Below are 110074 nucleotides of genomic sequence, written 5' to 3'. Positions count from 1 at the left end.
ACAGTATGCCCCCTCCGCACATAAATAAATAAATAAATAGAGATTGCCTATCTCCGGAAGGGCCCTTGGAAGGTCATTGAGTCCAGTCCCCTGCCTTCACAGCAGGACCAAGTACCATCCCTGACAAATTTTTGCCCCAAATGACCTCTGCAAGGATTGAACTCACAGCCCTCGGTTTAGCAGGCCAATGCTCAAACCACTGAGCTATCCCTCTTACTTACATATGTTGACTTGGTTATAAGCTCTGCTGTGAGACCCCTCTATTCTAGCTAAGCTGGCATTCGTATATTTATCCCCTCCTGTTTCACAGGAAGGACCTGGTAAAACAAGACACGGCTGTAGCATATCCGTATAGAACCCTTATGTTCTGTCTGGAGGGTTCATCCTATGTTAGATCTCCAAGATGAGGACTGCGTCGTCCTACAGCTTTCTATGCATCACCTTTGACTATGCATAAATCAGTTTAAACTGGCTCTCAATATAGGTTCCTACACAAAGTAGAGGTTCTATTCCATAATGCAGGTTTACAATAAATGATACAAAACAAAATGGCATTTATAAAATTACATTCCCAACTCCTCTCACAGGTTCCTTCCATTGATTTCAGAGGTGCTTTGTGCTGGCTATACATATCTGAGGGTATGTCTACACTTGCACCCTCTTTTGAGAGAGGGAGGCAAATAAGACATTCGAAATTGCAAATGAAGCCGGGATTTAACTATCCTTTGCTTCATTTGCATCATCACATTATGGCACTATTTCAAAATAACAGACGCTGTTAAGACACGGTTATTTTGAGAGAAAACCTTTCTCTCGAAATAACTGGCAAACTTCATTGTACACGGAGCCAAATTTTGGGGAAAACGAGGTTTACAGGGATGTTGACAAAACGCGTCCACTTTTTTTTCAAAAAAGTGGACGTGTTCCTTGGACATGGAAGAACTTTCCCACAATACCTCCAGTATCCCAGAAAAGCTCTGCAGTCTAGATGTACTCTGAGATTGCATCTGATGTAGATAAAGACCTGCTGCAGTAGCGTATAGCAAGTTGCATGCAAGTTGCAGACCCAATGATGTATATTAGATGCTTCAAACACCTGATTCAGCTGTCTGGCCCAGCTTTTCACAAATCAGATTTAAGAAGATACTTCCTGCTTTCTTCAGACTGAAGCTTGCTGCAATACAATGGTCTTTACACTGTGTTTTCATTCAACATTTCACAATACATAGCTGCCTACCCTTATTACCAAACATATTCTCCATGGAAAGTGGCTAACAGAAGAAACTTCGGCTTCTAACAATCCAAATGAGCTGGAACAAATGAGCAAAATGTCATGACAAGAAAAGGAGAACAATCTTAGCCTTTTGGGACTGAAAAATCAAAGTGAGCTGTTGAAGAGGAAACCACTTTCATCCACCAAATTAGCAGCATGCAACAAGAAATACAAGTATGATGAGCATTTTGTCTTCTGATCTTACTTGCATTGGAAATAAAGATGCTCCCTATGCACAGTTCAACAAAGTACTTTTCAATAGTTCTCTGACACCTGTAAAACTATGAAGGTATTTAGAAACAAATCATTCTGAACATAAAGACAAAGGCATACGTTTTTTCAAGTGAAAGCTTGACACACTTTCAAATAGTAAACTCTCACTGCTGAAAATTGCTAAAGTGGAGAACAAAAACACAACAGAAGCACCCTACAAAGTGAGCTATTATATTGTACTCACTGGAGAAGCACATAGAATTGCAGAAAAAATCATCAAGCTTTATGCAAAAGATATTGTGATGTGTATGCTTGATGAGCAATCTAGTAAAAAGGTGGAAGCAAAGTCACTTTCAAACAATTTTGTTGCACATTGCATTCAAGATCTTGCTGCTGATGTTGAGAAAAAAACAGTAAGGGCTCCACCAACTTTTCTGCACCCACTATGGGCTCTGCAGCTGAAATAATTCGGTAAACCACAAAAAATAAAGATTATTATACTGGGTCTTTAATTTCAGGGAGCCGAAGAAAAAATCCTAATACTAGGGATAAATGGAGCTTGACACAGCATTTTCAGATGTAGTTCCTGACCTAATGTGCAAAGCAGGCACAGTTGCTATGAAATACCTTGAGTGGCAAGCACAGTGCACCACTAGATTCCACACATACACCCTCAACAACAAGAGAAAAGGTAAAAAGGATACATCATGCATATAGAATCATACTGTGTCATAGACTTGTAAGGGGTTTTTTTTCAAATTTTCTTCTTAAATAAGAATATATTTCACTGATTTAACAATTTCAACCAGGGGTGGAGAACCTGAAGCCCAGGGGCTGAATGTAGCCCCAGCTTCATTGGATCTAGCTCCTGAGGCTTGGGGCTCCCCGCTCAGCCCACTCGGGAACTCTTCCTCTCGCCCACACCCAATACCCCAAGCCTACTTCCCAGCAGAACCCTCCCTCCCCCTGAAATCCTCATTTTGGCCTCATCCGAGAGCCTAGAGGTCCCACAAAAAATCTCCTAGTCTGTCCCCCACCACCAACTGTGGAGTGCGAGGGGAATGTGAGGAGTGTCTTTCTCCTCAGTTGAGGGCACATCAGTGAGGTTGTGGGTGGTTTTTTGTTTTGGATTTCTTTGCATCTCAGTTTTATGCAGCCCCCGACTGATTTTTCTGTGGGTAAGCTGCCTCCAACACCAAAAAGGTTCTTCAGCCCTGAACCATTAGTATGAATATGCAGAGGCTGAATGAACTCAATTAATTTTCCCAATAGCTAGCTGGGAGTGAGAGAGACATCAGAAGCAAACTGTATTTACGTGAACGCACTAGGGACGTAAGCAAGTAGTCAAGTACTCGACTACCTGATAAGCCTAAGCTTATCAGATAGTCAAGTCCAGTACTTGACTACAGGCAGTCCCTGGGTTACGCAGATCCAACTTATGTCGGATCCATATTTATGAACGGGGCTTTTCTTGCCCCGGAAGACGCGGGCGGCGGGACCGCCCAGACGCACCACGGTCCCGCCGCCCGTGTCCTCCGGGGCGAGAAAAGCTGCTCCGCGTCTCCCTGGTCTGCTGGGGGTGGGGAGCGTGGCCTCCAGCAGACCAGGGAGATGCGGAGCAAAACCACGGAGGACCCGGGCGGCGGGACCGCCCAGATGCGCCGCTGATTCCAGAGGCCCCCCCCCCCCAGCGGGTCCCGCCGCCCGTGTCTCCCTGGTCTGCTGGGGGAGGGGGCGCAGGTAGTGCGCTCCCCCCCCCCAGAAGACCAGGCTTTTCTCGCGGACGCCTGGGGCAGAGCAGCTGGGGCGCTGCCAGTTGGTCCCGTAGCACCGCTCCTCAGCGCTACTGGACCAACCCGGCAGCACCCCAGCTGCTCTGCCCCAAGCGTCCCAAAGTCAGCCGCTGCTGAAACTGACCAGCGGCTGACTACACAAGCCCGAGGCAGAGTTGCTCTGCCCCGGGGCTTCCTGGAATCAGCCGCTGATCAGTTTCAGCAGCAGCTGACTTGGGGACACCTGGAGTAGAGCAGCTGGGGTGCTGCCGGGTTGGTCCAGCTGCTCTGTCCCAGACGTCCAGATCAGGTGCTGTTGAAACTGATCAGCGGCTGATTCCAGGAAGCCCAGGGCAGAGAAACTCTGCCTCGGGCTTCCTGTAGTCAGCCGCTGGTCAGTTTCAGCAGCAGCTGAATCTGGACGCCAGTTCTGACTTACGTACAAATTCAACTTAAGAACAAACCTACAGTCCCTATCTTGTACGTAACCCTCCCCTGTATCAGAGGCAGCAGGGAGAGGGGCAGGAAACTATGGATGTTAAGGACTAGTCGACTAGTTGATTCCCTTCCTCTCCTCTCCCCTCCCACTGCCTTTATTATATAGAGGCAGCAAAGGGTGGGGGGAAGCGGGTACTTCAGAGTGGCAGCACCACACAGCTGAGCCCAGGATCAGCTGTGTGGCACTGTCCCTTTCAAACACTCCCTCGGCATTTGAAAGGGACTGTGCCACACAGCTGAGCTGGAGATCAGCTGTGTGGCACTGTCCCTTTCAAACACTCCCTCGGCATTTGAAAGGGACTGTGCCACACAGCTGAGCTGGAGATCAGCTGTGTGGCTGCCCCTTTGAAACACCAATGCAGTGTTCAAAGGGGCAGTGCCGCACAGCTGAGCCCAGAATCAGCTGTGCAGCACTGCCGAGCCCAGGCTCCCCAGCTGATCCCAGGCTCCAGTGTGGCATTTTGTAGAACCCAGGATCAGCTGGCGAGTCCCCAGCTAACCCAGATTCTGGGGAAATGCTGCGCGGAACCCGCAGTGAGCTGGGGAGTCACCAACTGATCCCGGGTTCCACTGAAATGCCGCGCAGAACCCAAGATCAGCTGTGGAGTCCATAACTGACCCTGGCTCCACATGGCATTTCGAATCAGCAGTGCAGCATGGAGCCCGGGATCAGCGGGGGACTCGGAGTCCCCCGCTGACCCTGGGCTCCATGCTGCTCTGCTGCTTTGAAATTCACAAGAGCCCCTGCTGGGGACTCTTGTACATTTTAACGCAGCAGCCCGACTTCAGCAGGACTTCCCGCTGGCCCCAGGCTGCATGTGGCATTCCATATTCCTCCTTTGAAATGTACAAACGCCCCAGCGGGGATTTTACAACATTTCAAGGAGGAATGAGAAGGTTCCTATCAACTAGTTAAGTAGTCAATGGAAATTCCAACTAGTAAATTAACCGTTACCTAACGGTTTCCTTAGAGGAAACAGAAGCAGGTTCCCCCCAGCATCACCTCTGAAGTGCTGCCTCCCCCCTCTCACTGGTAGAGGCAGCAGCGGGGAGGGCTGCTATAAAGCAGGGAGCTGGGACCCCCACAGCAGGGACTTCTGCCATGAAGCAGCTCCTGTTCTGGCAGTAGTCCCTGTCCGTGACAACCCGTGACAACCCGATCTGGCCGCAGGTAGGAGTTGCTGCCGGAGTAGCCTCTGCCCGCAGCCAGCATGGGCCGCAGTGCATGGGGGCTGCTGCACCCTGAGGCTCTGTCTAGACTGCAAGCTTCTTTTAGAAGAAGCTTTTTCCAAAGAGATCTTCCAGAAAAGCTTATTTCGAAAGAGAACGTCCATAGAGCAAAAGCGCAATGAAAAAGCAACATGCTTTTTCGAAAGATAGTGTCCACGTTGATTAGATGCTATTTTGCATTTAAGTTGTGATTAGTATGGACGGAGTGGCCACCAGGGCACCTGTGTTATTTCCTAGAGGCCTCTTCTTTTGAAATAACTTCCTCTTCTACGCCCACACATGCCTTTTTCTGAAAAAGCTTTTCAGAAAAGCTTCTTCCTCATAGAAATAGGTTTACCACTGTTAGAAAAACCCCTCCATACTTTTGACTTTCTGTTGAAAGAGCGCAATAGTAGAGTTTTTCTGGAAAAACGAATGATTTTCCAGAAAAATGCTGCAGTGTAGACATCCCCTGACCAGTGAGGTTTTATAATATTTAAAATGTAACAGCTATCTGGGGCTCATCACCTAATAAAGAAGTGGGTCTACCCCAGGAAAGCTCATCACCTAATAAACCATCTTGTTAGTCTTTAAAGTGCTACATGACTGCTTTTTACATTTAAAAGGGAGAGCCACAGTATTACTCAAAATAATCACCTTTGGCTGATTTTGGATTACATATCATTTTAATGAAATGCTATCAATTTGTTGTCATTGGTGTATGAATGAAGGGGAGCAGAACTGTGCTTAACTGGTACCAAATAAGGGGGTTCCCCCTCAGCCAAAAGGACCTTGTGAAGTTAGGGGCTCAAATACTTAAGCCCTGTGAATGTAAGGCTGTATGTCTTATACAGAGGAAGCAGGACGTGTAGGTGGGATAGGTAGTTTCATGGGCTTTGATACCTGCAGGGACTTGGCTATGTCAGAAACAGCAGCATCGGGTTTTCAAACCTGGGAGCTGGGTTTTAAACTGGTTTTCACACATATCCAAAACCTGTCTGAAACCATTAATGTTAACTGATAAGCCCAGGCTTATTAATTACACATTTACACTGTTACATTTTCATATCCCTGGTGCTAGTTATGTGCATGTTAATATTTAGCCAAATGCTAACCTTTACCAACTTGGTTAAGGCTGTGATGTAGGACACAATAAGAACAACACAACTGACTGGAGGAAATTCCAGTAATGTTGCATGTTTGCATTGGTGGTTCAGTGGTAGAATTCTCGCCTGCCACGCGGGAGGCCCGGGTTCGATTCCCGGCCAATGCAACACTTATTACCTTTTGGTTCCCATTCCCCAAAAGTACTAGCAGGCAGGGCACAAAGCTCCGTCCCGGCAAGACGCAGACCGCGGCAGCGCGCCGCCCCGTCAGCCCCCTGTACCGGGCGACTTGCTTGCGCAGCTTCTAGGAAGTGACGTAGTCAGCTTAGGCGTGGGGCCCACAAATACAGGAAGCGGGCGCAAGGGGGCGGAGCTAGCGCCTAGGGGGCGGGGCCGGCGAGGCGCGAGTGGCGGGCGCCGCCGTTACGGAGCGTGCTGGAGGCGGGTGAGTGTCAGCGCGTTTCTCGCCCCTATTGACCCTGCCAGGCAGGGCGGGGCTCCCGGCTCTGTGAGCTCCCCCGCCCGCCCCCCTTCCCCCTACGGGGTCTCTTCACCCCGCCCCCCCCCAACTGCCGTTGGACCCTCAGGGGCTCGCCTCGCGCTCCCCCCTCCCGCGCCGAAGTGATGGGGGCGGGGCCTGGGAAGCGGCCGGGCTGCCCGGCGGGGCGGGGCTGTGCGCGCGAGGCCGGGCTCGCGGCGGGGGGGCGCTTCCCGGAGCCGCGGGAGGCAGGCGGCCTGGGCGAGTCGGGTGCTTGGCGCCGCCCCTGACTGCAGTGACCTGGGCTGGGTCGGCTTTGGGGGCGAGGGGCGCTGCGGGGGCGCCACCCGCCTCTCCTGCGGCTCGGGCTGCGTGTCCCCTTGGCCTCTAGACGCGATTTCTCCCCTCCGGCTCCCGTGGGGGGCAGGGCACGGCCGAGAAACCCAGGACAGCGAGACACACTTAGGGAATCCTTTTTCGGTAGGAATTGGAAATCTCTTGAAAAACAACAGCAGCAGCAACAAAAGTAAGTCTCTTACTGCCTCTGCCAAGTCTTTTTGGGGCTGTCTTGGCTACAGGGTGTTTCTAACCCGCCTCCTCGTTTAGTATCTTAAGGCTTTTTGGTAAGTAAGGCTTCGTTTATCGTGGTAGCCTTTAGCCTTAGTTAATGAGGTCTCTGCAAATAAAAAGGCTCATGAGGAAGGAAAGGCTCCTTCAATAGCCACCTGATCACTAGTTGCTATTAAAATATCTGCTAACTTACCTTTTTCCCAAAAATTATCCACCATAGCAAAACTGTAGTAAGGTTGATAATGAATGTTATGCCATGTTGTTCTCATCAGAAGAAACTGATGCTTAATTTTATTCTAATGATAGTGCTTACTAACAAATACCAAGACATTCAGCTGATTGCAATTTTCATGACATTGTCATTCCTGAAATCATTAAAACTATTTTAAAGACTCTGATCAAACTGCATTTTCTATGTACTTTCATCTGATACAGTCAGAGGCAGATTAAAGTTTATTGGAAGCCTGGGCTAGAGCAAGTTGGGACTCCTTCAAACTGCAGTTTTCCCTTTGTTCACGCTCTGTTGCTCTTGAGAGGGAAATGGGATCAGAGTGTTGGCATCTGGTGCTCCTGCCTGGAAGCAGCATTGGGATGCAGGGGCTTCCCTTGACAGGAGTGGCAGGTGGGCAGAACAGGTGGGCAAAACGAGGCAAGCACCTAATCGTACTCCTTGGCAGGAGTGGCAAGTGGGTGGAGTGTGGGGGGGCAAGACCCTGATCCTGCTCAAGCCTGCATGCCCCAATTAAGGATGTTAAAGACTAGTCAACTGTTCTATAAGTATTTGCTTATTGGATAGTTTTTTGATTAGTCTATAGGCACTTCTGCATTCCTTCTTTGAAATGTACAAAAAAAAAATATAGACTAGTTAATCAAATAGAACAGGCTTCTGTGAAAATTTCAGATACTTTGTAAGTTTGAGATTTTGCATAAACATATAATATTCATGCAATTGCAAAAAATCGACATTTATTGATATAAAATTAATATACATTTTGTGATTTAATTTGGGAATAAATAAATAAAAACCAAAATGTAAACAAAATATCCCCCACCTCTCCCAGAGCCAGGCACTCCCATACCCCCCCATTCTAACCCAATCCCCCTCCGCTCCCTCAGACCTTCCCCTACTTTAACACAGTACCTTCTTCCTCCCCAAGAGCCAGGTCCCCCCCAGGGTCTCCTAACCTAATGCCTCCCCCAGAGCCAGCACTCCCAGTCCCTTCCCTCCCCCCCCCCCCCCAACCTAATGCCTGGGTCCTGGAGCCGCCACCACATTTCTTCCTCAGGCGCTGGGGTGGTATGAGCACAGCGGCTGGCCATGAGCACATCCTGGAGCACCCAGCTCAGAACAGCCGGCCAGCCATGAGCAGTCACTGCAGTGCTGTGTGCAGAGCAGCCGGTCGGCCGGCCGTGATCTGCACTCGGCCACATGCTCAGAGTGGCCAGCAGGCCACACTTTATTCTTTTATAATAATGAAGTGGCAGGCTGCAAAAAAATTTGATCGGGCCCCATGCAGGGGGGCCCACTCCCTGCTCCGAAGCCTGTTTGACATGCCTAGTGTAAATGATTACACTGTCACATCCCTAACAGTTATATCTCTTGGCTGCCAAGATGTAATGCTAGATGAGCATGTTCTTGCTGTCAGAACTCCATGTGTTCTGTATTCTGTTTTGTGCTTCCAATTCTGTTTTTTTTCCCCCTCGCTATGTATGGTTCTCTGAAAAGTGCCAGTGATTTATTTCCTAATAGACTGAAGTAGTGTGCCTCTTTTAAAAAACGGTGTACAGGCAGTCCCCGGGTTACGTACAAGATAGGGACTGTAGGTTTGTTCTTAAGTTGAATCTGTATGTAAGTCGGAACTGGCGTTTGTAAACAGTATTACAAAAGCATTGTCCCATTTTATTCACTTCATAGAGACCACCTTGCTTCAATATTGACTTCTCATGGTTTGGCAAATTCTATGTTTCGGCACCCATCAGGTCCTGAGGGTGCTGGACTAGAGAGGTTAAACCTGTATTAATTCATAATTACTGTATTTTTATCAGAAAGCTCTGTAAAGTGAGAGCCAATTCATTTGTGGGTATCATATGACTATTTACAATTATACAGATGTCAGACTTAACAAATCCATTTGCTGGTATTGAGTCAAAAGATTGCTAGGAGACCCTTCATTGGTTTCTGGAGAACTTAAACCAGTCTTAAAATTATTTCTAGCTCTTATGAGTGATACAAGTGTCAGTGAGTTGATTTTTCTTATGCATTGATAACTAACTGAAATACAGGTTGATACTCTCTGAACTGGGACTTTCTGGTTCAGCAACATCTGTGATCCAGCAGGGACCCCTGTGCAGCCAGCAGAGTAGTGGGCTGCCCATAGTGAGCTGACAGCCGGGCTGCCCAGCAGGGCTGGGAGACCCAGCGCATGGCTACTTGGTGGCACTGGGAGCTGTGGTAGCAGCTGCCTGGTGGGTTCTGGGGGTCTCAGCAGCATCATGCAGATGCCCAATGGGTCCTGGAGGAGGTGGGGAGCCAGCCAAGAGGCCAGCAGGCTGGATCAGGGAGGCCGGTGGCATGAGGCCAGTAATTACCTTCCCAGGTTCAGCAAAATCCTCATCCGGGACTGATCAGGTACTGAGGGTACCGGACCAGGGAGGCCCAGCCTGTAATAAAAACTGCCTGAGGCCCAAGCTCATGTGATCGGGGGAGGGGGGGATCCTAGCATTAGAACTCTTCCATTAAGGTTACTCTGGCCCTAGCACTATCTTTAGCCCACTCGTGGCCCACAGTTTGTGCACAGTAGCTGGTGGATCCATGTAGTAGCTGATCCAGCAATCAGGCCCCAACATGTAATATGTTTAAAAATGCATCTAGGGATGTAAAATCCCATTTAATTGGTTAACCAATTAAACATTATGTTTAAACAGGGTAGGCGGGGGACGTTGCCACGGGCAAGGGCTGATTCAGCTGGCAGGTCAGAGCAGCCCCTGCCTGTGGTGGGTTGGGAGCTGTTTCAGCCTCTACTGATTAACTGGAATTGGTAAGCCTTACTTCTTAAGGGTGGGATTTATTGAATAACCATTCACATCCCAAGCAACCAGAGGCACTATGGAACAGGAGCATTTAACAGTAATTTTGTGAGGGAGTTTAGAGGGGAAGTGGAGTGTGTGTGGGGGGAGAGGCTGATTAGCTATATGCTTAGAGCCCAAAAAACCCCCAGAAAAAGCAAGACCTCAACAAAGAAATGAGTTGCAGGTGTAAAGAGAGAAAGCAGATAGAGCCCCCACTCTGTTGCTGAGCTTATCCAGTTTATTGCTCCCGATGTGGCATGCAACTTGTTCTATGGCTGATGGCAGATATGTGTGAATTTGGTGCAAAGAGCTCTGGGCCCTTAGACAGTGTACGGGCTTTAGAGACCAGAGTGGCTGAACTGGAGGAACTAAGAGAGAGAGAGAGGTACATTCTTCATTCACCTGAAGAATTTGGCTTGTGCCCATGAAAGCTCAAGATAGTATTCACAGTTTTTTGTTAGTCTTTAAAGTGCTGCAGGACCATTTCTTGTGTTTAAGGTTTTTTTAGAGGTACATAGATGAGACTTTTCAGGACACAATAGACTGGACCCAACTTGATTTGACAGCCTCTGTGCTGTAATAGATGAAAGTATCAGGAAAGGAGAACATCTACGTGGAGCAAAACGAAACGATCTCACAGTAGGGACAAGGGATGTTAGCCTGTAGTTGTTTACATGATTAACCCATGAGCCCAGGCTTATTGGTTAATCCTAGTAACTGTACACACCACCCACCTTGCTGCCTCTACATCAGAGGCAGCAAGGGAGTGAAGGTGGGAGCTGGTGTCTGTTGGGAGCTGGCTTTTAAACTGGCTTCCCGTGTGTGCCCATTCCCACAGAGCTATGTGTTCCCCTTGCTGCCTCCCGCAGAGACAGCCATTCATGGGGGCAGGCTCCCCACAAGTACTAGCTCCCACAAAGCTCCTGCCCCCCACGCTGCTTCCTCTGATAGAGAGGCAGCAGGGTGCGGGGGAGACAGGTGAGAAATGGTACATGGGGGTGGGGAGGTGGGAGAGAAGCTGGCTTGCTGTGCATAACAGCTCCTGCAGAGCTGCCTGCCCTCCCTACCTCCCATCCCGGTGCTGCTGCCTCTAATATAGAGGCAGCAGAGTGGACAGGCAGGGAGCCAGTGCTTGTGAAGAGTTGGCTTAAAAGCTGGCTCCCCATGAGTACTGGCTTCCACCTGTTCCCTCTTTATGTAAATGTGTAACTGAGAAAATTCTTGCACTGAGGATACCTCTTTGGGGCAGGGATCTCCAAGTATTGGTAGACACAGTTATGGGGGATTTGATAATTAGAAACATAATAATGTTTGCAATGATCAGGAGAACCACATCTTGACTTGCCTGTCTAGTGGGTAGGTTGTGAGTCTCTTGAGAGTTCTAAATACAAGTGTGTAGTTCTGGGTGGAGCTAGTGGTCATGGTACATGTAGGTACTAACGATATAGGGAAGCATAGGTGGTCAGTGAAGGTCGGGGAGGCAATCCCAGCACTATGGGGAAGGCGGGCGGGTGTGCACCATGGCTTTGGAGGATGCAGGCAGCAGAACTCCACCTCCAGAACACCTACGGTAGGCATTGTGTGGCAGGGGCCGAGCTGGCAGTTTGGGAAGGCAGTGCCTTCTCCCACCTATCTTGCTAGCCGCCCATATCCAGGATAGCAAAGAGATCCTGGAGGCCAAATTTAGGAAACTGAAGTTCGGGGCCTTGGTTGGTAGCACTCTTTGGCATGTTTCCAGTTCTGTGCACAGGGGGAGACTATAAGGAAAGGATTCGTTCCACCTAAAACAAAATGGAATAAGTTTGCTGATATTTAAAATGACTAATATTTAAAAAAAAAATCTCTGGGAAGTCCTATGCATTACATTATTCTAACTCTGAAACCTTTTGGGATTCAGCATAGCATTACATTTAAGAAGGCAAAATTCTATTTTGACTGAATTGTTTCCTGCCTAGGGGTGATTTTTACAAACTCATTTTCACCTTAGAGACTGTTTGTCTACTGATAATTTCATAGAGTACAATTCAAGGGAATGATTCTAATTGATAAGAATACTATATAGAATATCTGCTTTGTGTGCATAGTGGTTCTAGATATTTTAAGTTAAAATACTTTGTGTAGTACAAGAACCGGGTTTTTTTTTCTTCTAGTGTAGTTTTGCATATGCTTGTTTGTATACAGCACCTGGTTCTATAACAGTAATGGTAAAGAGGAAATAGTACTACGTAGTCCATGTAACTTGCATAATTTATTCTTATTCTTTAAAAGATAGTGTTGGTGTAGATTATAGTGCTCACCTGAAATAGCAACAGAAACATTTTAAATATTTAGAATCCATGTTATCCAACAATATAAATGAAGAAAAACCGATAGTACAAACTGATGCAAATATGAAGGCATTAAGTGTTATGAAAATTATCACTCCCAAAATAGCATGTCACATTCTGGGACTCAAAATTTGGAAGAAATTATCTGCTGCTTTGGCATTGTAAGGTATTTGCCTGGCTAAGGTAGGCCTTGCTCAAGTAGGTTGTGCCCACACTGCAATTCATGATGTGATTCCAGCATACCATACCTCTGCTGTTCCCTCTAAGTTGTGCAGCAGCACAACTTCACAGATGATTAATCCGCCCCACTCAGTCAGCTCCATCCACAGAGCCCTGAGCCTCTGACTGGGCAGGGCTGATCAATCGCCTTTCAAGCTGTGCTGCCATACAGTTTAGGGAACACTGCATACCTGTATTACCTTTATCTATGCTAGTACAGATGAAATTAACAGTGTAAATGAAATAGCATGGGCTTCAGTGCAGGCTAGCAAAGTGTGTATATTTGTAGCTGTTTACCCATGCTGTAGTCCAATGGTGGGCAATAATTTTTAATGGGAGGCTACTCCAAGATTTTTGGCAAGTGGTCAAGGGCTGCATTTCTACTGAGAGGGTCTGGGACCAATTGGATTCAGAAGGGAGCTTGGGGTAGGGGATTATTGTGCTGGAGGGGGTGTAGAGCCTGAGGAAGTTTGCCCCAGATCACAACCCCCTCTTTCACCCAGAGGTTTGGGGTGAAGGAAAGGATTCTGGCTTTGGGGAGGGGCTGTAGAAGGGGGTATGTGGGAGGGAGTTGTGATCTGGGAGAAGGGGATGCAAAGGATTTGGGTGGTGGCCTGGGGCAGGTATTTGTGAAGTGGGGGGTTACTGCTAGAGGCAGGCTCTGGCTTGGAGGTGCTTATCTAGGCAGCACCTTGCAGGAACTTGAGCTGCAGTTGCAGGCTGCTCCATGTGGCTTTGCTCTGGGTCAGGCCGGGTGTGGGGAGGAGGCATCATTAGCTGCCCCTGCCTTTAGCAAAAATTTTCAGCTCCTATTGGCTAGAAACTGTCCAGTGGGAGCTGAGAGATTTTGCTGGGGATGGGGCAGGAGCAGAATAGAGCACAAAGCCTCCCTCCTTGCTCCCGAGCATAGAGCAGCCACCTTTTAAAATGGCTGCAGCTACATTGTGCTTAAAGATCTCAGCGAGGCAGCTGCAGGCCAGATCCAGTGGCTTGGCAGGCTGGATCCGGCCCGCTAGCCACCTCTTGCCCACCCCTGCTGTAGTCACACTTTGAATTGCAGTGTAGACAGTGTAAATTAAAATTGGGGCAGCAAAAAGACTTAAGTTTCGTTAGTGTTGCCTCTTTAGCAGCCACATCTAAACTGAAGCCCTCAGATAACTTTTTGAGAAACAACTGGTGGAAACACAAAAATTCACTGATATAACTTTCTTCTTAATCATTCTCTGCCTATTTTCTTCCTTTGCATGTTTACTACTTTTTTTTTTTTTTTTTTTTTTTTAAAGCTGGAAAAGTCATTGAGGCATCAACCCCTCATGTTCTCACCCTTGTATTTCTTGCTAGGCATTCCATGCCTTTACTTTATATTCAGGGATCATTCGTTTCCTTTGTTTCCTCTGTTCTTTGCGATGTCACACATTTGTGAGGAAAAACATGCATATGGTTGTGCTGTGTGTTCCCCTGCATAGATTTATAAAGAATGCCAGCTCAGAGTTCTGCACTGTATTTATTGAATATGACTATACTCTGGTTTTCTTACTCTTTATTTTGAAAGCTTAGTTGTACACAAGTAACATGCCATTACTTGATTTAAAATTAGCATCTTGCTTAACTTGTTGTTTTAACAGCTTTATTCATCAGTTAAGTCATAGGACAGACAAACGGGTGTATCTGGTAAGATGAATATACTTGAAATGCTTGAACTTGAATATTTCATATGGTAATATCTCCTACATAACCAGAAACCATTATATAGATCTCTTCTGATAAATAATTTGTAGGTTGGGAAAAGGCTTTAATTTTAACTATTCCATGAACGGAAACTAGTCATCACTTGGTACATCTATAAAGCCTGCAGCTGCCAGCCTGGGTCGTCAGACTCAGGTGTGTGATGCTGGTGCTAGTGCTCCTCTGACCCCATCTGCTGCTGCTCCTTACCCTGCTATGCTTCTTGTGACGGACCGGGACGAGTCTGGGCACCGCTGAGGGCGTCTGCTCAGGGTGAATTGCTCAAAACCAGGGCTACTTTCAGTCCTCAACTAGAGACCTTTCCCAAATAGGCTGCAAACCAGTCACACAGAGTGCTTCAGCTGCCAAGCCGCCCAGCAGGAAGCCTCAAAAGCAAAACCCCTCTGACATCCCAGCTCTCCCTGTGCCACAATCAGTCCTGGGCCTACACATAGGTGAGAGGTTGTAGAACCCAATCTCACCTACTCCGAACAGATCCTCCCGGTCCCAAAGAACCAGCCACAGTTCCTAGTCAGTTTATACTTTGGGTCTTACCCACAAGAGCACACTGAACCAATCCTTTAGCATCTAAAATCTAAAGGTTTATTAATAAAAGGAAGAAAAGGTTGAGAGTAAGGTTAAGGCAAATACATTACATACATCAATCACCAAGTTCTTGATGTAGGCTGTTAGCAGAGATGTTACAAACTGCTAGCTTAAAAGCCTTGGGTGTACATCCTATGTCAGGATGGGTCAGCAATTCTTCCTGTCTCCCTGTCCCTACCAAGGCTGCATCTGGGATCAATAACAAGATGGAGGCTGCCTTATGGCATTTTATATTCATTCCTGGTGTCTCCCAAGCTGGAGCTGGTCACATGGTCCAAGTGACCTATCTGTGTTTCACATGCTAGCAGCCATTGTTTCCTGGCTGGTTTCCAGATGCATTCCTCAGGTGTGTATTGGCCACTCTGAGAGTCCTTGTCCCTGGAGCCGTGCTAATTAGCATAGTCATTCACTGGACGTTCCTTCTTTACAACAGGCAGTCCAGGTCCATTGCTCTGTCTCAGAATGTTCACAGTACCAGCAGAGAGCAATGTTCATAACACCATATACAAATATCATACAAGCGCAAGAGTAACATACATAGAATCAGTAGATCATAAGCTTTCATTTGACACCTCATGTGGCCCACTTTGTACCGAATTTGGGGCAAACATCCCCATGGGCGCAGCAGTGATCTGTCTGCTCACTTTAAAATTCAGTAACATGACACTTCTACCCATCTCCCCAGGTGTGAGGGCTGAGTAAATCTGCAATGACAAGTGGCATTTGTAAGTTTAACATCCATTTTCACTGCCTCTCAACTCCACACAAATTGTTGCTTTAGTTCAGCGAATCTCTGATGGAGGTACACATACCCATGGGGGTACTCATTGGTCTTCCAGGAGTAGTACATCAGTTCAATTAGAATACATATTTGTGAAGTTTTAAGACAGGCCACATAAAATTCACTAACCAGGTCCGTACAAACTAACATTTCATAGAAAGACTTGTTTATACAGCTTTACGTCTGTAAACTAGGACTCTGGTCCAGCAACACCTGTGGTCTGACAGGGCCAGGGATGTTCCAGGGTCAGAGTCCCAGCATGCTGCAGGGTTGCAAGGGAGGCCCAGGAGTTGGGTGCAGTGGAGGAGAGGAGGAGGAGGAGGAGCCCAGTGTGTTGCCCAGCTAGGCTCAGGGTGTGGGGGGGCATCATGTGGCCGGGGGTGTGGGGAGAGAGGAGCCACCTCGCAGCTCAGCTGTGCTTTAGCGGGGGGAGGGTTAGGAAGCCTGGTGCATACAGCCCAGCTGGGCTGGAGGTGGTGGGGAGCTAGGAAGGCCAGCATGCGATCCAGCTGATCTGCAAAGGGAGCCAAGAAGTCTGGTGAAGCAACAGGACAGGGGGTGGAGCTGGCAGCAGAGGAGGGCCAGAAATTACTTCCCTTGGTACGGCAAAATCCCTCATCTGGAACCAGTCATATCCTGAGGATGTCAGACCAGGGAAGTCCAACCTGACTATGCAAAAATGTAAGTACAATATTTATATTCCAACTTATTTTATAAGATGGTAACACTGAAATTGCTTGCTTTCTGGTTGTATTTATGCCATACATAAATACAAGCAAGTAGTTAAGTGAGGTGAGACTTGGGGGTACACAAGACAAATCAGACCCCTGAAAGGAGTACTGTAGTCTAGAAAGGTTGAGAGCCACTACTTTAGTGGGGGGGGGGGGGGGGACTTAAATTAAATAGAAACATTAAGGTTACGAAGCCAAGTGTTTGAAAGTTAGGAAATAATAGAATTAAATGTTATATATTTTTTCTCCCTGTGTGTGTGTGTGTGTGTGTGTATGTATTATAGTATTTAATTATATAGTAATGTACTATTTCTGTGGGACCTCTGCCTCATTCAAAGTAGTTGCCTGTGGGACACCTACCTTACCGAGAATTTAGAAAGTGTGTGTGAGAGAAAGATGGTCACATGACTACAGAAATTAAATGCTATACCAGAGGAAATTGGTTCTAGCCTGTAATTGCCACAGTTTCTAGATAAGATAGAAACTTAATTAAGAGTTTTCACAGTAGAAAGTAAAGAACATAGGAATACTGCTCTAGATTTCCAGCATGAGACACTGGACCCAAATTTACAAATTGCTGAGTGTTCACAACTGCAACTGAAGTGAATGGCAGTAGTACTTTGATTATGTGTATAGTGTTGTAAATATGCAAAATACTGTGAAAAGTCAGCTCATAAGGTGTCTCAAACTGGGTACCCAATTTTAATTGTAATCTCTGTACCTCAGTTTGTCCTCTGTAAAATATGCCTCACCTAATTTCACAGTAGCACTAAAAAAAAATTGTCAACCTCAAATACTATGAGTATATATCATGAAGTAATTAATAATCTAGTATTCATGCAGAGTTTGGATGGTGTGTCCTCTATGTATTAAACTCCTAATTGAGTTGGGCTCTTGTGGAAAAATAGCTTGTGATCTGTGGGAAAATAGCATGTGATCATGTAATTAAAGACTGCCATAACTTATATGTACAAGTGGACAAATCAAAGTTGTATGGGAAACCTTAATTCTGGCATTTCCTAACTCTCAAGTATTTTTTAATATAATATATAAAATAATGAATGGCTGAGGAGATTGCTCCTGTGTTATGACGACACCAATGAGATATTTAATGAATGTAGTAGGGATGTAAGTGACTAGTCTACTACTTGATAAGCAAATGCTTATCGGATAGTTGAGTGGGAACTTGACTAGTTGCTCCTCCCCTTGCTGCATATATCAGAGGCGCAGCAAGCAGGGGGAGCTAGTGCTGGGGGGGAGGAGGGAGCTGGTGCGGGGGGGGGGAAACTGGCTTAAAAGTCAGTTTTTCCCCCAGCACCATCTCCATGGGGGCATGGGAGGCAAGGGCAGCGGGGAAATGAGGCGAGTGGGGATTGAAACAGCCCTGCTCGTGCTGGTCCCAACTGCTGCTCCTCTCCCATTGAAATGTAAAAGAGCCCCTTGCGGCTCTTGTACATTTCGAAGGGAAAGAGGCAGCACGATAGCGAGCGCCGCCACCACCACCCCCATCAACAAATCGAGTAGCCGATGGAATTTCCATTGACTACTCTATTCGCAGATTAATCAAAATTAACATCCCTAGAATATAGCAAACTGAAACCTTTTTAACATAATTGGGTTTGGCAGCCTCCATGTCACAGGATATTAAGGCCAGGGACTTAGCAAAACTCAGATGGAATATTTGTATATAAAATAAGAATATCCATGGTTCTTGTAGTTAATGCTAATAATAGGAGTATTGGAACTGAAATAAAACCTTGCATTTCAGGATTTAGATAAAATTTTCATGGGGAGCAGATTATCCCAGGTCTGCCTATTGTGTGGTCTTTTCTGCATTGTTCCTGAGCATCTAGTTTTGGCTACTGATGAAGTCAGAATACTGAACTAGATGGGTCGGGGTCTGATCCAGTATAAATGTTTTACTTTAAATTTCAATATAAGCTGTCTTTAAAACTCAGATTTGGAGATGGTAAAAATGTATTGCCACTTATGACGCACTTTCTAAATAGATGATATAATCTTATCTGCTTTTAGAAAAATAACTTTAGAAATGGGATGGTGTTCAGATGTCAGAGGAGTCTGTCTTGTATATGGTTCATTTCAAATGAGACAGTTGTTCTCTTCTGAGGAAAAAGGCCAGTCCTGGTATTGGGGACGATTCTGTGTGGTACCTATTTGTGTGCTTCTCATATTGAGGCTTTCAGAGAAATCCGGACATGCTTGGGACCTAGCTCAGTGACTTCTAACACTTTATGTAAATCAGTGCTTGTTCTCATGTTATGAGAGTAGGATATAAGGAGATGAGTTTGACAATTTTTATTTTGTTTAAATTATTCTATACCAGTGAAATGAGTGGTCAGAATTTTTGGAATGAAAATATTTCCTATCAAAGTGTGCTCTGAACTGTTTGCTGCTGACATTGCTGGGAGATAGTAACCAATATAAATTGTGAGTTTGATTTCTCAGCCCTCACTTGCTCATCAGTTTCTTCTGATGTAACACTGAGCATATGGCTGCATATGTTTGACTAAAAATAAAATGTCAAACCTAGCTATATTGCTATTAGTCAGTGGTTTGGGGATTTCCTTCAGTACTCTGCACTCCCATTCTCCATCCATAGTATTGTAGTTTAAATAAATTACCAAACTAATTGAAACCTGTGTGATATTGTTTTGAGAAACAAAATATTGAGAATTTTTCAGAATTTTAATATATTCTGTGCATAACTTTTAATTTTTTGGTGCTGAATTTATAATATTTTGGTGCTGAATTCCTCCCAGAGTATTATCTCCTGTTCCTAAACTGACAGGCATTGCCTTGCTCATTATATGTTCCAGTTCTGCTGGTAGGTTCCTAACAAAAAGCTATAGAAAGTGGGAGAGCCCTTTTTCTCATGGCTCAAGTCACCAGGTGTGGAAGGAGCCCTTATTTGACTCTCTTTAATAATAAATTCAGTGCTACATGAGATCTATAGGTTTTGGGTTTTTTTAATGATGCTGGAGTATGAGCAAATACTTTGACCCTATTCTGTGTATTTGCACCCTACACAGTGCAATAATATTTGTATAAAATATGCCTTGAAATATCATATGAAAGCTGCTAAAACACTATTTGTTAATGTTTACATGTGTACTTTACAGTATATGTGAAGTTAAGAATTTCACTGTGTGATGAAACTAGAACATGTTTAACGCCAGCCAGCCTAGCCTAGATGCAATAAAAAGGTCTTTCCTAGACAAAGGAGTGTTTTAAATAACAGTAGACAAAAGAGCTACACCATTGGGAGTTGCTCTGATTTTGAATGTGAAAGACCAAGAATTAGCATGGCTCCTACACCTCAGCAAGAGAGAGGAAACGATCTCCAGCAGACCTTGCTGATTTGTAAGACGAAGGCCTTCTGTCTTTTGGGATATAAGGAACAGAGCGTACTAAGATCAGCATACAAAACATCCTCTGGTTGGGCAAAATCAGGATGAGGTGTTGTCAAGGCTGTTCCCCACTCTTGCGTGACGAATGCCGGAGTTGGGAGGGCGCTCCAAAACCTTGCCTCTACAGGCTCTGGTACAAAAACTCCCCCCCCCTCCAACCCCAGATTTTGGGGGATCTGCTGCCACCATCAAGTGCTTTGAACCTACAAACAGGGGTGGACACTAGAAACTAACCCTAGGGATACCCCAAGCTCGTTTTGCCCAAAAGAGCTTGAAAAAGAAAAGAGGAAAAACCAGCTGCAGTCTGTGGTAGTTGACCCCTCAATCATGCATGCAGATACAGACAGACCTTCCAGGACACACAAATCAATCAATACTAGCTAATTAGAAAAAAACCCAAACTTTTATTATCAAAATAAAGCTACAGTTGCAAGCATAGTAAGTTGGTTGAATGGAAAGAGCCACCATTTGACATAGATTCTCAGGGAAAATCTCTAGGCTGAAGACTTAGTTTAAAAAAAAGGGGGGGGACCACTTAACAAGCTCAGACACTATTTCCATGTCCCCAAACAATAAATCCTGACTGACTAGCTAAACTTTTCCCTACTTACACATTGTAAGAGATCCATTCTTGGAGAGAGGAGTGTGTCTCATCTCTCTTAGTACTTGGAAGAAACTTCTCTGCCCCTCAAACAAAGAACAGAGAGAGAGAACCCTTCTCTTCCAGTCTGAAATTCCTACCTGCATTGTTGTTGACTGACCACCCAGTACCTGGCTAGGTACAGGAGACATTAGTTAACCCCTTAGTCACTGGGTGCTTGTCAACACTCCTGATTATGACTGGTGTGTAGGCGGTTGGGTCCGAGATCTGGACCAAAGCTGCACTGCCACGAGACCCCGCCAGGGTTACAAGGCAGATGGTGACCTGAATCTCAGACCATCTTGCTCGTAACACCACTTTTTTTTTTAAACCTGAAGTGATGGGAAAGAAAGGAGGGGAGGAGTGTGTGACCGGTGCACGTCTTTCTCTTCTCTCCCCCCCCCATGCTTTATGAAATGGACTTATGGACATGAATATACATAACTCAAAGGTGTTTTGAGCAAATTATTTTGTATAACCCCTCAATCTGCATGTCACAATCTGCTGGTTCGCTTTATCTTTCTTTGTATGTATCATTTTTGGCATAAAATTAGACACATGGAGTGGGGAATGCTTTGTGGGTTTCAGATGTGTGAATGAGAGACATGGGGGGTATTACCCTCAGCTGTTAAACTATCGCTTTTGTCGTGCAGTGTGAGCAGTGGTTGGTAGAGAGTGGCCTCAATTTTTTAACAAAAAGAATAGGAAATTAGAGGGCTTGAGTCTTTTGGCTGGGCTGCACCTGAAGGAAAGGAGCCAAAGACACCAGAGTGGGAAGACAGCCCTGGTTTAGAGTGGCAGCTGGAAAAGAGGTTTTAGGGTGAGTTTGAAGCTTGTACTGAGGTTTTAGTGTAGAACTAGCCAAGCGTTTGTTTTATTTTGTAACCTACTTTGCTCTGCCTTTTCTTACTTATTGCTTCTTAAATCCTACTGCTTCTACTTAATAAACTGATTTTATTTTCTGTCAAACCCAGTGTAAATAATTGTTACCTGGGGGGCAACCAGTGTGCACATTGCCCCTTTCATTGTTAAAGGTGGCTTACCTAATTCTTTGGGGTTTGATCCCATCTGAGGAGTGCTATCTCAGGAGGCTGGGTCCTAAACTACACTCTCGGACCTGAAAAAGTTCAGTGTCTATACTGCTTCTCGGTGGGGGCGGGAGCCTTGGCTGGGGAAGACCAGCAGAGTTGGCCCAGCAGGACCAGGCAGTGAGGAGCCCCACAGAGCAGAAAGGCGAGTGGCTGTCAGCACCCTGGGAGGCACCCCCGAGGGGTCATCTGTGACTGCACCCCGTCACAGAGCATATTCAGTCATGACTCCCAGCGTCCTGTAATCTTGGTACACTTGCATATATGTTTTTACAGTAAGTATAAAACTGCATGACAGCACAACTTGTGAAATAAAAAGGTTTCACGTATATCTGTGGCTATGGACAAGTATAACTCATTTGTATTTTTATATTGACCGCATAACCCCACTGTGATTCCTCTTAATGAATCTACTCTTGGCATCCTTGTTAATTGATTAGGCTAATGTTTGCTAATTTGGAAGTTATTTCAAATATATGCTTCGATTTGATTTCTCATACTGAATTTTAAGCAAAACTGTCTATTTTTTTTTCCAGCTTATGTTGAGTATGAGTCTTGTTATGATTAGCGAGAATGTAAAACTGGCCCGTGAATATGCTTTGCTGGGAAACTATGATTCTGCAATGGTCTACTATCAAGGAGTACTTGATCAAATGAACAAATACCTCTACTCTGTCAAAGATGCATACCTGCAACAGAAATGGCAACAGGTGAGCAGTTTTGTTTTGCCAGTGAACATTTAATTACAAAGTATATAGTTAATATAAATTATTTAGTTTAATGTTGCATAAGAAATGTAAAAATATCTAAACTATTCCCTGGTAAGCTGTAATACAACTGTATAGGCTTAAGGTTTCATTAACTAACTACTTTGCCAGGGGCAAAAAAAGAAAGAAAAGAGTGGAGAATAGGGATGCTTAGTAAACTACCCAATAAGCCTAAGCTTATCTGTATCACAGGCAGAAATGGAGAGTGGGGAACAGGAGCCAGTGCTGGGTGGAGCTGGCTTAAAAGCCATTCTCTCCCCCCTCCCCTCCCCAAGTACCATCTCAGAGGCAGCAGGGAAGGATGGCTAGGGGAGGCTGCCACAAAACAGCCTCTGCCTGCAGCAGGCCCAGGTTTGCTGCAGACGGAGGCTGCTCTGACAGCAGCCCCTGTCCATGGGGGTGGGTTCCAACAGGGAGCTGGGCCCCCCTGTGGACAAGGGCTGCTACTTCAAAGTAGCCCCTGTCCATGGTGACCTGGACTGGCCGCTGACAGAGGCTGCTACCATAGCAGCCTATTTGTGGTGGCTGGGGCTAGCTGTGGACAATGGCTTCTGGACGAGGTGTGAGCTGGGACTGAACAAGCCCAACTCAGTCCTAGCTCATGCCAGTCCAGGAGCTTTGTATTTTAAGTGTAGTAAGACTCACCAGTTCTGTGGGACCTACCCCTGCTGAGACACTGCAATTTAAATGTAGTAGGAGCCAGGCTGCCTGCATGCCTGGTTCCTACATTAAATATGCAGAGCCTTATCGAGTAATTGTGTAGTGGATACAAATTGTATTGACTACACGATTAGTCAATTACCTGCTTCCTGACATCCTTAGTGGAGAACAATACTGAGTTAGTATTATTCTAACTTGCCAATTTGAGTGCCCTGGGTATGCTTCAGTTTATTAAATTATCACTCAGTTTAACATCTGTCCCAGGGAAGATAATGGAGCAGGTAATTAAGGAAATCCTATGCAAACACTTGGAAGGTAATAAAGTGATAGGGAATAGCCAGCATGGGTTTGTGAAGAACAAGTCATGCCAAACTAATCTGATAGCTTTCTTTGATAGGATAACGAGCCTTGTGGATAAGGGAGAAGCGGTGGATGTCATATACCTAGACTTTAGTAAGGCATTTGATACGGTCTCGCACGATATTCTTATTGATAAACTAGGCAAATATAACTTAGGGCCACAATAAGGTGGGTGCATAATTAGCTGGATAACCATAGTCAGAAAGTTGTTGTTAATGGTGCTAAATCCTGCTGGAAAGGGATAACAAGTGGAGTTCCTCAAGGGTCTGTTTTGGGACCTGTACTGTTCAATATCTTCATCAATGATGTAGATATTGGGATAGAGAGTACGCTTATTAAGTTTGCAGATGATACCAAACTGGGTGGGGTTGCAACTTCTTTGGAGGATAGGGACATAATTCAAAATGACCTTAGCAAGTTAGAGAAATGGTCAGAGGTAAACAGGATGAAGTTTAATAAAGAGAAATGCAAAGTGCTCCACTTAGGAAGGAACAATCAGTTCCATACATACAGGATGGAAAGCGACTGTCTAGGAAGGAGCATGGCGGAAAGGGATCTAGGGGTCATAGTGGACCACAAGTTGAATATGAGTCAACAGTGTGATGCTGTTGCAAAAAAAGCAAATATGATTCTAGGTTGTATCAACAGGTGTGTTGTAAGCAAAACTCGTGAAGTCATTCTGCTGCTCTACTCTGCACTAGTTAGGCCTCAGCTGGAGTACTGTGTCCAGTTCTGGGCGCCACATTTCAAGAAAGATGTGGAGAAATTGGAAAGGGTACAGAGAAGAGCGACAAGAATGATTAAAGGTCTAGAGAACATGACCTATGAAGCCAGGCTTCATGAACTGGGCTTGTTTAGTTTGGAAAAAAGAAGATTAAGGGGGGACATGATAGCGGTTTTCAAATATCTAAAAGGGTGTCACGAGGAAGGAGAAAATTTGTTCCTCTTGGTTACTGAGGACAGGACAAGGAGTAATGGGCTTAAAGTGCAGCAAGGGAGGTTTAGATTGGACATTAGGAAAAAATTCCTAACTGTCAGGGTGGTCAAATATTGGAATAAATTGCCAAGGGAGGTGGTGGAATCTCCCTCTCTGGAGATATTTAAGAACAGGTTAGATAGACATCTGTCAGGGATGGTGTAGACGGGGCTTGGTCCTGCCTTGAGGGCGGGGGGCTGGACTCGATGACCTCTCGAGGTCCCTTCCAGTCCTATGATTCTATCACTCTTATTTCCAGGGCTTGCCGAATTGCGGCGAGCCCCGCTCGCCAGCCGTGCTGTCTGGTGATCTGCGCATGCGCAGATCACCCGAACCCGGCTCTTCCACAGGCGAGTAGATTACATTATTTGTTGAGCCCTGCTTATTTCAGTGGTGTGGCTTTGGCTATCTAATACAGCAATTTTTGTTTGTTTGTTTGTTTTTTGTTTTTTTTTTAAATCCGACATATTCATGTCTCCTTGATGTAACTTTTTATCCTCCGAAGAGTAACCTTTTTTTTAAGACTGAAATGAAAATGAACAGCTGCTTTTATGGAGTTGGTATTAAATAAGGATGTTAAATAGTGACTAATTGACTAATCAAATAGTCGATGCATTTTGCATTGCCTCTTCAACTAGTCGATAGGATGATTCCGCCCTTGAAATGTAGCAACAGCCCTAAGGCAAAAGCGCTGCGTGGATTCTGGGATCAGCTGGGGATTCCGGGATCAGCTGGAGTCCCCAGCTGATCCTGGACTCCACACAGTGCTGCCGCTTTGAAACGCCACATGCAGCCTGGGGACACCCCAGCTGGCCTCAGGCTGCATGAGGTGTTCCAAAGTGTCAGTGCCGCGTGGAACCTGGGGTCTGACCCCAGGTTTTAAGCGGCGTTGCCACTTTGAAGTACCCCTTCTTATCCTTCCTCTTTCTGATAGAAGCAGCAAGGGGGATGGGGAAGCGGCTAGTCAACTAGCATGTCTACAGTCCAATAAGCATTTGCTTATTGTATAGTCGACTTGTCCTTCACATCCCTAGTATCAAACCTATCTCTGTTAATTTATATGACTGGTTCTTCATTGTGTAATATGTGTTAAGACAAAAAAAACCCACAAATTTGATGTACAGTATATTGTTTAGCAACATCAATATTTTAAATGTACTGGACTAATTTTAAAGCATCAGGATTCAGATCATTAGTGAAATCTTGTGTAACCCAGCAGAGTGCATTCATACTGGTTTTAGCAGGACTCTGTTACAAATTGAATAGTAATACGCTTTAATATTCATATTTTTTGCGTTAGGTTTGGCAGGAGATAAGTGTGGAAGCTAAGCATGTGAAGGATATAATGAAAACACTGGAAAGCTTTAAATTAGATTGCACTCCCTTGAAAGCCGCACAGCAAGAATTACCAGCTCGTGATGGAGAAGTGTGGTCCTTGCCTGTGCCAGCTGAACGTAGGTAAGAAGAAAATTGAGAAGTTAACATGGAAGAAACATTCTCCAACTTCAGTGGGAATCTGCACTTGGAGAACACCTCCCTTTTTTAGGACCAAGGTGCAGGATGTTGAAACTCATGACCTCTAAATAACCAAATTCTGGGAATGGCGTGAGATTTCTGGATTCTAGGATGTATTTTTCTTTTTGTCTTTAATAGTCTGATAAATGTGAACTGTTAGTCAACCTCTAGCTGTAGGAGGAAAGTACAATGTGAAGATTCTGTAGTTTACAAGGAAGCTAATTTTCCATTGCTGTATTTATCTTCCCTTCTTCTCCTTCCTATAATGAATTGCGGCTGGTCTGAAGGAGAGGGGGAAGTATCTGTTACTCTAGCAGTTTCTATGGCTCTTTTCTATAGAGTCCTCCTCTAGTGCATAACTCCAGAGCTTGCCTGTGCTGCTACTTGTTGCTTTCCCAAGCACCAGCTTGAAATGGCATGGTTTTTGACAATTATTGTTACGCAGTGTGTTCTGAGTGGTCAGTTTCACTGTTACTAATCTTGGTCAATTTGAATTTGAACAGTTTTGTCAAGGAGCAGAGGCATTGGATCTGTGTGCAAATTAAAGAAAATATTTCAGTTGACAGTTTTATTTGGAAAGTTGCCTTTGTAACCAAAAAGGCTTGGAATATAATTTGATTTTTTTTTAAATGAAAGTTTAATTTCTATAAAAATTGAAGACTTGCATCCTGATTCCAAAAGATGTTTTGTCATTGATCCCTGTGCCCAGGCAAAAGCCTGCTGATTTCATTTGTACTTCTTTTGGGAAGAACAGCTTGAAAGTTTAGCATCAGTCTAATAGTTTTGTTTGTGGTTTTTGACTAAGCTTAATTCTTATAGAGGTTTCTGTGGTCTTAAAGATGAAATGGGTGTTAGTGTTGAATGTTGGTTAAAAAGCTTAAACTATATTTATGTAGAAGTGAATATTTTAGTGGCTTTAATGTTGGTTTGTGATAGTACTGAAAATCCCCAATGAGAATTTGGGCCCTGTTGTGGTTAGGGATGTAATAGTATAGTCGATTAATGGATAAGCAAAAGCTTATAGGTTAATGCTGTAGAGTACGTGCATTCTCTCTTCTCTCCTCCCCCCCCCCCCCCCCATGAGAGGCAGCAGCACAGGGTGACAGGCAGATGGTCTGTGAGGGGGAGCTGGTTTTTAAACTAGCTCCGCTCATGTACTAGCTCTCACCTGACACCCTGCGCTGCTGGGTCTGATAGAGAAGCAGCAGCGTGGAGTTGCAGGGGCTCCCTCAGGAGTGGGGCCAGAGTGCACTGGCTGGCAGCTCCACCCATGGGCACTACAGGATAGTTGAGTAACAGGTAAGAATTCATGAGGTTAATTGAATAGTTGATTTAGCCAATATTTAATATCCCTAGTTGTGGAAGGACAGTCCCTGTATTGAAGAACTTGTTTTCTAAAAAGGCAGTATAGTCAAATAGACAGTTGAAATGGAATCAGTCAGCCAGAAGATGACAGTTCTTCATCTTGATTGTTATATTTTATTTTAAAAGGAGGGAAGGGTAATAAACTAAAGCAGAGATTTCTGTTTTTAAGTATTTAACCCTGTCTAATCCATATCAAAATGAACTCTACATTTGATATTTATAACTTCTCTATTTTGTTGCCTGGCCTAAGATTGCTTATAAATTCCCAGTTACCACCTTTAGGGTTGACAGGTTCTTTGTCCCAGGATCAGGCCCAGTAATCAATTCATTCTATCGTTGTGCACAGGTGTAACTCTCACTGTAGGAACGCTTGTGTAATTGCAAGTATAGTTTATTAATACATTCAGCAGTCAGATATCCTAATTTTATAAGATAAATAGGGAATATACATCTATATTTCCATACCAGATACTCGCACCATTCCTTCTAGAACAATCCGAGGTGTTAGCCATCATGTTCTCCATCACCAGAGGCCATCATTCTGGCACCTCCCAAAGACTACATCTCTTTTTTCCTACCATTGCTAGGCTGGAATGCCACTTTTATAATATGTCATGCTGATATTATATTTGATACATATTCAGTAGGGGATGTTTCCTTTCCTCCTTATTTGTACTTCCTCACCTTACCAGTGGTGGGTTGTGTTTTTTCCAATAGCTCAGTATATCATTGATCTCAACATATTCTCATACGCGTCAATTACCATGGGCTTTTTATGGTTTTGTATCATTATTATTTCTGTCCTTCCCAGTTACTCAGTCTGGTCTTAACTGGTTATTTATGATCTTACTAAGTAAAGATGTACCTGCTAAGTTGGAGGGCATTCTTGGAAGCCCCTAAACCATGATATGTCACTACTGTGCCACCATCTGTCTAGGTGAAAGGTCCCAAAGACATGTGAGTTCACTGTGCTATCTGGAGTGAAAAGTTCCAGACAAAAATACTAACTTTGCCTTAGTTCATACAGGATATGACCAAAATTTCTTGGGTCACAGCCCAACTGGCAATATAAACCTACCATAACTTCTTATAATAAACAATCAAAACCATAAGGAAATAAGACATTTATATATCTATAAACAAGCAGGTTAGCTGTATTGGCTACAACTTAAGTCTGCAATTTTTAATCTGATCATTTTTTGCTTGTATTTAATCTCCCCCGTCCTTTAAACACTTAAATATGTTTCATTATTTTGCCCTCAAAATGCTGCACTTAGACTGCAACATTAACAATTGTCTTTGATCAGAGGCCAGAAGTCTACCCTTCTGTCTCCTGGCAAGCTTTAGTAAAAACAAGCAGAAATACCCAGCATCCCCTATGGAAAATATAGTAAAAGGTGTGATGAATGAACTATGTCAATGACATTAACATCATATATTTTATTGGAAATACTTTTCTCTTATCTATTACTTTACATGCATGGGGAGCGCTGACCCCAAATGGCCGCTGGCCGCCGCTTGCTCCCTCTCCGCGGCCCAGCTGAGCGGCACAGCGCTCAGCGGAGCGCCATGGCAGGAGGGGAAGGAGGTGGGGCACTAACATACACGGCCAGGCGGTGTGGCCATGTACGTCACCGCCCCGCCCCCACTTCCCCTCCTGCCGTGGCACTCAGCTGAGTGCTGCGCCCCTCAGCTGGGCCGCTGCTGGGGAGTGTTTGGGCTCCTCCGCAGCGGCCCGGCCGAGCATGCAACACTCAGCCGAACCTCCAGGGAGGGAGGGGAAGGGGGTGGTGACATATATGGACAGGGGGCGGGGCCATGTATGTCACTGCCCCTTCCTTCCCCTCCCGCTGTGGCGCTCAGCTGAGTGTTGCGCCCCTCAGCCGGGCTGTCGCGGGGGAGCCAGCGGCGCAAGGGGCCATTTGGGCTCCCCCGCGGTGGGAGGAGAAGGGGAGGGCAGGCAGTGACATACACAGCTCTGCCCCCTGGCTGTGTACATCACTGACCCGCACCCCTTCTTCACGGCGGCCCGTCTGAGCAGGCAGCACTCATCCGAGCACCACGGCGGGAGGGGAAGAGGAAGGGAAACGGGGCGGGGAGAGAGAGGGAGGAGGAGAAGAGAATGGGAGAGTGAGTGGCAGGAGGGGGAGGCAGGAGGCGGAGAAGAGCTGAGAGAGAGAGGGGGGAGACAGTAGGAGGAGAGAGAGACGGAACGAGAGACCACAGGCTCAGGAGAGAAGACCAAGGTGGAGGAGAGACCTGAAAATCCTGTCTTATGATGGGCTAATTGGCTAGTTTATAAGATGAGCAGATCTCACTTTTCAGCGGAAGAGAAAGTTCTATTTGTCACCATACTACTAGGGAGCAGGAAGGTTAGGTGCTGCTTACCATTGACCATATTGGCATTAATGTAGGTTCTTTCATTTCTTGTCTACCACAAAAAGTAGGAACCATATTGGAAAATGTGTTCTGAAAGCAGAGAGCTGTTAAGCTTTATTAAGTCACAATCACCACACAGATCTCCTAGAATACTCACAAATTTTGTGTATTAGAGATCTCCTGCACATAACTTTCAACAGGTCATTCAAGTCAAATCTCATGGAGTTTCCTTTTTCTTATTTTTCAGAAATAACCTGTAAGCAATTTGTCTCATAGGATTGTAAATTGGATTTTTTTTTTTGCAAGATCGTGTGCAAAAATATTTGCATCAATAGGAATAATAGTCTTGCTGGTGCCAAAGAATAAAACACATACTAATGCCAATGTGTACTAAGTGTAGTTAAAGGGAGCATCAAATGTGTTTATAGGGAGAGACCTTGAATTAAGAAAAAAAATCAGTGATTCCCTCCATACTTATTTCATGCATACATCTAAAAGTGGTCCAGGAGTCTCAGGAAGAGTAGGAGAGCCATCACATTTCAGTGAGTTCTTGAGGTGGGAAATGCATTTTTTTTCCTAAAATTATAGTCTCTTGGGTTAAACTAGTCATATTGAGATTTGGGTAGGGAGTACAGGGTTAGAAAATGAAAACTTTGGTGACAATGCTGCCTTTTTGGAGGCTTGAGACACAGACTTGGATTTTGGTAAGGCAACTTTTGTATTAAGAAACCCTACTTTTTCTGTTAGTAGCAAAAGTTCCTTAATATTTTGCTTTTAGGAAATCTTCTCCATTAGTGCATTAGCATTCATCTCTGAGCACTAACATCTCTGGAGTCAGCATCTGATGTTTCCTGTGGTATTTAAAAAAATTGCAGTTGTACTTGTTGCTTTTTGTTGATAAAGAGCCTTTAATGGAGTCCCCAAAACTCCTCTCTCCTTTTTTTGCAAAATATATGTAAGTCTTCTGTAGGGAATGAAATGGTCCAGTGGATTTTTGACTCGTACTAACCAGTGACCTAGCATTCATGAGAAGCCTTTTCATTTTGTGCCAGTGATAAGGCAGAATAATACTCTGATAAAGGGATTTCAATTTCTTTTGGTGCATAAGCATCTCTAGGAAGGCTATTTTTATCTAAATGGTGTACAGCACCGAGAACATGAGTACTTAGCACATTATAAATGTATTAAGCTTCTGTTGTCTAGAGGCTAAGTATAGACAGAGGGTGAAGGGCGTTTAAGAAGTATGAAGTCTTAGTAACCTTTATTTTTTAACTTTGATAACTTTTATATTGGCAACTTGTAATATTGGTGGCATCTTAAGTAATCATCCTTGCCTATTTAATTAACAGATGTACATTTTATCTTGGGTAATTCATAGCTAATACTTTAGGTTTGATTAAAGCTCATCATAGACTTTAAATTTTCAACTTTTTGTACACATGATGACAAATCAGGCCTTCTCCAGGAGCCAGAAAACGTCAGTCTGCGCAGTGCAATGATTGCAGAGGTCACAATAACCGTGTAAGTGCAGCCATCAGAGGCCCTCATCGGCCCTCCTCTCGAAATACTAATGATAAAGGGAAAGCCGTACGTGGCCGGGAAAAGAAGGATCAGCAGAATAAAGGAAAAGAGGAAAAGGTAAACTTGTGGACAATTTCATGAAGTCTAGATATTTGATTTCATTGCAGCCGTACTTTGGAGACTAGAGGGAAGCAAAGAAATTATTTGACCAAATTAACACTTGTATAGTGCTTTTCACGTTTAAAACACATTACAAACATGAAACCTCAGAACATGTCTGTAAAATGAATGAAGATGAACACTGAAGAGCAATAGTCTTAGAGAGGTAGCTGTTAGTCCATATCTGCAAAAAAAAATTCCTCGTTGTTAAAGGACAGTGTAAGACCACATGGATTAATAGCAGAGACAGAGCTTAGAACTTGCCAGCTGCTGATCTTGAATCCTGTACACATTCCTTTAGTTCATATTGACTCTTCATAAAGCCCTTCTTCTCGTGTAACTCAGACCTTATATAAGAGTTAATTGGAACTTCTGAGGCACATGTTTACAAGAAATATAAAATTGTATTCCTGGTTTTTTAGTAGCCAATTCAAATTGAGCCTGTGGGACTTATTTTTTTTATATACAACTCTCTTGCAGGCAGCAGTGTGAGGCTGTTGCCTTGTATCTTTCAAATCATCTGGATGTAAAATTTCTCGGGATTCAATTAACTCTTAAAGGAGCTCTGAAACCTCTCATTGCGATGGTCAGCCTGATCTCCTCTACTTACATTTCTCTTTATATAAACAAACTAGTGATATCTAGATTCAGTCTAAGAACTGATCTATCCTTGCAGTCAGAACTACAAATCAATAATGGGCAAACTGTACCATTCCCAGAAGGACAGTGTCATATAGTAACATGATAATGGCTGAAAAAGATCACATTTCACAAGTACAGTCCATCTTTGACACAAACCAAAATCCACAAAATTGATGGATAGAATCCAATGTTTTGTAATCACTAAGGGTACATCTACACAACAGGGCTAAAGCCTAATTCAGCTATGCAACTTCAGCTATGTCAATTGCACTAAAGTCAAAATAGCTTATTTGGGCTTTTGGCACTGTCTACACAGCAAGAAGTCTGAGAGCACTCTTCCTTCAACTTCCCTTACTCCTATTAAAATGAGGGTTACAGGAGTCAGAGTTTGCCATTATTTTGATACTGTCAGAATAACTGCTTGTAGTATAGGTGCAGACTGTTGTTTTGCAATAGTGTCAGTTATTCCTAAATAACACAGCTGTGTAGATGTACCTTGAATGCGCTTGGATATAGTGGTGTTAGGCATAATATAAACGGCTTACTTAGAAGTAGGCACTTGGAAATGAAACCGCATGTACAACATATAGTAGACATTTGTCAATTTTAGACTAGTAGGCAGGATTCCGTGCTTTTATAGAAGTGATAGTACCAAATCCTACCAAGGATATTGAAGCATTTATTCATGTACATGTGTAACCATTGAAAAAAATTCAGCAGTTACAAGTTTACACTGTTGGGTTCTCCCGGAAACAGTGTGTGTGGGGAGCCAACTTTTAAGCAGGCTCCCCGCAAGCACCGGTTCCTGCCTCCCTGTTTTCCCATGTAGCAGCCTCTCCACGTAACTGAAGGTTAACTGATAATCCCAGGCTTATAGGTTAACTATTTACACGAATGCACTGTCACATCCCTAAGTCATATACCCATTGATTTCAAGTCTTGCAGTTGCATTTAATTTTAGTAAGAGCAGGATTAACTCTTCAGTAAAATGCTATACTGAATAATTAGAAAGGAAAAATATATTTAAAATATTTACTTTACTTTCAGTGGGCTTTGCTGATGGTGAAATGTTAGTGAAAAGCTTTTTTCTTAATGGAAAAAATCAAGCTGACTTGGTTTATTAATATTTGAAAGCATCACAGGGGCAGAATCTTTATACCAGGCTCCAGAACTTGTTGGGATCCCATTTATCCCCAAAATCCATTGTTGCTACTGTTGGAGCTACTCTGGAGAAGGCAATATATAATACTACAGTACAGCCTTCCATGTACTCAGACTGTCACATGTATCAATTTTGTGTTTTAACATAGAACAAGTCCTCATCTGATGTTTCAGAGTCTGAGCCAAAGAAATTTGATGGTACTGGGTATGATAAAGACTTAGTAGAGGCTTTGGAAAGAGATATAATTTCTCAAAATCCCAATATTCGATGGTAAGTGTGAGTAAGATTTAAGTTTATATCCAGGTTGTTTTTCTGTTCATAAAGTAGAGGCTTTCTTTTGGGGGTTAAGTTTTTAATACACTAAATAATTGCAGTTACATTTGCTTTTGTATAATAAAGCTCCTAAGTTGGCTTGCCTGAATGTTTCTAGCACTCTACTTCTAATTACAGGAAATTTTAAGTGGCAGAAAACTCCTACAAATCATTACTATAGCCCAGTGTCTGAGCTGCTTATGCATGACGCACTGTTTCAGTATATGTAAGGCTATAATAGATCTGCCACTGTCTTTTGGCAAGGCTTTCTGCTGTAAAGGTCTGTGCTAATAAAAGGACTTGTCACTAAGGGGTCCATTTGAATTAGTGCTGAAAATAGTGTAACCTGTAGCACAGAAGACAGTCACTTTACAAAAAGGTGTCAACACCTAGTCTCATACAAGAAGGGCAGCATAGTTGCCCTGAATATGTTAATCAAAATATCACATGATTAGGTTTCTTGGACTGTCAAAAAGTCTTTAGTTAATGGGAGAGCTACAGCACAGGCAGTGGTAGCTTCATCTAAACTGCCTGAACAAGTGTTCTTCCTCTCTGACTGCCCAGAAAGGGTCAGGACACAAGTGCAAATGTAGTTTAATTTCAATGCCTTTTCAGTCCTTGGCAAATTGGTGGATATAGCTAGGTGTTGTAATGGCAGAATTGATGAGAGAACTTTCCCATTGATAATGTCTACAGCAGAGCTGGGAAGTTTACTTCCAACTTGAGCAGACACATCCATTCTTCTCTGAGCAAGCTAGTTCACTAAAAAAAAATGTAGTACCACAAACGGCAGGGAGGGACTAATTGCCCTGATATGTGCTTACTGCAGCGATGGGCAATCTAGGCTAATGAGTAGGCCAAATGAGTGACCCTTTATTTCAGTGGGTCGCAAGACTATTTTAACCAAGACTATTTCCCAGGTTAGGGTAGACTTGCTAACTGTGCTTGTGTACTGGGGATTTGTGCTGATAGAGCCAAAGCAGCACTTTGGATGCAGAGGGAGTGCATGGTTCTTATAGTCAATGTTGAGTATAATTGTCACACCTCACTTTATGTGCATGTCACTTTAGTAATACTGGTAATAGTAAAATTGACATGGACAGAAACTAGCAGAATCTGGCAACCCTGTGTGTGAGCAATAATAAACAAAATGTCTAGCTCTCACATAGAACTTTGATGGGCTGCATGTGGCGCTTGATGGGCTGCATGTGCCCACTACTGACTCATGGTCTTGAATGGAATTGTGCATCTGGTTTGTAGTCCTTTTTATTCGTCAGGCAGCTGTGGCTACACTTATGTTTTAATATGCTGCAAGTTTATGTACCTGAGCTGAAAACTGCCTCTTTCCGTTTCAGTACAGATGTATCCTAGAAACCCAACAAGGCCAATTGATTTATACAGGCTACTAACTAGCTATTAATGGTAATGAAAGTGTTTTTGCATCTAGAATTTAACAGTGAGCAGGCATTTCCCTGTTATTCACTGTTAAACGAGTTTTCTTTTTTTCCCTTCTGTCAGGGATGATATAGCTGACTTAGTTGATGCCAAAAAATTGCTCAAAGAAGCAGTGGTCTTACCAATGTGGATGCCAGAATTCTTTAAGGGAATTAGAAGACCATGGAAGGTAAGAGACTGCTGATCCTTAGCATAGAGTGTAATTGTAAGACCTATCGTTAGAGGGGCACCTGAACACTCAAATGTTCTATATATAAGTACTGTATATCTCCCTGATTTGGGCAAGAGGCTAGAGTTGATGATCTCCTGAGGTCTCTTCCAGCCCTATGATTCTATGATACCTTAATTTTTAGCTTAAGATGGTAACGGTCTCATTTGAATATAAATGAAGTTGGTATCAGCTAAAACCTGTGCTAGCATGTGCTGCATTCTGTTAGTGTTCAAGGAAGTAAGTCATAGAAATGTATGCCTGGAAGAGACCTCAACAGGTCCTCTAGTCCAGTCCCCTGCACCAGGGCAGGACTGTATTATCTAGACCAGGAAGGGTGATCACTTTGATTGGGGGTGGGGAACACGCCAATATTTTGGTAAGTGTCATGGTCTGCACTTCTCTGTGGAGGAGTTGTAGGGTCTGGGATGGAGGTTGGTTGCAGAAAGGAGCTTTGGGGTGCAAGAAAAGGGGTGGTATCTGGGAGGGAGTTTGGGTGAAGGGGCAGCTATGACCTGGAGCAGTGAAATGGGGTAAGGGTCAGGGATGGGGTATGGGTGCAGGAAAGGATTCTGGCCTGGGGAGGGGTGTAGGAAGGGATGAGAGTCTGGGAGGGAGTTGTGACCTCAAAGAGGAGAACTGGTTGGGGATGCAGAGGGTTTGGGTGGTGACCTGGGGAAGGCAGTTGGAGAGAGCGGTTGGGATTCCAGAGGTAGGCTATGGCTGGGAGCTGCTTACTTAGGCAGCTCCCAGCCAGCAGCCCTGTAGGACCCTGCGGCAGGCTCCCTGCCTGCTGCTCCCTCAGGCTGTTCAAAATGGCTGGCTGCTCCCCGTGGCTTTCTGGGGTGGCGGGAAGGGGAGGAGGAGGTTTCACATGCTGTCCTCACTCAAAATCTCTCAGCTCCCATTGGTGATTTTCCAAGCTGAGGCTTTTTCTTTGGGAGTGTCAGGGTAGTAAGTGAAGCTTCCTCCTCCTCCCAGCACCCAGAACAGAGAGCTACAGGGAGCAGCCAGCTGCTTAAAAGGTTATGGGGATGCCCTGAAGTGTTTGGCTGATCTGTGCCTGGGGGTGCAGGAAAGGATTGTGGGCTGGTTTGAGTGGGCTGTGGGCCAGATCCAACAGTTTCGTGGGCTGGATTGGGCCAACGGGTCACACCTTGCTCCCCTCTCATCTAGACCAGCTCTGACAAGTGTTTTGTCTTACATGTTCTTAAAGATATCAATTCCACAACTTCCCTAGAGAATTTGTTCTAGTGTTTAACTACCCTTAATGTTAAAATGTATTTTTTCTAATGTCTAACCTAAATTTCCTTTGCTTCACTTTAAGCCCATTCCTTCTTGTCCTGTCCTCGGTGTTTAAGGAGAGCAATCTATCACTCTCCTCTTTTATAGCAATCTTATGTACTTTGAAGACTTGTTATGTCTCCCTTGCTGCCTTTTCTCCAGATCATACAAACCATTTTTTTTCTTCCATTCTTCATAAGTTGTGGTTTTGATCATATTCGTTGCTTTTCTATGGACTTCCTGCAGTTTGTCCATCTTATTTGAAATGTGCTGCTCAGAACTGGACATGGTATTCCAGTTGAACTCTTATCAGTGCAATGTAGAATGAAAATTATTTTGTGTGTTGGATACAATACTCCACCTAATACATCTCAGAATGATGATCTCTTTTTGGCAGCAGTATTAAATTGTTGTGATCGACTAACTTCCAGATCTCTTTCTGCAGTACTCATTCGTTGGCAGTTGTTTCCCATTTTTATGTATGCAACTGGATTGTTCCTTCCTATGTGGAAAACTTTGCATTTGTCCTTATTGAACTTCATCCTATTTATTTTAGACAACTTCTCCAGTTGGCCAAGATCACATTGAATTGTAATCTGGTCCTTCAAAGCCCTTGCAACCCCTTCCACCTTGGCATTATCTGTAAGCTTTGTGTACTCTGTGCTGATATCCCAATTATTTCTGAAGATACTAGAACCAGGACAGATCCCTGTTAAAAGCTGCATTAGATATGGTCTGTTAATTGTGCGCCATTGATAATTATGAGCTGTGGCTTTTCAGCCAGTTGTGCACCAACCTTATAGTAAGTTTGCCTTCTAGGCCAGGATTTTTTAAATGCAGCCATTGGGGAGGATGAAGTAGAGGCCCCTTGTTCCTACTAGGGATGTAATAGTGTCATTGACTAAATGGTTAACCTGTAAGTGGCTGCTTATTGGTTAATGATATCAGCTACACACATCACCCCCACACTTTCACCTTCAGCTCTGCAAATGCATTTTTTAGCAGGCTGGGCAACAGGCTGGCTCACTACCAGCTTTGTGCCAGGTCCCAGCATCAACCCCCACTGCAATAGAGCTGCAGCGGGGGTTGATGCCGGGACCCAGTGCAAGCCAGACTGAGTGGTAGCAGTGCTAACCCTTATCGATGAATTGTGTAGTTGACAATTTGTGTTGACTGCACAATTAACAAATTACATGCTTCTTAACAACCCTAGTTGCTCCTTTGTGACCACTTCGGTGTTGAACCCCTGCTGGTGGTCCCTGCCCTCTCTGGAGGTACCTGGGTACTCTGGAAGAGCAGACAGCTGGAGATAATACCTCACTTGCCCATGGTTGGTGGGACTCAGGATTTAGGCTTCAGCTCTGGGGTAGTGAGGCTGCAGCTTCTCAGCTTTGGCCCTGGTCCCATCTCTTGGCTGTGGGGCTTCAGATCCCCAATGCATCCCCCCTCCAAGGCTTAATTCTTTCTAGACTTGCTAGGGCTGTGTAAGTCTGCTGTGAACAGAGAAACTTTTCTCAACAGATTTACTATCTAGCATTAATTAAATTACAGTGATTTGGCTGTGTATATGTCTGTATTTGTTTTTCCTAAAACTAATTATTTTAAGAAAGTATGAATGGCCACCAGCAAAAGTTGGTGGCTTCAGGCTGAGGCTCTGTGCCCATTGCTTGCTTTGTCTCCAGAGATTGTTGCATTTGCCTTCTCCAGCCCTGAAAACCTGAGTGGGGAGGGGGGCAAAGGGTCAGGTGTTGGCCTTGCCCTAGAGGTGCAGCTTGGCTTCAAGGTGGAAGCAGCCTGCTGCTTAGGAAGCTTTGGCTGTGCCTTTAGTAAGCGTCTGTGTTTGAAGCTCATAGATGTGGGTAGTTTAATTGAAGTTGTCTATGTTGTGCTTGATAGCCTATTTTGTATGTGTATATTGTCTGTCTGAAGCTGCAAGGGTGCAACCAAAAACTCAGTGTGGGGAGGATGTTTGTCTACTCCAGTTTGTTTTGAGAAGGTCATATGAGACAACATCCAAAGCCTTCTCCTGATCTTTCCCTATCCATGAGGCTTTCTTAACTTGTTGAAGAAGGATGTTCGGTGGTTTGACATGTTGTCTTGAAACAAAAAAGGCCCTTTTAATAGCACTTTGGCCATTGCTGTGTTCTGTTTTTTCTTTTCCCCCTCATCATTTTTAGTAATGGGCCTACCCTGTCCCTCATTGTCTTGCTTCCCATGTATTTGTAAAATAGTTTGTTTACTCTTTATAGCTCTAGCTTGTTTTGTGCTAGTTTCTATACCTCTAATTTCATTTTGTGCCTTTGTCCTAATTTTGCCCTTAAGTGCCCTTGATTGTGTGTAGTCATACTTAACCTAATTTCCACTTCTTGTATGATTCTTTTTTTTGTTTGTTTCAGATCCTTGTGAAACAAGGTGGCCTCTTACCATACTTGTGTATTTCCTAAACATTGGGGTAGTTTGCTCTTGCTGCCAGCTCTCCTGAACTTTCCCCTTACCTACCAAATCCCTGAGTTTGGTGAATTTTGCCTTTTTTGAATCCAATGTCCTTTTTTTCCCTGATGTTTTCCTAGCCATTCATTAGATCATGTACTCCATAATTTCATAATCACTTTCACTCAAGTTGCCTTCCACCTCTAGATTGTCAACTAGTTCTGCCCAGTTGGTTAGAATCAAACCGAGAATAGCCTCTCTACCATCTGCTTTTTTCCACCTTCTTTAATAAAAGTGGTCTCCAATGCACTTGGAAGAACTTCTTGGCTAATTTGTGTACTCTTGTAACTTTCCCAGCTGATATCTGGGTAATTTAAATCACCCCCAAACCCTGGTTTTTGCTTGATTGTTTAAAAAATATCTCAACCTCCTGTACGTGGTTCGGAAATGTAATTAAGCAAAAGTTTGTAGTAAATATTTTAACATGAGACTATCAATCAGTTTCTTAGACTGATTGTTGCAGTTGGTTTTCACTAGCCTTAACAGATGTTGGCATAATTTTGGACTGTCTCTTCTCAAATAGGGTGTGCTGATGGTTGGTCCACCGGGTACTGGAAAAACTCTCCTTGCAAAAGCAGTAGCTACTGAATGCAAAACAACATTTTTCAACATCTCTTCATCAACACTTACTTCAAAATACAGAGGAGAATCTGAGAAACTTGTCCGCCTGCTGTTTGAAATGGTGACTTGCAACTCTAAAAAGGAATAGTGTGTTGCAACTGTTTCCAGAGTAGTAACATCTGGGCAAGATACAATGTGGCAGAAAGCCTGGAAGTTAAAGGTTTATTAGTAGGGCTTTCACGTGATTAAAAAAAAAATCACAATTCTGCAATCAAAAATTAAATACTGTTAATCATGTTGTTAAACAATGGAATATCATGTAAATATTAGATGTTATTTTCAAATATCTTGATTTCAATTACAAATCAAAGTGCACAATGCTCACTTCATTTTTATTAGAATTTTTTGAACTGTATAGTAAATAGTATTTTTCAATTTACTTAATAAGAATAGTAGTGCAATCTCTTTATTGTGAAAATGCAACTTACAAATATAAATTGTTACATAACTGCAATGAAACCTTAGAGTTTGAGTCCACTCAGTCATACGTCTTGTTCAGCCAGTTGCTAAGAGAAACAATTTTGTTTACATTTGCAGGAGATAATGCTGTCTGATTATTTACAATGTCACCTCAAAATCAGAAAAGGTGTTTCCATAGGACTTTCATAGCTGGCATTGCAAGGTATTTATGTATCAGATACGCTAAACCTTCATATGCCATTTGTGCTTTGGCCACCATCACCAAGGATTTGCTTCCATGCTAATGATGCTTGCTTTTTTTTTTTTTTAAAGTGGTAATGAAATTTGTGATTCAACTCCTTACAGGAGAATTGTATATTGCCTGTTCTGTACCTTACCTGCCCAGGGATGTAAAATTATTCTGCCCAGGGATGTAAAATTCCATTTAATTAGTTAACCGGGTAAACATAAGTTTACCCAGTTAACTGATTAAATGGGAGTGAGGGAGGCTGCTTCAGACCTGCACAGGGCTTCTGGCTAGTATGTTCATTTTAAGACTGCAGATTTGACAAAAAGGAAAGAAGGTACCAAGGTGAGATTTCTACAGATAGCTACAGCACTTGACCCAAGGTTTAAGAATCTGAAGTGCCTTCTAAAATCTGAAAGCACATTCCACCCTTTGTTCTTCAGAAGTCTTGAGAGAAGTATTCTGATGGAGAAACTATAGAACTTGAACCACTAAAAAATAAACCTTTTGCAGGTGGCATCATATCGGATCATGACAACGAACATGCTTTGATCCACACTGCTTTGGGTAGTTATTGAGCAGAACTCGTTAACAGTATGGACGCATGCCCTCTGGAATAGAGGTTGAAGAATGTTCAATGCATCTGGCATATAAATATTTAGCAATGCTGCTTACAACGCTATGCAAATACCTGTTACTTTCAGGTGACGTAAACTAGAAGCGGGCAGCATTATTTTCTGTAAATGTAATGCAGACTTGTTTGAGTGGACTTTTAGGCTCTCAAGGTTTTTATATTGTTTGAGTACAGTTATGTAACAAAAAAATTACATGTTATACTTTTGCAATAAAGAGATTGATTGTACTATAGTACTTGTATGGAGGTAAATTGAAAAATGCTATTTTTTACAGTGCAAATATTCATAATTAGAAAGTGAGCACTACACATATGGAACTGAAATTGAAGTAAATATATATGAAAATGTAGTTAAAAAAACTTAATCTGGTATTTTATTTAACAATGCAATTATTTTTTAATTGTAATTCATTTTTTAGTTAATTACATGAGTTAACTGAGCTCAATAGCCCTACTTAATAGTTATATTGAAGTTTGAGGCCCTCAGTTTTTGCTGTGTATAAATTTGCATGCAGGTATTTATAGAAAATCATTTCTAAAAATTGACAGAAGGGTCCAAGTTGCTGCCTGCATATGTGCCTGTACCTAAGGTTGAATTCAAGCATAAGCACCACAGGCCATGATTATGGCCATTGTTCCTGGACTCAAGACTGCACCAGAATCTCCTGTTTCATTTTCATAAAAGGTTGCTATTCCTCAAGCTTTTTAAGAAGAGCCATGAATAGTTTTATCAATGTAGTGATGTCTGCCTGAGTCAGCAAGAAGCTTTGTGAATGTAAACTGTTATAGTTGTCTTGCTGTGCTCCCCATGTGGACACACTGATTATGATATTAGGTTTCTTTTTTTCTGATTTGGCTCGTATCTCTTTGAAAATGGTCTAAAGCAGGCTGAAAAAAGCCACTCTTATTCTAGAACAGTTGTCCACACAGGGAGGTATACTGGTAAAATTACATAATGGTGAAACTTCCCAACTAGACATAACCTAAGGCTCCAGATTTCCTTATGCAGACCTACTGATGATGTGATAAATTGAACATGTTCAATCTGACACACTGTGGTCTATGCTTTCTACAAATAGACTTTGATATGAAATAACTGTGAAGCAAAATTACTAAAATTCAAAACCTTGCTCTGCAACTTTAGATCATAATTAAGTAGATTAGATAAAGTCATATAATCATCCACTATACAAAATTTGTAGTGTTCTCTTGTAACGGATTAACATAATGTTAATCTTCAGTTCATATACTGCCATTAAGGATCAGTCTACAGAATATGACATTTGAAATTAATGGAATGGTGGACTCACTAAAGGCTTTCCTATGTGGCCAAATTCAAATGCAGTGCATTCTGGGGTATATAAGTCTTGCAAACTGTGGTGGTTATAGCCTAATTTCGCTAAACAAATCACATCTTGCTAGTATGGGAACTTCAGGTTTAAATTTATTGAAGCTGACCACATTTTACATGATAAAGGCATTGAAGTTAGTGCTATATAGAGCAACAGAAAATAGTCTGCATTAGGGTGTTAAATTTTGATTAATCAGCTAATCGAGTAGTTGATGGAATTTCCATCCTCTAACTCGACCAGTTGATAAGAGGGGATGGAGCTCTCGCTATCCCAGCTGTGCCTCTGCCTTTTAAATATAAGAGCCACCTGCAGCAGAGGCAGCAAGGGGAGAAGGGACTAATTGAGTAGTGACTTGACCACCTGAGAAATGTAGGCTTATCGATTAGTTGACTAGTCACTTATATCCCTAGTATGTATGCGCGAAGCAATATGTTACAATTGCTGTCGGACAATAGCTTTGAATTTCTTGGGTGTGTGTGTGTATCTACTTTTTAATTAATCTCAGAGTCTGGCTAATACTAGCGTGTCGTTGCTGTGCTTCTTGGATACATGTATTATATGAATTATTATGTATGAATCAGTCAGTGGCACTTGCCATTTACAGTAATACTGAACTGATTTATTCCAGCATGGTATTAGTGCTGACTTTTAGTGAGATTTGACCTAGGTATACGTTGTCTGTTTGAGCTTAATGTGACACTAATTTCCATTAACTATTGTATACTGTTGATTAGATGTTACTGCACTTGACTAGGGTAATGTTCTGCTTTTACATCATTCCTATTGAAAACATACATGTTCATGGTTAAGGCCCTACCAAATTCACAGTACATTTTGATCAATTTTGCAGCTATAGGGTTTAAAAAATGGTAAATTTCATTACTTTTAGCTTTTTAAATCTGAAATTTCATAGTGTTGTAGTTGTAGGAGTCCTGACTAGGGATGTAAGCAACTAGTCAGTGAGTCGACTATCCAATAAACATATGCTTATTGGGTAGTCAAGTAGTGACTCAACTACTTGCTCTTCTCTGTTCCTTTCAGAGAGAGACAGCAAGGGGGGGGAGGAGGAGAGCAGGAGTTATACAGGAGGTGTTAGAAGGTTGTTATAGGGGGTTGCGGTGGTGCCACCCTTACTGCCACTGGTGGGGGGGTCCTGCCTTCAGAACTGGGCATATGGTCACATTATACCACCACTCTCTATTTGCCCAGTTCTGGAGACAGTGCAGAAGTAAGGGTGGAAATATGTGATCCTCTCCCTCCCCCACTCTTTTGGGTCACAACCCCCAATTTGAGAAGTGTTGGTCTCCCCTCTTCGCCCAAGAAATCCTTATACAGTAAAAGCACACAAGGTCAGATTTTACAGAAGGACAACAGATTTCACTGTTCGTGATGCCTTTTGCATGGCTGTGAATTTAGTAGGGCCCTACTCAGGGTATGTGTGGTTGAAAGGGTGGAAGTAAAAGAGAAGCTATTTATTCCTATTGTGTTGAATCACCAAAGCCAAGACAGAGCTGCCTCTAAGCACAGCAATGCTATGAGATGCCAGAGTTTCAAAGAAATAAGATTAAAGCATAAGAGAAACTGATGCAATTTCACTTTGATTTCTTTAGGCTCGATTTTATGCACCAACAACTATATTTATTGATGAGATAGACTCTATCTGTAGTCGCAGAGGAACCTCTGAGGAGCATGAAGCCAGCCGAAGGGTGAAATCTGAACTACTGGTTCAAATGGATGGTAAATTCACTTAATTATTGTTGATTGCTTTGGGTCACACATAATAAAAGGATTGAATTTTATTCTTTAGGCACAAGAACCTAATTGTGCTGTTTTTTAAAAAGGTAGATTAAAATGATAAAACACACAAACATTACTCATTCATTAGACACTACAGATACACTGATCTTATTTTCACTACTGTATCTGTTCTCTCAAACACTTCAGTATCTGAATCAAAACCTCATTTTGTAACACCAGAATAACTGAGCTTCCTCAAAGCTCAGAGAAGATTGAGCTCTTCCTCACTCTTGTGACTCTTTTTTGTATAGCCCTATACTTCCCATGAGTGATTTTTTTTTTTCCTTTTTACCTAACCGTTTCCCTTCGGTAGTCCAATAAAGTAAAGCAATCAGATGTAACTATAGCTGCAGAGCAAGAGTGGGCAATAAGCAGGCCAGTGGACTTTGTATTGACCTATGTGACCATAGGTGTAGCCGCTTGCAGCTCCCATTGGCTGGGGAGCACCATTCCCAGCCAATGGAAGGTGCAGGAAGCAGTGTCCTGGTCTTCTGAATCTTACATCAATGTTAACCTCAGTTATCTGACCTAGAATTTGCAGTATTTACACCTTAAGGTATTCACGATTTTGTTTCCACATAGGATCCTCCCATGATAGCTGAATAGGTTTAACAATTTCCCCTCCTACCACAGGTGTTGGAGGGGCTGCTGAAAATGATGATCCTTCCAAAATGGTTATGGTACTTGCTGCTACTAATTTTCCTTGGGATATTGATGAGGCCCTAAGACGACGACTAGAGAAGAGAATTTACATTCCATTACCATCAGGTACAAAGATTTCCTTTGTATTTTAAAAAAAAAAACCCTGCTTGTTGCTCCTTTTATTTTGTGTTGAGTCTTAGGATTATTGTCAGTGTATTATTGATACTGCATGGGGCATCTGAGCTCAGGAGAGAACTTTGAAGGCACTTTCCTTTGGATGTATCGTGTGAACGCATTCATGGTCTGGGGATATGTAAGATGACAGCCAAGTGATAGACCAAGCATAAAGTTCTATAACACAAAGTATTAGAATGGCAGGTATGTGTGTATAAAGCTAATGGATATAGAGTGACTTAAATGGTGAAAAACCATGGTTAGGGACTATAATTTAGGGTCCAACTTAAAAAATTGGAATGCAAAGTTAACAGTCCTAAAAAGTGGCCTCTCAGAAATGCTGAGTGACAAGTTGCAACCTCTGAAGTTTAGGGAGGTTGTGGAAACTCCAGCTATCTCTCTTGGATGGTTTAGATACCACCAATCCTGCATTTTGGTAAGGAGTTACACTAAATTACTCCTGTGGTCCCTTCAGACACTATGATAATAAGTCAGTTTTCACTCAGCACTTCTGAAAATCAGACCATTTGTTAGGATCCTAAATATAGACTTTGGGCTTCTGCTTCTGAAAATATTTGCCCTCTGAATTGGGCTTTAGATTTAGATGCAGAATGGAGTAATGGAGGACTAACACAACCACCCTGTGTATTTGTATCTTTTTTTTTTTTTTAATCCGGGTTTCATAGACTTAAATGGCTTGTTTTTTTGTTTTTTTTTGTAGCAAAAGGCAGAGAGGAGCTCTTACGAATAAACTTGCGAGAGTTAGAACTGTCTGATGATGTTAACCTTGCAAATATAGCTGAAAAAATGGAAGGTTATTCTGGTGCAGACATTACCAATGTATGCAGGTATGTCAAAATTGCAACCTTAGAGTCACTTGTTTAAGAATTAGGCAGCCATAACCATATCAAGCTGCAGTCCTGATTTGTTGACTAAAATGTCAGGTCTTTTGTACAGGTTGAATCTCTAAAATTCTGGACTCTCTGGTCTGGCAACAGTGGCTATTGCTGGACCGGAGAGCCCTGGCTGGCCAGGCTCACAATCCTAGCCTGAGCTGGGCTGGCAGTGAGGAGCCCAACCACAGTGGGGCCAGCATGGGGGAAGAGCACATCCCAAGACAGGGCTGGAGGTAGCAGGCTGGCAGCCAGGAGTGCAGCCTATGTTGGGGCTGGCACTGTGGGAAGCACCGCCCCAGTTAGGGCTGGAGCAGTGCAGGAGCACAGTCCTAAGCGGGGGACAGCCCCAGTCAGGGCTGGCGGAAGCAGCGGGCAGCAGGGAGTGCAGCTCTACTTGGGAGCAGAGCCTACAGCCTAGTAGAGAGTATTGACCTCCCCTTGTCCAGCAAACTCCATTGTTTGGGTCCACTCAGGTACCGAGGCTTGCCAGACAAGGGAGGTCTGACCTATATGTTCTTTACAGCAGAACAGATGAATGATACCTGTCTATCCCATGTTTTACTTCCATACATTATAATGCTGAAAATAAATTGCTATGCATTGTTTTGATGAGACTATTATATATTTGAAACTTTACAATAGTCCATTTAGACCGTACCCCTTCCTTCTATAGGAAGAGTCCAAAGGGACTATAAACTAAATTTTTAACTTGCAGAACTTTGTGGACTCTTCCCATTGTAAGTATGTATGCACCTCCCCCTGGGATTATATGTCACAGAAAGGCCACATTAAATGCAATAAGAATGCATGAATGGTAATCTTTTAGTCAGTTTCTGGTAGTACCTCTGTTTGTTTTTTGAGACTGAACAGAAGCTAACTTTTAGTAAGCCCAACTGTGAGAAGCTAGGATTTGGGAACATAATAGAGATGGCAGTCAGAGCAATTGCATATTTGCCATGTTCATCACTGGGATCTTTGAGAAGGGGACTTTATTTTGGCAGAAGTAGAGTCAGGCTAGTTGTAAATGTGGCTGACTTGGTGGTGCTGCTGGGAAGAGCAAGCATGGAAGATGTTAATTGACAACACTGTAAGATGACAATAGAAGCTGGTAGGTGGAAGAAATTTAGATACAGAAGTACTCTGATTTTGATCAGTTTCTGATAACATTTAAAAACATCAGAGAGATTTAAGAGCAGGTTAGTTAGGCATTTATCAGGGATAATCTAGATGGTGCTTGGCCCTGCCATGAGGGCAGGGGACTGGACTTGATTTCTCAAGGTCCTTCCAGTTCTAGTATTCTATGAAATCACTTTTATCAAATCATCGAGTAAACTGTGGAGTAAATAGTTGAGCATAAGTATAAATGTAAAAGGTTAAACGTAAAATTAGCAATACTCAGAAAATAAAAACCTTGCTGCTACATTAAGATGTAAATAGCCTTGATCTCAATATTCTCCACATTTTGTCTGCTTCTTGGCCTGAAATCTTTCAAGGGCAAAGACTATCTATCCCCCACTCTGTGCATCACCAATTACGAGGAGGACTTCCCCAACCTAATGGTAGCTTTGATGTGTTATCAGAACAAATACTGGTTGAACCTCTGTGGTCCGGCGTGATTTTAGTTGACTACACCCATGAAAAGTGCACATCTGGCTAGGTTTCCCATAGTTACCAGTCCTGACTCTGTGTTCTCTGCTGTTGTTTAGCTCTAATTTACCCTTAAATGTCTTGTAAGAGCCCAGTAAGCAGTGGAAGTGCTGCTAAACAATATTGACATCCTGTGGTCTGACACTGGTCACATTCCAAGGGAGCCAGATTAGAGTGGTTCCACCTGTAACAAGTAAACTGCTACTACAAAGGGAACAAAAGGAGCAGATGGTGAAAGGAGAAAAGTTTGCTTTAAATATTTGACCACTATAAACTGAGTTGAGGAAAATACAGTGCTGGATTTAGGTAAGTGGTGGGTGTGTGTGTGTGTGTGTGTGTGTGTGTGTGTGTGTGTGTGTGGACATGTAACTAATGGCTTTTATTTTAACTCTGATTATTGAAGGAGGCACGGGGCACTTAGTCAAAATGTTTTGTAGGCTACTGGATACAACTGTGCTACTAAACTTTCTTTAAAATAATCTGTATTGTCCATAAGTGTTTTCTGCTGGCTGATAATAGATTTACTACACAATCCAGTGAATACTGGTTCAAATATTGGTTGAATTGTCATATTGGGAAAACTGGAACATCCATTAACATAACTTTAAAAATAGAAGATAATGGAAGGGAGTGTGCCATTTTTGATGTGAAGAAAAGCAAGCAACATTCTTCATAAATATTAAGGGAGACAAGTGGCTTGCCAGAAAATGGACAACTTCATGGTGCAGTTTCCCAAGAACTGCAAATTGAGATGAGGAATAAGTTCCATCTTCACCAGGTGGCTCATTTCAACATTCATCAATTGTAAAATGTATCTCTGCAAAGGGACCTATTCCAAACCAGAGTTTTTTAATTTTGTTCTCTGAACTACTTTGGAAATATGGTTGATATGTACAGGTTACTTCAATTATATTTAATGTTTTCTTAATTAAATGCATCAATTTGAGAGGTAGAATTCCCTAAAAGCAAGATTTACTTTTCTAGTAAGTTTAGTGTTTTACACACACAGCAGGTATTGCTAATTTCTGATCATCCTGCTATCCAGACCCAGCAGAGCAGAGATTTTATTTCCTATGGTATCTGTCACAAGCTCTCCCCTCTGAAGGATTCTGAGACCTCTTAGATTTTTCTGGGCCTGATAATCCTACATTCATTTTCTTTGTATTTTCTATCCCTGTTTCCCTCTTTTTTTCCCTACACGATATAGATAAATCTCCAGGCTATGTTCTAGTATTCATGGTAGAGAGTTAAGTTAAAGAAGATCCTGCTGTGGAAAGTAAGTGCCAGGCTTTTGCTGAAGTGTCATTAGTTAAAGCCCTCAGTAGTTCTCTAAAAGAAAACTGCCTGTCCCTGAAGCAGTAGCTACTGTTGCAGCAACTGTACTTGGAAAGACAAAGGGAATGAGAAGCTCTTCTTAAGGACTTTTTTTTTTTTTGGTCCCATTCTCAGCCAGTTAAAGAACTATTAGTAGTACAGCATAAAAAATGTTTCTAAATCAGCAGTGTATCTGTCTTTTTTTTGACAGCCAAGCCCCATGGTATTATCTTTCTTGAGGTCCAGAGTAATGTGTGTTCTTCACTGAAGGTGAATAATAGAAGAAAAAATGAGGTTGCTTAGTCCTTGGGAGTTTTGAAATTAAATTCTGTTAGAACAGTCACTTGGGCCCCTCCTGACAATGACTTTAATTGCTGTTCTTGGTCTGTTGGGTTTCTTTCCATCCTCAGTGTGGACAAAATCCTGATTATCAGCATCTGGTCTAGTTTATCCTTCATATTTGTTAGTGCAAAAGACGAAACAGTAGCTGAAGCAAAATGAAATACTGTTTTCGGTTTAGTTCTCAATATGCAAAAACTTTTCTTTTTGGTTAAATTATAGCTTGTAACTTGATTTCAAAAATACTTCAAACAGTGCAAGCTGAGAACTGCAGACTTTTCAGTCATTGTCCAACCCTGCTATGTACATGTATACAGACACCCACTACATGTTAATTGTATTAACTTACCCAGCACACGAAATACAAATGCAGTAGGAAAATAGGTGTTTTATAGGGACAGTTTTTATAAAGACTTATTGTGGCCAGCAGTTTAAGATGCCTAAGGATGAATAGGCTTGGGGGTGAGAGGTGTTGAGTAATCATTCAGTTCTTAGTTCAGATTGGTCATTTTAAGTAATGTACAGGCTGGAAATACTACAGATCTTCTGTAGTAAACTGCTTTTTCAAAATCCCTTCCCTTAAAATGTGTACATTCCATTTGAGACAGATTGGGATATAGTGAATCAACTCTAAATTGTGGAATGTCCAATTCTCTGGACAATGGGCACAGTCCAAAGAGGAAGATCAGTATATGATTTAACACAGATGCCTGCCCCTAAAAGTATGTCTAGTGGTGGTGGATACTTGTACTTCTCAAAGAATAGGGGCAGTGTAAGTTCTGCTCAGTAGCACTGTGAAATATTAACAAAGTGAAGTTTCAATGTGTAGTCGTCTTGTATCCTTAGGCCAAATTCAGTGGGCCAGGAATCAGAACAGTCAAGGAGAAAAAAGTAATTCATGTCCCTTCTGGAATTTCAGTTCTGGCTGGCTGCTTTAGAATGATGCAAGAGGAAGTTGTGTAGAGTATTTGGGCCTAGTAAGAGATTTAAGGAGCAAAACTTGATGAAGTTTGGCTATGTATCTGCAAATCGTGAATTTTCCAGGCTTTATCTGGTCAAAACTGAACAGACTTTAAGATAGTTCCAAGTTCATAGAAGTTGCTTTTATCTCTTTGCCTGAAGCGCCTGTTCCAAATTATACAGATTGAGATGCTCAGAACAGTAACTCCATATATCTTACCCAAACTGCAGCTGGCTGTGAAAATGAATATTTAAGGACTTAGTCCCATGGTCAGTCTTAAGTTGAACCTATGGCAGACTGATACTGTAAGATATAACAAGACAAGGCTTGCCCTCAGCACCAAAAGAAACAAAGTAAGGATGTTAAATATCAGTTAATTGAATAGTCGATTAACCTCATGAATTCTTATCAGTCCCACGTTTCTCAGCTGTGGGTCCCGACCCCCCGGGGGATCATGAGCAACTTAGAGGGTGGTCGTGGTATCACAAAGTTTGAGAACTCCTGGGTTAGTTGATTATTCTATAGCCCTTAAGGGTGGGGACGGCAGCCAGTGTGCTCTGGCCCCGCTCCCAAGCAGTCCCCTGCCTCTCTGTGCAGAGGCAGCAGCACAGGGTGCCAGGTGGGAGCTGGTATGTGAGGGAAGACCATTTAAAAGCCAGCTCCCCTCATGGACTGGCTGGCTGTCATCCCGCGCGGCAGCCCCTGCTACAGAGGCAGCAGTGTGGGCTGACAGCAGCCCCTGGCTGGTGGGGAGGAGCTGAGTTCCTGGACCCAGCATGAGCAGGAACCGAGCCATGCTGTCTGCCCACCTGGCTCCTAATACACTTTAAATGCAGAGCCACAGTGGGAGTACGTTCCAGACCCAGTGTGAGCCAGGACTGAGCTGTGCTGCTGGCCTGCCCACTTAATTTATTGGCAAGGAGGGAGGGGGAAGTATGTGTAGTCTATAGCATTAACCTATAAGCCTTTGCTTATCGGTTATTCAACTACACTATTAAATCCCTAGAACAAAGTGCACGTGTATTCTGGTTCTCTACTCCGAGTCATATTTTGAATAAAGATAATACAGCCTCATATGTTCCAATTCATTTAAAATTGGTTTACTAAACTGACTGTTTAGCTGGTGGTGGTGCAAATTTGAAATCTGAAATAGTGTATTTTAAAAAGTGCAAATAGATCTTGAAATAGTTTCTAGCACTAGTGCCCTATTATTCCACAAACCTGCACTTGTTCATCGTCTTATCTACATTTAAAATGCTACAGCAGCACAGCTTTGTTTTAATTCTTCAGTTAGATACTATGCTGATGAGAGGTGGGTCTAAACCAGGGTCTGCAAACTTTCTGAAATGTGCCAAGATTTTACCCTTCTGCCTTGAGCTGCACCGCTCTCCCAGGAGGTGGGCAGAGGACTCTCTCCACTGCATGCCTCACTTGGTCTCCTGCCCTAGGCTCCGCTCCAGCTTTTCCTATGGGGAGTGGAGGAGCAGTGCATACACACTTCCCCGCACTTGGGTGCAGGATCTGGATGGGATGCAGGGTGAAGGAGCAGGCTGGGAGGAGGTTGTCTGACAAGGGGGGAGGGGGCAGGAGCCAGAGGGGTGCAGTGTCTGTAACAGAATTTATTTTAACAGTCCCTTCCATGTGGCAGCCAGACGCTGTTCTACACATCGAATAAGTTAGTGGCCCATGGGCAGAGCATGGAATGGAGGTCGTGCTTCACCAGGAGTGCAGGGAATCTGGCCAGCAGGTCCGGGCAGGCTGGCCAGGAGCCAGCACCTGGAAGACTAACTCCAGTGGCCTCACAGGCTTTCTGGTGCATGTGCGTCCATTGCGCATGCAGGAGGTGGCAGTCTGGTCTGCTTTTGCCCTCTCCCTTCTCCCTGCTGCTCTGAGGCGCCTGTCCCAGGCATGGCTTCTTGCTGTTCCACTGGCTGGATTCTGGCCAATGGAGAAGTGGGAAAAGCCTGTTGGCAGTGCGGTGCTTTGTTCTCTGCATGTATGCCAGCCTTTGCTGATCCCTTGGTATAGGCAGTTGTCTGCTGAGGGGCAGCAAAGTTGATGGAAGAATTCAAAAGTCTCGGCGGGGTAGCCGTGTTCGTCTACAACTAAAGAAACTTAAACAACAATGGCCCTGTACTTTAGAGACTAACAAAAATATAGTTAAGTTCTGGGATGTTGCTTGTGTAGATGTGTGGACAGAGTTGGCACTGGGATTTACTGCAGAGTTGAGTTCCTGGGTGAGTATGTCTGACATGTGATGTGTTGCTGCAGAAAAGAATTTAGTTCAGGTTAGGGGGTTGTCTGTAGGTGAGGATTCATGTATATGGATTGACTGAAACTGATCTGTCTAGTGGAGAATAGGCCTTAGTTTTCTTCAGCCAAATACAGGAGTTTTCATTAGCTGAAAGTGCTGTACCAAGGTAGAATTTGACTCCTGCAAATTATAACAGGTGCAAGGTAAATGTATTTTCAGTAGTATTGTTGATAGGAAGGGCAACTGAAGTTCTGTGGTTATAATGGTGCAATTTCAAAGATTCTGCTGCGCAAGTGGAGGATAGAGTATTAAACCAGTCTGGGAGTTGGGAACCAAACACATCTCCATTCTCTACTACATAATTCCTATGTGACCTTGGTATGACTTTTAACCTTTGTCTCAGTTCCCCCCTGTAAAACTGGAATTAAGAGCGCTTCACTATCTTATGAATATAGCGAGGATAAATACATGAAATATTGAAGTTGTTAGATAACATAGTAATCAAAGACCATCATAGTATTAAGAACAGTAGCTAGCTTTTTTTGGTTCTCCCAACTGGAATGTGGTGACTTAAGACTGCCAAGAAAAGGTTAAGCAAGTACATTTCCATATTGAGTGGTTTCTTCTTATTGTACAGGGATGCATCACTGATGGCTATGAGAAGGCGTATTGAAGGTTTGACCCCAGAAGAAATTAGAAATCTCTCCAAAGATGAAATGCACATGCCTACAACCATGGAGGATTTTGAAATGGCTTTAAAAAAGGTTTCTAAATCGGTATCTGCTGTGGACATTGAGAAATATGAAAAATGGATTGTTGAATTTGGATCATGCTAAGTCTTCCTAACCAGACTTCCCCCTGAGAAATCTGTCTTAAAACAGCTTCAGAAGTAATGAAAGGTAGTGTTCAAGTGCACTAAGTGCTATTTTTTTAACTTTCTTAAACTTAAGAGAAACACGAATAAACTCATTTTTAAATTGCAAGTCACTTTTGCCTCTTACTTGAATTAACTCAAGTCTCACAATCTATTTCTGATTCAAAAATATGAAGCACAGAGATCACATGTGCTTTTGGTTTTGTGTGTTTAAAATACTAGGGTCTGTTACTGGTGGCTTTCCATGTGTGTGCTCTTTCACTGCCACAGAAACTGGTTTCATGATGCTTGCTAGATCTTGTGGATCTCAACATAGCAAGAGTTAGATTCACTGGATAGTAGTGGCATTTTTTTAACCATCTTGCCTTTTTAAATGTTCCTGCATCTGTTAAAGAAATGTACCCAGGCTAAGCTGCAAACCCTCTGAAATTTGTAACCACTTACTTCAGTCAGACTTAAGTTTATTAGGATTTCATTTAAGATGAATTGGGGGGGAAAAGCATATCCTTAGATATGCTGTACAATTCTGACTAGTGCCAGAAAGTCCAGTTTAAACTCTTAGGCATTACTGCCCCATTTTACGAGAGGACAACTTCCCTTGTCTGTGCATGTTCCATGTCACTGTATTCAGGAATTTTACTTAGGGTCAAAGATAACTATAAGGCCCACTGTTCTCAAGCTTAAAGAAAGAGGCTATTTTTGCTTGTACAGTAAAACCTGTGTTATCCAGCATGCTGGGGGATTAGGGCGTTCTGGTTATGTAAAAATTCCAGTTATGAAGGTCCCATCAACCTAGGAAAAAACAATGGACAATAATAGTAAAACTTGTTTTTAATATTGGTAGTTTTGTAATGTGAGACCAACTGCCTCACATTTCCGTTTTGAGTTAAGGATGACTAGTACTACTAAATTTTTTATTTAGGCCAATCATGGTAAATCAAGCCAGGCCTGTGCCCCTGAAGATGTGACAGTGGGCAATGCTGGTTAAAGTTTTCTGATTAGAGTGATGGATAACAAAGGTTTCACTGTAACTAATATTCCTGCTATTTACGGAATAAGTAAAAAGTTAAACTCTTAGCTTTTTTTCTTCAGGTAATGGCAACCACTTTACTACAGTTTGATTTCCTTCCAGAGTGTTTATATATACACAGTGAGTCTAGTAAATTTAAATGTTAGTTTGCAAAAATTTGTGGAAAAAAAGATGCTTCCTAAACTCAAGATAGTAAATCAGTGTTAGACATATGTTCTTGTTTGAGACACTTTACATAATACCACAAGCTACCCAAAAATTATAGTGAACAAGTCATTTTATAAGTGGCTTAATATATTAAATGTTGAATAAAGTGCTTGAAATATGAAAAATTGCCTTAATACCTTTTTACATATGCAGTAACCACTTTTTAGTAGTAAACATTTGTTTATACAAGGCACAGTCACTGGTAATAGGTCTAAAACCAGGTTGACCAACTTGGTTTTGGATTGTAGGCACATGTGCAGTCTCTTCCTTTTAGTTTTGTCCCATGCTTGAGAGGACTGAAGATTATCACATTCTGTGTTTATGAAGGCCATTTCCTGTTGTAGGTATTGGGAGAGTATTTTAAATAAATTAAAATTCATCACAACCCTTGTAGTAGGAAGCTGCTGTTCTTTGAGAAAGAGGCTATGGGGAAGAAGGGAAACATTTTTGGCTTGAACCTTGAAATGTCCCTTCTTAAACCTAAGTCAGCTGATGATCAATTTTCAGAATAGAAAGCAAGTAACATATTTAAGTTCAAGTACCAAATTTCAGGTCAACTGAAGATTTGTACAAAGATTCAGATGTGAACGTGGTACTGAGTACGTCATTTCTCCAGTAGATTATCTGTCTTCTCTGGAATATCTGGAGAGGGATTTATCACAACCACAGGTGCAGCACGGATATCCTCCATGCGAAGAATTCCTCTGAAAAACACATTACTTTATCTTTAGAACAGGAGTACTTCTGTTTTGAGAATACAAGGTTTTTTGCATGTTATCAACCTTTCATTGTAATTCAACACATGAAATCAGTACAGACTGAGTTTTCGTTAAATGAAGAGGCAGCACCGGTATTGAAGCTTGAGGAAAGCTGCTTTGATACTTAAGCTTTGTTACCCCTTGGCTACATCTAGACTGGCATAATTTTCAGCAAATGCTTTTAACGGAAAAGTTTTCTCTTAAAAGCATTTGCAGAAAAGAGTGTCTAGATTGGCACGGACGCTTTTCCGCAAAAAGCACTTTTTGCGGAAAAGCGTCCGTGCCAATCTAGATGCGCTTTTGTGCAAAAAAGCCCTGATTGCCATTTTCGCGATCGGGGATTTTTTGCGCAAAACAAATCTGAGCTGTCTACACTGGCCATTTTGCACAAAAGGGACTTTTGCCCGAACGGGAGCAGCATAGTATTTCTGCAAGAAGCACTGATTTCTTACAGTAGGAAGTCAGTGTTCTTGCAGAAATTCAAGTGGCCAGTGTAGACAGCTGGCAAGTTTTTCCGCAAGAGCAGTTGCTTTTGTGGAAAAACTTGCCAGTCTAGACACAGCCCTTAAGTTTAAAGTGATGCCACAGCAATGCTTTAATGCAGCAGTGTAGTCACAGCACAGCCTTGGGAGCACATTTACACTGGTGCTGGGTAGAGCTGTAACTTGCTATGTTCAGGTTGTGTATGTGTGTTTTCATACCCGTGTGTGAGCATTAGCACCATTAAATTGGCAGTGTAATCAAACCCTTAGTGACTTTTGGCACATCATCCAAAATATCAGCATACAATTTTGTTCCTACCTCACAAGTATTTAAATTTGATTTCAATACAGTTTCAACAATTATCTGCCAAAAGCTGCTACATTAGGGCTAAGCCTAAGAGCTTGTCAATGATTTAACACGTTTACAAGACAGAGAGCTCTGAAGATTACCTCTTTATAGAAGAGGTCATCTTAAGTCCACTTCAGCTCAGATGTGAGACATTTTAACTTCAAACTCCATCTTAATGTTGGCTTGGCATTTTATTTACAGTATTAAAACCTTGAGGAATGTGTCTTAACTTTGGCAGTAAGCAAACTCAACAACTTTCCCACTGAGGTAATGCATTGGTTATTCAGGCAGCACAGCTAGCACATCGGGATTCGTGACTGCACTATATTCAGCCAAGATAGAATTCCTGCTTTCCATTGTTGCATCACTACACATGCCTATTCTCTCTCCTTCCCCCTTCCCCCATGAAAAAGGGAGGTAAATTGTCCCCAGAGGGGAAACAAGTGAAGTGGCTTCTGTAAAACAAGGTGTGTAACTGATTTAGTGTTTTTTCAGAGCACATGGTTGACAGTGCAGCCTTGTTAACTCCAGGATGTGTGGCAATGTTGGAACAAACATATTCTAGCCTTGTTTGACTACACTATCAGGGCAGAGCTGTGGATAGTTGGGCTTCTTGTTTGAGATGACTAATGCTGTAGAAAAAAGCCCTACCCCTCACAGGATATTTTCAGAGAGCTGCTGTTATACATGTGAAATAATGCATGATTTTTTTTTCAAAAACTACTTAAATCACTGGAAAGCGGACTTTCCATCATTACTGTCTCCATTCATTGACTGGTCTTATGACTACAAATGTTGCTTTTTGGGAGTATGCAAAAATTACTCACTTGTGTTCGAAGGATGGGAAAAGCACTTTTAAGATTCCTAAGACTAGAGCCGCTCCTATGACTCCAGTCCCAATGACCTCCATCAGCTTAAAGATCACAGGAAAAAATTTAAGCCAGAACCCACACAGTTCTTTTCTCAAGTATTCCACCCACTGGCACATCACCTGAAATCAATAAACATGTTAAAAGAAAAAGTTTCTGAAATGTCAAATGCAGCCTAGCTACTGGAGAATCAATACTGGAGGTAATAGCTCTGTTTTAAATGTATAATCAAGGACAAACTGCTTTATAATCACATTTTCTAATTGTCACCCTGTTCAGGATGATCTGATGTGTAAATCTGAAAGTTATATAAGAAGCTCCAATATTTTGGGGTAGGGAATTGAGAACCACAGAAGCAGCTGACAGTAAGGCATAATGAAGCTTAGGTGTAGATTACACATGCTGCTTGGGACCAGAATAGCAATTCCCATTGCAGCATGTAGCAGGGAAAGAGTTGCTGGTGGTGCAGCCACAACATTGACTATGAAGAACTTGGACTGTGTGATGGATCATAAGAAGGCAGAATGTTTGGAAGACAACTCTAATATATTTCAACTAATACTTGATTTTGTTTCCATTGTGCTCAGTTGGTGCCTGACTGCAACAGTTTCTTTATCTGGGAACATAAATTATTGCAACAGTGCTCCAGTTTTAGAGTTCTGACTAGAATCTTTCCTTTCTGTGTGATTGTTCCTCAGAGGCTATGTCTACACTACAAGGTTTTTGTGCAAAAACCAGCAGAGCATCCACAACTCAAGCACACTTTTGCGCGCACAAAAAATACAGTAAATCAACCGGACAAGAGGGCCTTTGCTGGTAGAATTATTCCTCTCCCCATGAGGAATAACTCCTTTTTGTGCTACTGCTCTTACACAAAAAGGCAGATGTGGATGGACAACAATGGTTTCTTGTGCACAAGAAACCTATCAGAAAAAGGACAGGTGCTCTGATGGCCATTCTGTTAACAGCAATCAGAGCTTTCTTGTGCAAAAGCACATCACTTTTGCGATGCACTTTTGAGGTTGACGTGCTTTTGCTCGAAGTTTTCCACAAAAAGCTTCTTGCGCAAAAACCCTGCAGTGTAGACAAAGCCTAAGAGTATGTCTACACAGCAAAGAGAAAAATCTACGGCTGGCCCCCGACAGTCCTTTCAACCTCAGACTATGGCGCTGTTTCATTGTTGCATACTTGTCGATAGAAAGCTCACCTACTCTTACGTCAGCAAGAAACCAAGCCGAAAATTAGGAAGAAATTTCTGCTATAGATTGGTTATTCTTCAGTTACACGAGAGGTTTCTCGCACTTTCCGTTTGAAGCATTTGGTATTGGCCATTCTCAATAACAGAAGCTCCATCTGGTTCATACAACAGCAATTACAATATTTCTACAAATGAGACAATGTACTCCCCAACAAAATGGAAACTGGAAAAAATTGCAATTTCAGATAAGCAGGGCTGAGAATTGAAACTGCCTTTCCAACACAATCATAATATGTTGCTTTTATCCACATTTTAAAAAAAACCACACTAAAAGATGGCAGCCCAAGTACAAAACTAAGTTACATGCTAGTCTAGAAACTTTTTAAAAAAAATCTTTCATGGTCTCTAGACAGGCACTGTATGTTTGCTGAAACAGTATGGGGGTGGCCTTCATGTTGCAATGCACAACTTAATTTTTTTAGGGGGGAGAGGGAGATGCCTGGCTTTTCTCAGCCATGGATTCATGTGGAAAATTTTACTTTTCTGCTTCATTCCAAAGGAGGAGAGACTACAAGACTTTATCAGCACTATATTGAACAATACTGAAACTTTATTATTCAGTCTTCCTAACTGCAGTTATTTTTTTCTAGATTTCTCTCACCCATTTCCACTATAAATACACAACTAGCACTTACAATAGACATTAAAAAAATGAATAATATGGCTCTCCCAGTCATTGTGGTGTTTCAGGCCAATTCCACATGCCAAATACACAGGGCAAGGTTGGAACTTAACTTCATTTACAAGTTTAATTCTTAGCCGAATGGAATGAAGAAAGAGATGGGCTGGCTCGCACACTATCTTCCACTTCCTAATGACTGACTTACCCCACCAACCAAACAATGCAGGTGCTAATTGTTTTTACCAGCCTCTTGTCACTTGAACAAATCTGTTCACTGTTTTTTTTCCTCTTCTCTTTCCCTTCTCCTCCCCCTCCCCTTATTTATTCTTGGATCTGGACTATTTAATACTCCAGTCATCTGAAGTGGGTTTTACCCAAGAAAGCTGATACACCATCTACTGTCATTCATGCTAAAATTCGACACTCTCCAGGGGGGGATTGAACAAAGACCCCCAACTACCTTACCCATTACAAAGATAGCTTCCCCAATTATCACCTCTAATACCATTAGCTCACAGACATCTACCTTTCCCCACCTCTAATATCATTAACACAGACACTTACCTTCCTTCCCCCCCCCCACCCTGCATCCCCCTTCTGTTCTGAAATGTGATTTGTCCTTTTCATATGTGTTCACTTTTTTTTTTAATTGTATCCTTTGGTATATATGGTTGTGACAATTTTCTTCCACTATTTGATCTGAGGAAGTGGGTCTGGCCCATGAAAGCTCATCATCTAATAAACCATCTTGTTAGTCTTTAAAGTGCTACATAGTCTGGTGTAGCTGAAGCAAAATGCAGGACTAACACGGCTACATTTCTATTACTAATCTACATGTTTTGTTAGTCTTTAAGGTGCTACTAAACTCTGTTTAAGTTTTTTTCAGTTATAGACTAACTCAACTACCCCTCTGAAGCTAATAGACATTAAGTATTTTAAAAAGTTACCTTATAAGATGATGGAGGTTCTGTCCTGAGAGGAGGCTCTGGTAATTTGCCAGGTAATGTCTCTTCATCTACTGTAGTTTCTACTTGCCTGAGGAGGTAGTGGCTCGTTGTTTGCAGTGGGCTTTGAATATCTATTAAAGAGGCTTAGTTTTAGTTTCTCCATTTTACTTACACAACTTTTGCTGGAGCAACATATGATATAACAATGCACACAGGAACCAAAAGTGATGCTGCATTTGTGTGCGCACTGCATTATGACTTAAGGCTATAATGAAGACACCATTTGAAACTTGACACTAATTTGACTTTCACAATAAAGTTTGAGAGAAGCTGAGAGCATTACTAGGTCTATTCAACTGAATTTTGGCTGTTATCTGCTAAAAGATGAGAAATGAAGTTTGTCAAGACCCTACATAATACGTAAGAGAATCTGTTTAACAAACTGAATTCTGGCCCCATTTTCAAAGGAAAATTTAGTAACTCAAACTATTCCCTGTAAAGTAAGTTCTATATAGGAACTTACTTTACAGAACTCAACTCTTGCCTTGAGAGTGCTTCAATAGTAATCTTTATTGTAGGACTAGCTTAGAAATAGCAAATACAACTCAGCTACGAGAACTACAGTGATATTGGATCCCCATCATCTTAAGTGCCATTTCAGAAACATCTCTGAAGGGAAAAACAAGTTTGAAAAGAGAACAAAAGAAACAGCACATAGAATATTCAAGTGCTAAAATAAGGCATAACTAAATCTATCTGAACAAGAGAGTATATCTTGGGCAAATTGTTCACCTCTATGCGCCTCAGCCTCCCTCTCAGTGAAATGTGCCTGCTTTTTATCAAATGCTTTGATCAATGCATTAAAAAAGTTAGGTAAATGCTATCAAATTACATACCTTTTCCTGAGAGATTGGGAAGTGTAAATAATAGGTCATGGTTCTTAGGGATGGAATACAGCATGCTTTCTTTCAATGGAACAGTATGGTTTGAATGTTTAAGTATTCTCAGGCCCTTAATTAATATGTTAATTTCAGTAACCTCCTCTTGCTGAACCTGCAAATGAGAGAAATACTAAATTTGTATCTTTGTTTTAAACTGAGTAAGGCAGGCCACTGGTTTAAAAACAAGCACCAATAAAATACCATTTTGGATGCACAATTATTACTAAGAATTTCTTCCTTCTTTCTTAGACATTAGCACAAGTGCATTAATAGTTGGGATGGTGCCTGTTCTGCAAGGTGTGTTAATGTGATCAGCTTGATTTTCAAAAGTTGTACCTTACTCATCATGACCGTGATTCAGCAAGGTACTTGAGCATCTGCCTCACTTCTAGTATGTGAGTAGTCCCAATAAACAGGATCTTGCACATGCTTTAGTGTACTATTTAACTGAAACCTTCACGATTGGCTTTTCACTAGACACTACTGCTACCCTTTCCCGCATTACCAAGTTTGACATCAAAGGATAAATGCATTTTTTTTAACACACATTTCTGCTCAGAACCAGGCAAATTATTTCTAATGTAACCTGCAGAAGTACAGAAAAAGTTCTCCCAATATCATTGTCTTAATTTGTCCTTCCAGTAGCTTTTGCTTATCTACTCTCTTTAAATTAAAGTTACAACATTCAGAGTACGGATTGGCAAACTGATTATGCATATTTTGTAACCATATTTGTAAAAAGGCTGACCTAAAACTAACAATGATCTCATTTTTCCCTCCACAAAAATATTAAGGATGTGAATAGTTAACCAGTTAGCAATTCTTCCCAGTTACAGCTAACCTGCAGGGTGCCTCGTGCCCACAAGCATGAGCACTCCATCCCAGCTGGTACAGGGGACTGCTCCAGCCTGGCCCTGTTTAAGCAGTGAACCAGGTAACCCGTTGACTGATTAAACAGCATTTTACATCATTAAAAATATTAGGTGATGTATTTTTACTTATTCTTTATTTAGAAATTACCACTACAAGCACTGACTTTATAAGGAAAAAATGTCACTGTGAAGAGTAATAGAACAGCTGTCCAAAATATCAGGCCAGAAACTGACAAATCCAGTATGTGCCTTAAGTCTAGAATGAAGACTGCAACATGGAAGTTTGTCAACAAAAAGGAATGCAGTAGGATGCAAGCTATTAGTTAGATCCTCCTACCCTTATGCAATACATAGTATTGCATAGCTTCGAATTAAAACTACTGCGTAATATGAATCATCTGTTCACTCAACTGATAATCAATGAGTAAGATTGCCTGCACTGTTGTCTCAGAAAACTAATGACACAAGATGGGTGAGGTAAGATCTTTCATTGGGCCAACTTCTGTTGGTGAGACCCTTTCAAAGCTGAAAAGAATGAGTCTCAAGTAGAAAATGCAGTTTAATATGCTAGTATTAACTCCCTGCTAAGATCTGAAGTATTTTGCACAGAATAATGAGGTCTGAAACAAAACTATACTGTAATTTATGTACAAACCAGTAGAAAACTTGCTTAGGCTAATCTTATAAAAAGTGTAATTTATACTTTCTAAAACATTTGATATAATGAATTAAATTAATAAGCTCGAGTACATTTGTCAAAATTCTGACTCTAATGTCTGTGCGTTCAGTGAAAAACTAAGCCATTTTGATAATTCCTTATTAATAATCACTGCTACACTGTAGTAGTAAATTTAATAGTAAATTCTCAATAATAAACAACTTAGACCATGTATAAGACAAATGTATACTAAACAGAAACCTAGAAATTCCAACAACTTATATCATTAAGTATGCCCAGTGCGGAGCTTCTTGGATATAGAATCAGAGAGGTAGCTGTGTTAGTCTGCATCTGTAAAAACAACAAGGAGTCCTGTGGCACTTTAAAGACTGACAGATTTATTTGGGCATAAGCTTTCATGGGTAAAAACTACTTTCTGCATGTACATGGTTTTTATCCAAAAAAGCTTATGCCCAAATAAATCTTTAAAGTGCCACAGGACTCCTTGCTGGGGTGTGTGGTTTTTGTTTTTGTTTTAAAGAGTGAATAGATATCTATATATATATCTTCAAGAGTGGTAGTCCTAGCTCTTACCGTTTAAGAGGAGTTCATGAACAAACCAATTTTCAGACAGACACATTACTCTCTAAAATAATTATTTCCTGAATCCCTATTTCAACTATATTGGAGAAACATCTTTTCAGAGCAAATTAGATTACTTTTTCTTAAGAGTTCATCTCCCATTAGTGTGTGTCTCTAAAATCCTGTCTGTGATTATTTTCATGGCAACTACCAAGTTTTCAGGGATGGGAATAGGGGATGTTAAATATCAATTAATTGAGTAGTCAAGTAACCTCATGAATTCTTGTTTGTCACTCATCTATTCTATAATACGTGGGGGTAGAGCCGGCAGCCAGTAGGCTCCAGCTCCGCTCTGGAGGAGCCCCCTGCTGTGTCACATTGCTGCTTCTGTATCAGAGGCAGCAGCATGAGGTACCAGGCAGGAGCTGGTTCGCAAGTGGTGCCAATTTAAAAATCAGCTCCTCTGATACAAAGGCAGCAGCTCCTGTCCAAGGAGGTATCTGAGCTCCCGGGCCTGACTCAAGCTGGAACTAAGCAGGGCTGGCTGCCTCCTAATACACTTTAAATGCAGAGCTGCAGGCAGAATAGGTCCCAGAACCATCACAAGCCAGGACTGAATGAGGCTGCTGGCCAGCCTGCTAAAAACCGTACTGATGCTGGGGGGGGGGGGGGGGAATACATGAAGTCTATAGCATCAACCTTATAAGCTTTTGCTTATTAGTTAATCAATACACTCTTACATGCCTAGATAGAATCTCTTAAAATTCACATATAAAATATTGTAAGGAGACAAAATAACCTAGGCCTTGATCCTGCCAGGTGCGAAACAATTTATCCCCCATTCACAAAAGCACTTCAGCACGGAGAGTTAAAATGTCCATTCTAAATTAGGATGGTAAACAAGTATGGTCAGTGTTACCTCTTTTCCATCAATTTCTGTCACCTCTTCCTGTATGACAATCAAGTGGAAGTTCCACCTGGATCCGAAGGGCCCCTCATGAAACAGGATGCGAACGCTGACAATTCCCCAACGCCTCTGACCAAATAGGTTATCAGAGTTTCCAGGTTCAACTGTCAATAGATAATTATGCAGTGAACAAGGTCACAATGAGAAACAGAAGCCACACACAAATCGACTCTCAAGGGTGGACTAAAGTAACTTTGACAAAGACTCCGTACCCAGCAAATAAACCATCACCCTAATATCAAAACACACTAGAGGAGATGTGCACTAGATGTGCAAAGAACAGAGATATTCTAACTCTGCATTGAAGCCTACCCTTCACTTATCCCCCTACAACGTTGGTGGCCAACCCACATGTGGCTCTTTACTCATGAAGCCACCCCATGCACCCCTACAAACGGCCTCTGGCTCCCTGTGCTCACCAGTTGCAGGGGAACTGTCACAGCAAAATGGTGCAACAAGATGGTGGCAGCAGCCTAATATGGCCAAAAAGCCTAACTTGTGGTTTTTAAAGGGGCAGCATTTTTTTTTTTTTTTTTGCTCAACAATTCTGGTGCAGCTCTTCGCCTTTTTTTCTGCCGCTGTTTTGGCTTGTTTCGTTTAATGGGTTGGCCACCCCTGCCCTACAATGTTGTATCATTGCTAGCCTTGCTGAGTATTCTAGGGCAGAACAGCCCCATCTGCACTTTCACTGCTGTGCTCTTTAATCCCATTCAAAGCAGATCTAAGACGATACAGTGTTGACAAGTCGAGCAGGCCCCTCAACCTGTTTAAATTGATGCGTTCACTGACTGACCTGATTAAATAGCTTTGGGAAATTGAGAGGAAAGGTGTAGCATAGTAAGGCTGTGTGTGCTCATTTTTAAGTTGCAATATCACACCAAGGACTAAAAGATTCAATGATTTGTCTTTCCAAACATGGATTCATCCAGTCCAACTCTCCATTTACACCTCAGTTGTCTTTCCATCTTAGATATGTAGAAAAACACACAGGAATGATGCTGCATCCATTCAACAGCTTAGAAAAAATATCCACGGGAATGCGTGTAACTTTCTATAGGGAGATCAACCAGTGTTCTAACTTTTTATGTCCATGTGCAGAATTAATTGTGATACATCACCTCCGTATTGGTGCACATAACCAAATTAATTCTGCACGCAGACAACTTGTGGCAGGGGTGGAGCTGAAAGTGTGGGAGGGGACTCAGGCTTAGGGGAGTAGGGCTCTGAGGTAGGGCTGGGGATGAAGTGTTTGGGGTGCAGAGGGTGCTCCAAGCTGGGACTAAGGGATTTGGAGTGTGAGAATAGGCTCAGGGCAGGAGGCTGGGGCAAGGTTGTAGGGTCTGGGTGGGAGTTAGGGTGCAGTACAGGGTTCAGTTTAAGGGTGTAGAGTCTAGGAAGGATCTAGGTTGGAGGGAGCTCAGGGCTGTGGACTGGGGTGTAGGGCACTTACCTGGGGCAGCTCCTATGTGGTGGCTGGGGGGGGGAGAGGAAGGAGACACTAGGGAAAGGGGGCACAGGATTCTCCACACTGCCAACACTCACCTGCAGGCATTACTCCTCACAGCTCCCATTGGTTGTGATTCCTGGCCAATGGGAACTGTGAGGAAAGATCTTCCCAGCACTTGTGGTAACACAGCTCCAACTGGGAGGAGGGGGAGAAGCAATAGTGTGTGGAGCTGCCTCCCCCACTCCACCAGGAAGGGCTGGCCCAGAACTCAGTGGCTTTACAGACTGCATCCCAAGGTCCTGAACTAAGGGAGCTCCCCTTAGCCCAGATCCCTGAAGCCCCTTTCTTAATCCAGACCTGTTGCTGAGTCTAGAGCGTAATGCCTTTCCCCTGGCTGTGGCAGCTCCCTACTGCTGGGGCCAAAGGAAAGACATGCGACTCCGGCCTCAGCAGGAAGCTGCCAGAAGGGAGGGGCCCTCTCCCTCTGCCATGGCAACTCCGTGCTCAACAGTCCTGAGCCTCTGTGCAGGGTTTATTAGGCAGCAGCTTAGAGCAGGGCTACTCAACTTTGGAAGCCCCAGTGGGGTGGGGGGGAAACAATGATACTCACAGCACATGCTGAGGGCCGCAACTTAAGTGTGGTCACATATACATGCAAATATATATGCAAATAGCTTCTTTCACAAGGAATGAATGTAAAGATTAAGGGTACGTCTAGACTACATGCTTCTGTCGCCAGAGGCATGTAGATTAGGCTACCTGACACAGTAAAATGAAGCGGCGATTTAAATAATCGCCGCTTCATTTCAATTTACATGGCTGCCGCGCTGAGCCGACAAACAGCTGAGTGTTGAGTAGCCCTGGCATAGAGGGAACCTTGAGGTCAATCCTCTCCGCCTGAGGATACCTGTTTGGTTCACACCCTTTTCCTTTTCAGGTGGCCACCAAAAGAGCACTCACCAATGCTTTCAGAAGAATGTCCACTACCCTTCCCCCCACTTGGCATATGCTGGGCCCAAAAGCATGGAAGGGATTTGCCAGTCTATTAGGAAATGGGGTATCCTTGGCCCAAACTACATCTCACCCCTCTCTGTTCACACACCACCACTCCTGCCTCCTTATACCTCCCTGCCAACCTCATGCTCTTAAAAAGTCTACCATGAGCACACACTCAGTAGTCCTCCCACTCTCAATCTGCTGTTCTCCTCTTCAAACACCATGCTCCCACCAATAGGGAGCGTGTGTTAGATGTAAAATAGTTTTGTAGAAATGAGGAGTCTAAGTTTGTGTTGATATTTCGATAGGCAGGCAGGCACATGATCTGCAACTGGTCTTGGTTTCCTGTTCAGGCCATTTATGCACCATACAGCTTGTAGGTGGTGGGCGGCACAAGGTGATTGGCCTCATGTCATAATCACCCAATAACACCTTGAACTGTTCATTGCTTTTACAATCAAGCCCGTTAATAGCAAAGATTATTTTTAATTAAAAATTTTTGTTTATGCACCAATGTGTTGTGTTATGAAAATATTGTGGATGGATAAGCAAGTATTAAGATAAATTTCTATAGGTATCTGCTGGCATACCCACAAGCTTGTTGAATGTTGCCTGAATTACAGTGCTGAATATGCAGTGTAGAGCCAGATCCTAAGTGATGCTAAGCACCTGCCATTTCCAGTCCTCCTACCCTAATTGCTAATTCCCCTGAACTCTGATTAAGCTTAATGAGTAGCTGAAGACATTCAGTATTCAACAAGATAGAACCCATTGATCTCAATGGGAGTTACAAGTGCAAAAGAGATGCTGAGCAAGATTTAGCAAAGTTTTTAACACAGAACTAGTCAGTAAGAACTCTAAGGCTTAAGTTTAAAGTGCAGCTGAGGCACGGGTTAGGCTTTTTGGCCATATTAGGCTCCTGCCAGCTGCCACCATCTTGTTGCACCATTTTGCTGTGCTGGACAGCTCCCCTGCAACTGGTGAGCACAGGGAGCCAGAGGCCGTTTGTAGGGGTGCATAGGGGTGAACATGGCAGCATGGTCACTATCATGATGTTAGCTATCGTGTAATCAAGTCACAAACTGCATGAAATCTTAGCAATTACACAACTATTCAAAAGTTCCTGGGGGTGGGGATGACAGCCAGTGCACTCCCGGGGAACCACTTCCCTCCCCATGCAGCTGCCTCTATATCAGAGATAGCAGTGCAAGATGGCAGGCGGGAGCCGGTCTGCAACAGGAGCCAGTTTTTATGCAGACTGACAGACAGGCTTGCCACAGACAGAGGCTGCTCCATGAGATGTGAGTCCAGAACCCTGCAGACAAAGGCTGCTTCGCAGCAGCTTCTATCCCCACCCCCACCCCCACCCCAGAGGGAAAAGGGGAAGAAAGCCGGCTCCCCACATGTATTGACTCCAGCCTACCCCCCTCACCCTTGGTGCTGTTGCCTATCAGAGGTTGCAGGGTGGGGAAAGGGAGGCAGATCCACTGCTCACAGAGAGCCTGCTTTTAAGATAGCTCCTCCCAGGCACCGGCTACCACTCCCCCACCCTCCGCCCCTTGCTGCCTACTCCCCTCACCCTCTGTGCTGCCTCTCAGTAGTATCAGCATGGTGGGGGAAGGGGGGGGAGAGGGGACAGGCAGATCCAGTGCTTATGGGGATCCAACTCCTCCTGGGGCCCAGCTCCTGCTCCCCCCATTGCTGCCTCTGATACAGAGGTAGCAAAGGGGGGGGGGAATGCATGTAGTCAACAAGATTAATTGATAAGCCCAGGCTTATCGGTTAATCACATAGTTGTCTACATGATGATGTTCCTAGTGGTCATGGCACCAGCATGAAGTGAGAGCTCTCCCAGTGCTGTAGGTAAACAACCTCCAGGAAGGGTGTTCTGACAGCTAAGCTTGTTTGCACTAGCACTTTTCAGCACTGTAACTTACTGCGCTTGAGTGTGTGTGTTATTTCACACCCTTGAGTGAGAAAGTTACAGCATAGTAAAATGTCAATGTAGACTTCTGTCCAGCATAAGAACTTATATTTAGGGCCTGATTCAGATCTCAGATACATTCAGTGTAGTTACCCTGCTTTTACAATAGCATAAGAGACATCAACGTTTGGGAGTCCAATAGCACTTTAGATCTTCAAAGCACTTTACAACTGTTATCTAATTAAACCTCCCAACAACCCTGTAGAGATGTTGTAAGTCTTGTGCCAAGGTTATAGAGCTTCAGAGCAGAACACTAGACATCCTGATTCCTAAGACTCAGATCAAATAATTGTTTTTCACATTGTTTCTGATTACATAGCACATTTGTAAAATTTCAAAAGTATTGTAGTGGGTTGGACAATTAGAAAGAAAATGGATTCAAACATGCTCCCAGAATTAGGCATTATATTAGACAATAACTGCATTATTCTTGCATTTGTCTTGAGTCATTTACCTCTGACTTAAGTGACACTTTGAAATATTTTTAAATCTATACTAAAAATGAAAGATGCTAACGTTGCTATTTGTCTTGTACTGTAAAAATATGAGTGACTGCCTACCCCAGAGAGAGACTGTATTAATATGTCATCTTTTGGATTTTCGAATACAAGGTCGCAGCTTAGAATCAATTTAAAATACCATTAATCCATCCTCAGTAAAGGTCTGATCCCCAAGGGCAGATGATTTCAGAATCCAACTTTCAGACTGCCCATAACTAGCAGTTAAACTGAAACAGTCATGTTCATTTAATTAATTATGCAATACTCTGTGCATATCCAAGTATCAAAACACTTGATTGGCAGTTCTTGCACAAGACTACAATGCTGAACTAGTGGGGAAAACAACAATTCTTCCTCCAATGGTTGTATGTCTGTTCCATTTTGGATGCATGTGCACCTAGTACACCAGAGCTGGAGACTCTTCCCCTGGAATTGCCCTTTGGGACAGCACAACCATTCTCTGCTGCCATGCAATAGTACAAAAGGCAGTTACGCCCCGATCCCCTCAGTTCCTTCTTATAGGACAGATACGGATACAGAGGGGAAGGGACTGAGTCATGGAACAGACATGGGCAACACATCTTGAAGAACATTTACAGAACAGGTTAGTAATTATCCCTTCTTTGAGTAACTGATTGTACATGTCCATTCCCCCTCAAGTGACTCTCAAGCCGTTCAAACTGGAGGTGGGTTTCAGCCTTCACCTGAACAATAACTGAAGGACTGCTAGTCAGAACGTAGCATCATCCCTAGTATGCCGAGAAGTGGTGTAAGAAGTAGAAAAGATGAGTATACTCAAGACCACACTGCAGCCCTACAAATGTCTGACAGACCCGAAAACTAAAAACACTGCAGAAGTTGCTTAAGATCCTGTCAAGTGTGCTATCACCCTGCCTGGCAACACGACGTTGGCCATGTTGTAGCACAAGTGTAAACAGGAGGAAATCTGGAACAAGTTGCGGGGGGAAGGGCCTTCATGTGGTCCGCAATTGCCACCAAACACCTGAGAAGATTATCTAAACAGTCTAGTTCTAAGTAAAAAGCCAACATCCATGGTATGAAATCTAAATGCTTCTCAGTGACAATCCTTACAAAAAAGGGACACCACTGGAACAGTGGGGAAAACAACAGCATCCCCCATTACAGGCAGGACTGTAATAGCTGTGCAACAATGCCTTTCATGTGAGAACCCTGCCACCCCAATGTATACGGAATGATGATATAATGGCAAAATATACTTAAAGCTCCACATGTCAAACCTGTCAAGTTGTTAAATAATGGAATAAACACTGCCTAGCGAGGTTACAGAATCTCTGTCATTGGAGACATTTAAGAACAGGTTAGACAAACATTGGGGACTAGACTTGACCTCTCAAGGTCCCTTCCAGTTCTAGGATTCTATAATTATCCTAGTCCTTGTTTCTCCTGCTGACACTCTTTGGATGCGCACCACCCAACACAGGAAAGACAGCCATTATCAAGTGTGGAATTACATTGCTATATTCTCATGATTATGACATGGAAACAAATTTTGTTTCATGTTGATTCTAAATGTATCCTAACTCTGTAAATGTGTTTCCAAATAGTGCTGACCTTCATAGAACACTGCAGCAATGAATTATTTGTTATGTCTTTCTCTAATTACATGGAAGCAGATATCCCAGATAAAGAATTGAGCAGTACTCACATATTAAAGCCTGACACTTAATCCGGGTAACACCTCTCTCCATAGGAAAATCATTTACATATATCTGTCCATAATTGTAGGTGATATTAAAGACAACCTGAAAAATAAAAAACAATTGGCAAAATATTTTCATATATGCAGTCAGATTTTCAGTTTCAGAAATCAATAATGTAAAGAACAGATATTGTATAAAATACTAAAGAAATAAATCAACAGAAACACTGAATATTTGACTGATTCATGTGGTCAAATTTGGACAGACCTCAAATGCATGCATGAACCATATCCTCAAGTTTGTTAATGTGTGGCTTTCACTTCCACAGGTAAAGTTTGGCTCATAACCTCCCAATATACTGAGTAAACAAAAACAAACCTGTACTTCTTGAGATTCCTCACTGTTTTTTGGCACAGTAACATTAACTCTGATGTTCTCCTGAGGGGGCGGGAAAAGAAAGTAAGGAGACAATAAATTAAGTCCTGTAAAATGGAACTGTCCTGCAGTGCAAGAGACATTGAATCTATGAACTATTTCCACATATGTTTTTAAGGATAAATGGCATGTAGTACAAGTGAGCACATTCCCCACACTCACTGTCTGGCAAAGGACAGCAAGAGGAATATGCTTACTTGTACCACATATCAATTTTTAAAGAGCGATAATTGCAAAAGAATGATCACCACTCACTGCTAAGTGAAAAAGTGATTTTTTTAAAAATTTACATCTAGAAAACTTTACCATGTTTTTCACATATCAACATGCTTGAATGGAGTCAATTATAGCAGAGGAAGATAGTAGAGAATTATTATAGAAGAATTTCTCCATCTGTGCGTCATGACCCAAAATGCATCAAAAAGTGTTGTATAGAAGACAAGGCTAGGGTAGGAGTTTTCCATCTAGGGTGAGACAGTTGCAAAGCCCCCTCCACACTCACCCTGCCGAGGTGGCTCCAGTCCTGTGGGGATGTCTGGGCTCAGTTCCTTATTTTGTGCATTGTGACTTGTTGGTGGGAGCCATGGCAGTGCTCGGGTTTGGCCGAGCCACCCCTCTGTCATGATGACAGGGAGCTGACAGGGCCAAATTTGAGCGAGTGGCACTGTAATCCCACAAGCCCACTGGCAACACCACTCAGACCAAAAAAGGCTGGCGAACCCTCCGTCACAGGGCCCGAGCCAAACCTGAGCATCGTTGCAACCCTAAAGGTCATAATCCCTGGAGCAGGGAGATAACTGAGCCAGCCCCCCAGGACAGGAGCCACACTGTGATATGCATGGTGTACATATTGAGTACTTATTACATTAATATGTATAGTATTAGAAGTGAGAAGTATTTAGTTGGCAGATGTTTTTGTGCTAGAGCTATTTACTGGTTTGCAATAGTACCTGGATACGTTACAGCAAAGCTTTTAGAACAGGAGTTCTCAAACTTTGGGCCGCAGCTCATCAAGGAACGCCACTAGCGGGCACCAAGACACTTTGTTTACCTGAGCATCTGCAGGCATGGCTGCTCGCAGCTCCCAGTGGACATGGTTTTCTGTTTCCCAGTCAACAGAAGCTGCAGGAAATGGTGGTTGGAAATGGCAAACCATGGACACTATGAGCTGCATGTGTCCATACCTGCAGACTCTCAGGGAAACAGAATCTTGCAGCCCACCAGCAATTTTTCCTGATGAGCTGCTATCCAAAGTTTGAAAACCCCTGATCTACGGAGAGCTTGCATTACTGAATCTCCAATATATTTATTATTATTCTAAGTAGTATAGTATTAGCCTAATTAAAACTAAGTTATTTTTGTCAAATAAATGACATCATGCTACTGTGCATTAGCTTTGGTTTTCTTTTTGCATGCTTACTTCTTACTTTGCAAAATTTATGAATTCACAATGGTGTCCCAGTCACTAGGATGAATTTCTAAGGTTGTTTGGGTAACACCACTCATTCTCTCCTTTTCCTTACTTCTGCTTTTTCACTACTAAATCATTATATACTATATTATGATTTTACCGAGCATTGTAAAATCAAAAACTTAATTCCAAAACATCAGATCATTACATCATGCTGCACTCAATTAATAAAATATGCACAGAAAGATATGAAATTGTACAATTCTCTAAGTTCAGAACACACATCAAATTATCACTACAAGATACTTGCAAATACTATTTCTTTGATTGGTTTAAATAAGTCATTAATATGCCTTATCTCCTCCTCTGAAGTATAACAGTACATGATGCCTGAAGCATACATTAATACTGTGTACATGATCTACATAGTGGAGAATATCTGAACCACTCACCAATGCAAAATTATTTTTCTGTCTTGAAAAAGTTTCTTTTGTTTTTACTATTCTACAATATAGATATAATCAGCAGGAAAAATAATGGTATGCACAGTAAGTATATGTGCCACATTTCTGACAGTTGAGTAGGCCACTTAAAAAAAATCAACAGGCAAAAAATCATATCCAAAAACTAGAAAAATCCATTTAGATAAACCCAGTTACTGCTGATGTAAATTAGAACAATCATAAACTTGTAGGATCCAACCCACTGTGCTTTCAGCCATCTCCTTTACACTTCATGTATTCTTCTCATCAGAACCATATTATTAAAAAAACGGACACAAACACAACCTTGACTTAATCTAACTCTTGACCTAGCATTAAGAACTGTATTGTATTACTTTTTCATTCAAGTCTGACACAGCAGAGATTAATAACTTTGTCTTCCAATTTCCTAGCTGCTTTTGCTTTGTCAAGAAACTGAGGGACCTGAAGGATGTTTATTTCAGACAGCTGTGATCTTCCCTGCTTTAAGCTTCCAATACAGTTAGAGCCAATCTTTGAAAGAAGAATTTAACAAAAGATAACTCTGAAATATCTCTTCAACCTCTATAGAATGATGCAGAATGATTCACTCAAATTATAAGGAAAAACCTGTGCTACTGTCCAAAAATAATTACGAAAAGGGAAAAAGTCCATGTTGCATAAGTGCTTGTTTGGGAAATGACAGGCACTGAGCAACAAGTGACAAATATTGAAATATGAGAACTAAAGCGGAGCATTTCAAACCTACAAATGATTCATACTCAAGTTGTGTTAGAATGTCAAGTTTTACAATCCTTCCATGTTGTACTTTCCCATAGCAACTTTTTAATATTAATAACATATGTTCTTAACCTACACTAAAGGGGAACTTTACCACTATGTTTAAAAAGTCAAGCAATTAGTGGTATTCTGTCCACATATGGTCTACAGTTACAGAATGTACATACAGTCCAGATCTAGCTAAAAGTGATAGTGACTTTGAGCTGGGAAACACTCACAAGTCTGCAGATTCAAAACTATTCGAAATATCTAGATCCAAGGACAAGGGGAGAACTCATGCTTTTCTGATTCTTGGGACCTTCAATTTCAAATCTGCAGGGGCAGGCAGCTAATAGTGACAAGTCCATATCTAATCAAGAGTAATTCTGCTCAGCAATGAAGGGTTTGTTCCTTCTACATCTTTATACATGCTTTAGAAACGTATTAGTCAAAGAAGCATTTGTTCCTATTCAATCATTTGTTTCTCTTCCCTCCCACTTCAATCTTCACAGGAGTCCTTCAAACAATTATCAACTATTGTAAGGAACATTCCCAACACAGAGTAACTTTTCGACACTAAAGAACAATTGAAACTCAGTTATTTTTGCCTCACTTGTTTCTGGGCCAGTGTAGATACATCTCAATGGCATAGAAAGAGAGTTGTCAATGCTGACAGCTGTTATATCTTCTACAGACTAAAAGCTCCATAACGCCCCAATCTTACCACTAGTATTTGCAACATCAGGGCCATAGTTTCCCTTCTGAAAGTGCCCAACTAGCAAACTAAGGCTTTGTCAACACTGGGAAGGTTTGGCAACAAAAATGCTGTCGATGTGCGAAAGTTGCCAAAAGTGAAAACCGGTCTAACCGTTTTTTCTGCCTCCCTCTGTGGGCATTTCCTGGCCACCTTCAACACTGGGAAGGTTGACAGAGCAAAGCACTGTGGGTAAATGTCCCAAAGTGCAGTATTGTGGGAAGGCAGAACTGATACCTACACTTCTTGGGATTCCCTTATAGCTCTGAAAGCTCTCCTCTCTCTGCTAAGAAATGTCAAAGCAGCACAGCAGTCTCCCAAGCCCTCCCCCTACAGCATTTTTGGTGGCAAAATGTACCAGTGAGGATAAGGCCTTTTAGCAACAAAACAGAGAGAGGGTTTACACTGCAATGGGAGTTTTATGAGGAAAAACACCCAGTTTTGGAGACAAAAAACGTTCACCTTTGGGACTTTTGTATTTTCCCCTTCCTTATCTTTGACAAAGAGCCAGTGTGGACTCTGTTGTTTGTTTTGTTGAGAACTGGCTTCCACCAGCATCCCATAATGCCTACCCTGGTGGCGGTGCTCAGTGTTTTCCAATCTTTGCTCCCCGGCAAGCATGGGCTCCTCCCCTTTCAAAGCTCTGGGAAGTACCTGACAGCTGAGTGAGCTGCTCCACTGGGGAACAAACAAAGAACAAATCATTGGAATGCTCCTGTTCTGCCCTACTAGGAATGTAGCAGCAGGCAGACTGCTGCTGCAGTGGGAGGGCTGGAGAGACTGCTGCACTGCTTTGACATTCCTCACTACAGAGATCTCACAGGGCTATGAGGGAATCTCAAGAAGTGCAGGGATCAGCTCTGCCTTTCCACAACAGTGCACTATGGGATGCTTACCCACAATGCTTTGCTCTCTGTCCACAGGATGCAGCCATGAAATGTCTACAATGGGCAGCAGAAAAACTGGTTTGACCAGTTTTCACTTTTGCATGTTGACAATACTTTTGTCTCCAAACCTTCCCAGCGTTGACATAGCCTAAGGCAGTGGTGCTCAACCTTCTTTAATTTGCAACTCCCAGGGCCGGGAAAATTTTTGTTGAGGGGAAAAAAAAGTGCCAGGAACATTTTGTTGCAGCCCCTTTAATTTAAAGCACCAGTCTGCTCCCCTGCCACTCCCCCCGCACGTCGCGCGCCAAGCCGGGAGAACAAAATAGCGGCCGGCCAGCAACTCCCTTGGTGGTCGCGACCGTTGGCCTAAGGCTCTGAAGAAAAGCAGACACCAGGAAGTAAACTCAGGTTTTCTACCACATAGTACAGGATGTATCACTAATAGGATTGCTTCTAGATTTTTTTAAGTACACGCATGCGCGCACACACACACACAGTTATCTTGAGAGCTTTATAACAAAGTTCATGTTATCAGTAGGGTTATACAACAGACCAATTGATTAACACACAACAAACATTTCCCATTTGGTATTTCTGTGCACTTCCCAGCATCATATTCCAACTACAGGCAGTCCCCGGGTTACATGGATCCGACTTACATCAGATCCCTACTTACAAACGGGGTGAGGCAACCCCGCACTAGCTGCTTCCCCCCAGCAGACCACGGAGACGCGAAGCTAGCACCTCCCCCAGCAGACCAGGGAGACGCAGAGCGGCTTTTCTCAGCAGACACCTCAGCTTGAGAATAAAGGACTGAGGGAAGTGAGGTGTGGGAGAATAAAACTGAGCTCTGAAGAAATGTTTGGCTAGAGTTTCCCCTACAATATGTACCAGTTCCGACTTACATACAAATTCAACTTAAGAACAAACCTACAGTCCCTATCTTGTACGTAACCCGGGGACTGCCTGTACTGTAATTAGAGATTGCTTTATTCACAGTTTCAGTAACAATACTAGAACAAGTTGTTGGGTTGGTTTATCATTTCTTTTGGGGGGTGTTAATTCTGGAGGTCATAGTTCACAAGTCTCATGAAGTATCCCCCAATTCCAAAAATAGTAACTTTTAAATGGTACCAAAATAAACCATTAACTCACAAAAAAGATTTACTTCATAGTCAATCTTATGAATATATTTCAGAACAAACGCCCACCCCTCAATTTACTCTATATACCACAACATTTTCTTGGCTCATGCTGTAGCATGGAAATCACCAAAAGCAAGATTTGGGCTGATAGCATCATATCGACAGCAGAGAGCTGTCAAGATGTCAGTGTCCATGAGTTAAGAATACCAAGAAAATACAGCACACATCTGTCCAATCCTTAATTTTTAATACCTTTATTTTCTCTTCTCCCCCAACAAGTTTTTTCTCTAAATGATTAGTTTGCATAAATGCTCAATATGCAGTATTCCACTCCATAGAAAAGTTAAGAGTCAAAACAAAGAAGAGTTGCATTCATGGCCAATTCATTTTGGGGCAGTCTGATAACTTGGAAGTCTCAGAGAGGTAGCCATGTAAATCTGTAACTGACAAAAAAATTTAAAACGGTCCTGCAGCACCTTAGGGTTCATCTACACAGCACCCTAAACTCAAAATAAGATACTTACTAGCTTATTTTGAAATTAGGCACGTCTTCACATCGCCAAATTTTGAAACAACACACTATTTCGAGGCATGATGGTTACAGGGATGCCGAAATAGCATGCCCATTATTTTGAAAAATATTTTGAAATAACGGGTGGCTTGTTAAGACACCTCTGGTATCCTCAAATAGCTGCACTGGGTAGAGTACCCTCAGGGTGCATCTCCACAACAGGGCTTACCTTGAAATAAGCTACGCAAATTGAGCTATGTCAATTGCATAGCTTATTTCGAAATTGGGAGCAGCTACATAGCACTTATTTTGAAACAAAGCACTCTTCCTTTGACTTCCCTTACTTTTTGTACAATGAAGGTTACAGGACACGGAGTAAGAAGTCCTCCAGCTTGACAGTATTTCGACATTATTTCGAAATAACTACCTGCTGTGTAGATGCTGACTAAGTTATTTCACAATAACACTAATTATTTTGAAATAATGGTATAGCCCTTAGAGACTAACACAAAATACAGTACCCTAAACTTTCCTGGGCACAATGCTCTTCTTCAGCTGTATGAAGCAAGGGGGTCCAGAGATACCAATAAATAGCTTGGAAGCAACCAAGTATGTACATTTTCATCTGTTTTAATAAAGCGCCCTAAGGAAACCCCGACCAGCAATGTCAAGTTTCCCAGCAAACGACTGACAAAAATCTGATTCTAGCCACGTACGCTCATCTTCCCTCCCCTCACTGCGCGCACACACGCAGCACACAGCTGCTGCCCCTCACCCCCCGCTGCGTGCCCTGTGCCCCACTGCCCCGAGCCGCACCAACCCTGCTTTCCGCACAGCAACCCGCCGCAAGCCCAGCACCTGCGGCAGCGCCCCCGCGGCGGTACCTGGCTGCGGAACTGTGCGGGGCCGGCGACCGGCTGCGGGGCCGCCGGGCCGAGGAGCAGCAGCAGCAGCAGGAGCCCACCAGGTCCCGGCGCAGCCTCCATCTTGGGCCCCGGGAATTCAAAGCAAGCAGCGAAGCATCCCCGCGGGGCGGGCGCGGCGCGTTGCACCAGGCGGCTGGCGGCGCGGCTCGGGGGGGGGCCGAAGCGGGCGGCCTGGGGTGCGACTGGAGCGAGACGCGGGAGGGCGGATTTGCGGCTCCCGGGCAGACGCACGGACGGGAGAGGCAATAAGGCGGATTGGCTCCTTCCGGCCCTTGCGCCACACTTCTCCCCCCGCCCCCTGCAGTCCGGGAAAAGTCCCTTCCCCGGCTCCTCCTCTACCAGGACAGCCTGCCGGCAGGCGCCCAGCCACTCCCCTGCGGGAAAGGGAGGAAGCCACCCGTTTTGCGTGGGGCAGGGGTGCTCTCCTCGCTCAGCTTTTTAGCTCTGCTCCCAACCGCGGGAAGGCTGCAGAGCCACGAAGTGGGATAGCCACATGCCGGCCGGTCTTCGTGCTCGCCCATCTGCCCGCGCTGAATGGGATCCCAAAGCGCAGGATTGCCCGTCCGCGCTGACAGTAACGCTGAGTATGTTGGGGGTTGGCTGTCTTTCGAGGAAAACTGTGCAAAGGTTCATAAACATTCACTCATCAAAACACTGTATGAAGAGCAGTTAAGGTTGCCAAGAGCAAGAAATAATAATGGAAAACTCAAAACCACAGAACCCAGAATATAAGGTTCTGTACCTACAGCCTTCTTACCTATGCACTGACTATCTATTCCCCTAGCAAATCAACCTTATTCAATCCGTCACCAAGGTCACTGCCAGACAACCTCTTACCCTCTGCTTTAAAAAAAAAAAGGATTAATCTTTGTTTCCCATTGTTTATCATTTTCAACCCTTAAGAAACTTCACTACTGAAGCTATGATGTTCTGAGTATGGACTTTGTAAATAAATCATACTTAAAACGTACTAACAGCAAGATAATTATTTATAACACTAAATGAATCTACAACCATGTAGCAAAAGAAGGATCCCCTTTAGACTTGTATTTTCAGCAGAACCTAAGGGATTCAGCCACTCAACTTCTCTTGAAATTAAATGGGAATTGGGTGTCTAATTCCCTCCGCCTGCTCTGAAAAATCCCAGCTTTGATGGTTCCTGCAAGGGCTTATCTAACTGTTGACTTCCTTTTGCTCTCTCCTCCCTTCCACTATCTCTTACCCCATAAAATCATTCTCTTCTCACCTCCTTTTGATCTTTTCTTCTTCACTCTCTCTCTCACTTTTCCTCATTCAACATTACACTGAATATATATGACACTTTTTGATGAACCCAGGACTGAGAATAACCCTGTTACCCCAGGTCTCCAATGAGAGTGAGTCTTTTTTGTGGTACAGAAGACAGGCTATCATATCAGTCTCCTGACACCACCATACTTTCAGCCACTCAGGCACTTTGCCCTGACTCAGTCACAGTCCCCCACTCTTTATAAAAATTGGTATATGACTATGCATAACTTGAAGATGCTTTGGGCAAAATGCATCATGTAACATTTTAAATGTTATGATCTGTTGAGTATGTATGGTCTATTTCTGTGCATGTATTACTCTTGTATGTGAAATTAGGAATATTAAATATGAATCTGTTTGTACATTCTAAATGTGCTAATGTGGGCCATTAGTGATACTCCAGAAACATAATGGTTCAGTGTTCAAACCAACAATCTGTGTGAATGGCTTTGTTTTTCCTGCAAGCCCAAATTGTGGTTGGTCATGCCAGGAATGTAACCAGACCATCTGATGCTGGAACCCATTTAGGATCTTGTGCTTTTCCATTCAAGGTGAGAAAAGTCTGAACAGAACACAAAGAATTCCCACTTTGGGCAAAGGTGGGAAACCAAACAAGAGGTTTACTTTTATACAGAGTAAGATGTCCCTTTTGATGGTTGTGTTCGTGGCTGCTGTCAAGGCCCTATAGCTCAGCTGGTACAGCATCTGTGTTGCTCTGCTCAGGAGCTGTTACCGCCAACTCTCTGTCTTCACTGGGGGAGACCAGAGCTTCTGGCCCAGCAGGACACCCCAGAGAGCAGGCAGGTGGTCTCAGTGGCATGATCAGCACACCAGGTGACAGTCACAAGGGGACCTTTGTGAGTGAACCCATTACACTTGCCTTGTAGGCTAGCCATAGGTGCACCCTCAAACCCCCATAAATCATTCCACCATGATATCCAGCGCCTAACCTGGTTACTTACAGAAATTCCAGATGCTCTGCACTCAAATGTGTAGTTTTATTTCCATGTATCAGTTTTACTTTAAGCCACCACTCCCATAAAACCACACAGCACTTACTATTAATAAACCTGATTTTTTGTTTTAAGTAAATATACAAAGATTTAACTAAAAATAAGACAAAATAATGGAAAGAAGCGGTTACAATACAAAACATAATTTGTGAAAGTAGGTCTACACTTACTAGTTACCTTTCCTTCAAAAAAAAAAGCCCCCCCCCCAAAAAAACCCAGTCTCCTGCAAAGTTGGCGTGCTTCCTACTAATCAGAACCCGCTTCCTCCAAGAGTTTTCCTCAGCGAATGGATCCAGGGTGTTTCTCTTTCCTCTGTGGTATACTGAAAAAAACTTTTGTTTCTATTCACTGCCACGGAAAGCTTACTAAAGGTGCCTCTGCTCATTTTCTGAGAAGACCCTGTGTACTTCAATCTAGCCCCATAGACTACAAATCCCATGAGCCCTGGGGGAAAACAGGAAGGAGGGTCTTTCGTTTTGGAGATCTGGAGTCTCTCCACTTGTGTGGAGGAAGACTCAGCGGACTCTTCCCTCTGTTTTTGGAGCAGAAAGGGAGCCAGGCTGCTGTGGAGGAGTTTGATCCAGTTCAGGAGCTGTTATGTTGCAGTTACAGACTGGGACAGCGAGCCTTTGAGACTGTAATCTAGCAGGCTGCTTCCGATTGCCCGAGTGGGGAGGCCCTTTGGCTGTACTTGTGAGTAGAAGCTACTCTGCATCCAGCACACAGAAGGAGACTGTGAGTAACTAGGCATCTTTGGGAAAATGCTGTCTGGGACAGACCTCAGAGCTACAGACTAACTCTAGGTTCAAAGAGAGGCAGAGAAGCGAGTCCAGTGAACCAGTGCTGCTGCATAGCTGGGACCTACATACACACTATCTACAGAGAATCTCCATTGGAGCTGCAGTTATTCAAGCGTGCCATGCAAGCAAGAGTCTGGCTAAGTCCAGGGGTGTGCACACTCTGGGGGTGGGATAAATATTGGCAGTGCAAATGGCAGCTAGATAAGTTCCTTTTACCTCCGTGTACTTTGTTAATTGATGTTATTCACTGTTAATTTGTTAAATCCTGTTTTTTAAAGTTAAGTAAAGGTTTTTCATTCTAATGCCATCTGTTAGATGTATATTATTTATGATTTGTAATTGTTGTTCTGGAGTTAGATCCAGTTTATTGCTGGAATAAGTCATTCCTGGAGGTTCTCAAGACACACCAGTAAGTATGCACAGGGCCAGCCAGAGCCAGGTGGAGGCACCACCATTGTACATTCTTTATGAGCAAGGGACTGCAGCAAGGGAGTGGATAGGTTTTCCCCAACCAAACATCACCACCACTGAGGTACTCAGGATCTCCTTTTATGTCAAAACCATCGGCTCCCAGGCACACTTGTGAGTGTGACCTGCTCCCAAGTAACCCAGGGAGGAAAAATGGGGTTACACATATATTGGAGATTACTTCAGAGAATAGCAATTGGAAAAATGGCATGAAAGGAAGACACAGGACACAAATCAATGGCTGACAGGACATTTTGCATGGTCCCAAGATGCACTGCACTGGGTTCCCACAACATCTAGCAACAAAGTGCATGAATGAGGCAGTACTTTTTAATTGTACCAACTTCTATTGGTGAGAGAGGCAAGCCTTTGAGGTTACACCAAGAGTGGGCAAACTTTTAGGGCCACATCTGGCACAAAAATTGTATGAAGGGCCAGGTAGGGAAGCCTGGTGGAGGCTGTGTGCCTCCCCAAACAGCCCATCATGGTCCCTGCCTCCTATCCAACTTCCCCAGTCCCTAACACCCCCAGGATCCCAGCCCCCTAATCCAGCCTTCCTTGTCCCCACCCCGACCAGCCCCCACTTCCTATGCAATTCCGTGTCCCCTAACCATATGACCCAGAGCATGAAGGCTGGTGGCTGCTGGGGGAGCAGAAGCTGGCAAGGGTGGGGACAAAAGGGGAGGCCAGGCCACCCTTGCCTGGCACACTTCCTGGGAGTTGGTCTGGCTCCTCCTGGCAAGCTTGTCCCGACCCTAGGACTCGGGGGCTGGACAGACGGAGCAGATGTGGCCCACGGGCCATAGTTTGTCCCCCTCTGGCTTACACAGAGTTCTTCTTCAAGCTGGCCTCTTTCACCAGCAAGCACCGATCCAATTACAGGTAGTTAGTGCCTCAGCCACCCTGTCTCGCCAATAGTCTGTGCCCGACACGGCTACAACCACCCCACACGTCGGAGGAAGTCACCCAGCGCCGCGCAGGGCAGCACTAAGGAAAATGCCCCGTTAGCAGGTGCCACGCGCAGGTGAGCACCGCAGGGCACTTGGCAGCGCGCGACAAGAACAAGGGAGCGCGACCAGCTGGCGAAGGCAGGTCCAGGGGGCTTCCCACAGACACACGCAGCACCGGCCCCTATCTGCGCCTGCGCCCGGCTTAGCCCCGCCCTTCGGCTCTTCGCCTCTGCGCAGCCAGCGCTTCCGCTCTCCCCGCTCGCCTTCCGCCCTTCCGCCTCTGGAGTCTAAGGCACAGGAGGCGGCGTCAGGCGGTATCACTGCGCATGCTCCGTTCGCACGGGCGCGCTCCGTGACAGCGAAGTGGCAAATCGCGGCATCTCCCTGCCGAGTGCCCTGAGCGGCGGGGAGGGGCGGGGCCGGGGCGTTATTGTGCTTCCGGCGCGCGCGCGGCCATGGCCGTGCTGCTGGAGACCACGGTGGGCGACCTGGTGATCGACCTGTACGCGGAGGAGCGGCCCAGAGGTGGGTGGGGCCGGGGACCGCCCCCCCCCCCCCCGCGCTAATGTCCCGCTCCCTCTGCCCGGGCGCGGGTTCGGACTGGGGCGCTTGCAAGCGGCGGGGGGGGGGCCCTTAGTTTCCACGCGTCGTAATATTTTTCTAAGTTAAAAGCGACAGTTGCGGCCGGGAGCTCCTTTTCCTCCCCCGCAGACAGTATCTCCTCCTTCCGTGTCTCTGAAGCATCCACAAGCCGGCTCTTGATTTCTTCCTTTGGTAGACATTTAGGGACGGCCGGGAGAGGGGAATGTGTCTTGATCTTTGTTATGCAGCTGTTCCTATTGAGGAGCCTAAATATTGCTGCATGTAGCGTCTAGGAAGGGAAATTTGCGGTAATTCATCTTTTTCATAGATGGGCAGCGGGGTTTAGAGTCCAATGTTAAAAAGTCCCAGAGCCAAAGAGAAAAGATCAATGTGCAAATAAATTAACGTTTTTTAGTAAATTTCAGTGTAATTTTTTGCAGCTTGTCAGAATTTTCTGAAGCTTTGCAAAATCAAGTACTACAACTACTGCCTCATTCACAATGTACAGGTTAGTGTCTTTAATATAGTTTATATTTCCTTTTTTCTCTGCATCCATACATGGACTAATACCTTGTGTTATTTTACATTATTCCAGAGGGATTTTATTATACAAACTGGTGACCCCTTGGGTACAGGCCGTGGAGGGGAATCTATCTTTTGGTGAGTAAAACATACTTAATATAAAATAGTCCTAATTTGGGAGTGTAGTTGATTCTGTTTGGACTTACTGAATGTCCTACTTAAACACTGTTGGGAGGAGAGAGCTTCTTTTGCTCATACACCTTTATTTCTGTTGTCCTTCCTCATACTGTCTTTTGATCCTAGACACTTAGGGGTTTTTTTTAGGACAGCATGCTGCTTCTATTCTTAAATCAATAATGTGTAATTGTAAAGAGGTCACTGTAGGTTTGTCTGCAGCACTGCATGCCCTAAATAGCTGCTCTGGAGAAGTCAACAATTTTTCTACTGCAATGCTAAGGACTACAATCCCATGCTCTTATATTTTGTTTATGATTGAGGGGAAATGGGAGATTAGAGTAAAAATTCCCCTGAGTCCCTTGTCAAAATCAATAAAACTTGCCTGGACTCACATTTTAACTTCCCTAAATACATTAAGTGTTCTTTTTGGTACCAGGTTATTGGAGTGTGTGTGTGTGTGCACGCGTGTGTTTAAAGAGGTATGCAAAGGGTGTTGGGGAGAAAATCGCATTTCTTATAGAAATCAATTTTCTCTACTTGTAAAAAGGTAAAATAGAATTTTAGCTGATTGCATAATCTTCCAGATACTCTTTTTTTTTTTTTTTTTTTTTTTTTTAACTGACGCTCTTGAGGAAAACAGCCCTCTGTATTTAGTGCTTAGTTGATGAATAGTGCTCGTACAATTCTATTGGCTGGATAGAATTACAATTATTTGCCCTTGCACTACTCTAGACCTCACTATTATGGATCTTTGAGGCACACCAAATAAATTTACATCTGTTCTGCTATGCTATAATGGAGTTAGGGAGACTTTGTTACAACATGGTTACAAAGTTCTACCCACACTGTAAGATAGGAACATGAAAGTGTAAATGTACACATGGTTAACTGGTGAGCTTGGGCTCATTGAATAAACTTCATGGTTACACATAGCCCCTCTTCCTCTCCCTGTATTGCTGCCTCTGTATTGCAGAAAATTTCAGCAGTTACATGTTTACTTAAATAAACACATTTTAACATCCCTACTGTAAGGTAGATGGGGACAAAATTGTCTCTCTGTTAGGGATGTAATAGTGTAGTTGAGTAACGGATTTATCGATAAGCAAAAGCTTATAGGTTAAAGCTATAGACTACATGCAGTTCCCCCTCTTCCCCAACGATAAATTTTTTGGCAGACTGGCCAGCAGCCTGGCTCAGTTCTGGCTCACGCCAGGTATGGGACCTATCCTCACTGCAGCTCTGCACTTAAAGCGTATTAGGAGCCAGGTGGGCAGGCAGCCCAGCTCAGTTCTGGCTGGTGCCATGTCTAGGAGCTCAGCCCTGCGTTTGGACAGGCAGCCGGTCTGTGAGGGGAGCTGGTTTTTAAACTGCCTCCCCTTGTGGACCAGCTCCCGCCTGGCATCCTGCACTGCTGCTTCTAATACAGAGGCAGGGGGCTCCTTCGGAGTGGGACCGAAGCACACTGGCTGCCAGCCCCACCTGCAGGGACTATTGAATAGTTGAGTAACCTATAAGAATTCATGAGGTTAATCTACTACTCAATTAACTGATATTGAACATCCCTAGTCTCTGTAAGTGGGTCAAAACTTTTGACAATCCAGGATTCTAATGTATTATTGTTCTGATAATTCATCGATCATTCCTGGTCTTCTCTTTGCCCTTTTCTATATTATATACTGATTTTTTTTCTTTCAATACCTGGTTCTTTGTTGTGCTGTGTCTCAAATACAGGTTATACGTCCCTTGTCCTACATCGTTAAGCTCTGACCCATCCTGAGGGAATTTGCCAGATCAGGGAGGTCCCCTGCCACCAGCCTCCCAGGATGCTCCCCTTCCCTGTGGCTGGCTCTGCTCCGGCCCCACTGCCACTGAACACCAGCCTACAGGGCTTGGACTTGGGCTTTGGCCTGTTGGGGCTCCCCGGGAGTGGAGCTCCCCAGCTGCCATGGTGCTGCTTCTCCCCCTGCCCGACCAGGGATCCCTGGGAATGGGGCTTGCCAGCTGCCCCGCTTCTGCTGCTCTCTGCTGGGGATCCCTGGAGAGGGGGCTTGATGGCTTCCCTGCTTCTGCTGTGCTCTGCCAGGGATCCCTGGGAAAGGAGCTTGCCGGCTGCCCTGCTTTTGCCGCTGGCTGTTCCACCCAGCAAGGACTCCCCAGGGATGGGACTTGCTGGTTCCTCTTCTGTCCTGCCCAACCAGGGCTTCCCAGGGACAGGGCTCGCTGGTCCCACTGGCTGGGGCTCCCAGCCGGTTTGTACTCCCAGGTGCTGGGGCTCTCTGATCCAGCAACATCTGTGATCCTGCCAGATCATGGATGTTGCCAGACCAGAGTTTTCAGAGGTTCAACCTGAAGAATCTTCCAAAAGAGTGGCAGGGCTGACTTGCTTCTGTCTTCTGTTGCTGGTCTCTGAGATTACAGATCCATCCTGAGGGTGTTACCTTTTTCTTATTGCTGAACGGTACAGAAATGTGAGGTTATAGTTCTTGGTGCAATCTAAACTGATATAAACCATGTTTAAATGATTTAAGAGTGCATATATAGATTCACAATCCTGTGTATAGGTCTGATCTCTCACCCCTGGGGAGAACAATGTGAGATCAGGATCAGACACGGAGACTCTAAAATTTCTGCATGCAATCCTTTATGCTTTGAAAGCTAATATGTAAAATGAAGTTTGCAGCTTTTTTTATTCATTTATTTATTTATTTTGGTCTGAGGATAAAGTTTAGTCAATGTATAAATTATTTAATGGTTTTCACTTTTTATTTTATAAGTAGAATTTAGTGCACAAGTCCCATTTATGTTTTGGTAAACGGAATTATGCTTTTACTTCCCTGCACGCTGTACTGACAGTAGCTTTTAGCAAATTACGTGCTAATATCTATCACAGTTGTCGGAGTTTTCTGGCATGTTTCAAAAATCCTCATGCTGTAGAATGCCTCAATGAAAGAGCTTTTAACAATACCTGCAATATGGGTGGAGTAGTTATAAATGATCATTTTATTTAAGCACTGTAACATTTTTGTAAATTTGTCTTGTTCACTGTTGTATAACGCTTGTTTCACTGTCAGCCATTTTTAATCTTGCTGCCTCATAACATATTTATTGTATATATTTTCAGTAAACTCTATGGTGATCAAGCTAGATTTTTTGAGGCAGAAAAAGTGCCAAGAATTAAGCACAAGAAAAAGGGAACCGTGTCAATGGTGAACAATGGCAATGATCAGCATGGATCTCAGGTCAGCGCACAGTGTTTGTAGGGTTTCCTTTCCCTCTGGAATAGCAAAGAGGGATACTCCACAGGTTTAAAAAAATGTGCATAACAATGAAAACAACACGTAACTGCTGGCTTATAAATAATTAAAGGATACCGATGAGGTATTCATATTTTTACAAATGATTCCAGCATTTCCTAGTTATAACAACTCATTGGGAAACTGAAATCATACTTTAAATTACATGTTTTCTTCTTCATCATGTGCACTTATTGGTTCATTATTGTAGAGCATTTCAAAGGTGATAGGTTAATAGAACTGCATTATTGTTTAATGATTATTTTAGGTAGAAGAGGACTGAGATGGACAGTGTGGAAGTAAACTGGTCTAATGTGTAGTATCACCTATAAATATTTTTAAGGGTTTTTTGTATATCTGCTATTGTGATTCTGGACAAATATGTTCATTCAACCTACCTAGAGTTGCAGTATCAGTAAAATACCATCTTCTCTGGTTAGCAACAGTTGTAAAAAATTGTGAGATACCTTATCACTTGGTGACCATGGGCATACATGCTTAAATGTTAAAATATAGCTAGCAAGTGTAACTGTAGGTGTGTGATCCTTGATGGTGTTCAGCATCCTGAAATGCTCCTTTTGAGTAAGAAAATTGCAGATAAAAATTATATGGACTTAGCAAACAGACATATAATAACTGAGACTGGAGTAACATACATGTAATATTGCCAATACTAATCGTAGCTGTGTCCAGATAAATATAGCAGTAAGCAAGACTATTCCAACTGATGGTAAAGAATGAGTTCCAAATATCATTCATTATTGTGCTGTTTAGCCATGTGATCTGTTATAAATTAAGGGTGGATGGTTAGATGTGCTGCTGGTATAAACTATCCTACTTCCATTAAAGCCAATGGAACTTGATCAGTTTACACTGCTTGAAGCTCTGGTCTAGTACTTTCCCAATAGCGGCGAGAAGTCGTATGGCACCTTATAGACTAACAGAAGTGTTGGAGCATAAGCTTTCGTGGGCAAAGACCCACTTCGTCAGATGCATCTGTTAGTCTATAAGGTGCCACACGACTCCTCGCCGCTTTTGCAGATTTAAACTAACACAGCTACCCCTCTGATTCTTTCCCAATGAAATCAGTGGTAAAACTTCCACTGATGTCAGTGGGTGCAATGTCAGGCCCAAAATTATGTGGAGATTCTCAAAATGTAACGGTTTACTATAACTTTTTAAATTTTGTCTTTGTAGTTTCTTATTACTACAGGGGAAAACCTAGATTACCTTGATGGCGTGCACACAGTGTTTGGAGAAGTAACCGAAGGCATGGATGTATTAAAGAAAATTAACGAGACCTTCGTTGACAAGGAATTTGTTCCTTACCAAGACATAAGGTACAACTAGGTTTAACTTCCTAGCTTCTAGTAAATAAATAACTGAAGTGCTACTCACTCAAAAGTCTGGGCATCAGAAAGTGAGAATGGAGCCTGCCCTCTTCCAAAAGGTATGCTGTGATTGCAATTATGGCATTATTGTTTCCTGCCCCTTGCACTCCTCACCCAGAGTGAAGAATGCAGCAAGCTGTGCACTTTCCCCTCGCTCTGTATGAATTAGGTGGTGGGGGAGATTAATTAGGGGGACAGGAGCAGGCTGGAGTGCCAGCCTCACACTGTGGATGGGGGACTGCTCCATCAGGGTTGGAGTGCCCCTTCTTGCAGTGGGCCCCGTGGGGGTGGAGCAGCCCCCTGCCTATGGCGGGAGAGGATCTGCTCTGTCCCTTATTGAGTAACCATAACCAGTAAGCCTCGTTGGTTAAGAGTGAGGTTTACCAGTTAACCATTAACATCCCTAATTTTTTTTGATACACTTAACTCGTCTATGGGGTCCAATATAGATTGTAGGTGACAATTTGCGGCAGGAGTCAGAGGAGACTTTATTTCCATTTTGAAGCTAGTTCTCTTGAGATATTTCGGTGATCTGTTCCATGATGCAATCTATTTCTTTGGAGTGTCATCATATGCTGAAGGTGATTTTAAGTGTGTTAAGGTAAAAATCCAGGATTTTCTCTGTGGAACATATTCTGTGGTATCTGGCTGCAGATAACAGATTTCTTGGTGTGCTTGAGTTGGTTACTAGATCTGTGAACATGGCTTTGGTGGTCTAAATGTTTCTTGTATATTAATCTGTGTACTATTTTAGGAGAGTTCAACTATATTTTGTTTTGATTCATTGTAGCCAAAAATCTGTAGGGTGCACTAATACAAAGTAGGAAGTTAAGAGGGCAACAGAAGTTGAAATGAAGATTTTACTCTCAAACTAGATTTACTGTTGGTCTGGAAATAACGACTATGTTAAAAGATCAGCAACTAGTTATTAATAAAAACACTCAGTTTATTCTTAGTATCCTAACAGTCTGTGTACACATCCGAACTGGCTTTATTTTAGCATTATGTATTAGTACATAGTATTTAGTAGTGTAGGTTTACAGAATATTTATCTAGCCCTGTTTTTAATACAGGCAGTCCCCGAGTTACGCGGATCCGACTTATGTCGGATCCGCAGTTACGAACGGGGCTTTTCTCGCCCCGGAGGACGGGAGCGGCGGGACGCCCAGATGAGCCGCGGTCCCGCCGCCCGCGTTCTCCGGGGCGAGAAAAGCTGTTCCCCGTCTCCTTGGTCTGCTGGTCAGACCAGGGAGATGGGGAGCAAAGCCTCGGAGGACGCCCGCAGCGGGACAGCCGCGGCGCGCCTGGACTGTCCCGCTGCGGGCGTCCTCTGCGGCTTTGCTCCGCGTCTCCCTGGTCTGCTGGGGGGGGGAGGGCGCAGCTACTGCCCCCTCTCTCCCCAGCAGATCAGGCTTTTGAAACTGACCAGCAGCGGCGCTGACGAGGAGCGGCGCTACTGGAGCAACCCAGCAGCACCCCAGCTGTTCTGCCCCAGACGTCCCCAAGTCAGCCGCTGCTGAAACTGACCAGCGGCTGACTACAGTAAGCCCAAGGCAGAGTTGCTCTGCCCCCGGCTTCCTGGAATCAGCCGCTGATCAGTTTCAGCAGCAGCTGACTTGGGGACGCCTGGGATTCTTAAGTTGAATCTGTATGTAAGTCAGAACTGGCATCCAGATTCAGCCGCTGCTGAAACTGATCAGTTTCAGCAGCGGCTGAATCTGGACGCCAGTTCCGACTTACATACAGATTCAACTTAAGAACAAACCTACAGTCCCTATCTTGTACGTAACCCGGGGATTGCCTGTATATAATGTACACTAGTATCGCTAAAATTGATTCCATGTTTCTCAATTAAAGTAAGAGCTAGTTTTAAACAAATTGAAAGGCTAACTCTTAGAATTGATTTTTACTTTAAATTTCTCATTAGGATAAATCATACAGTGATATTAGATGATCCATTTGATGACCCGCCTGGTCTGATAATACCTGACAGCTCCCCAGAGCCCACTAAGGAACAACTAGATGTAAGTACTGCTGATGGCTTCTTAGAAAGGTGTTGGAAATGAGTAAATGGGCTAACTAGTTGAGTTTTACCAATGGCCTGATCCAGCAAAGCAAGTGAGTAGTCCCACTGAAGTCAAAGAGACTACTCATGCTTAAATATGTGGTCAAGTGTTTTGCAAAATAAGGGCTTCCAGTATGCAATTACACATTTCTTTAATGGGGGAAGATTTCTGAAAAGGCATTTTTATTGTAATAGCTTCCCCATTTATCCATGTGGTCAAATCTACCAAAGACCCTAAATATATTCAGAATCATACTTTGGATAATACATGTACATTATTTTGATTTCTTTTTCTAACACATGAAATGCTTATGCAGCACAATTGTACTTGAAGTGATCTCTATGCTTGCAAAGCGCATAACTATTTCTCTTTTGAAGAAGAGAAGATACAAAGATCAGCAGGTTGTTTCTAGTTGCAGATAGGTGGATGCAGTGCAAATATGTATTTGTTAATTGATGCTACAAAAAGAAAAGCTATAATGTTATAACAGTAATGAACTAGGGATGTAAGCGACTATATGACTAGTTGACAAGCAAAAGATTATCGGACAGTCGACACACTAGTCAACTAGTCGCTTCCCCCCTCCTTGCTGTCTCTATCAGAAAGAGGCAGCAAGGTGAGGGAAGAGGAGGAGCTGTTGGGGGGGAGCTGGCTTAAAAGCCAGTTCACCCCAGCTCCAGCTCTGTGGTGGAGGACAGTGGCACATCAGTGGCGTTCCAACTTTGAAATGTACAAGAATCCCCGCTCTGTGCCCCGTTTCAGTCTTTAATCTAACCCCGGGCTCCATGCTGCATTTCAATCTTTAAAATAAACAAAAGCCTCTGCTGGGACCCTTGTATGTTTTAAAGTGAAAGCACCTGCATGGAGTCCGGGGTCAGTGGGTGACTCGCCCTGGGCTCCACACGTTTCAGTCTTTGAAATGTATTTCAAAGGTGGACCACCACACTAGTCCTTATCAACTGATCGAATAGTTGATGGAAATCCCGTTGTCTATTTGATTAATCAAAATGTAACACCTCTGTAATGATCCTGTTGTCGGAAATGCCCAGCTATGGGATTATTGACAAGTTTCAGAGGGGTAGCCATTGTTAGTCTTTTTCGTTCATGCATGTTGTTCCAGCCCCGTGAGAGCTTTTGTCCGAATTAATTTGTTAGTCTTTAAGGTGCCACAGGACTCCTCATTGGTATAGCATTATAGGTTCCTCAATACTTTCGATTCGCCCCAAACAATATATCACTGCTAACTTATTTTCTTTTTACAATATAAAGTGAAGTTTATCCTTGTATTCCCTTTTTTCAATAAGCAACATTATCGGCTCTTTCACACAAGATAACTTTTGTGAACTGGAAAATATTACTTCACTACCCATGCTTCACATAGAAGCAGACACACTGGTTTGTCTGTGTTCTAGGCAGAAGGGATTTGCTAAGAATAGTTCAGCTTTTAATTGTTGTATTTTCTTACCTTGCAGTTATTGGCATTGCTGAAAGCAAATATATTCATTAGTGTGAGAGCAATGTTTCAAACAATAAATTGACTAGAGAAGTTGAAATTTAAAAAAAAAAAAGATGTAACAGATAATCATGGTGATGAGTTTAATGTTAGAACTTAATTCCAATAGAGGTATACCAAAATTAGCCTAACATCCACAAATCTAAACTCTGGATAAGGTTTGATAGCTCAGTGTAAGTTAGATAAATACTTGGCAGTTTTATAATCAGACATTTGCAGAGGATAAACAGGGATATACTATTTAGCTCTAATGAAATGTTTTGAACTGAGAGCGCTTTTTGGAAGAGAAGATTTTAAAATGGCCAATATTTTGTTGCAGAAATGTTTATACAGGCAGTCCCCGAGTTACGCGGATCCGACTTATGTCGGATCCGCAGTTACAAACAGGGCCGTTCCTCTCCCTGGTCTCCAGCAGACCAGGGAGAGGAAGCAAAGCGGCGGAACACGTGGGCAGCGGACAGGGTTGTCCGCTGCCCACGCGCTCCGCGGCTTGGCTCTGCTTTGCCCCCCCCGTCCCCCTGGTCTGCAGACCGGTGGGGGGGGGGGGGGCAAAAAGCAGAGCCAAGCCGCGGAGCGCGCGGTCAGCTGACAGCCCGCTCCGCGGCTTGGCTCTGCTTTGCCCCCCCCCCCCCTTCCCCTGGTCTGCAGACCACGGGGACGGGGGGGCAAAGCAGAACCGAGCACGCGGTCAGCTGACAGCTGTCAGCTGGCCGCGTCCTCCGCGGCTTGGCTGTGCTTTGCCCCCCCCAATCCCCGTGGTCTGCAGACCAGGGGGACGGGGGGCAAAGCAGAGCAAAGCCGCGGAGCACGCGGGCAGCGGACAGCCCAGACGCGTCTGGGCTGTCCCGCTGCCCCTGTGCTCCGTGGCTTTGCTCCGGACACCTGTGGTACAGCAGCTGGGGCGCTGCCAGTTGGTCCCGTAGCGCCGCTCTGGGCGCTACGGGACCAACCGGGCAGCACCCCAGCTGTTCTGCCCCAGGCGTCCTGATTCAGCCACTGCTGGTCAGATTCAGCAGCGGCTGAATCAGGACGCCTAGGGCAGAGCAGCTTGGGTGCTGCTGGGTTGGTCCAGTAGCGCCGAGGAGCGGCGGCGCTACTGGACCAACCCAGCAGCACCCCAGCTGCTCTGCCCCAGGCGTCCCCAAGTCAGCCGCTGCTGAAACTGACCAGTGGCTGACTACAGGATGCCCCTGCCCCGGGCTTCCTGGAATCAGCCGCTGATCAGTTTCAGCAGCAGCTGACTTGGGGATGCCTGGGGTTCTTAAGTTGAATCTGTATGTAAGTCAGAACTGGCGTCCAGATTCAGCCGCTGTTGAAACTGATCAGTTTCAGCAGCGGCTGAATCTGGACGCCAGTTCCGACTTACAAACAGATTCAACTTAAGAACAAACCTACAGTCCCTATCTTGTACGTAACCCGGGGACTGCCTGTACTTGGAATGCTTGATTAGATATAACTGTATAATATATATACAGTTTCTTTAATTGTACTCTGTGAAATTGAAGTCCTGCTAGATGAGGCAGGGTATGTCTACACTACCACCCTAGTTCGAACAAGGGTGGTAATGTAGGCAACCGGAGTTGCAAATGAAGCCCGGGATTTGAATTTCCCGGGCTTCATTTGCATCTCGCCTGGCGCTGCCATTTTTCAATGTCCGCTAGTGCGGACTCTGTGCCGCGCGGCTACACGTGGCACGGACTAGGTAGTTGGGACTAGGCTTCCTATTCCGAACTACCATTACTCCTCGTGCATGTAGCCACGCGGCACGGAGTCCGCACTAGCGGACATTGAAAAATGGCGGCGCCCGGCGAGATGCAAATGAAGCCCGGGAAATTCAAATCCCGGGCTTCATTTGCAACTCTGGTTGCCTACATTACCACCCTAGTTCGAACTAGGGTGGTAGTATAGGCATACCCGCAGAAATCTCTAATAGTACTTATATACTTATTTCAATAAAAACAATTTTCTTTTAAAAAATAGGAACAAGTTCTTCTAAATAGAAATAACCTGGCAAGTATGTTGTGGGATAGGTTTGGGATAATAGAGGTGAAAAACTCCATATTGTGTAATTCTGTCCCCCAACACAGATACTTGCTGTGGGCCAGAAGCCCTGACCATCAGTGCCTTCCCCCATGGGGGTGCAACTGTGGGCGCTGGCTCACCCTGCTGTGGGGTGAAGCTAGGTTGGCCCCGAGGCACAAGGATGCCGATAAACAGGAGCTCAGAGGCCGCATGCACTGACCTGACCTACAGATCCCATTGTCTGGGAAATGTGACCTATGGGAGCTGCAGGGGCAGGGCGGTGCATGCAGGAAGTGCACAGGGCCACTGTGGTAGCTTTCTGGAGCAGCAGGGGATCAGGGCATTAGGGGGGCCCTGCTTTAGCACTGCTGTGCCAGTGTCTGAGGTAAGTGGCACCTGGCCATAGCTAGCACCTCTCATCTCCCACAACTTCACCACAGGTCCCATCTCTGAGCCTCCTTCCACAGTCTGCATCCCTTCCCCAAAACTCTGCCCAAGATCAGAACCTCCTACTGTATCCCAACTCCCTTCTAGACCCCAAAGCCTCACCCTACTGCCCCAGCCATGAGCCCGCTCCCACACTCCAAACTCCTTAGCTCTAGTCCAGAGTACCCTCTGCCATCCTGAATTCTTCATTTCTGGTCCCATCCTGGAGCATAGGAAAAGTCCCAAACCTCCATGCTTCCTTACAGGCCTGTGTATGGACTGTGACTGGTTTTATTTTTTTGTTTGTGGGTCAGTGACCTCCGATAGGAAAAAAAAGTTCTGTACCTGTGGTGTAATCTAGCCCAGGTTGGCTGTGACTGAAACTCGTTACCATGTGAAACTACTTAGTTGTCTGTTTGACCAGAATGAATGGTCTTAGCCTAATATTTCAGGAATTATAGTTCTTAGTCTCACAACACTCACTACTCCAGTGTGAGGTAGGGTTTTAGTATTAAGAAAAATGAAGGCTAACTCGGGTTAGTATTAAAATGCTTTTTTGTTTTGTATCTTTTTTCCAATTTTTCATAGAGTGGCAGAATAAGAGCAGATGAAGAAATTGATGATTTCAAAGGAAAGTCTGTGGATGAAGTGGAAGAAATTCAGGCAGAGAAAGAAGCAAAAACTCAGGCCATTCTTTTGGAAATGGTAAACATCTTTTTTTTTCTCAGTTGTACTTTCTTTATGTATTATATACATAATATACATTATACCTGGGTGAGTGAGTGCTTAAGACAGGGGCTTACTTTTTGAGTTGCATGTCAGAAATGTTGGCCTTGTGGATCAGAGTGCATGGTATCAAAGGCTGCTGGTAGAGCTAAAAGAGTGAACATGGATGAAGGTCAAGTGTCCATTTACAGGAGGAGATTTCCCAGGAAGATCAGTACCATCTTTGTTCCAAACCCAGGATTGGCACTGGTCTGACAAGATTTCTAACAAGCTTTCTAGAAATGCTTTTTAAATGATAAAATCTCATTAATCCTATATGGTACCATTATCCCTGCAGTGTGTCTCATTTTTGTCTATCAACTTTGTATTATTCATCTACCCACATTTGATTAATACCAGCACCTGTAATAGTAATCTTGCATAACATCTTTTATCTAAAGAGTGTTTAAAAAAAAAGTGTTTTACACACAAATTGAAGTCTCCGCTTTCCTGTAAAAGAGAAGAGTATTATTCTCTTTTTACTGACGGAAACACTAAAGCAGAGAATATTAATCATGTGTTCATTGACAGTTTTGGGAAGAAGAGCACTGCAGATTCCTAGTTATCTATTTTAATCACTAATCATACTTTTTTTTGGCGGAGAATAAAGTTCTCTTTTTTTGAGACCTCACAGTAATTATAGATCTTTCCCAGGTTTCCACTGGCTGAATTGTGAAGAAAAGAATATTTATCATCCCCACCCCTCCTTTTCCAGGATAGTAACACATCCAAAATGTTACTTAAATTATTTTTTTGTTATGAATATAGTGCACTGAAATTCAGGTTTTGTATAAAACAAATTGAAAAACTTTTCCTTTTCTGCATGCTGTAGGTGGGAGATTTACCAGATGCAGATATCAAACCACCAGAAAATGTGCTGTTTGTCTGTAAGCTGAATCCTGTGACCACAGATGAGGACCTGGAGATAATATTTTCACGATTTGGGCCCATTAAAAGGTAACTTCTGCAGAATAGTGATTAATAAAAGCCCACCAAAAGAGAACCAAAATCAGTTTAAGCAGTCCCTTAGGCTTTACCACTCTACTCTCACTCTAGATCTTTTTCTTTTTGGAGATCCACTTTTAGTGCCCTTGGCTACGTCTACAGTGGCCCATTTTCCGAAAGGGGCATGCTAATTTGACAGGTCGTAATAGGCAAATCCGCGGGGGATTAAAATATCCCCCACGGAATTTAAATAAAAATGTCTGCCGCTTTTTTCCGGCTTTTAGAAAAGCCGGAAAAGAGCGTCTACACTGGCCCCGATCCTCCGGAAAAAAGCCCTTTTCCGCAGATCTCTTATTCCTACTTCTGGAGGATCGGGGCCAGTGTAGACGCTCTTTTCCGGCTTTTCTAAAAGCCGGAAAAAAGCGGCGGACATTTTTATTTAAATGCCGCGGGGGATATTTAAATCCCCCGCGGATTTCCTTATTACGACCTGTCAAATTAGCATGCCCCTTTCGGAAAAGGGGCCAGTGTAGACGTAGCCAACGTGTGTGAGTGTTGTAGTGGGGACCTACTGACAAGGTGGGGTATTTCAGAGAGACACTGCCATCTTGTTACATAGTTCTTTTTCAAACATTCCTCAGTATTAATTGCAATCCCCAAAGTTAAACCAACAAACAAATGTTTGTTCTAGCTTAGTAAAAGTTAAAAAAAAAAAAAAAAAAAAAAGCATTGATGGAAAATAGAATCTGATTCAGTAAGCCTTTGTTTAGGACTAATTCTAAAGCCCCCATTTATCACACTAATTGCTGCTTACCTGAAATTAGCTTCAGTTGCTTGGTGTATCCAGTGACTTCAGTGTGCATGTAGATTACTTACGTGCAGGGGTGACTGCTGAGGAGGGATGTAGAGAGGGCACCAGCCTTGTGACCACCTCCTGTCATGTGATTCCTTCCTGTCTTTTTCTCCACAAGCTCCCTCCCCTGAGTGATGCAGCCTTGGGGACTACTGAGGGTCTGACACTGGCAGCAGGGGTTGTGGCTTGCCATTTTTATGGGCAGAGGGAAGCAGAGCAATGTAGTCCCAGCCTGCTCTGCTCTGCTTCCCTGGTTCCCAGCTGTATCACTTTGCTTAACACTACCAGTGAATGAGGGGAGCAGTCCCTCTTCCTTCCCTAAGTGATGTGTCCAGGAGCTGGGGGAGCAGGGTGGGCTATGGCCATGTTGCTCCGCTTCTTGCCATTATGCCAGTGTGTGTGGGGGGAACCTCTGCTGCAGGCACCAGGCATCCCCCCCCCCCCCCCCGAGTCCTCTGGGCCATCCAGAGGCTCTGGGCTCACTGGCTGCTGGCCCCTTGTCCATCTTGCCCATGGTGTGTGGGGGGGAGCATGTTCCCCCTGCCCCCACTCCTGCTTATGTGAATGAGCTTTGATCCTACTATTGTCAAAGGCCTTATAGCACAGGTTAAAATTTCTTACCTGGTAACGTCCCTTTACAATGGTGATAATCGTCAGACATTTTCAAACCAGAAGGCATTGACACTTTCATTTCATGCTATTTTTTCAGCTGTGAAGTGATTAGAGACTGGAAGACAGGGGAATCTCTTTGTTATGCTTTCATTGAATTTGAAAAGGTATGTTCTTGTGGAGATATTACACTGTTTTTAGAAGCAACATTTCTATAATAGGCTTGGGTCATCTCGCCTTGCAAACGCAGCTCTGTGCTGGATGGAATGAGAACATGTGATCTGCTCAAGTGTTGGTTAATATCCTCATCTGTTGACTGCAACTTACAGAGGATGTAGGTCTCCATGCAGGAAAACATTTAAACATACTTAAGTTCATCCCTGTGTAGCAAATTGTAAGTATGTACTTCAGTCCTTCTGAAGTCAGTAATTGGAATGTCATCAGACTGTAAGAGTTGTTCTCATTATATAAAATGTATAGCTTGTGTTTGATTTGTTGGCTGTTACTGTTCTGTATTCTGAGAGAGTTGTCTGAATGAAGTTCAAGAGTATTCCAGGACACTTACTTTAGCTTGCTCAGGTAGTTTAATTAAGATTTTTAACAAAGCCATTGTCTTTCTTTGTAATTTTCTCTACATATATTATTCCAAACATAATACACATACAAATGCTCTGTTTTGGTATAGATTTATGTAATCTCAAATCTTACATGCTTGCATTAGGTCAAATTGTAAAATTATAGTTTATTTTAAAAAATGTGACATGGGTAACATGATGTGATTTAATCAATTTTAGAAACTTTAAATATATATTTGCTCATTTGTAGCATATTCACTAGGAATCTCTATACCAGGAGCAATTCATGTTGGATTTAAATGGTGACTTCATAAGAATATTTGTATATGATTTGTTAATTAATCTTGACTTAAGTTTTCTGGAAATATTGCTACCAGGAAGAAGACTGTGAGAAAGCCTACTTCAAAATGGATAATGTGCTGATAGATGACCGGAGAATACATGTGGATTTTAGCCAGTCTGTTGCAAAAGTTAAATGGAGAGGAAAAGGTAGTTTTATTTGTCATCCTTTGATTCTATACCAATTTCAAACCTTAAATTAGTAATTATTGCTCTCTCAAACTAGAACTGTTGTGTAGGACAAGCATCTTTTTATAAGGTTGATCAACTCCTTTTCGGTGACATAATGGCCATAATTTGGCATTCCTGTCTGCTTGAGCGAAGGTTACTAAATCTGTGTGTCTATCTGTTTACTGCATATCAGGGGGCAAGAGGTTTACTGGTAACTATCATGTTTCCAAATGTATTTTTTGCCAGTAAAAGTACACTAGTGGCATTTCTTTATTAATATCAAAGTTTCAAAAAGTACAGGTTGGAGCTCCCTCATCCAGCACCCTCGGGACCCGACCAGTCCCAAACAAAGGGATTTGCCAGACCAGGGGAGGTCCTTCCCAGCATGGCCCATTCTGTCCTGCTGCCCCCCAGCTAGGACTCCAGCCTAGCCCTGCTGCTGCCTGCCCAGGCATGACTGCCCCTGTGGTCAGAGCTCCGCAGCTGCGGTTAGAGCTCCCTGGTTGCTGCCAGGGTTGGAGCTCCATGGTCGGGAATGGAGCTCCGCAGTTGGGGGCTCTGCCCCTGCTGGAACTCTGTAGCTGAGGCCAGAGTTCCAAGGCTGCCGCTGCCATCCCCAGGCTCCATGGCCAGGGCCAGAGTTCCACGGCTGCCATTGCTAGGTCCCTGCTTACCCCCTGGTTGCAGGGGCCAGATCTTCTTGCTGTGCCACCCATCTCTCTGCACCCTGCTCCCTGGCTCCCAGCTAAGTCACCATGCCCCACTGCCGCTCCTGCCCTGTGTGCCTGATCTCCCTATACCTGGGCTCTGTAGTTCAGGAACATCTACTGGGCCACGGATGTTGCAGGACCAGAGAATTCCAGTTAAGGGAGGTAAAACCTGTATAATTTTGGATATTATTTATGAACATAAAACTGCAATAATCAGCATTTTCTTTCTGTTTCCTTCACTTCATGAAGGATTGCATTACAAGACAAACTGAGTATCTAATTTTTATCTAATCTTTATATTGCTGTTGCAGTATAAGCCTTCACCATAAGGTGGCAGCACTTAACTCACAGTGCTATTAACTAGTTTTCAAAAACTTCAAGTTATAGAAATATGGAAAATAAAATCCAATAGGCCTCTTTAAAACATTAACCTGTGAGAGAATATTTTTCAAAATGTGTATTAAAAATTGTATAATTTTTGTAGTGAGATTTCCTCTCTTCCTCCAAGTTTTGGTAGACAGCAAAATTTCATTGTTTTGATTTTGAAAGAAGAGGGTTGTAACAGAAATGCCAACAGAACCTTAAACTGAGAGATGAAGGACCAGCTTTTAAGCACAAACAGAATAATTGCCACTTGACGCCTTGTGTCCCTATCCAGCTCTGTATTCTTTAAGCATGAAGTGGGTAGCCAGGTCTTCTCAAACAGAAGGACTAGAGATTAAAAGGAAAGTCATGGCCTGATCCCCTCCTCTCTTTTTTTCTGGGTCAGACATGCTGTAAGACCATTCCTGGAGTTGCTACTGGGTACTTCTGTAAAAGTGATTACAGTAATGATGGAGGTAACTGATGAGAATTGTGTGCTGTACTGCTGTGTCTTATTCGATTTGTAAATTGGAGATGAAAGCTCAGTTGATTGTTTTTGTATGAACAGGTGGGAAGTATACCAAGGATGATTTCAAAGAGTATGAAAAGGAACATGATAAACCTTCCAAATTAATTTTGAAGGAGGAAGTAAAGCCAAATCAAGAGTATCCTTAACAGTTGAATAATGTGTGACCCATGGGCTTATAATGTAGTGGACTTGCAACCTGAATTTTGTGACCACCATTTTTAGTTCTCTAAGCTTTTGTAGGACAGATGTTATGTTAGGCAGCAGCCAAACCATTAGGCATTGCTTTTAGAATTACACATTTATTTTTAATTTGCTTTTTTATGTCAACAAGGTGTAACCCCACTGTCAGATCAGAAAGTGTTAATTTTATGCCAACTTTGCACCAGTATGAATAAGTATCCTACTGCAAAGCAGTGGAGGAGTAGGATGTTTTGTTTCCCCAGAGCAGATTTCAGTCAGTCTTACTGTTACCTACCCTGTAATTTTTCATTGTACATTATTTTTGTTTGCATAAAGTACTGGCTGTCTCAGCGTTACACCCATGTATACATGGGTTCATTTGCTTTGTGAGCTTTTATATTCTGAATTCATCAGTGACTGGTACCAAATCTGCCCTTAATCAATTGATATAGCGCAAAATATAACCTTGTGCTGGATGAAGAGGTAGAGGAGTCTAGTGCAAGTCATGTTCGCTTGGGTAAAAAACACAAGAAGAAAAAGCGCCATCACTCTGATGATGAAGAGGATGACAAGAAGACTAAAAAATTCAAGGTACTGAACTGCCATCATTTCACTGGTGATTTAATCCTATGTCTCTATGGGTATGTCTACATTACAGAGGTTTTATTTGGAAAAATGGTAGTTTTTTTCAAAAAACCCCGTCAATTACATCCGCACTGCAATCACGTTCTTTTGAAAAAAAAAATCGAAAGAACTGAGGGGTTTTTCCAACATTGGTAAAACCCTTTCTACACAGAAGAAGCCTTTTTGGAAATGAGTTCTTTTGGAAAAAGGCATGTGTGGACAGGAAGAAGGAGTTCTTTCTCAAGAAGAGGAAAAAGCACAGGTGGCCACTCCCTCCATAGTGATCACAGCTTACATGCGAAGTAGTGTCTATTCACTGTGGACACTATCTGCTGAAAAAGCAGATTATTTTTTTCAATGCACTTGGCAGTGTGGGTGATCTCTTTCGAAAGTTATTTTGGAAGATCTCTTCCAGAAAAGCTTCTTCCGAGAGAAGCCTGCAGTCTAGACATAGCCTATATGACCATGTCTCTTGTAACTGCTAAAAAAGAAAAGGGTTTTTCTGGGAACCTTGCATGTGAATACCTTAAATGAGTGAAGGGCTTGTTGCAATGTACAGGTGGGCTGTCAAAGATGTTCTTGAACTTCTGGGGATAGCTGTTTCTAATTGACCTTCTGCTGAAATGTCCTGAAAAGGGAGCATATGAGTTTCACAAAAGTAGGAGTTTCAATACTGAGTCTGTTTTTTTACATTTCCCATCACAGACCAGCTATAACGTAATCATATTTTATGCGTGCAAGATATTTTTCGTGTACTTCCGGGAATTGTGCACATGAGCGTATTTTAATGTGCAGTCAAAACCAGCCTCTTGATGGCTTTACTTATCTTTCAGCTGACTCAGAAGTATCAACGTGAAATCTGTGTTTGTGTTGTATAGGTTAGTAATGCTGGAGGATTTTGGCTTGGTTGACACTAAAAATGAACAGCTGTGGATAATGATTTTCAGTAGTGGGCCCCCGCCCTGCATCCTTTGTCTTTATTCTTGGGATAATATTGATCTTCATTTAATATCCCGAAATTGAATTTATTAAGTTGGTTATTTTATCATTCCGTTTTCTCGCCATGTATGAGAGAATACAGTTGGAGGTTTTTAATAGCAATTTCCATTGAGTGACACTTGGCAAACAGTGTTCATAGACCTTGTTGGCATTAACCTTTGAACCCCCCAGCGCTGCAATCTCTGAGAGGCTCCAGGACGGCAGCCAGCACATCCTTAAGCCCACATTGCTTCCCCAGCAGGAGGAGGGGTGCCTCTCAGGAAGCAGCGTGGGCTGAAGGATGTGCAGGCTGTGGGCACAGCTATATTGTGTGTGGGGGGTTCTGTAAAATTTTAATAGATTGAAAAGGTGTTTGTGGTATTGAAAAGGCTGGGAGCAACTGAGCTAAGTGTATGCTCCCAGACCTTATTTACTACATACCATCTGAACCCTGCACCAAATACAAAATTACTAATTTCTCTTAGGTGAATCTATCGTGCTCATCGCTACTATATCTGTGTCTAGCATGAACAGCCTTAATTTTTACATTTCTTAAGTCTTGACTGGTTGACATTTCAATCTTAATGTTTCCTTAACTAAGTGTTGTTGGGGATTTTTAAATGTAATTTCCTAATTTAAAAGTTTAGCCTGAAATAGTCACCTGGTATGGACATTTTGAAACAGAATGGTTAAAGTTTTAATCAATTGAAAACCAGATCTTATAATAAAACGCACTGGCCAACCTTAACTCTGGGTAGTGCTGTCAGCTCCGTCAATAATGATGTGAAGAAGAGGATTTTTTTGCCCTGATCAGTTTCCGTGATGCTGAGATGTTTTTTTTGCTTTCTGGTGCTGTTTTTTCTTCTTCTTCAGTGAGTTTTGACTCATCCTCTTTCATAGTCTGGTGCTTGTTTTCTGATTGTTCAGTTTGTGTCTTCAGTTATAAAAATTATTTTTGACTCTTCCACTACGTCGGGCTGTTAGGGAATTGTGGTTTTCTTTAAGTAGCAGGATGTGGATCTTGAGCAGGTAGGTACACTGGCAGAGAAGAGATTTGGATAAGAGATGGCGGGGTGTGCTCAATAATGTTTGTACTTCTGCTTGTGAACTTTATTTTCATTTGTGGCCTCCTTTTCCAGTTTTCTCTGCTGGCAGCGTAGACTTCTTTGAATTTGTTTTCTTATCTTTTTCTTGTGAGTGAGTTTGTGGGTATGTCTACACTTGCACCCTCTTTCGAGAGAGGGATGCAAATGCAGCTGAGTGAAATTGCAAATGAAGTGCGGATTTGAATTTCCCGTGCTTCATTTGCATAACTGCAGACAGCCGCTATTTTGAAATATCAAACGCTGTCTAGACGTGGTTATTTCGGGAGAAAACCCTTCTTCTGAAATAACCTTTATTCCTCATACAACATTGTTTACCGGTTATTTCGGAAGAAGGGTTTTCTCCTGAAATAACTGCATCTAGACAGCGTTTCTTTTTTGAAATAGCGCTATTTCAAAATAGCGCTGTAATGCAAATATGTAAATGAAGCACTGGATATTTAAATCCCAGCTTCATTTACAATTTCAAATGTCTACATTTGTATCCCTCTCTCGAAAGCAGGTGCAAGTGTAGACATACTCTGTGAGAGGACTTTAGTGGACTTCTGTTGACATATATGTAAGACCTCACTGACTTTTCCTCTTGTTATAATTTGTCAGGGTTTTTAAGCATAGCGAGTCATGGTGTTGATTTTTATGGTTGGTTACAAGTGTTCGATTAGTAAGTCAGCTATTCTTTCTGTTGGACTTTGTTCTGTTATATGGTTATAATACTTCAATAAAAATATTGACAGTTAAGTTTGATCTTAAGTTGCCAATTTGAAAAGGCAATCTTATTTGTTTGCTGTTCTGCTGGTGTAGATGCCTGTTTTGAGCTTTGCAGTGGTGAGATGTTTGCCTATTTGCAGAAAATGTGTATTATTTCTATGGTGCTGATGTCATCTGTGATAAATAGCAATTTGCATGATCCTTCAGTTGCTTTACTAGCTTTTTGACAAATATTGCCCAGCCTCGAGTCCTCTAAGGAGCTTGCAAAAAAATGCCATTGGGGTGCGGGAGAAACAGCCAAATGCCACTGATTGCCGTCCCCTATTTCAGTGTTTCTTAAACTTTTTAAGACCGAGGAACACCAAACAATATATCTTTTTTTCATGAGGAACACCAAGGATTTTTTGTTGAGCAAAATAAAAAAGAGGGGGGAGGGGGAAATGTTATTGACCAAAAAAAGGTGGTTGGGGACAGAAAGTTATTGAGAAGAAAAAAAGGTTGCCTGCCCCTTTAAGGGCAGCCATTTTGAACTGTGTTGTCCATGGCACACCTCCGACTGCCTCGCAGAACACAATTTAAGAAACACTGCCCTATTTCCTCCTTTCCACACCCCCTGCAACTTAGTGTCGAATTCTTCTACCCCAACACTTAACTGGGCAAAGAAGATGAGCAATGTTTAATGCTGGCCCAATGACGGGCCTGATGTCCAGCATGAGAGAACTTAAAGGAAGTTAGCAATTTGCATATCAGGAACACTCTCACTCCCTTTGTCATGGTGTATGACATGTTTCTAGCTCTGATATGCCACAAGACATTGGAGCTTAAAATCCATTGTCATTTTAGTAACTGTGGAGCTTCCTAAAAGATTTTTCTTTCTCTATGCCAATGCATGTTGTTTTTACATGCAAAGAAATAATTAAAGGAAAAAAAATAAAATAATTAAAATCTGTAAAATATTAAGATAGAGATTACACATATGGAGGAGATTATTAAAATATGGCCTTGCCTGTCCAGCCACACAGCTGAAACTCTCATGCAGGCTTCTGTTGTCTCACATGTTGATTTGGCAAAATCCTTCTCTCTGGTTTTGAGGAACGCAGTGGTACCCTGCTCATATCCATTCTAAAGGATGCTGAAAATATCATTTGCCTCGCCTGTAATTCTGATCACATTACCCTTCTCTTTGCATGCCTCCTTTGCCTCCCCCTTTTCTATCACATCAAACATAAGCTGTTCTTCTTCACTTTCAAAATCCTTCTCTGCTTATTCTCCCACTACCTCTCATCTCATTCACTATGGAGATTTCAACTCCCACATCTGACTTCTATGATTTCCCCTTCATCGCATACTTGTTTAAATTTTTGAACCATGCTTGTCCCTATGCTGCCCTTCATGCTTGTGGATGCTATGCATAAATATCTACAAAGCTACCTCAACATCTCTCTTCACATCCCTTCTTAAGTCTCCTTTGCCATGACGCCTTCAAAAAACGACAACAGTTAGGTTATTGGTGTGTTGAGATTACTGGCTGTCATGCAGACCATTATGCACTTATTTTTTCCTTGTATGCCATCTGCCTGTATATATCCATTGCCTTTTGATCGTGGACTGAACCTATGTCTACATTACCGCAGAAAGCTGACCTGAGCTACACAACTCCAGCTCCGTGAGTAATGTACCTGGAGTCAGTGTACCTTGGATTGAGTTACTGTGGGTCTACACACCATGAATGGGAGAAACTCTCCTGTCAATTTACTTTACTCTTCTCATCACGAGTAGAGTATAGGAGTCTACCGCAGAGCAATCTGTGGTTGATTTAGTGGGTTTTTACTGGATTGGCTAAATCCACTGCTGGTGGATAGATATAGCATAACATAATCTCTCCCCATGGCATAACATAATCTGTAAAAATATGACAGAGAGAAGAACATTTAAAAAAATATATCCCTTTTCATATCCTTCCTTTAAAGCGGGGGTGGGGAATCTTTTTTGTGTAGGGGGCTGCTAACCCACAGAAAAATCAGTCAGGGGCAGCACACAAGTGAGAAGCCCCTGACTGAGAAGGAGAGAGACACTCCCCACGTTTCCCTTGCACACCAGAGCCACGGGGGGCGGGGGGGGAGATAGTAGATTTTGTGTGCTCCAGCCCTGCAGGTGGGGGGCTGGAGCGCCAGCGCAGGCTCCCCAGTGCTGAGCTTTGTGGGCCATATCCAGGTAAGCTGGGGACCAGACCTGAGGTTCACCACCCCTGATATAAAGCCAGGTTCTCTTTGTACTATAGGTCTATCTAATACAGGTCTGAGGGAATTTAGATGGAATGTGAGTATGAGACCTCCTGCCTTTCAGCTAATGGCTGCTGCTCTTTCAATGTGGCAAATGAAGGCCTTAGGCTTTAGACCTTCCAGTATGGCTATAGAATAAGGTTTTATTTTTACAGGTTTGGGGTTTCTTTTGTCTGAAGAGGTTTCTGCTTAAAGATGTGGGGTTTTGTTGGAAGTGGTTTTTTGAAGTCTAGAAATTTCGCCATTGATGTCCAGTGGGACATCAGTGGGGGCATGCTTGGGGATTTACCATGAATCTAAGTCTTGGTTACACACACAGCTACACAAGTTATGTTAAATTAGTGTTTAAATCTTTTAAGTTTTAACTTGTAAATGAACTCATGCATTGGTGCTGTTCGTTAGCAAAATTAACTGTGCTTTAGGCCAGGTGTGCTTTTGGTATAGTTCAATATAGAACAGTGAAATGGGTTTGGGAATACAAGGTGGCCTATTTGCTGTGATGTCCATATAAATACTTGTTTGATCTGTGTACTATTGATTATAAATGTTGACATTTGTATTTTATACCAGCAGTACATGTGAACTGCTTAAAATTTGTCATAGTTATAAGCTATCCCATATCATAGGGCAAGTATAAATGTGCCCTGTAAATAAAGGACATGTATACTCTGGTTTCTCTTCAGATCATATACGTGTCCTTTATTTAAAAGGCACATTTATACTTGCCTTATGATATGGGATGGCTTATAACTATGACTGAATACATTTTAAGTAGATTCTTTCCTCTTTGACAATGACTACGTTGATTATTTTTCTCGTATTTGCATATTGGTGAAGTATTCTCCATTCCCAAGCAAGCTACAACACCGGTTTGAAGAGTACACAAAAATGTGGTGCCAAGAACAGATTAGGTAGAATTTCACGGAGGGAGGGGGGGGAAGAGAGAGTCTGTGTCTGTGTCTGTTGGGAGCTGAAGAAAAAAAGTGTAAAACATCCATTCCAGATCTTGAAATAAGAGAAATCTGACATTGGATTGTTTAATGATTATACAAACAGTAAATATTCTGTTTTTAAATGAAAGTAACCAGAACATCTACTGGAAGACCGTGGGGTTTGAAATGATGTGGTCTCCATCCTCTTAATCCTTCCAGGAATGTTAAAAGGCCAATTATGTCCGTTGGACAGCCCTTTCAGAGTTTTAGTGATCTTCTAAAAATGCAGCTTCTCAAAGTACTCTTGTGATGAAAGCTTTGATGTGTTAGAGCTTGTAGGTAAGTGCCACAGGCTGCTCAATTGTAATACCAAATGACGTTTTGAAAAATGTTAGTTATGAGCTTTTGAATAGTAGTTGTTCTCTGAAGATTTGTAGTATCTGAAATTTCACTAGTTCAGTCTGGTTTCCCTAGTTCAACTAGGTTACATGAGTACAGAACATTGCATCATCAGTGTTGTGCTGATACAAAATAGAGATGCACCTGAACCAAAATCCTGGAGCCAAACACTCCACTATTAGTCAAAAATCAAACCCAGATCTGAATTTTGCAAATAACTCTGTTTGTGATAACAGGTCAAATAAAAGCTCTGGACTTGATCCCCTAAATTATATCAAGTTACCAGTTGGCTTTGGTTCATGATATTACCTGTAAGAACTAGCCCCATTATCTAATATTCTTTCAGCTAAGACAGGCTGAAGGTAGAAGGCTTTAGAGCAGCATTGGTCTTTTACTAGTCCACAGGCCAGATCTGGCCCACAAAAGCCTTCTATTTGACCTTCTGGGCATCTGTTGTTCAGTCCTGATCCATGCTGGTGACTCTGCTTTAGAGTAGCCCTTCTACTTGGCTCCATCTCCACCCAAGGCTCTTTGGAGAGCCGTGGCTCTCCACTCCCTGCTGGTCCTGGTTGCTGCATCCCCATGGTAACGTGCCTTTGAGCTGGGTAGGAGAAGGGTCAGCCTTGCAGAGGGTGGTGCTGTGTGGAGATTTGGACATTGCTTCCCAGGCAGCTCCCCTGCTAGGTAGCCCCTTTCTCTCCATGGTTGCAGTTTGTCCTTTGAGCCAACATATGCTGGCTTTGGAGGCATGCTAAGAAGTTGTAGCTGGGACCAGGAACAGAGTGAAGGAACTAAAGCTGAGTAGCAGGACCATCCTTGGTCAGAACTGTTAAGAGCCTGGGATGGACCTGGAGCCAATTAGAAAGCCAAAGAGCTGGTCTGTCTTACTTTCTTGTTCTGTTGTATACCCTTTAATATTAATATCCTCCCTTCACTGCATGTCACCAAACTGCCTTGACAGGACTCTGACCGAAGATACAAAGAAGAATGCTGCAAAGAGAAAAGAAAGACTGAAAAGAGAGACAAACAACAAAGCCGCAGTCGCAGCCAGTCTCGGGATCGAGACAGCCACTATAGCTCCAGCAAATCTAAAGACAAACACCGAGAAGAGCTTTGGGAAAGAGAGCGGGATAAAAAGAGAGACAGAAGTAGAAGTCCTAAGAAATCCAAAGATAAGGAGCGGTCCAGACATAGATGATGTATCCTTCTCCTCCTATATTTGCATAATGCCTTGTATACAACTGTGCAGGTACTCCAGCAAATCTGCGTTTGCCACTGCTTGTTGGTGTCTCAGTTTCAGGAGTGATGAGTGTACCTATTTTAACCTTTAATTTTGTAGAATACTGCTTGATTCTGGAAGACTGTCTCAATAAAAGAATTTGTATTTTATGTCCCTTTTTTTGCTGTTTCACCACATGGCTAAAAGTTGCAGTAGAGAGGTTTGGGCTCTGAAACCCACTCCCATCACCGGCCCATGTCCAAACCTCTCTATTGCAATTTCTAGCCCTGCAGCCCAGGCGGGATCAGTTGATCCAGGCTCTTAGACTCAGTATGGTGGTAGTGGTTCGAGGCGGGGGTGGTGTTTTTCATTGTTGCAGTGTTAGACATACCCTGAGAGACCCAGACCTAGGAACAGTGCTCTGTCAGCATGAGATTCAGCACATGGCATTCACTGGGTGGATTGTATTACAGCAGACTATTCAGAGTGGGACTGATTGGGACAGTATGGCTGTCTCATAGCCCTAAGAAATGCAAGGCAATTTGGTTTTGTCTGTCACTTTGTATTTTGCTGTAAGAAAATCCAGCCTTTGGACAGTACTCTTGTCTGTCTGAAATGGCTGTATTTTAACTGTCAAACACATAAAACTATTAACACATCTTAGTGCTTGCTGCATCTGAAGTTAATGCTGTTTGAAGGGAGATAATGTTCAGCATCAATCCATCTGAAGCACAGGTCATATCAGTGCAAACTTTCCACACTGCCTTGCCAGTGTGCATAAGTCACTGTACTCCATACAGGGGTAACCAAGTAATTATTTGAGTGCAGGGGACTGGACTAGATGACTGAAGTCCCTCCCAGTCCTACACTTCTGTGATTTAAATACCAATGTAGGTACCTAATTTAGGAGAGATGCCAAATGGAGCTGAGAAATTCTGGCACACCTACCCTCATTTCATAGCATGTCTCTCTCTGTGAGGGCTGCTATTCTGGAAAATGCCCAGACTCTTCTGATACAAGCATGAAGTTCCAAGCATTATGAGATAAATGGAATCCAATCCTACGCATAATCATGTTGTCTGGTGCTTTAAGAAGTAATGTTACTGTGCAGATGAATGATCTCTATTGCAAGGTCAGCCGAGACAACCAGCCATTTCATATCATTGCAATGGTTCTGTGGCTTAGTATAGTGAGATAGGTCTCTTTAGTAATAGGCTGTAATCATGCCCTGTATGATTCCTACACAGCTTCCTAAGAAAGGTGACTCATTCCACTCACGTTGAGTTCTTACTTCCTTACTGGTCATTCACTTTTCACAGCTATGGTAGCTTTAACCTCAGGATTAATACTGACACCAAGGAGCAGGGTATTGAAATAATAAAACAGTTCTCTGGTAATGTTGATTTGTAAAACTGAAAACCTCAGAGCAGAAACCTCAGCTTCTATACCTTCACTTTGGCTGTGACGTCTTTTCAAGGGGAAATTTTCTGACACTGCAGGGCATCAGTGCAGTTTTTTGAGCTCAAGAGTTTGGGGGGAGGGGGTCTTTTTTTCTTTATAGAATTCCCTTTTTCTTTAATAGCTGTACATGTAGCACCCTCTTATGTCTCTTATTTCCCATGGCAGGGGGAAAAAAGTTATGGATCTATATTTCAATGAAACTTCAACCTCTGCTCT

The 110074-nt window shown here is 43.1% G+C and overlaps 3 protein-coding genes, 1 long non-coding RNA gene and 1 other non-coding gene across 9 annotated transcripts; 4 read left to right on the top strand and 1 right to left on the bottom strand.

The window, feature by feature from the left end:
- The first annotated feature begins 6167 nt into the window (after positions 1–6167).
- On the top strand, positions 6168–6238 carry TRNAG-GCC (transfer RNA glycine (anticodon GCC)). Its single transcript has one exon. It is a non-coding gene; the product is annotated as a tRNA-Gly (tRNA).
- A 169-nt stretch (positions 6239–6407) lies between these two features.
- On the top strand, positions 6408–53248 carry KATNA1 (katanin catalytic subunit A1). Of its 4 annotated transcripts, XM_025180628.2 has the most exons (12): positions 6441–6516; positions 7034–7075; positions 22270–22443; positions 25797–25954; positions 31210–31393; positions 33388–33509; positions 35070–35175; positions 39512–39670; positions 43852–43978; positions 44672–44806; positions 45576–45702; positions 52903–53248. In XM_025180628.2, exons 3-12 carry the CDS (start codon positions 22273–22275, stop codon positions 53099–53101), a joined length of 1488 nt encoding a protein of 495 aa, XP_025036413.1. In that variant the 5' UTR covers positions 6441–6516; positions 7034–7075; positions 22270–22272; the 3' UTR covers positions 53102–53248. The 4 variants fall into 4 exon arrangements, with proteins under 4 accessions (XP_006115015.1, XP_025036413.1, XP_014424991.2 ...); XM_006114953.2 differs by lacking the exon at positions 7034–7075 and having other exon boundaries at positions 6408–6516; XM_006114952.2 differs by lacking the exon at positions 6441–6516 and having other exon boundaries at positions 6676–7075.
- A 682-nt stretch (positions 53249–53930) lies between these two features.
- Positions 53931–77931, bottom strand: GINM1 (glycosylated integral membrane protein 1). The gene is made up of 8 exons (XM_075924414.1): positions 77559–77931; positions 70669–70728; positions 70296–70392; positions 63634–63785; positions 60558–60714; positions 59662–59792; positions 56793–56956; positions 53931–55080 (listed from the first exon to the last, which is right to left on the bottom strand). The coding sequence occupies exons 1-8, from the start codon at positions 77658–77660 to the stop codon at positions 54981–54983; spliced, it is 963 nt and encodes a 320-aa protein (XP_075780529.1). The 5' UTR covers positions 77661–77931; the 3' UTR covers positions 53931–54980.
- LOC142827915 (uncharacterized) lies at positions 59792–63390 on the top strand. Its single transcript, XR_012902719.1, has 2 exons — positions 59792–60081; positions 60852–63390. It is a non-coding gene; the product is annotated as an uncharacterized LOC142827915 (long non-coding RNA).
- Positions 77932–82406: 4475 nt separating the features above from the next.
- On the top strand, positions 82407–108567 carry PPIL4 (peptidylprolyl isomerase like 4). 2 transcript variants are annotated; one of them, XR_012902718.1, is made up of 14 exons: positions 82407–82646; positions 83144–83211; positions 83299–83363; positions 86524–86641; positions 87893–88035; positions 90014–90110; positions 94702–94818; positions 95711–95835; positions 97386–97452; positions 98238–98349; positions 100012–100108; positions 100605–100743; positions 106999–107118; positions 108140–108279. XR_012902718.1 is itself a non-coding variant. In XM_075924413.1 (13 exons), the coding sequence occupies exons 1-13, from the start codon at positions 82577–82579 to the stop codon at positions 108374–108376; spliced, it is 1455 nt and encodes a 484-aa protein (XP_075780528.1). In that variant the 5' UTR covers positions 82408–82576; the 3' UTR covers positions 108377–108567. The 2 variants fall into 2 exon arrangements, 1 of the variants encoding a protein (XP_075780528.1); XM_075924413.1 differs by lacking the exon at positions 106999–107118 and having other exon boundaries at positions 82408–82646; positions 108140–108567.
- Positions 108568–110074: the final 1507 nt, after the last annotated feature.

The sequence above is a fragment of the Pelodiscus sinensis genome, chromosome 3 (genome assembly GCF_049634645.1).
Source record: "Pelodiscus sinensis isolate JC-2024 chromosome 3, ASM4963464v1, whole genome shotgun sequence".
Classification (NCBI taxonomy): domain Eukaryota; kingdom Metazoa; phylum Chordata; order Testudines; family Trionychidae; genus Pelodiscus; species Pelodiscus sinensis.
The sequence above is the reverse complement of the archived record's forward strand: the minus strand, read 5'-3'. Positions and strand labels throughout refer to the sequence as shown.

Coding starts and splice junctions, on each gene's coding strand:
- KATNA1 (XM_006114953.2), top strand. CDS start 22,273: ATGTTGAGTATGAGTCTTGTTATGATTAGCGAGAATGTAAAACTGGCC. Junction 35,176..39,511: donor GAATTAGAAGACCATGGAAG/GTAAGAGACTGC, acceptor CTTCTCAAATAG/GGTGTGCTGATGGTTGGTCC. Junction 44,807..45,575: donor TTACATTCCATTACCATCAG/GTACAAAGATTT, acceptor TTTTTTTTGTAG/CAAAAGGCAGAGAGGAGCTC.
- GINM1 (XM_075924414.1), bottom strand. CDS start 77,660: ATGGAGGCTGCGCCGGGACCTGGTGGGCTCCTGCTGCTGCTGCTGCTC. Junction 70,393..70,668: donor AGGAATCTCAAGAAGTACAG/GTTTGTTTTTGT, acceptor TTTATTTTTCAG/GTTGTCTTTAATATCACCTA. Junction 59,793..60,557: donor TCCCAATCTCTCAGGAAAAG/GTATGTAATTTG, acceptor CCTCTTTAATAG/ATATTCAAAGCCCACTGCAA.
- PPIL4 (XM_075924413.1), top strand. CDS start 82,577: ATGGCCGTGCTGCTGGAGACCACGGTGGGCGACCTGGTGATCGACCTG. Junction 83,212..83,298: donor GCCTCATTCACAATGTACAG/GTTAGTGTCTTT, acceptor ACATTATTCCAG/AGGGATTTTATTATACAAAC. Junction 100,744..108,139: donor AGAAGACTAAAAAATTCAAG/GTACTGAACTGC, acceptor CTGCCTTGACAG/GACTCTGACCGAAGATACAA.